We start from the raw sequence: 144,179 nt of genomic DNA, 5'->3' as shown, positions 1-144,179 counted from the left end.
CTTATTATATTGTCATAGTGATGTTAGGATTTCTGTATATTAATAATTTGCTCATTATACTGTCATACTACTGATAGGTAAAGGAAGTAAGTCCTTTCGGCTGCTCCCTTGTTTGCACTCGGGGTCCCACAGCAAATCCAAGGTGGACCTGCATGTTGAATTGGCACAAGTTTTACACGAGATGCCCTTCTTGACACAATTCCACATTACATGGAGGAATGTGGCAGGGATGGGATTTTAACCGCGAACGTTCCACACAGAAGCCAAGTGCATTAACCACTTGGCCTCCACACCTGCTTGTCATGGTGCTGATTGGATGTCTGTATTTTTATAACCTGCTATATATCAATTCATTGTGCTGGTGGGATGTCGATTTATTAATAACCTGCTGTATTTACTTTCAAATACTCTTTCACTGTCTCTTGTCTCAGGAGGGGCTGTGCACAATGGCTGAGCCTCACTTCAGTTGGCGTGGTTGGGGCCAACTAAAATTCCCCTTTCGTTCCTGTCTTTTTTCATTTGTAATCAGATTTTTCAAATATATCTGTCAGTACTGCTGTCCATATGTACATCAGTGTGGCATTTCAACACAGGTGTGATTACTGCAGGTAAGCTGAACATTTGTTCAGCTGTCGCCAGAGATGAATTTCTGAATTTCAAATTTCAGTTGATGCTGAAGATGGTGAATTTGGATTTTGACTTGAAGCAACAAATGCCAAATTTGAATTTTGGCTCCGAACAACAGATGGCACATTTGAATTTGGACTGCAAGCAACAGATGGCACATTTGAATTTTGACTGCAAGCAACAGATGGCAAATCTGAATTTTGACTGCAAGCAACAAATGGCAAATTTGAAATTTGACTGCAAGCAACAGATGGCAAATTTGAATTTGGACTGCGAGCAACAGATGGCAAATTTGAATTTTGACTGCAAGCAACAGATGGCAAATTTGAAATTTGACTGCAAGCAACAGATGGCAAATTTAAATTTTGCCTACCAACAACAGATGGCAAATTTGAATTTCTGCTGTGAGCAACAGATGAGACATTTAAATGTTGACTGCAAGGACCAATCGGTGAGTCCACATTTTCATGCCTATCAACAGATGTAGAATTTCATATTTCAGTGGACGCTGTAGATTGTGAATTTGGATTTTGGCTTCAAGCAACAGATGGCAAATTTGAATTTTGACTGCAAGCAACAGATGGCATATTTGAATTTTGACTGCAAGCAACAGATGGCATATTTGAATTTTGACTGCGAGCAACAGATGGCAAATTTTAATTTTGACTGCAAGCAACAGATGGCAAATTTGAATTTTGACTGCAAGCAACAGATGGCATATTTGAATTTTGACTGCGAGCAACAGATGGCAAATTTTAATTTTGACTGCAAGCAACAGATGGCAAATTTGAATTTGGACTGCGAGCAACAGATATCGCATTTGAATTTTGCCTGTATATTAATAACCTGCTAATTATACTGTAATAGTGATGTCATAGTCCCATCTTATCTTAGGGACCTCATAGTACCATATCACCCCAATAGAGCGCTTCGCTCTCAGACTGCAGGCTTACTTGTAGTTCCTAGGGTTTGTAAGAGTAGAATGGGAGGCAGAGCCTTCAGCTTTCAGGCTCCTCTCCTGTGGAACCAGCTCCCAATTCAGATCAGGGAGACAAACACCCTCTCTACTTTCAAGATTAGGCTTAAAACTTTCCTTTTTGCTAAAGCTTATAGTTAGGGCTGGATCAGGTGACCCTGAACCATCCCTTAGTTATGCTGCTATAGACTTAGACTGCTGGGGGGTTCCCATGATGCACTGAGTGTTTCTTTCTCTTTTTGCTCTGTATGCACCAATCTGCATTTAATCATTAGTGACTGATCTCTGCTCCCCTCCACAGCATGTCTTTTTCCTGGTTCTCTCCCTCAGCCCCAACCAGTCCCAGCAGAAGACTGCCCCTCCCTGAGCCTGGTTCTGCTGGAGGTTTCCTCCTGTTAAAAGAGAGTTTTTCCTTCCCACTGTCGCCAAGTGCTTGCTCACAGGGGGTCGTTTTGACCGTTGGGGTTTTTCCGTAATTACTGTATGGCTTTGCCTTACAATATAAAGCGCCTTGGGGCAACTGTTTGTTGTGATTTGGCGCTATATAAATAAAATTGATTTGATTTGATAGTGATGTTAGGATGCCTTTAAATTAATAATCTGCTAATTATAGTGTCATAGTGATGTTAGGATGCCTTTAAATTAATAATCTGCTAATTATACTGTCATAGTGATGTCATAGTGATGTTAGGATGCTTTTAAATTAATAATCTGCTAATTATGCTGTCATAGTGATGTTAGGATGCCTTTAAATTAATAATCTGCTACTTATACTGTCATAGTGATGTTAGGATGCTTTTAAATTAATAATCTGCTAATTATACTGTCATGGTGATGTTAGGATGCCTTTAAATTAATAATATGACAATTATACTGTCATATTGATGTCATAGTGATGTTAGGATGCTTTTAAATTAATAATCTGCTAATTATGCTGTCATCGTGATGTTAGGATGCCTTTAAATTAATAATCTGCTAATTATACTGTCATGGTGATGTTAGGATGCCTTTAAATTAATAATCTGCTAATTATACTGTCATATTGATGTTAGGATGCCTGTATATTAATTACCTGATAATTATACTGTCATAGTGATGTTTTGATGCCTGTATACTAATAACTTGCTAATTATACTGTCATAGTGATGTCATAGTGATGTTAGGATGCTTTTAAATTAATAATCTGCTAATTATACTGTCATAGTGATGTTAGGATGCCTTTAAATTAATAATCTGCTAATTATACTGTCATACTACCGATTGGTAAAGGAAGTAAGTCCTTTCGGCTGCTCCCTTCTTTGCACTCAGGGTCACACAGCAAATCCAAGGTGGACCTGTTGTGTGGGCCGCCAGAAGAGGAGGTACTGCTGGCCCACCACCAGAGGGCGCCCTGCCTGGAGTGCGGGCTCCAGGCACCAGAGGGCGCAGCCGCCTCACAGGAGCAGCCAGGGTGACAGCTGTCACGCATCACCTGCAACAGCTGTTACCAATCAGCAGGGGTACATCAGCAGGACGACGTCTCCACCTCTTTGCCGAGATATTGTTCTACCTGGAAGGTAACATTCTCAGCTAACTGTGTGACAGTAACCTTTTGTGACTTTTGTGCGTTGTATAACAGACTCCTTTTCCAACGAGAGGTGGAGGTAGTTTTCCTGCCGTGCGGATTGCTGGGTGCAAACGCGCCCACATTTAATTGTTTCTTTGTTCCTCGCCAGCAGTACCAGGTCCGACACGCGGAGGCAGTGGCCACCTGGGAATTCGGGACTTGGCGGCTCCAGTATTCCCGGGGTCTGGTGGCGGAGGAAATCGTGTGGTTCCGGTTCTGCTTTGGCCGGACGTCTCCTATCTTCGAGCCTGCCCACACGACACCTTTTGTGATTTGGCTTTTTGTCCATTGTTGTAATCTTTTGTATTTGTTGTGCCCATTCACAACAGTAAAGTGTTGTTATTTGACTTCCTCCATTGTCCGTTCATTTGCGCCCCCTGTTGTGGGTCTGTGTACCTACACTTTCCCAACACCTGCATGTTGAATTGGCATTGGAAGTTTTACACGAGATGCCCTTCTAGACACAACTCCACATTACATGGAGAAATGTGGCAGGGGTGGGATTTTGACCGGGAACGTTCTGCACAGAAGCCAAGTGCAGAACACTGCAGATGGTGAATTTGGATTTTGACTTCAAGCATCAGATGCCAAATTTGAATTTTCACTGCAAGCCACAGATGGCACCTTTGAATTTTGACTGCGTGAAACAAATGGCGAATTTGAATTTTTTATTTCAAGCAACAGATGCCATAGTTGAATTTTGATGACATGTAACAGATGGCAAAATTCAATTCAAAAATTCAAAACAGATATTGCATTTGAATTTGGACTGAGAGCAACAGATATCGCATTTGAATTTTGACTGCGAGCAACAGATGGCATATTTGAATTTTGACTGCGAGCAACAGATGGCATATTTGAATTTTGACTGCGAGCAACAGATGGCAAATTTGAATTTTGACTGCGAGCAACAGATGGCAAATTTGAATTTGGACTGCGAGCAACAGATATTGCATTTGAATTTGGACTGCAAGCAACAGATGGTACATTTGAATTTTGACTGCAAGAAACAGACATCGCATTTGAATTTGGAGTGCGAGCAACGGATACCGCATTTGAATTTGGACTGCAAGCAACAGATGGCACATTTGAATTTTGACCACAAGCAGCAAGAGGTGAGTCTACATTTTTAAGCATTTCAACAAACGTAGAATTTTACATTTCAGTGGACTCTGTAGATGGTGAATATGGATTTTGACTTTAAGCAACAAATGCCAAATTTGAATTTTGGCTCCGAACAAAGGATGGCGCAGTTGAATTTGGACTGCAAGCAACATATGGCAAATTTGAATTTGGACTGCAAGCAACAGATGGCTCATTTCAATTTTTACCGCAAACAGCAAGCGGTGAGTCCACATTTTTAAGCCTATCAACAAATGTAGAATTTGAAATTTCAGTGGACGCTGTAGATGGTGAATTTGGATTTTGGCATCAAGCAACAAATGGCATATTTGAATTTTGACTACGAGCAACAGATGGTAAATTTGAATTTGGACTGCAAGCAACAGATATCGCATTTGAATTTTGACTGCGAGCAACAGATGGCATATTTGAATTTTGACTGCGAGCAATAGATGGCATGTTTGAATTTTGACTGCAAGCAACAGATGGCAAATTTGAAATTTGACTGCGAGCAACAGATGGCAAATTTGAATTTTGACTGCGAGCAACAGATATAGCATTTGAATTTTGATTGCGAGCAACAGATGGCAAATTTGAATTTCTGCTGCGAGCAACAGATGAGACATTTGAATTTTGACTGCAAGCAACAGATGAGACATTTAAATATTGACTGCAAGGACCAATCGGTGAGTCCACATTTTCATGTCTATCAACAGATGTAGAATTTCAAATTTCAGTGGACACTGTAGATGGTGAATTTGGATTTTGCTTCAAGCAACAGATGGCAAATTTGAATTTTGACTGCAAGCAACAGATATCGCATTTGAATTTGGACTGCGAGCAACAGATATCGAATTTGAATTTGGAGTGCGAGCAACAGATGGTACATTTGAATTTTGACTGCAAGCAACAGACATCGCATTTGAATTTGGAGTGCGAGCAACGGATACCGCATTTGAATTTGGACTGCAAGCAACAGATGGTACATTTGAATTTTGACCGCAAGCAGCAAGAGGTGAGTCTACATTTTTAAGCATTTCAACAAACGTAGAATTTTAAATTTGAGTGGACTCTGTAGATGGTGAATATGGATTTTGACTTTAAGCAACAAATGCCAAATTTGAATTTTGGGTCCGAACAAAGGATGGCGCAGTTGAATTTGGACTGCAAGCAACAGATATTGCATTTGAATTGGACTGCGAGCAACAGATATCGCATTTGAATTTGGACTGCGAGCAACAGATATTGCATTTGAATTTGGACTGCGAGTAACAGACATCGAATTTGAATTTGGAGTGCGAGCAACAGATACCGCATTTGAATTTGGACTGCAAGCAACAGATGGTACATTTGAATTTTGACTGCAAGCAACAGACATCGCATTTGAATTTGGAGTGCGAGCAACAGATACCGCATTTGAATTTGGACTGCAAGCAACAGATGGCACATTTGAAATTTGAATTTTGACCGCAAGCAGCAAGAGGTGAGTCTACATTTTTAAACATTTCAACAAATGTAGAATTTTAAATTTCAGTGGACTCTGTAGATGGTGAATATGGATTTTGACTTTAAGCAACAAATGCCAAATTTGAATTTTGGGTCCGAACAAAGGATGGCGCAGTTGAATTTGGACTGCAAGCAACAGATATTGCATTTGAATTGGACTGCGAGCAACAGATATCGCATTTGAATTTGGACTGCGAGCAACAGATATTGCATTTGAATTTGGACTGCGAGTAACAGACATCGAATTTGAATTTGGAGTGCGAGCAACAGATACCGCATTTGAATTTGGACTGCAAGCAACAGATGGTACATTTGAATTTTGACTGCAAGCAACAGACATCGCATTTGAATTTGGAGTGCGAGCAACAGATACCGCATTTGAATTTGGACTGCAAGCAACAGATGGTACATTTGAATTTTGACTGCAAGCAACAGACATCGCATTTGAATTTGGAGTGCGAGCAACGGATACCGCATTTGAATTTGGACTGCAAGCAACAGATGGCACATTTGAATTTTGACTGCAAGCAACAGACATCGCATTTGAATTTTGACTGCGAGCAACGGATACCGCATTTGAATTTGGACTGCAAGCAACAGATGGCACATTTGAATTTTGACCGCAAGCAGCAAGAGGTGAGTCTATATTTTTAAGCATTTCAACAAACGTAGAATTTTAAATTTGAGTGGACTCTGTAGATGGTGAATATGGATTTTGACTTTAAGCAACAAATGCCAAATTTGAATTTTGGCTTCGAACAAAGGATGGCGCAGTTGAATTTGGACTGCAAGCAACAGATATTGCATTTGAATTTGGACTGCGAGCAACAGATATCGCTTTTGAATTTGGACTGCGAGCAACAGATATTGCATTTGAATTTGGACTGCGAGTAACAGACATCGAATTTGAATTTGGAGTGCGAGCAACAGATACCGCATTTGAATTTGGACTGCAAGCAACAGATGGTACATTTGAATTTTGAATGCAAGCAACAGACATCGCATTTGAATTTGGAGTGCGAGCAACAGATACCGCATTTGAATTTGGACTGCAAGCAACAGATGGTACATTTGAATTTTGACTGCAAGCAACAGACATCGCATTTGAATTTGGAGTGCGAGCAACAGATACCGCATTTGAATTTTGACTGCGAGCAACAGATGGCATATTTGAATTTTGACTGCAAGCAATAGATGGCAAATTTGAATTTAGATGCAAGCAACAGATGGCTCATTTGAATTTTTACCGCAAACAGCAAGCGGTGAGTCCACATTTTTAAGCCTATCAACAAATGTAGAATTTCAAATTTCAGTGGACACAATAGATGGCAAAGTTAAATTTTGACTGCAAGCAACAGATGGCATGTTTGAATTTTGACTGCAAGCAACAAATGGCAAATTTGAATTTTGACTGCAAGCAACAGATGGCATATTTGAATTTTGACTGCGAGCAACAGATGGCATATTTGAATTTTGACTGCGACCAACAGATGGAAAATTTGAATTTTGACTGCGAGCAACAGATGGCAAATTTGAATTTTGACTGCGAGCAACAGATGGCATATTTGAATTTTGACTGCGAGCAACAGATGGCATATTTGAATTTTGACTGCGAGCAACAGATGGCAAATTTGCATTTTGACTGCGAGCAACAGATACTGCATTTGAATTTTGACTGCAAGCAACAGATGGCACATTTGAATTTTGACCGCAAGCAGCAAGAGGTGAGTCTACATTTTTAAGCATTTCAACAAACGTAGAATTTTAAATTTCAGTGGACTCTGTAGATGGTGAATATGGATTTTGACTTTAAGCAACAAATGCCAAATTTGAATTTTGGCTCCGAACAAAGGATGGCGCAGTTGAATTTGGACTGCAAGCAACATATGGCAAATTTGAATTTGGACTGTAAGCAACAGATGGCTCATTTCAATTTTTACCGCAAACAGCAAGCGGTGAGTCCACATTTTTAAGCCTATCAACAAATGTAGAATTTCAAATTTCAGTGGACGCTGTAGATGGTGAATTTGGATTTTGGCATCAAGCAACAAATGGCATATTTGAATTTTGACTGCGAGCAACAGATGGCAAATTTGAATTTGGACTGCGAGCAACAGATATCGCATTTGAATTTTGACTGCGAGCAACAGATGGCATATTTGAATTTTGACTGCGAGCAATAGATGGCAAATTTGAATTTTGACTGCAAGCAACAGATGGCATGTTTGAATTTTGACTGCAAGCAACAAATGGCAAATTTGAATTTTGACTGCAAGCAACAGATGGCATATTTGAATTTTGACTGCGAGCAACAGATGGCATATTTGAATTTTGACTGCGAGCAACAGATGGCAAATTTGAATTTTGACTGCGAGCAACAGATGGCATATTTGAATTTTGACTGCGAGCAACAGATGGCAAATTTGCATTTTGACTGCGAGCAACAGATATTGCATTTGAATTTTGACTGCGAGCAACAGATGGCAAATTTGAATTTCTGCTGCGAGCAACAGATGAGACATTTAAATATTGACTGCAAGGACCAATCGGTGAGTCCACATTTTCATGCCTATCAACAGATGTAGAATTTCAAATTTCAGTGGACACTGTAGATGGTGAATTTGGATTTTGCTTCAAGCAACAGATGGCAAATTTGAATTTGGACTGCATGCAACAGATAGTACATTTGAATTTTGACTGCAAGCAACAGACATCGCATTTGAATTTGGAGTGCAAGCAACGGATACCGCATTTGAATTTGGACTGCAAGCAACAGATGGCACATTTGAATTTTGACTGCAAGCAACAGACATCGCATTTGAATTTGGAGTGCGAGCAACAGATATCGCATTTGAATTTGGACTGCGAGCAACAGATATTGCATTTGAATTTGGACTGCAAGCAACAGATGGCACATTTGAATTTTGACCACAAGCAGCAAGAGGTGAGTCTACATTTTTAAGCATTTCAACAAACGTAGAATTTTAAATTTCAGTGGACTCTGTAGATGGTGAATATGGATTTTGACTGCAAGCAACAGATGGCATGTTTGAATTTTGACTGCAAGCAACAAATGACAAATTTGAATTTTGACTGCAAGCAACAGATGGCATATTTGAATTTTGACTGCGAGCAACAGATGGCATATTTGAATTTTGACTGCGAGCAACAGATGGCAAATTTGAATTTTGACTGCGAGCAACAGATGGCAAATTTGAATTTTGACTGCGAGCAACAGATGGCATATTTGAATTTTGACTGCGAGCAACAGATGGCAAATTTGCATTTTGACTGCGAGCAACAGATGGCAAATTTGAATTTCTGCTGCGAGCAACAGATGAAACATTTGAATTTTGACTGCAAGCAACAGATGAGACATTTAAATACTGACTGCAAGGACCAATCGGTGAGTCCACATTTTCATGTCTATCAACAGATGTAGAATTTCAAATTTCAGTGGACACTGTATATGGTGAATTTGGATTTTGCTTCAAGCAACAGATGGCAAATTTGAATTTTGACTGCAAGCAACAGATATTGCATTTGAATTTGGACTGCGAGCAACAGATATTGCATTTGAATTTGGACTGTGAGCAACAGATATTGCATTTGAATTTGGACTGCGAGTAAGAGACATCGAATTTGAATTTGGAGTGCGAGCAACAGATGGTACATTTGAATTTTGACTGCAAGCAACAGACATCGCATTTGAATTTGGAGTGCGAGCAACGGATACCGCATTTGAATTTGGACTGCAAGCAACAGATGGCACATTTGAATTTTGACCGCAAGCAGCAAGAGGTGAGTCTACATTTTTAAGCATTTCAACAAACGTAGAATTTTAAATTTGAGTGGACTCTGTAGATGGTGAATATGGATTTTGACTTTACGCAACAAATGCCAAATTTGAATTTTGGATCCGAACAAAGGATGGCGCAGTTGAATTTGGACTGCAAGCAACAGATATTGCATTTGAATTTGGACTGCGAGCAACAGATATCGCATTTGAATTTGGACTGCGAGCAACAGTCCTATAACGGTCGAAACATCGCGACGGAGCACTTTTATCAGCTAACTTTCATCAGCGTTGGCAAGCTAACTAGCTTGCTAACGCTTTCGTTTTTTTTTTTTTTTTTTTCTCTTTTAGCACTGTTGTCGTGCGTTATCTGTGCTGCTCCACAGCGTGTTTAGTTGATTTTTATTTTATTTTAGCACCGTTGTCGTGCGTTCGCTGTTGTCGTGCGTTGCCTGTGCTGCTTCATGGCCTGTTTGGTGCCTTGATTGGGGCACTCCTTCTGCTGAATCACCTTTAAATTATTTACACATTATTCACTTCGTGTGTTTTTAGGAATCCGCTAGGTTGCGTAGCTACTAGCTCTTAGCCGATTTAGCATGGCGGCTTCTCCTGTCTCACCCGCACTTTTCTGCTCTGGGTGTGAAATGTTTAGTTATTCCTCGGCCTCCTTTAGCAGTAACGGTACTTGTAATAAGTGCAGCTTATTCGTAGCTTTGGAGGCCAGGCTGGGCGAATTGGAGACTCGGCTCCGCACCGTGGAAAATTCTACAGCTAGCCAGGCCCCTGTAGTCGGTGCGGACCAAGGTAGCTTAGCCGCCGCTAGTTCCCCCCTGGCAGATCCCGGGCAGTCGGGAAAGCAGGCTGACTGGGTGACTGTGAGGAGGAAGCGTAGCCCTAAACAGAAGCCCCGTGTACACCGTCAACCCGTTCACATCTCTAACCGTTTTTCCCCACTCGACGATACACTCGCCGAGGATCAAACTCTGGTTATTGGCGACTCTGTTTTGAGAAATGTGAAGTTAGTGACACCAGCAACCATTGTCAATTGTCTTCCGGGGGCCAGAGCAGGCGACATCAAAGGACATTTGAAATTGCTGGCTAAGGCTAAGCGTAAATTTGGTAAGATTGTAATTCACGTCGGCAGTAATGACACTCGGTTACGCCAATCGGAGATCACTAAAATTAACATTAAATCGGTGTGTAACTTTGCAAAAACAATGTCGGACTCTGTTGTTTTCTCTGGGCCCCTCCCCAATCGGACCGGGAGTGACATGTTTAGCCGCATGTTCTCCTTGAATTGCTGTCTGTCTGAGTGGTGTCCAAAAAATGAGGTGGGCTTCATTGATAATTGGCAAAGCTTCTGGGGAAAACCTGGTCTTGTTAGGAGAGACGGCATCCATCCCACTTTAGATGGAGCAGCTCTCATTTCTAGAAATCTGGCCAATTTTCTTGGATCCTCCAAACTGTGACTGTCCAGCGTTGGGACCAGTAGGCAGAGCTGTGGTCTTATACACCTCTCTGCAGCTTCTCTCCCCCTGCCATCCCCTCGTTGCCCCATCCCCGTAGAGACGGTGCCTGCTCCCAGACCACCAATAACCAGCAAAAATCAATTTAAGCATAAAAATTCAAAAAGAAAAAATAATATAGCACCTTCAATTGCACCACAGACTAAAACAGTTAAATGTGGTCTATTAAACATTAGGTCTCTCTCTTCTAAGTCCCTGTTGGTAAATGATATAATAATTGATCAACGTATTGATTTATTCTGCCTAACAGAAACCTGGTTACAGCAGGATGAATATGTTAGTTTAAATGAGTCAACACCCCCGAGTCACACTAACTGTCAGAATGCTCGTAGCATGGGCCGTGGCGGAGGATTAGCAGCAATCTTCCATTCCAGCTTATTAATTAATCAAAAACCTAGACAGAGCTTTAATTCATTTGAAAGCTTGTCTCTTAGTCTTGTCCATCCAAATTGGAAGTCCCAAAAAACAGTTTTATTTGTTATTATTTATCGTCCACCTGGTCATTACTGTGAGTTTCTCTGTGAATTTTCAGACCTTTTGTCTGACTTAGTGCTTAGCTCAGATAAGATAATTATAGTGGGCGATTTTAATATCCACACAGATGCTGAGAATGACAGCCTCAACACTGCATTTAATCTATTATTAGACTCTATCGGCTTTGCTCAAAAAGTAAATGAGTCCACCCACCACTTTAATCATATCTTAGATCTTGTTCTGACTTATGGTATGGAAATAGAAGACTTAACAGTATTCCCTGAAAACTCCCTTCTGTCTGATCATTTTTTAATAACATTTACATTTACCCTGATGGACTACCCTGCAGTGGGGAATAAGTTTCATTACACTAGAAGTCTTTCAGAAAGCGCTGTAACTAGGTTTAAGGATATGATTCCTTCGTTATGTTCTCTAATGTCATATACCAACACAGAGCAGAGTAGCTACCTAAACTCTGTAAGGGAGATAGAGTATCTCGTCAATAGTTTTACATCCTCTTTGAAGACAACTTTGGATGCTGTAGCTCCTCTGAAAAAGAGAGCTTTAAATCAGAAGTGTCTGACTCCGTGGTATAACTCACAAACTCGTAGCTTAAAGCAGATAACCCGTAAGTTGGAGAGGAAATGGCGTCTCACTAATTTAGAAGATCTTCACTTAGCCTGGAAAAAGAGTTTGTTGCTCTATAAAAAAGCCCTCCGTAAAGCTAGGACATCTTTCTACTCATCACTAATTGAAGAAAATAAGAATAACCTCAGGTTTCTTTTCAGCACTGTAGCTAAGCTGACAAAGAGTCAGAGCTCTATTGAGCTGAGTATTCCATTAACTTTAACTAGTAATGACTTCATGACTTTCTTTGCTAACAAAATTTTGACTATTAGAGAAAAAATTACTCATAACCATCCCAAAGATGTATCGTTATCTTTGGCTGCTTTCAGTGATGCCGGTATTTGGTTAGACTCTTTCTCTCCGGTTGTTCTGTCTGAGTTATTTTCATTGGTTGCTTCGTCCAAACCATCGGCATGTTTATTGGACCCCATTCCTGCCAGGCTGCTCAAGGAAGTCCTACCATTATTTAATGCTTCAATCTTAAATATGATCAATCTATCTTTGTTAGTTGGTTATGTACCACAGGCCTTTAAGGTGGCAGTAATTAAACCATTACTTAAAAAGCCATCACTTGACCCAGCTATCTTAGCTAATTATAGGCCAATTTCCAACCTTCCTTTTCTCTCAAAGATTCTTGAGAGGGTAGTTGTAAAACAGCTAACTGATCACCTGCAGAGGAATGGTCTATTTGAAGAGTTTCAGTCAGGTTTTAGAATTCATCATAGTACAGAAACAGCATTAGTGAAGGTTACAAATGATCTTCTTATGGCTTCGGACAGTGGACTTATCTCTGTGCTTGTTCTGTTGGACCTCAGTGCTGCTTTTGATACTGTTGACCATAAAATTTTATTACAGAGATTAGAGCATGTCATAGGTATTAAAGGCACTGCGCTGCGGTGGTTTGAATCATATTTGTCTAATAGATTACAGTTTGTTCATGTAAATGGGGAATCTTCTTCACGGACTAAAGTTAATTATGGAGTTCCACAAGGTTCTGTGCTAGGACCAATTTTATTCACTTTATACATGCTTCCCTTAGGCAGTATTATTAGACGGTATTGCTTAAATTTTCATTGTTACGCAGATGATACCCAGCTTTATCTATCCATGAAGCCAGAGGATACACACCAATTAGCTAAACTGCAGGATTGTCTTACAGACATAAAGACATGGATGACCTCTAATTTCCTGCTTTTAAACTCAGATAAAACTGAAGTTATTGTACTTGGCCCCACAAATCTTAGAAGCATGGTGTCTAACCAGATCGTTACTCTGGATGGCATTTCCCTAATCTCTAGTAATACTGTGAGAAATCTTGGAGTCATTTTTGATCAGGATATGTCATTCAAAGCGCATATTAAACAAATATGTAGGACTGCCTTTTTGCATTTACGCAATATCTCTAAAATCAGAAAGGTCTTGTCTCAGAGTGATGCTGAAAAACTAATTCATGCATTTATTTCCTCTAGGCTGGACTATTGTAATTCATTATTATCAGGTTGTCCTAAAAGTTCCCTAAAAAGCCTTCAGTTGGTTCAGAATGCTGCAGCTAGAGTACTGACGGGGACTAGCAGGAGAGAGCATATCTCACCCGTGTTGGCCTCTCTTCATTGGCTTCCTGTTAATTCTAGAATAGAATTTAAAATTCTTCTTCTTACTTATAAGGTTTTGAATAATCAGGTCCCATCTTATCTTAGGGACCTCATAGTACCATATTACCCCATTAGAGCGCTTCGCTCTCAGACTGCGGGCTTACTTGTAGTTCCTAGGGTTTGTAAGAGTAGAATGGGAGGCAGAGCCTTCAGCTTTCAGGCTCCTCTCCTGTGGAACCAGCTCCCAATTCAGATCAGGGAGACAGATACCCTCTCTACTTTTAAGATTAGGCTTAAAACTTTCCTTTTCGCTAAGGCTTATAGTTAGGGCTGGATCGGGTGACCCTGGACCATCCCTTGGTTATGCTGCTTTAGACGTAGATTGTGGGGGGGTTCCCATGATGCACTGTTTCTTTCTCTTTTTGCTCCGTATGCATCACTCTGCATTTAATCATTAGTGATCGATCTCTGCCCCCCTTCACGGCATGTCTTTTTCCTGGTTTTTTCCCTCAGCCCCAACCAGTCTCAGCAGAAGACTGTCCCTCCCTGAGCCTGGTTCTGCTGGAGGTTTCTTCCTGTTAAAAGGGAGTTTTCCTTCCCACTGTTGCCAAGTGCTTGCTCATAGGGGGTCGTTTTGACCGTTGGGGTTTTTTTATAATTATTGTATGGCCTTGCCTTACAATATGGAGCGCCTTGGGGCAACTGTTTGTTGTGATTTGGCGCTATATAAGAAAAAAGTTGAAGTTGAAGTTGAAGATATTGCATTTGAATTTGGACTGCGAGCAACAGATATCGCATTTGAATTTTGACTGCAAGCAACAGATGGCAAATTTGCATTTTGACTGCGAGCAACAGATGGCAAATTTGAATTTTGACTGCGAGCAACAGATATCGCATTTGAATTTTGACTGCGAGCAACATATGGCAAATGTGAATTTGGACTGCTATCAACAGATGGCTCATTTGAATTTTTACCGCAAACAGCAAGCGGTGAGTCCACATTTTTAAGCCTATCAACAAATGTAGAATTTCAAATTTCAGTGGACGCTGTAGATGGTGAATTTGGATTTTGGCATCAAGCAACAAATGGCATATTTGAATTTTGACTGCGAGCAACAGATGGCAAATTTGAATTTGGACTGCAAGCAACAGATATCGCATTTGAATTTGGACTGCGAGCAACAGATATCGCATTTGAATTTGGACTGCGAGCAATAGATGGCATATTTGAATTTTGACTGTGAGCAATAGATGGCAAATTTGAATTTTGACTGCAAGCAACAGATGGCATGTTTGAATTTTGACTGCAAGCAACAAATGGCAAATTTGAATTTTGACTGCAAGCAACAGATGGCATATTTGAATTTTGACTGTGAGCAACAGATGGCATATTTGAATTTTGACTGCGAGCAACAGATGGCAAATTTGAATTATGACTGCGAGCAACAGATGGCAAATTTGAATTTGGACTGCGAGCAACAGATATTGCATTTGAATTTGGACTGCAAGCAACAGATGGTACATTTGAATTTTGACTGCAAGAAACAGACATCGCATTTGAATTTGGAGTGCGAGCAACGGATACCGCATTTGAATTTGGACTGCAAGCAACAGATGGCACATTTGAATTTTGACCACAAGCAGCAAGAGGTGAGTCTACATTTTTAAGCATTTCAACAAACGTAGAATTGTAAATTTCAGTGGACTCTGTAGATGGTGAATATGGATTTTGACTTTAAGCAACAAATGCCAAATTTGAATTTTGGCTCCGAACAAAGGATGGCGCAGTTGAATTTGGACTGCAAGCAACATATGGCAAATTTGAATTTAGACTGCAAGCAACAGATGGCTCATTTGAATTTTTACCGCAAACAGCAAGCGGTGAGTCCACATTTTTAAGCCTATCAACAAATGTAGAATTTCAAATTTCAGTGGACACTGTAGATGGTGAATTTGGATTTTGGCATCAAGCAACAAATGGCATATTTGAATTTTGACTGCGAGCAACAGATGGCAAATTTGAATTTGGACTGCGAGCAACAGATATCGCATTTGAATTTTGACTGCGAGCAACAGATGGCATATTTGAATTTTGACTGCGAGCAATAGATGGCAAATTTGAATTTTGACTGCAAGCAACAGATGGCATGTTTGAATTTTGACTGCAAGCAACAAATGGCAAATTTGAATTTTGACTGCAAGCAACAGATGGCATATTTGAATTTTGACTGCGAGCAACAGATGGCAAATTTGAATTTTGACTGCGAGCAACAGATGGCAAATTTGAATTTTGACTGCGAGCAACAGATGGCATATTTGAATTTTGACTGCGAGCAACAGATGGCAAATTTGCATTTTGACTGCAAGCAACAGATATTGCATTTGAATTTTGACTGCAAGCAACAGATGGCACATTTGAATTTTGACCGCAAGCAGCAAGAGGTGAGTCTACATTTTTAAGCATTTCAACAAACGGAGAATTTTAAATTTCAGTGGACTCTGTAGATGGTGAATATGGATTTTGACTTTAAGCAACAAATGCCAAATTTGAATTTTGGCTCCGAACAAAGGATGGCGCAGTTGAATTTGGACTGCAAGCAACATATGGCAAATTTGAATTTGGACTGCAAGCAACAGATGGCTCATTTCAATTTTTACCGCAAACAGCAAGCGGTGAGTCCACATTTTTAAGCCTATCAACAAATGTAGAATTTCAAATTTCAGTGGACGCTGTAGATGGTGAATTTGGATTTTGGCAACAAGCAACAAATGGCATATTTGAATTTTGACTGCGAGCAACAGATGGCAAATTTGAATTTGGACTGCGAGCAACAGATATCGCATTTGAATTTTGACTGCGAGCAACAGATGGCATATTTGAATTTTGACTGCGAGCAATAGATGGCATATTTGAATTTTGACTGCGAGCAATAGATGGCAAATTTGAATTTTGACTGCAAGCAACAGATGGCATGTTTGAATTTTGACTGCAAGCAACAAATGGCAAATTTGAATTTTGACTGCAAGCAACAGATGGCATATTTGAATTTTGACTGCGAGCAACAGATGGCATATTTGAATTTTGACAGCGAGCAACAGATGGCATATTTGAATTTTGACTGCGAGCAACAGATATTGCATTTGAATTTTGACTGCGAGCAACAGATATTGCATTTGAATTTTGACTGCAAGCAACAGATGGCAAATTTGAATTTCTGCTGCGAGCAACAGATGAGACATTTAAATATTGACTGCAAGGACCAATCGGTGAGTCCACATTTTCATGCCTATCAACAGATGTAGAATTTCAAATTTCAGTGGACACTGTAGATGGTGAATTTGGATTTTGCTTCAAGCAACAGATGGCAAATTTGAATTTGGACTGCATGCAACAGATAGTACATTTGACTGTAAGCAACAGACATCGCATTTGAATTTGGAGTGCGAGCACCGGATACCGCATTTGAATTTGGACTGCAAGCAACAGATGGCACATTTGAATTTTGACTGCAAGCAACAGACATCGCATTTGAATTTGGAGTGTGAGCAAGAGATACCGCATTTGAATTTGGACTGCAAGCAACATATGGCAAATTTGAATTTTGACTGCAAGCAACATATGGCACATTTGAATTTTGACTGCAAGCAACAGATGGCACATTTGAATTTTGACTGCAAGCAACAGATATCGCATTTGAATTTGGACTGCGAGAAACAGATATCGAATTTGAATTTGGAGTGCGAGCAACGGATGGTACATTTGAATTTTGACTGCAAGCAACAGACATCGCATTTGAATTTGGAGTGCGAGCAACGGATACCGCATTTGAATTTGGACTGCAAGCAACAGATGGCACATTTGAATTTTGACTGCAAGCAACAGACATCGCATTTGAATTTGGAGTGCGAGCAACGGATACCGCATTTGAATTTGGACTGCAAGCAACAGATGGCACATTTGAATTTTGACCGCAAGCAGCAAGAGGTGAGTCTACATTTTTAAGCATTTCAACAAACGTAGAATTTTAAATTTGAGTGGACTCTGTAGATGGTGAATATGGATTTTGACTTTAAGCAACAAATGCCAAATTTGAATTTTGGCTTTGAACAAAGGATGGCGCAGTTGAATTTGGACTGCAAGCAACAGATATTGCATTTGAATTTGGACTGCGAGCAACAGATATCGCATTTGAATTTGGACTGCAAGCAACAGATATTGCATTTGAATTTGGACTGCGAGTAACAGACATCGAATTTGAATTTGGAGTGCGAGCAACAGATACCGCATTTGAATTTGGACTGCAAGCAACAGATGGTACATTTGAATTTTGACTGCAAGCAACAGACATCGCATTTGAATTTGGAGTGCGAGCAACAGATACCGCATTTGAATTTGGACTGCAAGCAACAGATGGTACATTTGAATTTTGACTGCAAGCAACAAACATCGCATTTGAATTTGGAGTGCGAGCAACAGATACCGCATTTGAATTTGGACTGCAAGCAACAGATGGCACATTTGAAATTTGAATTTTGACCGCAAGCAGCAAGAGGTGAGTCTACATTTTTAAGCATTTCAACAAACGTAGAATTTTAAATTTCAGTGGACTCTGTAGATGGTGAATATGGATTTTGACTTTAAGCAACAAATGCCAAATTTGAATTTTGGCTCCGAACAAAGGATGGCGCAGTTGAATTTGGACTGCAAGCAACATATGGCAAATTTGAATTTAGATGCAAGCAACAGATGGCTCATTTGAATTTTTACCGCAAACAGCAAGCGGTGAGTCCACATTTTTAAGCCTATCAACAAATGTAGAATTTCAAATTTCAGTGGACACTGTAGATGGTGAATTTGGATTTTGGCATCAAGCAACAAATGGCATATTTGAATTTTGACGGTGAGCAACAGATGGCAAATTTGAATTTGGACTGCGAGCAACAGATATCGCATTTGAATTTTGACTGCGAGCAACAGATGGCATATTTGAATTTTGACTGCGAGCAATAGATGGCATATTTGAATTTTGACTGCGAGCAATAGATGGCAAATTTGAATTTTGACTGCAAGCAACAGATGGCATGTTTGAATTTTGACTGCAAGCAACAAATGGCAAATTTGAATTTTGACTGCAAGCAACAGATGGCATATTTGAATTTTGACTGCGAGCAACAGATGGCATATTTGAATTTTGACTGCGAGCAACAGATGGCAAATTTGAATTTCTGCTGCGAGCAACAGATGAGACATTTAAATATTGACTGCAAGGACCAATCGGTGAGTCCACATTTTCATGCCTATCAACAGATGTAGAATTTCAAATTTCAGTGGACACTGTAGATGGTGAATTTGGATTTTGCTTCAAGCAACAGATGGCAAATTTGAATTTGGACTGCAAGCAACAGACATCGCATTTGAATTTGGAGTGCGAGCAACGGCTACCGCATTTGAATTTGGACTGCAAGCAACAGATGGCACATTTGAATTTTGACTGCAAGCAACAGACATCGCATTTGAATTTGGAGTGCGAGCAAGAGATACCGCATTTGAATTTGGACTGCAAGCAACATATGGCACATTTGAATTTTGACTGCAAGCAACATATGGCACATTTGAATTTTGACTGCAAGCAACAGATGGTACATTTGAATTTTGACTGCAAGCAACAGATATCGCATTTGAATTTGGACTGCGAGCAACAGATATCGAATTTGAATTTGGAGTGCGAGCAACAGATGGTACATTTGAATTTTGACTGCAAGCAAACAGAAATCGCATTTGAATTTGGAGTGCGAGCAACGGATACCACATTTGAATTTGGACTGCAAGCAACAGGTGGCACATTTGAATTTTGACCGCAAGCAGCAAGAGGTGAGTCTACATTTTTAAGCATTTCAACAAACGTAGAATTTTAAATTTGAGTGGCTCTGTAGATGGTGAATATGGATTTTGACTTTAAGCAACAAATGCCAAAGTTGAATTTTGGCTTCGAACAAAGGATGGCGCAGCTGAATTTGGACTGCAAGCAACAGATATTGCATTTGAATTTGGACTGCGAGCAACAGATATTGCATTTGAATTTGGACTGCGAGCAACAGATATTGCATTTGAATTTGGAGTGCGAGCAACAGACATCGAATTTGAATTTGGAGTGCGAGCAACAGATACCGCATTTGAATTTGGACTGCAAGCAACAGATGGTACATTTGAATTTTGACTGCAAGCAACAAATGGCAAATTTGAATTTTGACTGCAAGCAACAGATGGCATATTTGAATTTTGACTGCGAGCAACAGATGGCATATTTGAATTTTGACTGCGAGCAACAGATGGCAAATTTGAATTTTGAATGCGAGCAACAGATGGCAAATTTGAATTTTGACTGCGAGCAACAGATGGCATATTTGAATTTTGACTGCGAGCAACAGATGGCATATTTGAATTTTGACTGCGAGCAACAGATGGCAAATTTGCATTTTGACTGCAAGCAACAGATATTGCATTTGAATTTTGACTGCAAGCAACAGATGGCACATTTGAATTTTGACCGCAAGCAGCAAGAGGTGAGTCTACATTTTTAAGCATTTCAACAAACGTAGAATTTTAAATTTCAGTGGACTCTGTAGATGGTGAATATGGATTTTGACTTTAAGCAACAAATGCCAAATTTGAATTTTGGCTCCGAACAAAGGATGGCGCAGTTGAATTTGGACTGCAAGCAACATATGGCAAATTTGAATTTGGACTGCAAGCAACAGACGGCTCATTTCAATTTTTACCGCAAACAGCAAGCGGTGAGTCCACATTTTTAAGCCTATCAACAAATGTAGAATTTCAAATTTCAGTGGACGCTGTAGATGGTGAATTTGGATTTTGGCATCAAGCAACAAATGGCATATTTGAATTTTGACTGCGAGCAACAGATGGCAAATTTGAATTTGGACTGCGAGCAACAGATATCGCATTTGAATTTTGACTGCGAGCAACAGATGGCATATTTGAATTTTGACTGCGAGCAATAGATGGCATATTTGAATTTTGACTGCGAGCAATAGATGGCAAATTTGAATTTTGACTGCAAGCAACAGATGGCATGTTTGAATTTTGACTGCAAGCAACAAATGGCAAATTTGAATTTTGACTGCAAGCAACAGATGGCATATTTGAATTTTGACTGCGAGCAACAGATGGCAAATTTGAATTTTGACTGCGAGCAACAGATGGCATATTTGAATTTTGACTGCGAGCAACAGATGGCATATTTGAATTTTGACTGCGAGCAACAGATGGCAAATTTGCATTTTGACTGCGAGCAACAGATATTGCATTTGAATTTTGACTGCGAGCAACAGATGGCAAATTTGAATTTCTGCTGCGAGCAACAGATGAGACATTTAAATATTGACTGCAAGGACCAATCGGTGAGTCCACATTTTCATGCCTATCAACAGATGTAGAATTTCAAATTTCAGTGGACACTGTAGATGGTGAATTTGGATTTTGCTTCAAGCAACAGATGGCAAATTTGAATTTGGACTGCATGCAACAGATAGTACATTTGAATTTTGACTGCAAGCAACAGACATCGCATTTGAATTTGGAGTGCGAGCAACGGATACCGCATTTGAATTTGGAATTGCAAGCAACAGATGGCACATTTGAATTTTGACTGCAAGCAACAGACATCGCATTTGAATTTGGAGTGCGAGCAAGAGATACCGCATTTGAATTTGGACTGCAAGCAACATATGGCAAATTTGAATTTTGACTGCAAGCAACATATGGCACATTTGAATTTTGACTGCAAGCAACAGATGGCACATTTGAATTTTGACTGCAAGCAACAGATATCGCATTTGAATTTGGACTGCGAGCAACAGATATCGAATTTGAATTTGGAGTGCGAGCAACAGATGGTACATTTGAATTTTGACTGCAAGCAACAGACATCGCATTCGAATTTGGAGTGCGAGCAAGAGATACCGCATTTGAATTTGGACTGCAAGCAACATATGGCAAATTTGAATTTTGACTGCAAGCAACATATGGCACATTTGAATTTTGACTGCAAGCAACAGATGGCACATTTGAATTTTGACTGCAAGCAACAGATATCGCATTTGAATTTGGACTGCGAGCAACAGATATCGAATTTGAATTTGGAGTGCGAGCAACAGATGGTACATTTGAATTTTGACTGCAAGCAACAGACATCGCATTTGAATTTGGAGTGCGAGCAACGGATACCGCATTTGAATTTGGACTGCAAGCAACAGATGGCACATTTGAATTTTGACCGCAAGCAGCAAGAGGTGAGTCTACATTTTTAAGCATTTCAACAAATGTAGAATTTTAAATTTGAGTGGACTCTGTAGATGGTGAATATGGATTTTGACTTTAAGCAACAAATGCCAAATTTGAATTTTGGCTTCGAACAAAGGATGGCGCAGTTGAATTTGGACTGCAAGCAACAGATATTGCATTTGAATTTGGACTGCGAGCAACAGATATCGCATTTGAATTTGGACTGCGAGCAACAGATATTGCATTTGAATTTGGACTGCGAGCAACAGACATCGAATTTGAATTTGGAGTGCGAGCAACAGATACCGCATTTGAATTTGGACTGCAAGCAACAGATGGTACATTTGAATTTTGACTGCAAGCAACAGACATCGCATTTGAATTTGGAGTGCGAGCAACAGATGGCACATTTGAAATTTGAATTTTGACCGCAAGCAGCAAGAGGTGAGTCTACATTTTTAAGCATTTCAACAAACGTAGAATTTTAAATTTCAGTGGACTCTGTAGATGGTGAATATGGATTTTGACTTTAAGCAACAAATGCCAAATTTGAATTTTGGCTCCGAACAAAGGATGGCGCAGTTGAATTTGGACTGCAAGCAACATATGGCAAATTTGAATTTAGACTGCAAGCAACAGATGGCTCATTTGAATTTTTACCGCACACAGCAAGCGGTGAGTCCACATTTTTAAGCCTATCAACAAATGTAGAATTTCAAATTTCAGTGGACACTGTAGATGGTGAATTCGGATTTTGGCATCAAGCAACAAATGGCATATTTGAATTTTGACTGCGAGCAACAGATAGCAAATTTGAATTTGGACTGCGAGCAACAGATATCGCATTTGAATTATGACTGCGAGCAACAGATGGCATATTTGAATTTTGACTGCGAGCAACAGATGGCATATTTGAATTTTGACTGCGAGCAACAGATGGCATATTTGAATTTTGACTGCGAGCAACAGATGGCAAATTTGCATTTTGACTGCGAGCAACAGATATTGCATTTGAATTTTGACTGCGAGCAACAGATGGCAAATTTGAATTTCTGCTGCGAGCAACAGATGAGACATTTAAATCTTGACTGCAAGGACCAATCGGTGAGTCCACATTTTCATGCCTATCAACAGATGTAGAATTTCAAATTTCAGTGGACACTGTAGATGGTGAATTTGGATTTTGCTTCAAGCAACAGATGGCAAATTTGAATTTTGACTGCAAGCAACAGACATCGCATTTGAATTTGGAGTGCGAGCAACGGATACCGCATTTGAATTTGGACTGCAAGCAACAGATGGCACATTTGAATTTTGACTGCAAGCAACAGACATCGCATTTGAATTTGGAGTGCGAGCAAGAGATACCGCATTTGAATTTGGACTGCAAGCAACATATGGCAAATTTGAATTTTGACTGCAAGCAACATATGGCACATTTGAATTTTGACTGCAAGCAACAGATGGCACATTTGAATTTTGACTGCGAGCAACAGATGGCATATTTGAATTTTGACTGCAAGCAACAGATGGCAAATTTTAATTTTGACTGCAAGCAACAGATGGCAAATTTGAATTTGGACTGCGAGCAACAGATATCGCATTTGAATTTTGCCTGTATATTAATAACCTGCTAATTAGACTGCCATAACGATGTTAGGATGCCTTTAAATGAAGAACTTGCTAATTACACTGTCATAATGCTGTTAGGATGCTTATATATTAATAACTTGCTAATTATACTGTCATAGTGAAGTTAGGATGCCTTTATATTAATTACCTACTAATTATACTGTCATAGATTCGCGCGTCGGCACACAGCCGCTCATCGCACGGCGCCACAGAAAAACACCTCCGTGTTGATAACCATTCGTAAGATTCAGGCGGTTTTCTATGGCTTTCAGTCGAGTGAGTATCCGAGAAATTATTTAACAGCTGGGCATGTTCAAACTTGTCCTGTGAGACTTCCAACGGAGGTGTTTTGCTGTGGCGCCGCGCCATGAGCAGCTGGGTGCCGACGCGCGAATCCGTCCGCATGTCTTTCATTACAAAATCTCCTTTAACAGTGGAATGTCCGGATAAACTGCTGATCCCGACCTCTTCTGAAACTTCTCTGCTCTCTCACGACGTCCTGGGTCAACAGAGGCTTAAATTTGGAAGTTTTCAGCTCGAAACAGGCTGACGACGGCGGCTCGGGGCACAGCGCACCGTCTGGCACCGTGGGCTGTCCTTAAAGCGATAGTAACACTCCTTAATCTCTCATCAGCCGTTAAAATTTTCACCAAAAACCATCTGAATTTCTCGACTGGTGTCCACTTGGATGTGCCTTACAGTTTCTGAAAAAAATTTGATCAAGCAAAGCACCAGTCTCTCAGGAAGAAGTCACACAAAGGAATTCCGACGGGAGGGGTGGACCAGTGCTCACTCAAAGCCTGCCCACAGGCGAATGACACAACTGACAGGTGTGAAAAAACTCACGCATGCGCACGAGGGTTCAAGCTTGTCTGACGTAATCACACGTGATTCAAATCCATATAGTTTTTGAAAAAAATAATAAGGTCGGATACTTTTCTAATAGACCTCGTATATCAATTAATTGTGCTGGTAGGATGTCGATTTATTAATAACCTGCTGTATTTACTTTCAAATACTCTTTCACTGTCTCTTGTCTCAGGAGGGGCTGTGCACAATGGTTGAGCCTCACTTCAGTTGGCGTGGTTGGGGCCAAGGAACAGATGTCATATTTGAATTCTGATGACATGTAACAGATGGGAAATTTCAATTTTGCCTATGAGCAACAGATGGCAGATTTGAATTTTAACCGCAAGCCACAGATGGCAAATTTGAATTTCAGCTGCGAGCAACAGAAGTCGCATTTGAATTTTGACTGCAAGCAACAGATGAGACATTTAAATATTGACTGCAAGGACCAATCAGTGAGTCCACATTTTCATGCCTATCAACAGATGTAGAATTTCAAATTTTAGTGGACGCTGTAGATGGTGAATTTGGATTTTGGGTTCAAGCAACAGATGGCAAATTTGAATTTTGAATGTGAGCAACAGATGGCATATTTGAATTTTGATGACATGTAACAGATGGGAAATTTCAATTTTGCCTATGAGCAACAGATGGCAGATTTGAATTTTAACCGCAAGCCACAGATGGCAAATTTGAATTTCAGCTGCGAGCAACAGAAGTCGCATTTGAATTTTGACTGCAAGCAACAGATGAGACATTCAAATATTGACTGCAAGGACCAATCGGTGAGTCCACATTTTCATGCCTATCAACAGATGTAGAATTTCAAATTTCAGTGGACACTGTAGATGGTGAATTTGGATTTTGGGTTCAAGCAACAGATGGCAAATTTGAAATTTGAATGTGAGCAACAGAAGGCATATTTGAATTTGGACTACGAGCAACAGATATTGCATTTGAATTTTGACTGCAAGCAACAGACAGCATATTTGAATTTTGACTGTGGGCAACAGATGGCAGATTTGAATTTTAATTGCGAGCAACAGATGGCAGATTTGAATTTTAACTGCAAGCAATAGATGGCAAATTTGAATTTGGACTGTGAGCCACAGATGAGACATTTAAATATTGACTGCAAGGAGCAATCGGTGAGTCCACATTTTCATGCCTATCAACAGATGTAGAATTTTGAATTTCAATGGACGCTGTCGATGGTGAATTTGGATTTTGGCTTCAAGCAACAGATGTTGGTGATGTTAGGTTGTCTTTATGTTAATTACCTGCGAATTATACTGTCATAGTAATGTTAGGATGCTTGTATATTAATAACCTGCTAATTCTACTGTCATAGTGATGTTAGGATGCCTGTATATTAATTACCTGCTAATTATACTGTCATAGTGATGTTAGGATGCCTGTATATTAATAACCTGCTAATTATACTGTCATAGTGATGAAGCAGCAGGACCTTCGTGGCCGGGACGACGGTGGGGATCGAACCCACGCGGTTCGCACAAAAGACCGTTCCTCTACCAGGTCAGCCAAAGGGGAACTCCCCGTTAGCCAAGCTAGTGGGAACGTCTTTTCAATTGGGACTCGGGACTTTCATCCTGCTACACATCTCCCCACCATTTTTGACTTCGTCCCGAAGTCACAGGTGCATGCAGGCCAGCTGACAGTCTTGTCTGGACCCAGGACAAGATCATGTTGGATGGGCCCTCCCCTCCACCACCACCGGGTTTTTTTTGTCACTAAACATCACCAGTTATGTTTGATATATTGTGATAATGCAATAAATAAGGTATTCTATACGAGGGGAAATCTTAGCTCTCCATGGCAGCTGAGATTTTAGTTAAATATGACATTTATATACTTGTCACAAAGGACCTGCTAATATTATTAAGAGTTGTGCATACACATTTTCTAATTCTTATACATGCAGGAAAAATAGACCAGGAAAGAATAAATTAGGCATTTTATTTTGAAGAATTTTCTCTTTGTCAACTGATAATACAGTAAATAAGCATGTATAACAAACTTTAAATGAACTTTAAATGAAAACTTTATCAGTTCAACGTCATGCTAGAATTGTCAGTTCTGTAACTTCAAAACCAAATGAACATCTCACAACTGACATTAGGTCCTCTCTTCTCCTATCTTCCTCTCCTTACCTCTGCTCCTTCTCACTTCTCTCTCGTCTTCCTCTCTTCTTATCTGCTCTTCCTCTCCTGTCTTCATCTCCTCACCTCTGCTGTCTTCCTCTCTTCTCTTCTTATCTGCTCCTCCTCTCCTCTCCTCTTCATAAAAAAGTGACAGGCATTGACAATACATTAACAAACTACCACATAAACTCTTCATATGTACTGAAATTTTGTGCCTGATAATCAGTCTCTGATTCCTGCTCAGTGGACAGCTCCTGCTCTCTCTCTCTCTTCTCCGTCTGTGGGAGCCTCACTCTGCCCACCGTGACACAACCCGCCTCTCTCTTCTCCGTCACCCGTGTGGTAGAGTTGAAGATTATTCTTATGCTATTATTTTGAAGACGTTTCAGACATTAACAGGAAGGAGGTTATGTGTGGTTAGGGTGTGGTGCTACAAGGCTGAAGGATAATAAAAATGGGTGTTCACTGAAAGTCTCATCTGTTGGCACTATTCTTGAAGAAGCACGACATGGTGTCAGAAGTGGGATAGTGGTAAGAAGCAGAGGAAAGGCAGCGGGAGAGCATTTTTTTTCCCTGAGACTCGTCAAAAAAAAAAAAAATGACAACGGACAGTGCTAATGCTAACGTGGCTATTACACAGGCTCCCCAGCTTGCAGCTAACCCTGCTAACCCACCTCCAAGTGCAACGTTCACAATTCAACCTCCTGAAGCATTCGACTTCTCTAAACCCCAGGACTGGGAGAAATGGGTTAGAAGGTTTGAAAGATTCAGACTAGCCAGCAACCTGCATCTTAGCTCTGAAGCTAACCAGGTAAACACATTAATCTACTGCATGGGGGACGAAGCGGATGATATACTGCAGGGCCAAGCTTTAACCGACGCACAGAGACAACAATACGGAGCAGTAAAAGACTCCTTTGCAACATATTTTGTGCCGAGGAAAAATGTAATATACGAGAGGGCAAAATTCAACCAACGGGTACAACAGACTAATGAAACAGTGGACTCCTTCATCACTGCTTTGTATAGCTTAGCTGAAAACTGTGGCTATGGTGCACTCCATGACGAGTTGATAAGAGACCGCCTTGTTGTAGGACTCAGAGACACAAGTCTAGCAGAGAGGATGCAGCTGGACAGAGATTTGACCTTGGAGAAGGCACTTAACATGGCACGGCAGTCGGAAGTGATCAAAAGACAGCAAACAGATCTCAGGGGAGAAGCCAAAGGTGAAATTGATGCGGTGGCGGCAAAGCATAAGAAACCAAAGCAGCCCACACCGAAGACAACTTTTCAACAGAAAAACCTGGCAACAAAGCCCAAAATACAAACTGACCGCCAGCAATGCTTCAGGTGTGGAAAAACCCCTGCACATGGAAAATGGCTATACCCAGCAAAAGATGTGATATGCCACACATGTGGGAAAAAGGGACACTACAGTAAAGTGTGCAAGTCACCCAAAGCAGTACATGTAGTGGACACGAGTACAGTTTGCAGAGACATTCCTTTGTTCCTCGGCTCAGTAGATGCAGACACAGACCCCTGGTACACAGATTTGACTATCAGAAGCCACAGAGTGAGGTTTAAGATAGACACAGGAGCGGATGTCTCAGCTATTCCAGCCCATACATACTACACCATTGCGGACAAAGACTTACATTTAAATGAAACAAACAGACCACTATTTGGCCCAGGTGGTACACCACTTTCTGTCATAGGCAAATACACAGAGTCACTATGTAAGGGGGAGCAGGTGATTCAAGAGGATGTGTATGTAATAAAAGACTTAAGTACAGCTTTGCTAAGCAGACCAGCTAGCGTGAAGCTTAACCTTGTCTCCAGGCTAGATAGCATAGATAAGAAAGTGATAGCAGAGTCCTATCCAAAACTTTGTCAAGGCTTAGGGATGTTGCAGCAGCCACATACAATTAAACTTAAGCCAGATGCCATTCCCTTTTCCCTAACAACACCAAGACGTGTTCCTATTCCTCTACTGAGCAAAGTGAAAGAGGAACTGCAGAGAATGGAGAGTCTGGGAGTCATCTCAAGAGTGGAAGAACCAACTGAATGGTGCTCTGGGATGGTTCCAGTGCCGTCAAAAAATGGTTCGGTGCGCATCTGCGTAGACCTAACCCGCCTCAATGAAGCAGTCTGCAGAGAGAAATACATACTACCTTCAGTAGAGCAGACGCTTGGATCCCTCGCAGGAGCGCAACTATTCAGCAAATTAGATGCTAACAGAGGGTTTTGGCAAATCCCATTGTCCCCAGAGTCAGCACGATACACAACTTTCATCACTCCCTTTGGCCGTTTTTTCTTCAACAGATTACCCTTTGGTATAGCCTCAGCCCCAGAACATTTTCAGCGGAGAATGTCCATGATCCTCGATGGGCTGCAGGGCGTCGTCTGCCACATGGACGATGTTCTCATATATAAGATCAAGAGGAGCATGACACGAGGCTTCATGTGGTACTGAACAAGCTCCAAGAGACCGGCGTCACACTAAACATGGAGACGTGTGAGCTGAGCACACACAAAGTCAAGTTCCTTGGTCACATCCTGTCTGCTCAGGGTGTGCAGCCAGACCCAGACAAAACAAAAGGTCTAAGAGACATGAAAGAACCCTCTAACACAGGTGAAGTCTGCAGTTTTCTGGGCATGGTTAATCAGCTGGGGAAATTTATCCCAGGGCTGGCAGAGAAGGACAAACCACTGAGAGACCTTCTCTCTAAGAAAAATGAGTGGATCTGGAGCTCTGTACAACAGAATGCATTTGATCAGCTGAAAAGTGATCTCACCTCACCTCCGGTGCTGACACTCTATGACCCCAACAAAGAGCTAAAACTGTCAGCAGACGCCTCTTCGTATGGACTGGGTGCTGTTCTTCTGCAAAAAGAGGAAGAACAGTGGAGGCCGGTTGCATATGCATCACGTTCAATGACTGAAACTGAACAAAGATATGCTCAGGTGGAAAAAGAGGCACTTAGATTAACATGGGGATGCGAAAGGTTCAGAGACTTCCTCATTGGGAGACATTTTTTACTTGAGACAGACCACAAGCCACTTGTCAGCCTGCTGGGTCACCAGACACTAACTGAGCTCCCTCCCAGAATCCAGCGGTTCAGACTTAGACTCATGTGGTACAGTTACTCTATCTCACACACACCAGGCAAAGATCTACACACAGCAGACACTCTCTCACGTGCACCTGTCTCCACAAGCCCAAACTTAAAGTTGGCAGACAAAGACTTAATAGAAGAAACAAGCATCTATGTTGATGAGTTAATCCACAACATGCCAGCTAGCTCATCATACTTGGCACAACTGAGGCACCAGTTGAAAGAAGACAGTGTTTGCTCAGAAGTGATGTCTTTTTTGTCAGAGAGGTTGGCCAGACTACAGTAAGGTCACAGGTCCAATGAAACCGTACTGGTCAGAAAGAACTGCGCTTACTGTACATGATGGACTGTTACTAAAAGGCTCCAGACTCGTCATTCCCACAGCAATGCGCAGCTCTGTCCTACAGGCTCTTCACGAAGGACACCAAGGGATGACGAGATGCAAGGAGCGGGCCAAAGAAACAGTGTGGTGGCCTGGCCTAAGCAGGCAACTAAATGAACTTGTGACAAACTGCACCACTTGCATCAGAGAACGCACCAACCCTGTGGAGCCACTGTTGCCGAGTGGGCTCCCAGAGAGGCCGTGGCAAAAGGTGGGAGCAGATTTACTCGCCCTAAACAACTGCAATTACCTGCTTGTAGTGGACTACTATTCAAGATTTGTGGAGATTGCTAAACTAACACCGATGCAGTCAGAGGATGTCATTGTGCACCTGAAGTCTATTTTTCCATACATGGCATTCCTGAACTGTTTTTCACTGACAACGGCCCACAGTTTTCCAGCCATCAGTTCAAGGACTTTTCATCAGCCTATGGATTCAAACATGTTACAAGCAGCCCAAGGTTTGCTCAAAGCAATGGAGAAGCAGAAAGACATATGCAGACTGTGAAAAGACTGCTAAAGAAAGCTAAAGATCCATATCTCGCTCTGTTAGCATATAGAGCTACCCCAACATCTAACGGATACAGTCCTGCTCAACTGCTGATGGGCCGCAGACTTCGAACACCAGTGCCTCAGCACCCCTCTCTTCTCAGCCCAGAGCTTCCTGATGGAGCCACCGTTGCCGAGAAAGAGAGAGGAAGATAAAAGATGCAAGCACGTTCAACAAGAGACACCGGGTGAGGAATCTATGTCAGCTCACACCTGGACAGCCTGTATGGATTACTGATACCAAAACTCAGGGTACAGTGGTTTCAACACATTCCACACCCCGCTCATATGTAGTGGACAGTCCCACAGGCACCATCAGACGCAACAGGTATCATCTTGTTCCCATGCCAGAGACTGTTCTTCAGGCTCAGACACCCTGCAAACCAACTGAGCCAGTAGAGTCTGTCTCAAACACATCAAGTCAACCAGAGGGCCCTAATCAGGCTCAAAAGACAGTGACACCTGCCCCTACCAGAACTTGGTTTGGCAGAGCGGTGATAAAACCCCATAGACTGGACTTATGAGAACATGGGATGGTGAACATATGGGGGTATCCGGGAAATGTTTTGTTCAGAAGAACATATTGAATTTCTTGAAGGCATAAGAGTTTGAGATTTATTACAACTAGTTACACATACACTTTGTCTCAGTTCAAATGTTTCTTTAAAAAGGGGAGATGTGGTAGAATTGAAGATTATTCTTGTGCTTTTATTTTGAAGACGTTTCAGACATTAACAGGAAGGAGGTTACGTGTGGTTAGGGTGTGGTGCTACAAAGCTGAAGGATAATAAAAATGGGTGTTCACTGAAAGTCTCATCTATTGGCACTATTCTTGAAGAAGTACGACAACCCGTACCCTGACTCCTCACACCTGCCTGCTGCTCGCTCTCCCTCCTCTGTGTTTGTCAAAAATAACGTGTTTTGTCAGGCTTTGTACAAGCTAAGCTAATGGCCGTTAACATTATAGCTGGTCACTTAGGCTGCGTTACAAGTTTGGCTGCACTTCTTACCTTGCTCTATTCCACTCGTCCCAGCATCACTGTCGGCACATTTTTTTAAAATATTTGTTTAGAGCATTTCTCAACCCTTTGTTTTCCTCTTCTCTTTTCTTTCCTTTTCTGGGCACCGGACTTAAGCTTACCAGACATACTGATTGCAGACCCGCGCACCTTCTCAGCGCCAAATTAAAAACAACCTCAAAGGTTGATCCAGGCCAAACCATTTTTGTGTTTGGGGTGGGAGGGTTCATGATCACTATTTCTCAAGGACAACTAGGGGAATACAAATAAAAAACTGTAATGTGATTGAAATAATAGTTTTCCACAAATAAGACTATTCTGACAATTTTTTAAAATCCACAATTTAATGAGGGCCCAGTTGTGGGCCCCCCCTCTCCCTGGGCCCGGGACAGCAGACCCCTTTGTCTCCCCCTATCGGCGGGCCTGGGTGCATGTTGGCATACTCTGTGACCCACATTCTGTTCGTGACGCCAGATTGAAGCAGCAGGACCTTCGTGGCCGGGACGACGGTGGGGATCGAACTCACGCGGTTCGCACAAAAGACCGTTCCTCTACCGGGTCAGCAAAGGGGAACTCCCTGTTAGCCAAGCTAGCCTGGCGAACGTCTTTCCAATTGGTACCCGGGACTTTCGTCCCGCTACAGTGATGTTAGGATGCCTGTATATTAATAACCTGCTAATTATACTGTCATAGTGATGTTAGGATGCCTTTATATTAATTACCTGTGAATTACGAGGTCTGTTAGAAAAGTATCGGACCTTGTTATTTTTTGCAAAAACTATATGGATTTTAATTATGTGCGCTTGCATCTGCCAAGCTTGAACCTTCGTGCGCATGCGTGTTTTTCATGTCTGTCGGTTGCGTCATTCACCTGTGGGCAGGCTTTGAGTGAGCACTGGTCCAACCCTCTCGTCGGATTTTCATTGTCAGGAAAATGTCTTAACGGCTGGCGCAGCGCTGCATCAAATTTTTCAAGAAACTGTGATACAGCCAGGTGGAAACCATTCGGAAAATTCAGATGGCTTTCGGTGAAAATCCTATGGGCATCACACAGATTAAGGAGCATTACAACCGGATTAAAGACGGCCCACAGTGGCTAAGCGCGCGCCGCGCTTCGAGCGGCCATCTACAGGCTGAAATGGCCATCATTTCCAAAGTGAAGGCTGTGTTGATCTGGGATGTCGTGTGACTACCAGAGAAATGGCAGAAAAGGTGGACATAAGCCATTTTTCATCAGATTCCACTGTTACAGGAGATTTTGTAATGAAAGACATTTGGAGGCATTCGCGAGTCGGGACGAAGCCGCAATGGCGTTAGGTCTTCCACCATTCAGAAGATTCAGACGGCTTTCAGTGGCTTTTTAGTCAAGTGAGTATCCGAGAAATTGTGGAGAGCTGGGCATGTCACAACATGTCCCGTGAGACTTCCAACATGGACTTGCTTTTGTTCTCTGCCATTGCAGTTTAGTGATTCACAGGATTGCTAAAGTTTGTAGCGTCAACAGCAGATGCTATTATTGTGAACACCCCCTTTTCCACTTTTTTTTTTTACTAATAGCCCAATTTCATAGCCTTAACAGTGTGCATATCATTGGTCTTGTTGGATTTGTGAGAATCTACTGGTACCTTGTTTCCCATGTAACAATAAGAAATATACTCAAAACCTGGATTAATCTTTTTAGTCACATAGCACTATTATTCTAAACACTACTGTATATTCATACTAGTCTGGATGAACTAAAATGTGTTAAACCTTGAGTTTTCACTCAATACAGTTGCATAAATTGATGAAAGGACCAAAAACATCTTGTATTTCAATATTTATCAAACATTTGAGGGGTTTTTTTTCTCCTTTTTTTTGTTAAATAATGAAGAGTATTCTGAAAAAAAAAAACATAAAAAAAAATCACAGTATGAAGAGAAACTGGGAAAAAAATTTTAAAGAACAAAGAGTAATTTGTTTAGGGAAAAAAGGACAAGAATATTTTAAGTTGACAGTCAATTTCCCCTTTAATGAAAAATACAAAAACCCCTTTCAAGAGTAATTATGAAGCAATTTGGCAAACATTTTGTGAGAAGAGCAGTTGGTTTTTGCAGTAACAAGGCAAAATTGTCATTTCAACAATCTGCATGGGCTTCAAGTAAAGTTAAAGAAAAGGCTTATAAACAGAGACGCTTCAATGAGGTATCACATGCTGATTTAAAGTTCCCTCCACAAAAACATTAGGATTTAGAATTGAGATGATAAATAAGACGTGTCAATAAAATCTTGTTTGACCTGTTTTTCATACATACATGTACGACAAGTCTTGGAAACTGCAGATTGTCCAAAGAACAAGCCTGAGACAACTGAACATTTTCCAACGTAAATTACGAGCTCAGTCATTGCTGTGGCTCAAAATATTTGACCAGAAAGCAGCAGCACTTTGAGGACCATAACTAGAATTATCAGCATCACTTTTGCAGATTAAAAACTGAATTATCGTCAAATTACAAACCTAAATTCACAATAATAATAATAATCATAAAAAAATTAAAGGTTCTCTAGTTAACTCTGCAAAGATGCTTCTTGAAGCAAACCTGGCATCTGTACAAGTGTGACAGAACCCACGCTTAAATGCTTGTTGTCACTCATACTGAAGTGAGATGTAAACAAGAGATGTTTCTAGACACTTTCAAAAATTATTAAAGGGTAACAACAACACAACCACCACACATAAAACATGAACCTACAACAGCAGCCTGAACATCTGTGCTCTGAATCACTACCTTTCTTTGGGGCATCTTCATTTTGTCACATTATTTTGAAGAGTGGGCTGTAGTAGTACTACTCCAACCAAGACCAACTCTTCCAGTCTTCGCACTCTGTGGACTGACGATGACAGTCAGCCACAATTAAAAAGTGGCTGAAAAACAGATTTAGTAACACTGTAAAAATATGAGCACTGCCATCAATTTAAGAAGGAAGTCGTCCTTGTACTAAGAAAGCACATTTTCTTTTCTTTTTTAAATTAGTCCTCTCACCAGTGTGGTGTAAAAACAAAATAATAATAAAATGAGCTCCCAGACATGATAAGCCCAGTACGCCTGGATCCAAGTCTAGTCCCGGACTGTCTACATAATCTGCTCTATTCAGAGTCCAGAACACTAACAGGAGCAATCAGGAATGCCCTGAAAGCTTTACATTTCAACTTGACAGAATAAAAATATTTTAAGAGAAATAATATAATAAAAAAAGTGCAAAGGAAAAAAAATGAAAAGGTACACCACGTGATAATATGAGCTTCTCAGACAAGAATATAGAAACAAGCCATTCAGGCCAAATTGGTTAGGACGTGTGGCACTGAACGCCTCCAGCACTGGCATAGTCGTCCTCGTCCACGTAGTAGTAATGATGGCTGTGTCGTCTCCTGTTGTCAAAGTCACAGTCCTCCAGGTCAGCGTAGGTGTAGAGGTCTTCATCCATACTCTCAGACTGCTCTGTCTCCATCTTCACTGGCAGGTAACGCTCCAGCTCTTTCAGTTTGTGCTTCGGGAGAAAGTTGGCTTGTGGGAACAAGACCTAATGTGAATTTAAACACAAACATGCACGTCAGTGACTTCACACCAACAGCCACGCAGTGTAACACAAAACTTCATCAGAAGTTTCAGCAGAACTGCTTACTGAAAAGTGGATGATGAGGCGGCCCTTCTCAAACGGGCGGCGATACACAGGCATCCCTTCATTCAGCACACACTTTGTGTCTTCAGGCTTGATCAAATCCCCTGAGGGAAAGAACACAAATCACTGAAAAAAATGTCTACACAGTCCATGAGAATACTGAGGCAACAGAACCTTGAAAATTAATTTGGTATTAAACACAAATCTGCAAAAAAGGTATCTACAATAAAACTCACATTTGAATTCAGGTGGTATATGTGAGGAGTTTTTACTATAGCCAGTTTATATGAGTGAGAATTTCTTTCTTTGAAGATCATGGACTATTGTGGACTAGTGATGCCATGTGAGGGGTGACCATGTGATCTGTGTACTTATTTCCAAAACAGAATGTTCTCAGTTCAATACCACCTAATGTGGAGGTGCATCAGGAAGGGCATCCAAAGTAAAATGTGCCAACTCACTGTCAATTCAATTCATATCCTGCTGTGGTGACCCCAAGCTTAAAGCGGGAAGCTCAAAGAATTTAGTAGTGAAGCGCTTGTTTGTTTCCCCCCCCCAAGCACATGGGATGGCAGTGTCTATTAAAAAAATGCTTCAATTTGCTTGGCCATCACTATTGTGTACCATGATGTCTCAGCAGTTATGTGTGAAATGATCTGTACTTCTGCAGGTGAGCCATGAATAGAGCTGAAACAATTAATCGAGTTAATCGATTAAAATCAATTATTAAAATAGTTGTCAACTAATTTAGTCATCGATTAGTTGCTAAAAACTTTGTTTTACCGCAAGTCTTTCGTTTCTTCCATATAATCAACCGAGCTTTGCTTTGAATCTTGAACCAATGGAGTGCTTCGAGCTGCTGCTTTGTTGGTTTCATTTGTTTTATTTCGCTTTATCTTAATTTTTCTCCACTAAAACCCTAAAGAGCATATGTCTGTGAGGAATATTTACCTTTTTATGTTAAACTGACCTGTTATGGTCTTCTGAAACAGCTGATAGATGTATTTTATGCTAATGCGTTAGCATGTCTATGGCGTTTTCAATGTTAAAGTTAGCATTAAGCTACTGGCATTTCAGCATGTTTGTGCATTTGTTTTCTGTATAATAATTAATGGCTCAGCGTTTGTTGTCATAAAAGAGTCAAATGTATTACAAATTATATTTTTTTATGTGTTTTATTTATATATTAATAATTGCAACAATAATAGTAATAATAACTAATAATGCTACAATTTTAGAGAAAGAGACAGGAGTCACGTGTTATTGTGAAATGAACACATAGTTTACAAGTTATACAGAGAATGTTGCACATATAATGAGTCAAGCTACAGTTTTTGATTTAGGTTTTATGGTTAACTGGTTATGCTAATTGCTCATTTGCAGCAACAAAAATACCTCTTTTTTTCACCATATATTTGATAACATTTATATGTTTCAATGTTGTTTTATGGCAACTCAGCACTTTGATAAAGCAATGTCATTTGAAATAATTATTATTTTTGTTCTTTATTATAAACTGTTTTATTCTTTATTATTTTATATTTCAACTGCCAAGGGACATTTGACGATTTGATTTTCAAGTATTTTAAGTTTTCAAATAATGTTTTGTTGTTAAATAAAGTGATGGAAGGAGAGAAAAATTTTTCCCTGGCACATTTTAAAAAAATTCCCCGCTAATCCGATTAATCGTGTCTAAACCCCATCAGATTCATGGATGATCCAAATAATCGTTTGTTGCAGCCCTAGCCATGAATTCTTCATGCAACACAATGCAGATTTCTTGAGAGCACTGACCAAAGTTTTGATTACCCTCCTGGTCTTTCATGGGAGTAGAAGAAAGATTTCAGAAAACAAAATTAAATGAAGGAGTCTGGATAACAAATGCAGAGGTAAGACTGTTACCTACAATGCATCCGGAAAGTATTCACAGCAATTCACTTATTCCAAATTTTGCTATGTTACAACCTTATTTCAAAATAGATGACAATTATACAACCCTTGACAAAAATTATGGAATCACCGGCCTCTGAGGATGTTCATTCAGTTGTTTAATTTTGTAGAAAAAAAAGCAGATCACAGACATGACACAAAACTAAAGTCATTTCAAATGGCAACTTTCGGGCTTTAAGAAACACTATAAGAAATCAGGAAAAAAAAATGGCAGTCAGTAACGGTTACTTTTTTTAGACCAAGCAGAGGGAAAAAAATACGGAATCACTCAATTCTGAGGAAAAAATTATGGAATCATGAAAAACAAAAGAACGCTCCAACACATCACTAGTATTTTGTTGCACCACCTCTGGCTTTTATAACAGCTTGCAGTCTCTGAGGCATGGACTTAATGAGTGACAAACAGTACTCTTCATCAATCTGGTTCCAACTTTCTCTGATTGCTGTTGCCAGATCAACTTTGCAGGTTGGAGCCTTGTCATGGACCATTTTCTTCAACTTCCACCAAAGATTTTCAATTGGATTAAGATCTGGACTATTTGCAGGCCATGACATTGGCCCTATGTGTCTTTTTGCAAGGAATGTTTTCACAGTTTTTGCTCTATGGCAAGATGCATTATCATCTTGAAAAATGATTTCATCATCCCCAAACATCCTTTCAATTGATGGGATAAGAAAAGTGTCCAAAATATCAAGGTAAACTTGTGCATTTATTGATGATGTAATGACAGCCATCTCCCCAGTGCCTTTACCTGACATGCAGCCCCATATCATCAATGACTGTGGAAATTTACATGTTCTCTTCAGGCAGTCATCTTTATAAATCTCACTGGAACAGCACCAAACAAAAGTTCCAGCATCATCACCTTGCCCAATGCAGACTGGAGATTCTTCACTGAATATGACTTTCATCCAGTCATCCACAGTCCACGATTGCTTTTCCTTAGCCCATTGTAACCTTGTTTTTTTCTGTTTAGGTGTTAATGATGGCTTTCGTTTAGCTTTTCTGTATGTAAATCCCATTTCCTTTAGGTGGTTTCTTAGTTCGGTCACAGACGTTGACTCCAGTTTCCTCCCATTTGTTCCTCATTTGTTTTGTTGTGCATTTTCGATTTTTGAGACATATTGCTTTAAGTTTTCTGTCTTGACGCTTTTATGTCTTCCTTGGTCTACCAGTATGTTTGCCTTTAACAACCTTCCCATGTTGTTTGTATTTGGTCGAGAGTTTAGACACAGCTGACTGTGAACAACCAACATCTTTTGCAACATTGCGTGATGATTTACCCTCTTTAAGAGTTTGATAATCCTCTCCTTTGTTTCAACTGACATCTCTCGTGTTGGAGCCATGATTCATGTCAGTCCACTTGGTGCAACAGCTCTCCACGGTGTGATCACTCCTTTTTAGATGCAGACTAATGAGCAGATCTGATTTAATGCAGGTGTTAGTTTTGGAGATGAAAATTTACAGGGTGATTCCATAATTTTTTCCTCAGAATTGAGTGATTCCATATTTTTTTCCCTCTGCTTGGTCGAAAGAAGTAACCGTTACTGACTGCCACAACTTTTTTTTCTTGATTTCTTATAGTGTTTCTTAAAGCCAGAAAGTTGCCATTTGAAATGACTTTAGTTTTGTGTCATGTCTGTGATCTACTTTTTTTCTACAAAATTAAACAACTGAATGAACATCCTCCGAGGCCGGTGATTCCATCATTTTGCCAGGGGTTGTACATACAATACCCTAAAATGACAATATGAAAAAAGTTTGTTTTTTTCTTGTTTGTTTGTTTTTTTTTTAGATTTTTGCAAATTCATAAAAAAAAAAAAAAAAAAAGTGGGGCCAGAAAGAGGTCTGTAATTTTCATCATTGGTACACTTCAACTATGAGACACAAAATGAGAAAAAAAATTCCAGGAAATCACATTATAGGATTTTTAAAGAATTTATTTGTAAATTATGGTGGAAAATAAGTACTTGGTCAATAACAAACAAGCAATATTTCTGGCTATCACAGACCTGTAACTTCTTTAAGAAGCTCTTCTGTCTTCCACCCGTTACCTGTATTAATGGCACCTGTTGGAACTCGTTATCTGTATAAAAGACACCTACCCACAGCCTCAAACAGTCAGACTCCAAACTCAACCATGGCCAAGACCAAAGAGCTGTCGAAGGACACCAGGAAGAAAATTGTAGATGTGCACCAGGCTGGGAAGAGTGAGTCTACATTAGTCAAGCAGGTTGGTGTGAATAAATCAACTGTGGGAGCAATTGTAAGAAAACGGAAGACATACAAGACCACTGATAATCTCCCTCGATCTGGGGCTCCACGCAAGATGTCATCCCGTGTGGTCAAAATGATCATGAGAACGGTAAACAAAAATCCCAGAACTACACAGAGGGACATGATGAATGAGCTGGTACCAAAGTAACAAAGGCTACACACTACGCAGAGAGGGACTCAAAATCCTGCAGTGCCAGACGTGTCCTCCTGCTTAAGCTAGTACATGTCCAGGCCCATCTGAAGTTTGCCAGAGAGCATACGGATGATCCAGAAGAGGACTTGGAGAATATCATGTGGTCAGATAAAACCAAAATAGAACTTTTTGGTAAAAACTGAACTAGTCATGTTTGGAGGAAGACGAATGCTGAGTTGCATCCCAAGAACACCATACCTACTGTGAAGCATGGGAGTGGAAACATCATGCTTTGGGGTTGTTTTTCTGCAAAGGGGACAGGACGACTGATCCGTGTTAAGGGAAGAATGAACGTGGCCATGAATCGTGAGATTTTAAGCCAAAACCTCCTTCCATCAGTGAGAGCATTGAAGATGCAACGTGGCTGGGTCTTCCAGCATTACCCAAACACACCGCTCAGGCAGCGAAGGAGTGGCTCTGTAAAAAGCATTTCAAGGTCCTGGAGTGGCCTAGCCACTCTCCAGACCTCAACCCCATAGAAAATTTGTGGAGGGAGTTGAAAGTCCGTGTTGCCCAGCAACAGCCCCAAAACATCATTGCTCTAGAGGAGATCTGCATGGAGGAATGGGCCAAAATACCAGCTACAGTGTGTGCAAACCTGGTGAAGACTTACAGGAGACGTTTGACCTCTGTCATTATCAACAAAGATTATGTTACAAAGTACTGAGTTGAACTTTCGTTATTGACCAAATACTTATTTTCCACCATAATTTACAAATAAATTCTTTAAAAATCCTACAATGTGATTTCCTGGAATTTTTTTTTTTCCTCATTTTGGCTCTCATAGTTGAAGTGTACCAATGATGAAAATTACAGACCTCTGTCATCTTTTTAAGTAGGAGAACTTGCACAATCAGGGACTGACAAAATACTTTTTTTTAACTCCACTGTAACTATTCACAGCCTTTGCCACGGAGCTCAAGTGCATCCTGTTTCCACTGATCATCCTTAAGATGTTTCTACAGCTTAGCCGGAGTCCACCTGGGGTAAATTCAGCTGATTGGACATGATTTGGAAAGGCACACAGCTGCCTACATATAAGGTCCCACAGTTGACAGTGCACAAACCAAGTATGAAGTCAAAGGAATTGTCTGTAGACCTCCGAGACAGGATTGTCTCAAGGCACAAATCTGAGGAAGGGTACAGAAACATTTCTGCTGCTTTGAAGGTCTCAATGAGCACAGTGGCCTCCATCATCCGTAAATATAATAAGTTCATATCCACCAGGACTCTTCCTAGAGCTGCCCGCCCGTCTAAACTGAGCGCTCGAGGAAGAAGGACCTTAGTCAGGGAGGTAACCAAGGGCCTGATAGTCACTCTGTCAGTCCATACTAGAGTCCATTTATTCAGAGGGTAGCAACAACTGAGAACATGGCGCCATTATGGGGTCTTTTTTTAATCAGTTAACCAACACATCCAGGTACAGGTACTAACAAAATAAATAGAAAAATAGTTAAGCTATCAAATTTACAATTTATGATGATTTATTTCATTAATTTAAAGCCTGTTTTATGCTGCAACTCTAACACCTTGTCATGCAATGACGTGTGACAGTTTTAAAGTTCTCTGTCACTGGATTATGCTTTATTCTGGATTGATTTGACTTTCAACAAGGTTTTCTTTCTACAATCATCACCTTGTGGGCTTTCTGCCAAATGTATGTGAGCGTGTGCACTGCAAAAACTATTAAAATATGAGAGGAAAGCGTGAATGAAGAAAAGTGTCAAATCACAGCCTTTTGCTGTGTCTGATTTAACAGGTGCGTGTCAAATTGCGGGTCCGTGTCCGAGCATGGTGTGGAAAAAAAAGAGAGCGTAAACAGTCGGTCTTTTAATCAGGGAAATGACTCTGGTCCCACATGCGAGGGGTTTTTAATGGAAATGCATTGCGATCAGACAGGACATTTTATCCGATGTGAGCAAAAAATGTGTTGTACAAAATCCATTATAGTGTTTATATTTTTGCATGGAAAACCATACAAAAACATTGGGGCTTTTTTTTTGGTCCGGTGACCACGAATATCCGGTTTATACGATGGCGGTTTATGTGAGTTTTACTGAACAATAAATTTACCTCGCAAAGCTTTGACGATGAAGTCGCTTCCATCCCAGATGGCTGACTTTATTTTCCCAACTTTTTCTTCTGTTCGGATCTGAAGGGAATCTGTAAATCTTGAAGCCCTTGCTGTGTCTATTTGTGCATTCAAATGCACAACAACCCAGCATTTTCAGCGAATAAATAAATAAAATAGCTGGATTTACATACAGACAGCTTAACAGCAAACACTATTTTGGCCCCAAGATGGCACCACGAGTCACGTCGCTACTCTATGAATAAAGGGACTCTAGTCCATGTGGCTCACCGATCAACTATGATTCATTACACCACTAACAAGCACATGCAATGGAACCACAGAGATGCCTTAAAACAACATGTTTTTTGAACATAGTTTAAAATAAGCAGCAATAAACTTTATAGTATCCACTGCTGTTTTCAACAGCAACTAATTCAAACACAATGTCACTATCAATGCAGAACAGCAACAGGAGACAACTACAGAAGTTATTGAAATGTCAAGCTATGGGATGTGGCAAATGAATTTTCTTTTTCCCCCATGCTGATTGGTAGATATTTATTAATACTGCCATGATGGCCAAAACCTGAAGAAACCGGAGGGTTCATTAAACTTTTGTCTTTTAGGGTCTCACCTCATGTGTCAATCTGTGCTCAGTCAATATTTTCCAACTAAACTAGTATTGAGACTGGAAGCGGCTCAGCAGTCTTGCTTCTGGGTGATTATAGTTTGCTGAAGACGTGAGACAAATTTCAACCTAGTATGAAAACTAATAATGCCATAGGTTTGCATCATCTTTCCAGTCACGATGGAGTTGAGCCTTAAAAGAATTGATAGTTTGCACTGATACAGTATCTTTTGAGAGTCTGTTCCAGTCTCCTACTCTTTTGATGGCAAAGAAGTTGGACCTTAGGCCAATAGCAATCTCTATTATTATTGGCAGCATTTCATTATTGGCAGCACTCTGTATAAGGCTAGAAAGGGCTACATAATATATATATATATATATATATATATATATATATATATATATATATATATATATATATATATATATATATATACACACTCAACAAAAATATAAATGCAACACTTTTGGTTTTGCTCTCATTTTGTATGAGATGAACTCAAAGATCTAAAACTTTTTCCACATACACAATATCACCATTTCCATCAAATATTGTTCACAAACCAGTCTAAATCTGTGACAGTGAGCACTTCTCCTTTGCTGAGATAATCCATCCCACCTCACAGGTGTGCCATATCAAGATGCTGATTAGACACCATGATTAGTGCACAGGTGTGCCTTAGACTGCCCACAATAAAAGGCCACTCTGAAAGGTGCAGTTTTATCACACAGCAAAATGCCACAGATGTCGCAAGATTTGAGGGAGCGTGCAATTGGCATGCTGACAGCAGGAATGTCAACCAGAGCTGTTGCTCGTGTATTGAATGTTCATTTCTCTACCATAAGCCGTCTCCAAAGGCGTTTCAGAGAATTTGGCAGTACATCCAACCAGCCTCACAACCGCAGACCACGTGTAACCACACCAGCCCAGGACCTCCACATCCAGCATGTTCACCTCCAAGATCGTCTGAGACCAGCCACTCGGACAGCTGCTGAAACAATCGGTTTGCATAACCCAAGAATTTCTGCACAAACTGTCAGAAACTGTCTCAGGGAAGCTTATCTGCATGCTCGTCGTCCTCATCGGGGTCTCGACCTGACTCCAGTTTGTCGGCGTAACCGACGTGAGTGGGCAAATGCTCACATTCACTGGCGTTTGGCACGTTGGAGAGGTGTTCTCTTCACGGATGAATCCCGGTTCACACTGTTCAGGGCAGATGGCAGACAGCGTATGTGGCGTCGTGTGGGTGAGCGGTTTTCTGATGTCAATGTTGTGGATCGAGTCGCCCATGGTGGCGGTGGGGTTATGGTATGGGCAGGCGTCTGTTATGGACGAAGAACACAGGTGCATTTTATTGATGGCATTTTGAATGCACAGAGATACTGTGACGAGATCCTGAGGCCCATTGTTGTGCCAATCCAAGAACATCACCTCATGTTGCAGCAGGATAATGCACGGCCCCATGTTGCAAGGATCTGTACACAATTCTTGGAAGCTGAAAATGTCCCAGTTCTTGCATGGCCGGCATACTCACCAGACATGTCACCCAATGAGCATGTTTGGGATGCTCTGGACCGGCGTATACGACAGCGTCTACCAGTTCCTGCCAATATCCAGCAACTTCGCACAGCCATTGAAGAGGAGTGGACCAACATTCCACAGGCCACAATTGACAACCTGATCAACTCTATGCGAAGGAGATGTGTTGCACTGCATGAGGCAAATGGTGGTCACACCAGATACTGACTGGTATCCCCCCCCCCCAATAAAACAAAACTGCAACTTTCAGAGTGGCCTTTTATTGTGGACAGTCTGAGGCACACCTGTGCACTAATCATGGTGTCCAATCAGCATCTTGATATGGCACGCCTGTGAGGTGGGATGGATTATCTCAGCAAAGGAGAAGTGCTCACTATCACAGATTTAGACTGGTTTGTGAACAATATTGGAGGGAAATGGTGATATTGTGTATGTGGAAAAAGTTTTAGATCTTTGAGTTCATCTCATACAAAATGGGAGCAAAACCAAAAGTGTTGCGTTTATATTTTTGTTGAGTGTATATCACTTTTGTAGCACAAGCACATGTCTAGGTCTTTTATTGTGAAAGGTCAGTATGGGAGGTGTGTTTGTTGCTTCTGTTGCAAGTGCGTATTGCTTGATGGTGACTTCAGTACAGTGCCTCCCAGTTAGATATACCTGGAAACAGGGGCACTGACAGGGATTTTGGGCCCCATGAAAAGAAATCTTACTGGGCCACCCCCATATTATTTTGTTAGTATTATAAACGTATTAGGGGTCTCTCTGGGCCCCTGTCAATCAAGGGCCCCTAGAATCCTTCTCCTTATTCTCCCCTTTGCGGCACCCCTGCCTGGAAGACCTCCCTAGGGAGACGACAGGGAGCATCCTCACTAGATGCCAGAAGCATCCTTGCCGGCTCCTTTTGAGGCAAAGACGCAGTTCTACTCAGAGTCCCTCCTGGATATTCAAGCTTCTTGCCCTGTGTTGGAGTACAGGTTTTTTTTGTTGTTGTTGTTGTTTTTTGTTTTTAAACGTTCTCAGTATTATCATGAGAAACAGACATAAAAAAAAACAAAAAACAAAAACAAAACACGCATTTTTACATTTACTATTGGCCGAATCTAAAGCCCCCTTATTAAGCCTCACTCTGATTGGATCATTCTCGAGAGTGGCATTCTGATTGGCTGTAACTGAAGCCAGGCGCTTTTTTTTTTTTTCTTTTTCCCTTCTCTTCCTCCCTTTCCTCTTCTTCCTTTTCCAACAGGATTAAATGTACAAACCATCTTGGCATTTAACAATATGAAACATCCTAGTGCGGTTTACAAGGCACTGGTAACTTAACAAAAGAAGAAAAGAAGAGACACACACACACACACAAGAAGATATACATCTATATACAAACATCAGAGGTCAGCAAAAAGTTGTAGATCTTCTATGGCTTCCATCACAGATGGTGCATTTTTACATAATCTGTTTAAGGGATTTTACATAGTTATCTTGCATTTGTTTTTTAAAGACAGTGAAAGACAGTGGGCTTTACTTTCTTACATTTACAGTAGTGTTCAGAATAATAGTAGTGCTATGTGACTAGAAAAATTAATCCAGGTTTTGAGTATATTTCTTATTGTTACATAGGAAACAAGGTACCAGTAGATTCAGTAGATTCTCACAAATCCAACAAGACCAAGCATTCATGATATGCACACTCTTAAGGCTATGAAACTGGGCTATTAGTAAAGAAAAGTAGAAAAGGGGGTGTTCACAATAATAGTAGTGTGGCATTCAGTCAGTAAGTTCGTCAATTTTGTGGAACAGACAGGTGTGAATCAGGTGTCCCCTATGTAAGGATGAAGCCAGCACCTGTTGAACATGCTTTTCTCTTTGAAAGCCTGAGGAAAATGGGACGTTCAAGACATTGTTCAGAAGAACAGCGTAGTTTGATTAAAAAGTTGATTGGAGAGGGGAAAACGTATACGCAGGTGCAAAAAATTATAGGCTGTTCATCTACAATAATCTCCAATGCTTTAAAATGGACAAAAAAAAAAAAAACAGAGATTCGTGGAAGAAAACGGAAAACAACCATCAAAATGGATAGAAGAATAACCAGGATGGCAAAGGCTCACCCACTGATCAGCTCCAGGATGACAGTCTGGAGTTACCTGTAAGTGCTGTGACAGAAGACGCCTGTGTGAAGCTGTGTGAGACGACCCCCAAACTCTGAATTCAAGCCACAGTTCACAGTGAAGACAGTGAAGCATGGTGGTGCAAGCATCATGATATGGGCATGTTCCTCCTACTATGGTGTTGGGCCTATTGCATACCAGGTATCATGGATCAGTTTGGATATGTCAAAATACTTGAAGAGGTCATGTTGCCTTATGCTGAAGAGGACATGCCCTTGAAATGGGTGTTTCAACAAGACAATGACCCCCAAGCACACTAGTAAACCAGCAAAATCTTGGTTCCAAACCAACAAAATTAATGCCTCGCAGATGTGAAGAAATCATGAAAAACTGTGGTTATACAAATAAATACTAGTTTAGTGATTCAAAGGATTGTTAAAAAAGCAGTTTGAACATAATAGTTTTGAGTTTGTAGCATCAACAGGAGATACTACTATTATTGTGAACACCCCCTTTTCTACTTTTTTTTTTTTTTTTTTTTTTACTAACAGCCCAATTTCATAGCCTTAAGAGTGTGCATATCATGAATGCTTGGTCTTGTTGGATTTGTGAGAATCTACTGAATCTACTGGTACCTTGTTTCCCATGTAACAATAAGAAATATACTCAAAATCTGGATTAATCTTTTTAGTCACATAGCACTACTATTATTCTGAACACTACTGTAGATGTATGTATAAAATATTTTGCTAACAATAAGGTATTGTTCAGCACAATTCTTGTTTCAGTGTCTCTTGAAGAAATACCAAAAACAATACTATCCCATTTCAGATCACTTTGCAGCTGGATTCTTGGAGATAGCCAGTTCCACAAGTCATCCCAAAACATCCTGGAATATATGCACTGGTAAAATAAATGTTCGGTTGTTTCAATGTTGTTATCACAGAATATACAGTTGTTTTGCTCAATATTAAATCTTTTTCTAAGCAGTTCCCTGGATGGATAAATTTCATTTAAAATTTTAAAGTGTGTTTCTTTTGCTTTGGGACTAATGGGAAATTTTAGATATTCAGTTCAAATTTTTTTAATTTCACCTTTAGAAAATTTTTTGATGATTGAGTTTCTATTTGGTTTTATGGGGAATAATTGATTATTTAGGCATTTTCTGAGAGTTTTGTTGGGTATATTTTTTCTAAAAAAATGTGTTCATAGATTTGCAGGTTTGGGAGGTTAGGAGCAGGCAGATTGTTCAGTTCCATGCTCTCTATTAGGCGTTTGAGAGCTTGAGGGATTGCTTTGGAGATTTTTTTAAATTCTGCCCTTCGATATGTAATATTGTGAAGGGTGCAGAAGTTTTCAAATGATAGCCAGTTCCCTCGGTCATCCATTAGATGGCGTATTGACCACACTCCTTTATCCATCCAGTTCTGCAAGAAAATAGATTTTCTATTTCAAAGTACATGGGGTTTGATGTGGAGTAAAATTGTGGTTGTACATAAGTTTCCAGCTTAACAGGACTTGTTTATGAAAGGATGATAGTTTAACTGGTAATTTATCAACATTAAAATCACATCTAAGGATGAATTCAATACCTCCCATTTTATCAAATAGGCCTTTGGAGAGGCAGAACCGGATGCTATTTTTTTCAGTTAGGAAAGATTTTAACCATTTTATTTTTAGTACAGTATTTAAACACTCAAAGTCAATTACTTGAAGTCCACCTTCCTTGTATTCTTTTATGGTTTCAGATTTTTTAATATAGCGAACTTTGTTTTTCCAGACAAAGTTAAAGTTGAGCTTGTTTATGGCTTTTATTGATTTGTCTGAGATCGCCATAGAGTAGGCTGGATAAATACATCTTGCTAGAGATTCCATTTTAGTTAAATAAGTTCTTCCAAAAACTGTTAGGTCTCGTTGTACCCAAGAATTCAACTTAGATTTACACTGATTAATTTTTGGGTGTATATTTAATGAGTCACTTGCAGCTGTATCTTTACTTAGGCTAATGCCCCGATATTTTACACAAGATTTTATTGGAATATTATATGCTTCTAAAAGGTTACAATCGTGTATGGCCATAAGTTCACATTTATTACGATTAAGTGTCAAACCAGATGCTTCAGAGAAGAGGTCAATTAAGTTTAATACTACAGGAATTTGTTCAAAATTTTTGAGGAAGATAGTTGTGTCATCAGCAAGTTGACTAATCACAAGCTGTTTACTAAAAATGTTCAATTTTTCTATAATTGAATTTTTAAGCATAATGGCCAGCATTTCAACTGCCATTATGAAAAGGAATGGTGAAATATTGCATCCTAAGCGTGATGTGCTACCAGTTGGAAGTGTCTCTGTACTAGTAGTATCTCTATAGAATGTTTCAATTACATTACAAAATTTAGGTCCAAAGCCATATGCCCGCAGTACTTGAAAAAGAAATTGATGCTCTAGTTGATCAAAGGCCTTATAAAAGTCAAGGAATAGAATGAATCCTTTGTTTTCAATTAAGTCACTATAATTTAATCAATCTAATGTTATTATGTATAGATCTTTTATTCACAAAGCCTGATTGTGTTTCATTAATAATAGTGTCTATTTTCTTTTCAAGTCTGTTAGTATATATGTAAGTTGTTTATGTATATATGTAAGTAGTTTATAATCATTATTAAGAAGTGAGATTGGGCGATAGTTTTCTAGTATTTTTGTATCTTTATCTGGTTTGGGAATTAAAGTGATGATGCCTTGTTTCATGCTTGTTGGTAGAGCTAAATTATCTATGGCCTCATTAAACATTTGAAAGAGTAGGTTTCTGAGTGATTTCCAAAAATGTCTATAGAAGTTACCAGTCAGCCCATCAGGACCTGGAGAAAGATCAAGTTTTAAGCACATACTTGCCTTGTCAAGCTCAGTAAGGTTTATTTCTTTCTCACAGTTTTCTTTAAACTCATCAATTTCTGAGATATGTTGCTTAATTTGTTTCAGAAAGCTTTCAGCTTTTGGAGCCGAATAGGAGGAGGTGTACAGATTTTGGTAGAACTTAGTAATTTCATTTACAATAGATGTTTCATTAAAACATTCTTCACCATTAATCACTAAAGATTTTATTGTTTTACGTTCTTGTCACTTTTTTTCTAATCTGCAAAAACAGGCAGTGTTCTTTTCACCTTCCGTCATCCACTTGGCCCGTGATCTTATGTAGGCTCCTTGAGCTTTCCTTTCGTATATTTTATCTAATTTTTCTTGTAGTTGCAGAAGTCTTATCATTCTCTGATATTAAGGAACCCAGGGTAATGGCAAGTATGTCTTTTATAGTGCGATCTTCTTCCATGTTATTCATCTTTTTGAGTTGCTTACTATAAGAGATTGAGTATTGACGGATTTTATATTTTAAGAATTCCCATTTTTGAGTAAATGATACTAGGGATTCATCTTTTAAAATGGTTTGTATAAGATACTCTATGCCTTGACAGACGTCATTGTGAAATAGTAACCTGGAGTTAAATTTCCAGTACTCATTTTTCCTGACGGACTGTGGGAGAGGTATTACAAATAACTCCACACAGCAGTGATCAGTGAGAGGTGCTGGTAATATTTCACATTTTGAGATTTGATTGGCTATGTCATCACTTACTAGCCAGTAATCAAGCCTGGATTTTGCTGAACCGTTTGGTTTGAACCAAGAGTATTGTCTTTTATCAGGCTGTCTTTGTCTCCATGGGTCTGTAAGATTTAAGGAAACGCAGTAATCCGTTAACATGAGATTAGGGTGAGGAGTGTTATATTTACTGGGATGTCTGTCAAGCCAGTCATCTTTAACCATATTCCAATCTACTCCTAAAACAATGTTTTCTGATGCATATTTAATTTTGAGTTGAAATAGCACTTCCTGTATTTCAGAGAGCAGCTTTCTATTTAGCATAATGCTGCAGTGACCATAAATATTCCCTAGTATTAAAATCGATTCACCAAGTTGAATTACTGTTATAATCCAGTGGCCATTAGCATCAAATTTTGTACTAACTATTTTCCCTTGGCAGTTGTTGAATAAAATTGCTACACCAGCTGATCTTAAAGTACCATGTGAAAAAATCATTTTGTCCCCCCATTGAGACGTCCAAAATTTTTCATCCATTTCATGTGTGTTTCCTGCAATAGAATGCATTGTGCTTGTCTACTTTTGCAGTATAAAAACGGAGCCTCTTTTGACACTATCCCTTAGACCACGAGGATTAATCGGCAATAATTTTAAGTTGCATTTTAGTAGCATTTTTGCTCACACACACACACATTCATACACATATATATAAAAAAACAAAAAGTTGTAGAAGGTAGGTAAAGTTTCTTACTTTAAGTAAGGAGAAACTTTAGGCAGGTCCCTAACAAATGTGGAAATTTGCCCATCTAAAAGTAACATTGTGAATATCAATTGAACGTGTTAGAAATTCCATTAGAACAAACTGGACTAAAATGATTTGAATGTTTTCAAGCTTAAGGTGCTTATATTTTCGTTTTTAGGCTGTAACTATGCGGCCGTCGATGGCTGCAGTGTGGCCTGTAAAAAGCCACCTTATTCTGTGATCTGGCCAGTTTTATTATTGGCCAAAATTTCTCTCGAGATAGCAGATCTTCCTTGATGAAATTCTGGACAAAGCGGACTCCTCGCTCCTTGCAGACTGGTGAATCCTTGGTTGATTTCCAAACTGCATCTCGATGAATTCTTCTTACGAACTGGATGATGACCTGGCGGCTGCGTCCATTCTCCCTTCTTCCGACGCGGTGCACGGAGTCAATCACATTTCCGATGTCAGCCCACTGTGAGAAAATTTTCAGCAGAAGCTCCTCGATTTTCTCCATGATGTTTTCGCCATCTTGTTCTTTGAGACCGGATAGTCGAAGATTCCAGCGTCGTTTGTAACGTTCAACTTCTAGAACCTTTTCTTTCAGAGCAGTGTTTTCTTTTTTCAGCTCTTTGCATTCGCTTTCCAGAGGTTCGACTCTCGACATGCTGGAGTAGCTCGGCAAACATGTTTGACTGATCTTTCACTTGCTCCGTCACTTTCACTTACTTTGCTTTCAACTTTCCTCAGGATTTTCACTATGTCCGCAAACGTGAATTCCATACTGTTTATTTCCACCTCGGTGTTTAATGTCGTCTTCTCTGTGTTTTGTGCCAACCTCTTAGCAGGTGGTTGTTTGGTGGGAGTACTTAATTGTCGTCTGGTTTTGCCCTGGTTGATGGCGTCAATTGGGGTGGCTTTCTCCGGAGATGCGGCGGCAGCGGCGTAGCTATGAAAGGCTAGCGAATGTCCTGCCTTTCCGTTTGCTTTGTCTTTATTTGCACACATAGTTTATATTCACGTACCTTTCTTCACTGGTAAGCTAGACAGTGATTCCGCAGAGTTCACAGCGTTTTGTTTGTCAAAAGAGGACAGTTCTAGTCTAACGTTGGGACCAAAACGTACGGACTCAAAAGTTTGCTTGTGCCCTATCCGCCATCTTGCCCGTCTCCTCTCTTGGAGCACAGGTGCTGGTCATATAATTACAATATCATGAAAAGTTGATTTATTTCAGTAATTCCATTCAAAAAGTGAAACTTGTATAATGCATACATTCATTCCACACATACTGATATATTTCAAGTGTTTATTTCTGTTATTTTTGATGATTATAACTGACAACTAATGAAAATCCCAAATTCAGTATCTCAGAAAATTTGAATATTGTGAAAAGGTTCAACACTGAAGACACCTGGTGTCACACTCTAATCAGCTAATTAACTCAAAACACCTGCAAAGACCTTTAACTGGTCTCTCAGTCTAGTTCTGTAGGCTACACAATCCTGGGGAAGACTGTTGACTTGACATCTTGTCTGGGCTAAAGACAAAAAGGACTGGACTGCCGCTGAGTGGTCCAAAGTTATATTCTCTGATGAAAGTAAATTTTGCATTTCCTTTGGAAATCAAGGTCTCAGAGTCTGGAGGAAGAGAGGAGAGGCACAGAATCCACACTGCTTGAGGTCCAGTGTAAAGTTTCCACAGTCAGTGATGGTTTGGGTGCTGTGTCATCTGCTGGTGTTGGTCCACTGTGTTTTATGAGGTCCAAGGTCAACGCAGCCGTCTACCAGGAAGTTGTAAAGCACTTCATGCTTCCTGCTGCTAACCAACTTTATGGAGATGCAGATTTCATTTTCCAACAGGACTTGGCACCTGCACACAGTGCCAAAGCTACCAGTACCTGGTTTAACGACCATGGTATCCCTGTTCTTAATTGGCCAGCAAACTCGCCTGACCTGTACTGTGAAGCGGAAGAGGAGACACACCAGACTCAACAATGCAGAAGAGCTGAAGGCCACTATCAGAGCAACCTGGGCTCTCATACCACCTGAGCAGTGCCACAGACTGATCGACTCCATGTCACGCCGCACTGCTGCAGTAATTCAGGCAAAAGGAGCCCCAACTACGTATTGAGTGCTGTATGTGCTCATACTTTTTATGTTCATACTTTTCAGTTGGCCAACATTTCTAAAATTCTTGTTTTTGTATTGTTCTTAACGCTTCCCTGACCGAGAGGGAACAATCCAACCTTTTCCAACAGAAGACTATGATCTCATCCCAGTGGCTTCACATTTTGCCTCAAACCTGCCCAGTCCACACTCGAGGTCACTGTCTGATGAAGCCAACAAAACCACACCATCAGCAAAAAGCAGAGATATAATCCTGATGTCACCCAGCTTTACATAATCCAGGCCCTAAATACGCCTTAGAATCCTGTCTCTGAGTATCAAAAACAGGATTGGTGACAACCTTTTACCTGGATGGGAGGTGACGAGCAGAGTTCTGTTGTCTAGTGTCTCAACAGGCTTCTGGAAACCACACAAAGCCTCAACCAGCTGCAGCTCCATGTTCATGATCAGATCTGCTCCTTTCCTGGTGATATGAACCCACACACGAAAACAAGGGTCAGTTTATTCTTATCTTAATGTAAACTCCTTCCCAGCACAGTACTTCCACTTTTCAGAGAATTACGAGAACACTGACAAATACCTGGCTGTCACGTCACACTATATGAATAAATTATAACCTAAAAGCACAGTGAATGTCCCAATTGGGTTTTTGTACAGTGAAAGGAAATTTAGGACCCGTTCCTCTGTCGTAGACCGAACAGTCCACCCCCAAAAAAATCTGCGCATGTCTTGTTTCGGACCACAGCAGCACATCCGAGACAAAGTCTCTTCACCCAAAGCAATCAAATGGATTAATGGGATTATTGACCATCAGATGATGAAGGTAAAACCTCTTAAATCATTCTAAAGTCAGTTTTAAGCAGAAACGAGGCCATTTTAAGAAAAAACGATAAGAAATTCTGTGACACTTTAAAATGTCCAACACGCAGTGAACGCATCAGCTAGCAGCTCGTTCAGCTCTTTGATCGCTTCCGCTGCCTTTTATGATGAAATGATGCTGAATTTATGTCAAAATGACTGTTGTACTAAAGCTTCAGATATGTCACTGGGATAGATGATGACTGGTGTGCAGTTTGAAGCAGATACAAGGTGTAAATCCGTGAACCGTGTCATCAGGGGGGAACCGATTTTTAGGGGGACTGTTCAGTCTGCAACACCTCACCTTAGGTAAAACAAACAAAAAACCACACATGGTCCCAACGTATGTAAAAAAAAAAAGGTTTCAGCAGATACAAATAAAAAATTGGGGGCCACTTCTAATACAGTACTGTTTATCCTTTTTTGTATATGTTACCAGTGGCTCCCATTCTTTTGTACTTAATTTGTTCGGTGAGAACAGTTTACAGCTGGCAGTCAATGGATGCAGCGCTTACTTAGTGCACGTCCCACAGCTCCTACAGTGAACACTGCTGGACTTCCCAGTATCCTGTGAGAGTGGCCATTTTGCCTGAAAACATGCTTTGTTACCCCTGTCCCCAGTTTTAAGTGTTGTTAAAGGCCTGGTGCTGAACCATGCATGTCATCATTTAACTCAATAGGAAAAAACAAAACAAAAAAACAAGTAATAGATAAAAGTTTTGGCCAAATGTCAGCTCTAAGATATGAAATCAAATGTCCGACTATTACATCAAATACCATTTCTGGATCATTTTAATGATGCCTATGAAAGTAAAAAACAACAATAACAACCCCACAGCAACAACCCTTTAGTTAAAAAAAATACTTCCTGCTTCTTTTAAAGCCTTTATACAATGAGAAGATGTGAAAACTACACCTATGTCGTAAAAATACAGAGGAGTGTAGGTCTAAATGTGTAAATATATATATTTGTATTGAACCGTATGGTACGCATGCAACGGTTCGGTGTGCAGTATGATTATACACGTGTGCATATTTGTTACCATGAGTTGCTGACATTTCATTGTATTTTTACAGACTGCGACCTCCAGTTTCATGATCTGTGCAGGAAGGCGGGGTCTTTCTTCCCCTTCAGTGCAGGAGGCGTGGCCACACACCCCAGCCTGCTGTGTCAGAGTTCAACAGAGGAAAACACCCAGCTTCTGAAGTGAATGACCAGATTATTTAACCCAGAAACACTGGAAGCATTAATGGATTAATTGTAGTCGCTATCTCAGCGTGCGCAATGAATCATGGGTACACAGCTGCTCTCCAGTTCCAACTGCATTTTCATACAAACACCGTCCCTGCACGTTACACAGTTTGCAAAGAACAATTACACTGTACACTGGTCATGCTTTGGACAAAATTCAAACCCCAGTCATCAAATGCTTTGGTCTTAAAGTGGCATTGTGCTGCACTTAACAACAACAGCAATCACTTGTTCGAGATGAGGAGGCAATTTATCAATTATCCATTCATGCCTCCTCGCTACACACAGAAAGAGTTATAATGCAGGAGTAAGTGTGAGGCTAAAAAGCTACTCCATTCCACATACTGAAAAGGGCCACATTGTCACAATTTCTGGACGTGCAGGTAACTCCTCGAACCAAAAAGTATGAAATAAAGTTATTACCGGGTAAAACATGGATGTTCGCGTTCATCCAGCACAATGATGATGTCGCCTGGCTCAAGTCCTGGTTCCTGGTCTCCTTCTCCATGGAACACTATCTTTTGGCCATCTTTCATTCCTGTTGACAGTTTAATATAATAATAATAATAATAATAATAAGTAGATGGTGACCTTTTTTGGGGGGGGGGGGGGGGGGGGGTTGCCACTTTTCGTGTCTTGGACAAGTAAAATTTTCTATCATCAACAAGCCAGCTGCAAATGTAACCAAGAAGAGAGACAGAATGTGAGGTTTAAATCCCCTTCAGGGCTCAATTTGAGATACATTGCACTGGAAGAGTGGAAATATGTCGTCTCAGTTTTACTCCCAAGTAAAACTGTATCTAATTACACACTCTTGTCTGTGTGGTAACAGCAGCTGAGGTGAAACTCAAACTGCACTGAAAACAGCCATGCTTCCTACCTTTTAGCAGGTTATTTAATTTTTTTTTTTTTTTTTCCACATTAGGGAGGCTGTTATGATGGCCTAGTTTCATTTGCAGGAAACTTCTATGATTAGACCTATTCTGACTATGGCAGATGCAGAAATTCTGATCCATACTACTGTGTATTCTAACTGACTACTCTATTGTTTTATTTCCCAAATCACCACTCAAGAGTCTGAGATGTCTGCAGATAGTACAGTATACTGCTGCTAGAGGAGATTCAATCACATTACACCTTGTTCTGGCTTCACTGTAAGAGCAGATTTCAAGGTTTTCAGGACATACTCGTATAATGGACTTTTCAGGAGTTTATTTGTCTTCTCATACGCTGCAGCTGAAGGATACAGGCATGCCCTATATCACGTTTAAAAATCATTAGTCTTGCTGATCTGTACATCTCGCTGACCCCAAACTGGAATAAGAGGATTTAGAAAATGGATGGATAGCCTGTACGTTTAAGTGTTCTTAAGGATGATGTTTTGCCGATACTCCACGTAATGTGGAGTTGAATCAGGAAGGGCATTCTTGCAAGTGGGTTATCATAGCTCTGAATGCTTTGCCTCATAAATAACACCGTATCATGCATGGCGGGTTACACTTGGTTTATTTTACGTTGTTATTTTGTCAGCATAGACTGGTTACGGAATCTCTCGCCTGTATAAATTAAAAAATTTGACTTTAAATGTGTTAGTGTGCCAAATGTATTGTTTTTATGGTTGTGTTCCTGTTTTTATTTTTTGAAAATTTAAGAAACATATTAAGGTGGGGGCATCCGGTGTCCAACTTGTGCCAAATCAACATACAGATCCATCTCAGATCTTCTGTGACAACCCAGAGTAAAAACAAGGTAGAAATCAAAGGACTTATGCATTACTTTTGTTTTACTGTTGTTCTGATATTATGCAATTTTCCCACCCCCAATTTAAAGTGTTATATCAATAAATAATTCCCTCATGGTTTGCATGATCTGTTGGTGCCACTGAAACTCCTTCACATGAATGCAGCATGTTTCACACCAGGCAACTGCGCTGCTGATGACAAAGTGTCATTTGGGGTATAAAACTTCATGACTCTTTAATGTGAGCTGTGAGATGGTTTTGCCGTGACAGATGGACAGCGCCTTGTAATGTTGGCCCCAGTGCAGTGCCTGATTCAGAGCTGCTCATTTGTGGACAGCCACCTTTTGTTTTACAATGCATCCAGAGAAGTATGTGCTTCATTTTTTCCACATTTTGCTATGTTACAGCCTTATTCCAAAATGGAGCAAATGAATTTTTCCCCTCAAAATTCTCCTCACATCACCCCATAATGACAACATGGTTTTAATTTAAATTTTTGCAAATATATTAAAAATTTTAAAAACGAGGAAAACGCATGCACATAAGTATTCACACCCTTTGCTCAGTACTTTGTTGATGCACCTTTGGCAGCAATTACAACCTCACGCCTTCTTCTATATGATGCCACAAGCTTGGTGCACCCATCTTTGGGCAGTTTTGCCCATTCCTCTTTGCGGGACCTCTCAAGCTCCAACAGGTTGCATGGGAAGCATCTTGACTGTGTGCTTGGGTCATTGTCCTGCTGAAAGATGAACCGTTGGCCCAGTCTGAGGTCAAGAGTGCTCTGGGGCAGGTTTTGATCCAGGAAGTCTCTGTACACTGCTCTATTCATCTTTCTCTCAATCCTGACTAGTCTCCTAGTTCCTGCTGCTGGAAAACTTCCCCACAGCATGATACTACCACCACCATGCTTCACTGTAGGGATGGTGCCTGGTTTCCCCCAAACATGATGCCTGGCATTCACACCAAAGAGCTCAATCTTAGTCTCATCAGACCAGAGAATTTTGTTTCTCATGGTCTGAGAGTCCTTCAGGTGTCTTTTGCCAAACTCCAAGGGGGCTGCCATGTGCCTTTTACAAAGGAGTGGCTTCCGTCTGGCCACTGTACCATACAGGCTTGATTGGCAGTGTTGCCACAGTAACTTATTTACTGTACTGATTCCTCAATTTTAAAAGTAACTAAGTTAGATTACAAGTTACATTCAGCAGCTGCTGACCATACCCCCCCCACCCACCCACCCCCGCCACAGCAACATGAAAATGATAAAAGACGTTTTGCTTGTACTCACTTTACTGGAAGTGCATTAACGTAAACAATGCATATCCTGACATCTTAAATTGAATTTAAATACTATTTCCCGAAAAGAAGTTTTTGTAAAACATGAAATAAAGTCAGTCTTTCCTGACTTCAGTGAAGACAAAGCAAATTAAAATGTGTGAAATACCAAGTATTACAATACTTTTGGAGTGCACTGTACATATGATTTCTTTTATTTTTAATAAATTAGCAAAAATCTAAAAACTTTTTCACACTGTCATTATGTTGTGAGTGTTGGGAGTAGAATTTTGAGGGATTTCACCCATTTTTGGAATAGGGTTGTAACATTAAAAAAAATGTTGAAAAAGTGCAGTGCTGTGAGTACTTTCTGGATGCACGGTATCTGTGTCCTGTTCACATTATTACTCTGCTGTGGAAATGAATGTCTTTTCGTTTGCACAGTAACAGCGTGCACACACAAACACGAACTTCTGTTCCTGTGCATTTTTACGTCGCAGCTCTTTGTGTCAGACAGCACTCTTTGCTGTTTGATAAAGACATTTATTCATATATATTTGCATGAAGTGAGCATGGCCACTAATTGTATTTTATCTGGAGCCCAACTTGAGGAAAAGTTCAAAATAGTAACGCCATCATGATCACTCGTATAAAGAATGCTTTAGTGTGACCCGACTCAGTTTTAAAGGCATGGTGAAAGTGATCAAGCCCTGTTCAGAAGTTTCCACCTGATATTGTTTATCGTGATATACTGATGAGGCAATATATCGTCCAGCAAAATTTGTTATTGTGACAGGCCTAAATATACCTACTCATTCGTAAAAGCAATATAATTTACCTTTTTCTGTGAATTTTCTTTTAACCAATGATCAAGCCTTGTAGGACTACAGTAAGCTTATGGGTGATTCTTTAACTACGGGCACTATTGGCCTTGTAAATGTAATTTCCACCACACCATTGCCTTACAATATAAAGTGCCTTGGGGCAACTGTTTGTTGTGATTTGGCGCTATATACATGTGCTCTGATGTCACTGTTTATCTCCATAGAAACTACCCAAACAATCTTTCATACAAACTGTTTAGGGACATTACAGTGTTGTGGTGGAAATTACGGCAATAGTGTGGGACAACTACATTTTGTTTAAAAAAAAAAAATCACAACAGTTGTATGACACTGAATACCCCAATTATGTTTTGATTATTTTACTGATATTTTATTGAGATATTTTTAAACATTAGAAAAAACGTTTCTTTACCATTCATTTTTATCATTGAAGATCAAAAGTCTGGGTGCGGGACAAGCACAAAACGGCAATATTTGCATATAATGATGCTGAAAAAAGGTGAAAAAGTCATCACAGACTACTAGAACAAATTTCTTAACACACTTTCATTGTAAAGATAACTATAAAAGTGTGAAATTTCCCCTTTTTTTCTGTTTTTCATACAATATGATCAAAGGACATAATAAGTGCCCGTAGTCTAAGAATCACCCTTACACAAAGAATTAGCACAGCAATATAGTGAGAATGGAATTTTTTTTTCCCCCTTGGAGGAATTATCTTAAAGCCAAAAGACCCAGGAAATGTCACACAAATGGGGTATTGAGACAACCAAAAACCTTAACGGCAGCCTCCAGACATTTATTAATTTATTTGAAACTCCTGATTCTCCCATGAGCAGGTGTGCAGGCACAGCATATGAAGTGGACAGCATATGTGAGAGAAACCATGACAGAAGGCGGTGACAGACCAAGAACTGACATGTGGGCACTCTTTGGCTTTTACAAGAATGCTGAGGGAAAGCTAGTACAAAATGAAAACCTTGAATACAAATCACACAGGAAAAAAGTTGCCATTTAGTACCTTCTAACAATACCATGATGATACTGATAACTGTAATAATTTTGGACAATATAATCATAATATGAAATTTGCATATGGTTCTCTTGAGCAGGGATGGACAAACAAGACATGAAGGACCAAGAGTTAGCAGGTCTTCTTTCTAACCAATCTCCTGACAGGGGTCAAATTAGTGCGTGCATGTGCTAGTTTGTGCACGTATTATTCGAGCGATGCACGTAATTTTATACTGCACTGGCACTGGTGCAAGTAACTTTATCCAAGTTTTATCAACTATAAGCACCAGTAGAATGAACCGATAAAGGAATAAATAAGGAAAAAAACAATTTCCAGAGTGTTGTCTTCATCTTCCCTGCTTTTTATGACTCTCACACGGAGCGAGTTGCTGTGCTCTATTTGTTGTGGAAAGCTGACAAATGTCATCAGCGACGCCGTTCCTGGGTTCACAACATCCTCATGAGACGTTCCCAATTTGGGGAGTTTTATTATTTGCTGCAGGAGCTCCAGTCTGAGGACCTCCTGTCCCGTTCGTGCGCGCACATGTAAACAAAGAAAAAAAAAAAAAACTGTCTGCTATTGTGGTTCCTCGCTCTCTTTCCCCTCAAACTCTCTCATCATTGTGTTATAAACCAGTCACCATTTGTTTTATTATGCATCTGTGTAGTTAATAATATTATCTTCATGGACGATTAGTTTGCGTGCGCACGTGAAAAAAAAAAAAGTCTGCCGCTGCGGTTCCTCGCTCTCTCTCCCCTCAAACTCTGTCATAATTGTGTTATAAACCAGTCACCATTTGTTTTATTATACATCTGTGTAGTTAATAAATAAAATAATCTTCATGGACGATTCCTTCGCGCGCGTACATGAAAAAAAAAAAAAAAAAAAAAAACAACTGTCTGCCACTGCTGCTGCTCTCCCCTCAAACTCTCCCCAGAGAGGAAGAGTCTGACACATCAGAGGAGGAGTTTCAAGGTTGATGTAAGACTGGCTTTTGGTTGTGCAAGTAACTTTTTTTGGTGCAAGTATTTTTTTTTGTTACTAGCACCAGTGCAAGTAGGTTAAAAAAATGTATTTCGACCCCTGCCTGAGCATGCTGTTTGGTCTTTCATGTGACATTTGCTCATCTGTGCATTTTAATGATGGGAGGAAAACAGCTACACTGATAATGTTTGAAGTAGGTGTGACATTTCTCTAATCAGTGTAACTCTTGAATGACTGGCTGGGTGATCAATGGGTGCCTGTGACGATTGATTACGGATAGTTAGCTAAAATGCTTTTAAGCACGCTAGTCCTCTACTTCTGCTATTGTTATCAGAATTTAAAATCAACCCTTCGATTAGAATAACACCTGCCCAGATTACTAACAGGAGAAGAGTAAGACTAAGGTAGTCAGATATGACACTTTGTCAAAAGAAATTAAAATGGGTACAAGTGTAAACTGAATTAAAAAGCCACTTCTGATTTTTATTCATAAATGTCACTCAGTAAGTATAAATGCAGTCAGTTTGGTCTTAAAAACTTCAACACAGGTTTCATGCTCACCCTTGTCAATGTGGACTTCTAAGATCTTCTTCTGGCGCAGGATTTTCCGTCCTGCACAGGCTTTACAGCGGTCTTTGTGACTGATACGCTGCCCTTGGCCCTGACAGCTGTGGCACACTGTAGATAACTGTTCCACCATACCTGGTATGAGCTGGTGCACACGGACCTGCATGCCTGTGCCACGGCAAGACATGCACATCTGTGCAGCTCCTTTGCGACTTCCCCGACCTGACAAAGAAATATCAAATAAAATAATAGGGTTTGACATATGCCTGAGGAATAACAAACATGCTGTGAGCCAAGGAGAATTAGGTTACAGTGCAGTCATTGACACCTGCGCTGGAAAACTTGCCTGAATGAAGAAAAAAAAAAAACCATCCAGTTATAATTTGTGAATAGAAACATTTTGCTGTGACATATACCTTCACATCTCTCGCAAACGACATTCTTCTGGAGAGCAAGTTTCCGTGTAGCTCCTTTATAAAGATCTTCCAAGGTTACAGTAATCGAATGAACAACATTCTTTCCTGGGATGGGACAAAACAGAGAATTTTTAACCTTTAACAAAATACTGACTTTTTTTTTTTTTTAAAGCTGGCCCTGCAACTTACGAAAAAATACTGTATCATCATCTATGGGCACAAGATGGCACCAACTACGCACATACGTATAGGGGAAACTGGGGCACAGTGGATCACAAATGTTTTGTGGCAGCATAAACACATTATGCATAGGCTGAGGTCATTCTATTCTGGATTTAATACAGCAAGTTATTGTTTATAAGGCTGTGTTATTTATTTCTCCCCAACTGTAATTTACAGGCATTTAAAATCAATTTTTAAATTTTTGATTCACTGTGCCCCAGACACTAATTCACGGGGCACAGTGAATCAACTTAGAATATAATGAAAAACACATGATTATAAAGATTTCTTCAAAATTATTAAATATTTGCTGATGCATAAACAAACTATAATCCAGCAAACCAGCTATGTAATGTGTGAGTGTCTAATATAGTGATATAAGTCCTTTAGAAACTATTATAAATACAACTGTCATAATTTCTGTTCAAAAGTGAAAACAGTTGCTTATATACACAAATTATAGAAATAATTCATGGAAAAATAAATGTACAAGCTTCAACAAGTAATATTTGCCATCCACTTGATACTGGGGCTTAATAAATCACTTTCTACACTGATTCACTGTGCCCCAATTCGCTGTGCATGTGACATATGAGTCATGTTATCAAATATAATCTGGAGAAGACATAACACATGCTCATCAGTTGGATGGGGTAGTCTTCTAATACTTTTTTGGGCCACCTTCCCTCTGTTGTGAGAAATAAATACAAAGACACTGACATCCACAAAATTTACTTTTGACAGGAAAAACTGACTTCACTTGCCACTTAGTTTTACCCTTAATGTATCCCCCAAAAAACACTAATTTATAAGGGGGATGTCTTTATGCATAAAAATATAGCATAACTGCTGCAAATATATATGCAGTTTTGCAGATCTAGCTACTGATTCACTGTGCCCCTTGATTCATCGTGCCCCGGTTTCCCCTACTGATCTCAAAGAGATGATATGATATAAACAGAGCAGAAGGTGGCAGTAATGCACCATTAAGATGGACGTCAACTGCCCTAAAACAAGAAGCTCTGAATGAGAACAATGCACCATGTCTTAGTAAATGAGTGAAATCAAAATCATGCTCTCATACTGTAAGACCACACTTGAATAAAAAGAGGGAATCTACAGTGCATCCAGAAAGTACTCACGGTGCTGCACTTATTCCACGTTACAGCCTATGTTACAGCGTTCTTCCAAAATGGATGAAATTCATTTTTCCCCCCTCAAAATTCTACACACAATACCCCATAATGATAATGTGACAAAAGTTTTTTTTCCTGAGTTTTGTAAATTAATTAAAAATAAAGAACTAAGGAAACATGTACATAAGTATTCACAGGCTTTGCCATGAAATGGCAAATGATAAATGGACTGCATTTATATAGCGCTTTTCCATCTGCACTCAAAGCGCTTTATAATAATGCCTCACATTCACCCCTATGTCAGGGTGCTGCCATGCAAGGCGCTCATGACACACCGGCTGGGACTTGAACCAAGGATCCTCTGGTCTCAAACTCAACGCTTAACCACTAGACCATCACCTCCCCTCAAGCTCAAAATTGGGGTCAGGTACATACAGTTTCCACTGATCATCCTTGAGATGATCAGATGATTGGAGTCCACCTGGGGAAAACTCAGCTGATTGGACAGGATTTGGAAAGGCACACACCTGTATACATATAAGGCCCCACAGTTGACAGTGCATGTCAGAGCACAAAGTCAAAGGAATTAATTGTCTCTAGACCTCCGTGACAGAACTGTCCCGAGGCACAAATCTGGGGAAGAGTACAGACACATTTCTGCTGCTTTGAAGGTCCCAATGAGCCAAGTGGTCTCCATCATCCATAAACGGAAGGTTGGATCCACCAGGACTCTTCCTAGGGCTGGCTGCCCATCTAAACTGAGTGATTGGGGGAGAAGGACCTTAGTCAGGGATATGACCAAGAACCCAATGGCTCCTCTGTCACAGCTCCAGGATTCCTCTGTGGAGAGAGGAGAACCTTCCAGGACAACCATTTCTGCAGCAATCCACCAATCAGGCCTATATGGTAGAGTGGCCAGACAGAAGCCACTCCTTAGTAAAAGGCACATAGCAACCTGCCTGGAGTTTGCCAAAAGGCCAATGAAGGATTCTCAAACCATGCAAAACAAAATGTTTTGGTCTGATGAAAGAAAGAATTGAACTCTTGGCATGAATGCCAGGTGTCAGGTTTGAAGGGAACCAGGCACCATCCCTACAGTGAAACATGGTGGTGACAGCATCATGATAAGTGGATGTTTTTCAGAGGCAGGAACTGGGAGACTAGTCAGGATTGAGGGAAAGATGAATGCAGCAACGTACAGAGACATCCTGGATGGAAACTTGCTCCATAGCACTTTTGACCACAAACTACAGCAACTGTCCATCTCTCAGCAAGACAATGACCCTAAGTACACAGCCAAGATATCAAAGGATTGGCTTCAGGACAACTCTGTGAATGTCCTTGAGTGGCCCAGCCAGAGCCCAGACCTGAATCTGACTGAACATCTCTGGAGAGATCTGAAAATGACTGTGCACCGATGCTCCTCATTCAACCTGACAGGGCTTGAGAAGTGCTGCAAGGTGCGACAAAGAGGACTGGGCAAAACTGCCCAAAGATAGGTGCGCCAAGTTTGTGGCATCATATTCAAGAAGACCTGAGGCTGTAATTGCTGCCAAAAGTGCATCAAAAAAGTATTGAGCAAAAAAAAAAAAAAAAGGGGGGGGGGGGGGGGGGTTGGTTTATTCTATTTTGGAATAAGGCTGTAACACAAAATGTGAAAAAAGTGAAGCACTGTGAATAAGTTCTAGATGCACTGTAGGCTAATGCAAGGCTAAATATGATGTTTTAAAAATATATAGAAGTTTTAAAATATATAATTGCATTTAGTGAAGTAAATCTGCACCTGTTTAGCTCTTTGGACCCTGTCACACCTTGATGATTTTGCCCATGTATGCTGACCGTTGTAAAAGCGCTGCCATACCCGGGCACACGTCTAATAAATTATGCAGCTGTCACACCATGACAATTTTACCAGTGTATGCTGACAGCCCCATTTCCACCGAGTGGTTTGGGTCAGTACTGTACGGTATGTGTCGGAACAGTTAAGCCTGGTTTGGTTTGCTTTTCCACCGCCGGTAGAACCCTTTTGTTTGGTAGGTGGAACAATTAAATATTGACAAGCACGTCATCGAGCACACATACGCTGTCACGCAGTGTCTCTTCTCCAAGGAAGCAACACAGAGTAATTTGAAATGGTTTTATTTTTGTCTTGGTGGATCATGGGATTTATTTTCATCACATGCAGAATGCCGAAGAATCGATTGATCATGCCTGTGGTAAACCCTGACGCTAATGAATGAGGCGCTGTGACTCAGCTGTTAAAATAAGTTAATTATCTTGTGGTGTGAAGAGCCGCGGTTTTCTGGTTCAGGCTGAGAAACGCATCTGGAGCAGAAATACCAAAGAGGGGCTTCTTTTAAAATGCTACGTTTCTTCAGCCACAACAAGGAATTAAAGTATTTTCAAATATCGTTTTCCAATATCATGACGTTGATTTCATCAGGCTGTGATAATGAATCTGACTCAAACGAACAGGTAAAATTAAGACTTTACTCTGTGTGTGAATGGTTTTAATACTTGAAACAGTTTGTATGAGGACTGCAGCTTTGAGCCAATCAATGGGCAGCATCAATGGACGTATTTCGACTTATGAGTAACTTACAAGAAACATGTCAACAATCGCATGATTTAACTACAATTTATGGTCCAAGTATGCGGGATGTATGAAACATACACTGGTACATGTCGAAAATATTGTGCATGCCCAACATTTTTCTAGGTAATTAGCGCATTATGACATATCAGCGTGCTGTTAACTTACCCATAACTTACAGGGCTTGACATAAACCAATTTGCCCCACGGGGCCAGTAGAATTTAGAAGTTAGTGGCCCACAGTGTAGGAGCACTGGCCCATGGTTTTGCATGCGAGAGTTCATGATATTCCACCTTGAAATCCTGCAAATAAAAACTGCCTATATAATATAAACCAATCCAGAAGAAAAAACATAAAATAGTCTATGGACCATGAAGTAAAAAAAAAAAAAAAAAAAAAATTGAATTTAACAGAGGGCATTTTGGCTAACTCACAGTCAGAAATGTAACTCGCTCAGTGTGTGAGAGTCATAAAACGCAGAAGATGAAGACAACACACTGAATTGTTTTTTTTTCCTTATTTATTCCTTTATTGGTTCATTCTACTGGTGCTTATAGTGGATAAAACTGGGATAAAGTTACTTGCACCAGTGCTAGTGAAGTATAAAATTACGTGCACCACTTGAATAATATGCGCACAAACATGCACGTACCATTACGAGCCCTGCCAACCGAAGATGCCAGATGTGCTCTGTGGTGCGAGACCAAAACAAACAAAGAAGAAGACCAAAACAAACATGACGGACTCAGTGAAGTTTGATGACACGGAGATGTGAAGAAATTCGACTTTGCTGCCGCAAAATATGTAAAATAAAATATATAAAATAAATAGAATTTTGCGTATTTTTGTAGTGGCCCAAGTGGGCATTCATTTGATGAATTGTACTGGCTCGTCGTGGCCCAAAAGTGGGACAAATCGGCACCGGGTCAGGGGGCAAATGGCTATGTCGAGCCCTGAACGTATTAGACGTACGCCAGAGTATGCCAACATTTTTAATACGGTCGGCATACGCTGGCTAAATCATCAAGATGTGACAGGGATGTTTCATCTGTTCAATGGCAACAAAAAGCAGTTTACTTGGAAATTCTTTGTGCTTCATACAAAAAATGTAATTATTCACATGCACCTGGTAATGTGATTTTTGTTTTTAAAGGCGCCTTGTGGAACAGTAAGAAATACTGATGCAAATATCCACACATTTCAAGAATGTGCCAACTAACTTAAAAGCATTTAAAGTGTGTAGAATAATGGGCTTTATTCTGAAGTCAAGAATGTGGGAAAACTAACATAAGACTGAGATGTCACATTTTATAATCCAATTACCACTAGTCTTTAGCGTACTTCTATGAAAGTACTCGGAACTGAAGCCATTTACTTTCATTAGCAGGGTAAAAGAAGAAAGAGACACACGCAGCTGACATGAACAGACAAGATACGAGTGGCAACTGAGACGTTTTGAGCCTGACCAAGAAAAAGTAGGGCGTGGTTCTCCAAATGATACAAAATCACTCTCCTGCATTACAAATCCAAAGGATCCTAAGCAATATGATTCATTTCATTTTATGGTAATTATTTGGTATCAGAAGGTACTTAAATCAGAAGGTACTCATTAAAAGCATGGTACCAGGACACTCATAATAAAAAAATATTTTTTATTAAATATATATGGTTGTAACAAAAACAGCAGTGTTCCAACTTGTACTTGTTTAGCCAACCACACACACACACACACACACACACACACACACACACACACACACACACACACACACACACACACCCCTTAGTACTAATTAGTAGTAATCATTTGGGTAAGTTGTTTCATTTCCCATTTACGAGGCGTATTAGATAAGAAACCGACACTTTTTTTTTTTAAACTATATGGATTTGAATGACGTGCGATTACACCAATCATGCTTGAACCCTCGTGCGCATGCGTGAGTTTTTTCACGCGTGTCGGTGACGTCATTTCCCTGTGGGCAGGCCTTGAGTGAGATGTGGTCCCGCCCTCTCGGCTGAATTCCTTTGTTTCACACGCTGCTCGAGACGGCGCGCGTTGCTTTATCAAAATTTTTTCTGGACCTGTGAGGAATATCCGAGTGGACACTATTCGAGAAATTAAGATGGTTTTCGGTGAAAAGTTTAACGGCTGATGAGAGATTATGGGGTGTTTCTGTCGCTGTAAGGACTTCCCATGGAGCGGGACGTCGCGCAGCGCTTCCAGGCGCCGTCGTCGGCCTGTTTCGACCTGAAAACATCCTAATTTAAGGCTTAATTCACCTAGGACGTCGTGAGAGAACGGAGAAGATTCAGAAGAGGCAGGCATGAGGACTTTACGCGGACATTCCACTGTTTAAGGACATTTTGTAATGAAAGACGTGCGCGCAAATTCGCAGAGTCGTTTCCGTGATGACTCGGCGAATCTGTGTGCGCCGCGACAGGAAAAACACCTCCGTGTTGAAAACCATTTGTAAAATTCAGGCGGCTTTTGATGGCTTTCAACAAGTGAGTAAGTGAGAAATTGTTTAACAGCTTGGGCATGTTCCAACTTGCCCGTTAAGGTTTCCAACGGAGGTGTTTTTCCTGTCGCGACCCCCCGCAGTCGGGTCCGGCCCGACATGCGACTCTGCCCGCACGTTCTTTCATTACAAAATGTCCGTTAACAATGGAATGTCCGAATAAACTCCTCATGCCGACTTCTTCTGAAAGTTCTCTGTTCTCTGACGACTTACTGGGTCAACAGAGCCTGAAATGTGGAAGTTTTCAACTTGAAATGGCGAGACGACACCGCCTCGAAGCGCAGATCGCCGTCAGGCGCCATGGGCCGTCCTTAAAGCGACACTTACAGACCAAAATCTCTCATCAGCCGTTAAACTTTTTACCGAAAACCAGCTGAATTTATCGAATGGTGTCCACTCAGTTGTGCCTTACAGCTTTTGAAAAAATTTTTATCAAACAAAGCAGCAGTCTCTGAGCCATTCCTAAACAATGAAAAATCGACGAGAGGGTGGGCCACTCCTCACTCAAAGACTGCCCATAGGCGAATGACGTAACCGACAGGCGTGAAAAAAACTCTCGCATGCCCACGAGGGTTCAAGCATGTCTGATGTAATCACACGTGATTCAAATCCATATGGTTTTTGAAAAAAACAATAAGGTCGGATACTTTTCTAACAGACCTCGTATTTCTATACCTTTTCTCTCTCGATGCCTTCTACCACCTCCTCCAAAAAACAAGTCAAAGATGTCCATGGGAGATGCAAAACTACCACCACCACCACTTCCTCCTTCCTTTATAGCCTTTTCTCCTCCTCGGTCATATAGTTCTCTCTTCTTAGCATCTGACAAGACCTCATACGCCTGAGATATCTGTTTGAACTGCAAACAAAAGAAAGATGTTTTTGTTTTTTAATCACAGAATAGTATCTCTTCAGCCATCATACCTTTATAACGAAATTTGTCATTTAAATGTAATAGCCCCACCCTCCATGTGTGAGACCAGTTCTCAAGAGAGGTCAAATCAGTCTGAAGCCTATGAGCATCAACTGGTGACCTGATAGGCGGATACAGGACACAGTCATCAGCAAAAAGCCGAATGGGAGATGTTATACCCTCTCCTATATCACTGATGTACAACAACAATAGGAGACAGCCAGAGGTAAATGAAATGTCAAATTAGCTGGCTGTTCTAAATAAATAAACAATTATGAAACTACTTATGTACTGTGCTATATTTTTTGGTGGCATATGCCCTAAGAAATTAAATCACAAAATGGAGAAATAAGTTTGATTTTATCTGCTACTGATAAATGCTCAGAGATGTGACCCTGTCAGAAAAGTCAGTGTCTTCATGTGAGGGACTGTCACCTCAGATCTACAGTATTCACTGAAAGAAATGGGAAAGCCAGAAGATTTTGCAGCTCAAAATTTGTGTTTTTGTGGACTTTGATGGTGAATACGTCAGAATGGTGAATGGGTGTGATTTGGGAGCTTTCATCATACCCAGCTGTGGTCTTTATTAGTTGTGCAGTTTTCCCACGGATAAGATGTTTGAGGCAGAAGTGGAAGTGTTTTGTACATGCCTCTCACAAAGAGTGGAGAATTGCAGCCAAGCACAGCGTGAGAAATGCACCTCAAACACTACTTGGAACCAGATTCATGGAGATAGAAGAATTTTATCAGTGTGTTTAAAGGTGGGAACATGAAGACTTTGAGAGAAAGTGACTGCTCTTACAATCTTAACCTGAGAGATGCGCCATGGACATCTGACCCGCCCCAAGCCGTGTCACAGTGTTAGCTGCTTGCTGGATAAATGACTGCAAATGGACATATGACAGATGGACACAGCTGTTGTGGAGTCATCTGTTCATTGGTTTTGGTGTCACGTTTGTCCTCTGTGGGTCCGTCTCCCGAATCTTGTGGGTGTTCACGTGCACATGCTGTTGTCTGCATGTGTGTGTTTGTGTGCACCTGCTGTCTGTGTGTGAGATGGTGTTTGCATTCCTGCTTCGTGTCCGTGTCTGGATGTGAGTCTTTCGCGGTCATCTGCCGTTTGTGCAAGTGTATGGGTGACCATGTGTCTGCCTTCCTGTTTCATGTCAGAGTCTGATGTGAGCCCCGTGCATGTGAAAGTGTGTGTGGGCACGCGCGCTCCTGGCCATACTGGTCTGGCGTTTGTCATGTGGGTCCCGTATGTGTATATGTCTGTGTGTTACTTATGTGGGTCTGGTGTGTTTCTCTCCAGTGTCTTTCACTCATGTGCGTCTCGTGTCAGTGTGTGGAGGTGGGCGTGACCCCGCTATCGGTCTCTGTGTTCCGTCTGCTGTCCAAGCTTCCTCACCATCCTCAGTTCCTTATGTGGGTACTTGTATATTGTCTTTTGGTTCACTGGTTAATCGCTGTTGAGAGTTTATCAGTTATCATGTGGTTTTACTATTCTGTTGTGTTGTATTTTATGTTCCTTTAGTTCTCACGTGCCTTAGTCATTTCCTGTCCGTAGTTAACTGCACCTGTTAAGTCTCAGGCTTAAAACCTCATCTGTATGTCTTTGCATTTGCCGGGCAATTACCATTATGTTGGTCTGCTCATGTATAGTGTCTTCTCTTGATCTGTATGTTTTGCTACGTGTGTAAGTGTGTGTTTTCGCACACCGGGTTGTCATTCTGTCATTAATTTTATTATCCCCAAACACACCTGCTGGTTATTGTCTGCCCCATGTTTTTTTTTTGTGTTGGACTTTTTTATGTGCACATACCTAGAAAAGCCATTTGTCCTTTTTTTCCCTCCTAGATTATTAAAGTACTTTGGTTTTTGCACACTCCGTTTAGTGTCCTGGCTGCCTGCTTACTTGGGGTTCCACTCTGTCTCTGATCTAGCCCAGATCATAACACGACAATCAGATTTTTACTGACCGTCATGTGTTCCTAAAATCTGGATTTTTTTTAAAGGAGATAATGACTTTGGAATCGGAGCAGGTGTGATTCTGCATAGCTGCTGTGCGCCAACACAGGAGGAGCAAACAGATCTAACTTCAAGCAGTCAACAGCTTTCACATTCAGGCGATACTGTAATTTCGCATTTTTACCGTAATTTCCGGACTACAAAGCACACCTGAATATTAGCCGCACCCACCAATTTTAAAAAGAAAAAAGAACTTGTACATAAATAGGCCGCACTTGTCTATAAGTCTCCATGTTGTAACATGAGATATTTACACAGAGAGATGTTAGAAAGATTTTTTAACTTTTAATTAAATACATACCGTAAATTCCCCCCCCCCTCACGAAGTGTTACACATAAATATTGACGAGCACGTCATCCAGGGCATGCACGGTGTCTCTGCTCAACACAGAGAACTGAGCAATTTAAACCTTTTCTTGAGATTTCATCGCATGCAGCCAGAGTTGGATGGAGTCTGTGGTAAATGAGACCTTAATGAGGCGCCGTGACCTTTGCAACTTGTTACACAAAGACAGAGAACCAGTTTGGAACAGTGGGGGCAGAAGGCTCCACTAACTGATCTGATGGCACAACTCTGGCGTAAAGTGCTGGAGAGGGACTTCTGTTCACTAAAACTAACAGCTAAGACCTTATATTTACACTATGTGTGAATTTACACAGCATGAGGAACGCAGCTTTCAGGAAAGCATCAATTGACGTATTTTGACTTATGAAAAAGCCTGTAAAAATCCATAAATTAGCCGCATCATTGTAACCATGCTGTCTGGCCCAGTAACATGGCACACAATGATTCCTGAAAGAAAGGAAAAGGTAAAGAAAAAAAAAGTCTCAATTCGTTAAGAAAAGGTGGACGAAAGAGCTTTATCACCTAACAGCCTGGGAAGCAAGAGCGCAAAAGGGACGAAAGAGGAACTTAACAAAACCGAAGCTAACGATCTCGACGCTTTAAATGAAATGTGCCTGGAGAGACAGATGGAGCAGTGTGTGTCTGCATGAGTTCCAGAACTCAGTGCTGGGACGGAGCTCATAGCGCCTGAGTCCTGGAGAAATGGCAAACAGAAGCTGTGGAGATCTGTGTGCACGTCAGTGGACCACCTGCCCTGGTTCCTCGTCCAGAACAAAAGCGGGATCATCTCCATCATCAGAATGCTCACTGTCTGTCGACAGGCTGCGCGCTCCGTCTTGCTCCATTTAAAAAAAAAGTGTGCAGTGGTCACTGCTGTATCACTGTATTACGTTACTAAGCTATATATATTGATTTAGAACAGAAAACTGTCAAAAGAGGGAATAAATATAAGTGTAAAGATGATTGAATATATCAGAGCAGTAAATTGATCAGTGCGTGTGAACACGCACATTGACTCATGTGTGGTTATTCCACCAGCTGATCACTGATCCATAACGTGAATTCTTCCTTCCAGAACAGCTCTTTATATCATTTTGATTCATCTACCCGTTGCCACATGTACAGAAGGACTGGACTGTCATTCCTACACTCATATTGTTATATTTAATACAAAATAATAAGCGCACGCAGGAGCTGCTGTGGCTGCTAATGCTGCATTCAAGTACCGTCGGAAATTACACAACTTTGTTGTTTCAAATTCAGCAGTTGCTTGTGGCAAAATAATTAATTATATCCACACAAAAGATTAATTCTGTCCTATGTAAGGTGCCTGAGCCCATTAAAGCTGACCCCTCCACACAGATTAAAAAAAATCCAAGCAAGCAGGCCCTGTAATTTCCAGTGGTACCTGAACACAGCAGCAGCTCAGCGCTCAGAAAGCGGCTTCTGCACTGTGTGAAAACATTCAGCCGGTTGAACGAAGTCAAATTAAACGTTACAAAAACTAAACAAACGATTAAAAAAAGTCAAGAACGACAGCAAAACGAAACAGACGAATTGAGGTTTTCGTTGCCCTTCGTTCAAATTTTCAACAGTTCAAAAATCCAGACGAAGCGCCAGCTGCAGGAACGAAGCTGCGCCAAGGTTAAACGATGTCAACAAAAGTCCAGATTTCTTGTTTCGTCAGGGCTTCGTTGCCCTTCGTTAAGTGCCGTGTGACTGGGCCACAATCAGCATCCTGATATGCATACCTGTGAGGTGGGATTGATTATCTCGGCAAAGGAGAAACAGATTTAGACAGATTTGTGAACAATATTTTTAATTTGAATTTAACCTTTAACCAGGTTAGTCCCATTGAGATCTCTTTTACAAGGAAGACCTGTGCAATTATAAAGTTTCCAATTTACCTAACCTGCATGTCTTTAAATATGGGAGAAAACCAAAGCACCCAGATGAAACTCATGCAAACACAGGGAGAACATGCTAACTCCACACAGAAAAGCCACAGATGGGAATCAATCCCATGTCCTTCTTGCTGTGAGGCAACAGTGCTAACCACTATGCCACCGTGCTGCCCAATATTTGAGATAAATAGGTCTTTTGTGTATATAGAAAATGTTTTAGATCACTGAGTTCAGCTCATGAAAAATGGGAGTAAAAAGAAAAGTGTCATTTTTATATTTTTGTTCAGTGTATTTAGATAGCTATAGAGTGCTTCTGTGCCTTTTTGTCTCTAGTCACTTTTTTTTGGCTGCTATGCACACACACTACTGCATGTCATGGGGGAACAAAATAAATATTTCACATCATACGAATGTGTATATTACTTTTTATCTGCATGTGCAGGTCATGTGTGTCCACACACACAAGTGAGCACGCACATAAGCAAGCAAGCACCATGCAGAAGGAAACGAGGAAGAAAATACATGATACTATGTGACAATGCCATTTCACAAATTAATCAATGTGATGAACCACAGACTAGTATGTGCGTGTGTGTGTGTGTGCTTACAGGGGCAGCTTTCTCTCTTATGTAAGCAAGTATACAGGCAGGTTTTATTTTCTTAATTTCTCCAGTACCAAAAGCAATATGAAGCACAGGGTTTCTGTATCCATCCATCTCACACTTTAGATGGTCATGAGTGAGGTTTGTTTCACTTCATCTTGCTCGTTGGTGGAGTTCATCCTCTGACTATGTGCAGCCATACACCCGCATTGCGAAGCACATTACATAAACACACGTATTCATGTAATCAATTCGGTCAACACATACCATATGGCATGAAAAATCAGACAACTATCCGTTAACATGCATTGTCACAGATTATGCAAAAAAAAAAAAAAAAAAAAAAAGGACTTACCTTCTCTCCTTCTGTAGGGTTTTTGTCTGGATGATATTTTAAGGCTAGTTTGCGATAGGCCCTTTTCAGTTCATCAGGAGTAACATCAGGTTTCACACCTAATGTGTCATAAAAACCAGTTTCCTTGACCATGTTCACTTTGGACTGGTAACCTTCGGAAAGAAAACTATAGGAGGAATAAAAAAGTCACTGTATTAATATTCAGTCTGAATTTACTTCCAAAATGAAACTATTTATCACTGTAAATGTCCTCACATGTAAAACAATATATATTCTCGGTAGGCATGGTCGACACACGCCCTACGGTGCATCTGGAAAGTATTCACAGCACTTCACTTTTTCCACAGCCTTCTTCCAAAATGAAGTAAATTAATTTTTTCCCTAAAAGTTCTACTCACAACACCCCATAATGACAACATTAAATTTTTGTTGTTATAAAATTGTGTGCGTCTGTGTACAAAATTTTGTTCACACACACATATTCAACTGCTTATCCAAGGTTGAGTCGCGGGGGGCTGCAGCCTACTTCAGCCGTCACAGGGCATGAGGGAGAGTACACCCTGGACAGAGGACGCCAGTCTATCGCAGGGCCACATACAAACACATTCACACCCGCATGCACACCTAGGGACAATTTAATGTTTCCAAGTCACCTAACCTGCATGTCTTTGGATGTTGGGGAGAAAGCCGGAGCACTCCAAGAGGACCTACACAAATATGGGAAAACGTGAACTCCACACAGAATAGCCACAGGTGGGAATTGATCCAGTGACCTTCTCGCTGTGAGGCAACAGAGCTAACACTAAGCCACCCAAAGTTGCTGCCCAAATCTTTGAAAATTTATTAAAAATAAACAAAAACTAAGAAATTACATGTACATCAGTATTCACACCCTTTGTTCAATACTTTGTTGATGCACCTTTGGCAGCAATTACAGCCTCAAGTCTTTTTGAATATGATGCCACAAGCTTGGTGCACCTATCTTTGGGCAGTTTTGTCTATTCCTCTTTCCATCAGGTTATTGGTCACCTCCCTGACTAAGGCCTTTCTCCCTGATTGCTCAGTTTAGATGGACAGCCACCCCTAGGAAGAATCATGGTGGATCTGAACTTCTTCCATTTACAGATGATGGAGGCCACTGTGCTCATTTGGACCATCGAAGCAGTAGAAATGTTTCTCTACCCTTCCCTAAATTTGTGCCTCGAGACAATCCTGTCTTGGAGATCTACAGACAGTTCCTTTAACTTCATGCTTGGTTTGTGCTCTGACATGCACTGTCAACTGTTGGACCTTATATGTAGACAGGTGTGTGTCTTTCCAAATCATGTCCAATCAACTGAATTTACCCCAGGTGGACTCCAATTAAGCTGTAGAAACATCTCAAGGATGATCAGTGGAAACAGGAAGCACCTGAGTTCAATTATGAGCTTCATGACAAAGGCTGCGAATACTTATGTACATGTGAGTTCTTCGTTTTTTTGTTTTTTGTGTGTGTATAAATTTGCAAAAATCGAAAAAATAAAACCCTTTTCCACATTGTGATTATGGGGTATTTTGTGTAGAATTTTGTGGAAAAATTAGTTCAATCCATTTTGGAAGAAGGCTGTAACCAGGGATGCAGCTATCGAATATTTTTGGAGTCAAGAATTCTATCAGTTAACCAAGTAATCGGATAAAAAGTACTTTCGTGTTTTAAAAAAATATCCATAGTGGCAGGGCTCTCCCTAAGCAATGGTACAATGTTGCTGTGCCATCATGAAGATTTTTAAGTTCAGGGTGTTCCCGGGTAATTATTTATTTTTTCACATTATTAAGGGTTTTGGAGCTTTGCCAAACCATAAGCCCATGCGGTCTGTGAAATCTTCAGTCTGTGGACAGGACATTCTTTTTCTCTTATTGCACATTTCATTTGCACTTTTTATTACTGTGATCTATTCAGTGTTTATTGTACATTTATGGGTGATTCTTAGACTACGGGCACTTATTATGTCCTTTGATCATATTGTATGAAAAACAGAAATAAGGGGAAATTTCACACTTTTATGGTTATCTTTACAATGAAAGTGTGTTAAGAAATTTGTTCTAGTAGTCTATGATGACTTTTTCACCTTTTTTCAGCATCATTATATGCAAATATTGCCATTTTGTGCTTGTCCCACACCCAGACTTTTGATCTTCAATGATAAAAATGAATGGTAAAGAAACGTTTTTTCTAATGTTTTAAAATATCTCTGAATAAAATATCAGTAAAATAATCAAAACATAATTGGGGTATTCAATGTCATACAACTGTTGTGATTTTTTTAAACAAAATGTAGTTGTCCCACACTATTGCCGTAATTTCCACCACAACACTGTAATGTCCCTTTAAACAGTTTGTATGAAAGATTGTTTGGGTAGTTTCTATGGAGATAAACAGTGACATCAGAGCACATGTATATAGCGCCAAATCACAACAAACAGTTGCCCCAAGGCGCTTTATATTGTAACGCAATGGTGTGGTGGAAATTACATTTACAAGGCCAATAGTGCCCGTAGTTAAAGAATCACCCTTATATGTGCCGTACAGAGTGCAGCTCAAAATGAAGTCAAATTCCTTGCTTTCTGTAGAAACTTGGTGAATAACACAGCCTTTGAAAAATGGCTGTGGAGTGCAGCGTTTCCACAAAAGCTGTGCAAGAGATTATCACGCGAGACTTTAAAGTCTCACGTTTGACATTATAAATCAGCTAAAGGGAAATATTGCCAGCCAAAGAAAAAAAAAAAACAAAACACTAAAATTACTGGGAATAAGTAAAGCAGACAGTTTGACAAACACACCAGTGCCATCTTGTTACTCCTATAATCAAACCCAGCAAATTATCACACTATGACCCTTTTAATAATAGTCATCAGAGTCTACAACTTTGTAGAAAATAATTTTATATTATTATTATTATGTGCAAAAATGTTTTTTAAATTCCTTCAAAAGTGGACCTTTTGCTGTAATATTTAAGAATAAAGTTAGTCAGTTTGAACCATGATGACTTTGAAACAAAGACTAATTTTGTCTGAGCCCACTGAATCAAGCACGTGCAGCTGAGCTGGATGAAACTCCAGAGCTATGGCCAGAAGGCTTTGTGCAATCACATGTTCTCATGGTAACAAATCATTTTTTCAAGTTATAAACTCAAATCATGTTTGCTCTTTTTCTCCTTTTTGTACTTTTCATGGTTATGGTTATTTTTAATGATGGCGACACTGGATGATGATGATGCAATATGATGAAGGGTGATGATGATGATGACAACAGTGACTGGAAAGGTAAGTTGGGAGTTGTGTTGGTCATGTTCATGTTATCTGAAAAATACTGATAATAATTGATCATGCACAGTCACAAAAAATGGTCCAAATAATGCATCATATTGCACCACTTCACTTCAACTTTAATAAAATTTAAAGGGGAGGGGAGGCATGTCCCTGGACCCCACTAGGTGGGTGCGCTGGTGCAAATCAGTACCGAAGTCTCTCATTAAATGTTAAGTGGTTCTAACAACTTGGTTGGAAAACCCTGAATTCATGAGTAAACACTTTAAAAACTGATTACTTTTAGAATGAAACTTAGACCAGCAGAGATGTGAGCAGAGGACTACAGCATCATTGGTGCAAGCAACTGATAATTTTTTGACTGAACATTTTCTGTGAGTGGATGGCCGAGTGCCGAAGGCGCAAAGTCCCCTTGGGGGATCCAGGCGCATGCTCCCCTGGAAATTTTGAAAAAAATTGTGCAATTTGGTGCATTCTGAGAGCACCTTGGTGAGTTTTTCTTGGTTTAAAATGGTGGTATTTGACTCTTATACTTGAACAAAATATGTCTCAAGTCTTAATTTCATTAAAATTGATTTTCTACCTTGTATGTATTGTCTGTAACAAGTTTCCACAAATGGACTGACCATCTTCATTAACTGACTTTAATTCTGCTTTCATTGTTTTCATTCTACATTTATCAAATTCTAAGTGTGTCTTATAAAACACATCAATAATTATACTAGGGATGCACCAATACCACTTTTTCCCAGACCAAGTACAAGTACGAATACATACATTTTGGTACTTGTTGATACAAATACTCAATGATACCATTTCAGTTTTATGATGACTTTGAAAATGTTTTATTCATCAGTTGCTCCTTACTTTTTGACTACAACTGCTACCAATATCATTAGCTTTGTTTTTTTTAACAAACATTTCACTTAAATCATGTAACTTCACTTTTTCACTCCAGCAAACTGTGCTTTAACATTACCCGTGTGTTTCTTAACAAACATGACACTGCCAGACATCTCACTGAAATGTAACCTGTGGATGTCAGCAGTACAAAATATACAACTCCAGGAACAGAACTGATATTGTCCATCACTAACTTTACTTATGTCTGTGACGACCAGTGTTGCTACAGTTACTTTGAAAAAGTAACTTACTTTACCGATTACTTTTTTAAAGTAACTAAATTAGATTACTAGTTACTTTAAGCAGCTGCTGACAACGCCCCCCCCCACCTCAACATGAAAATGATAACGTTTTGCCAATACTCATTTTATAGTCACCCTTTCTTGACTTCAATCAATCAATCAACTTTTTTTTTATATAGCGCCAAATCACAACAAACAGTTGCCCCAAGGCGCTTTATATTGTAAGGCAAGGCCATACAATAATTATGAAAATGAACATAAATACTTGTTTTATAAAAAATAAAAAACACATTGTTCTTGACCTCATATTTAAATGTTGACAGCAGTGTAACAGTAAAACTTACAATTTATAATCTACATTGAATATACATGTAACTATTAAATTCTAACATTTTTCTGACATTTAAATTCTTTCTCAACATTTTAACTGTTAAATTTATTATTATTATTATAGTAGTAGTAGTAGTATGAAAAACTGTCTTCAATAGTGGACCTTTAATCTTGGGGTGTGGAGGGGGAAGCACGCCCCCTCCCCCTTTTCCACCTGGATTCACCCCTGGATGGCTGTCTGAACAGGAAGAATTGACAACGTATATTTATGGAAAAAGCACGACCAGATTGAGAGGGAGGGATTTTTTTTTTTTTTTTTTTTTTTAGGTTTTTCAGCATTTTTGTACATCATGTCATCCTCAGAAAGAGACTTTAGGCTCATTTCGGTAGAAAAAAAAAACAAGCGTTATTAATGCGTGGCGATCCACTGTTTTTAGCGAGGACCCACACGGAGCAGCACACAGTTTTAAAGAAAAAGAAAAAAAAAACATAAAAATTTCTCAGTAAAGGTCAGCGCAGGTGTGCTGCCATCAGCGCGCATTGAGAGACGACAACTATTTTCAACTTGGAGTCGGAGCTGCGCTGCAGGAAACAGGTGAAAAGCTCGCAGCATCAAACGCTTCGTGAGCAAAGTGAGCAGTTCCGTCGAACCGCGACCTCCACCTCACACGGGCTGCTGCGATCGACACACAATACAAACACAAATGAGAGGTTGACATCACACTACTGCAAAGAGGTATCAGGTGTCTAGTATCGGGTCAGTTTTATCAGTACAAGTACATACATACGGGATCGGGCCGATACCTGATACTGGTATCAGCATCGGTGCATCACTAAATTATATCCTTTCTGCTTTCAATAAATAATATACTTAAAGAAATGATAACTATTGTCAATAAAAAGTCTTTTGCCACTTGTAAGTAATTTAAAACTAATGAAATATTAAAAAAATTAAATTAAAAAAGACCATTACCAGATCAAGACCGCATATTAATGCCAAATTCCACCACCAGACCAATTGAATTTTAAATAAAGTGTGAGTGTGTGTGTGTGTGAGAAATACTAGCTATCACCAGAATGCAGCACTTTCAAATGCCAACGGCTTTAATATAAATGATAAAAATCATAACCAATGTATGTACCTGTGCAGTATTCAGCACAGTACTTTAATTTTACCTCAAAATATATCTAGTCATTTTTGAATCTATTAAACAGTAAAAACTGAAGGGAATGGTTAATTATTACTCATCACAATGGTTAGAAGATACACTGTGAACAATTTGATAGATTCTGGTACATCTACCAAGATGATGTTTTTGTACAACAATTATGCTGAAAGCAGAGTCAAAAATCTGATTTTTACATTCTCCCACCTTAAAACATCATCTCACTAACAAAACTTGAGTAAGAACAGTGTATTATGCCACTGGTGTGTATAAATAAGTTATTACATGAACATATCAAAATTGAAATATTGTGTTACTAGAATAAGGTGACTTGGAGCAGGCTGACCTCACCTGGGGCGAGTTAGCGGTGGGGAGAATTCACTAAGAACTCTTGGAATCCCAATCACATCAGTTTTTTGTTTTTGTTTTGTTTTTTCTGTCTACTGGTACTTTGGGTTGCCACCTGTCCCTTAAAATATAGAATTGTCCTTTATTTGACAATTAATTGTTGCGTCCCATATGGAATCAATACGGGACATAAATTCTCCTGTATTTTCGTAAATGTCCCTCCCACACACACAAACAAACACACACACACACACACACACACACACACACACACACACACATCAAAACTGAATAATGAACAAAGTAACACACAGGGGATATTAAGGGCTGCCAATGTCATCTCTGTACCTCGCGTCAGGTCCATGCTACAGGACGCGATGCGAGGTAAAGCGGATAGACCACAGACTTTCATGTCTGCAATTCCATATGCCCACCTTTCTGGTCCTGTCACGGGTTGTCTGGTTGCCTGGCATGTCTACATACCCGAAACTCCATCACATCCAAAGAAGCAAAAACGTTTGCAAATGTATAGACACCAGTGGGAAGCTTAGTGGCAATGGGTACAAGGCAAACAAGTATTTTTATTTTTTATTGGCAGTTTATATTTTGCCAGATATGGCAAACACGCACCTAGCGATATTTGACCGGATCTCCTCGCTGATTGGCTAGTTCAAATGACATCATCGTGGAGTTTATTTCAACATGGCGCGCCCCCGGCAAAGCTGAACTGGACGATATTTCATCGTACGCGGCACAGGCAAAATGGCGGGTCGCGCTGTTTTGCTGGCCGTCTAAATTTATTCACGACGGAACAGAACAGCCGCGGTCGGGCGGGAACTTAAAGGGGATCAGCGTTTAAGATCTCCTTATTTCACATTCATGATAGTAGCTCGATATTGGTGATTTTCATTATTGAAAATTGGCATATTTTACCATTCACTATTTTCAGGGGTGGACTGATCGAAGGTTTTGAGGACATGACACTGACAGAGAAATTCAGTCTTGAATTTACAGGTTTTGTTTATCTTTCCCGCCCTACACAGAAAACTACCAATACTGCAAAACCGTGCCCGAAATTATTTCCACCGCATGGCGAAAAGCAACAGTGGACATAATTTTAGGCACGGCGGTGGAAATAATTTAGAGCACGATGGAAATAAATTTCAGGCACGGCTATACCACGTTTTTGAGCTGCTTTTAGCGTCCGAGAATCCCTCCACCAGTAGGTGATTTTCTGTTCAAATTCAAACAACTTTATGGCACCCAAAATGGTATTTCAAGATGAAAAATTAGCACCAACACTCAATGCCAAGGACACCGCTGTGTTGAAATACCCTCTACAATAAGTCATTCGAACTAGCCAATCAGTGAGGAGATCTGGTCAAATATTGCTAGGTGCGTGTTTGCCATATCCGGCAAAATATACACTTCGTTTTTTTTATTTCCTCAAAGTAAAAATGTCCTCACTTTAAATTAAAGATTAAAATTACTGGTCTGTTTTCTTTAATATTTATGTTTATTATTACACACTTCAGTGACTACACAGTTTATCATTAACAGTTTCGTGTTAATAAAGCACTTAAAGCTTTAAGTATGACTAAATGCTTTTTTCAAAATTAAATATATCACTCCTTGGGTGGTAGTAGTGGCCCTGGGGAGCCGTGGTGGGCATCCTTTATTTTCATTTGTGAAAGGTGGAAACCCTACTGGTACTTCAAGAATAAAATGCATGTACGACAGTCATCAGAAACCACTTCGAAACTGAATTTCGTGTAGAAAACAAAAGTGAAGGTACGCAGCCTGGTAACTGTGACCTGGGTTAGACTGGCCGATAGGAGCGGCTACGTACGATTAACCACTGCTTTCAACCTTTGGGAGTTGGACTAGTATGTGGAGAAAATTGTAATTGTTTAATCGACAGAATAAAATAAAATAATAAAAAAAACACGACGATTTATAGCGATCAAGCACCTTAGCGCGAATGTTTATACAAAGCAAACATTGTACTACCGAAAAGGGGGAAAACGCTTAGTTTATTCCCATTTGGTCACAAGTTACCAAACGATTCATGTCACTAACAAAAATGTTAGGTCGCCGCTACTTAGCCTGGGCGAAGCTAACCCAGCTAACAGCACCTAAACAAGCTGCTTTTCTCACAATCAAATGACTGAAATATAACAATGGTATATACAACGTGTGTGCAATAAATACCAACCTATATTATAATACCAGAATCCACAGAGACTCACAGAATCCACTTGTGTTCACAACGTTTCTTCGAGAAGCTTCCAACACGCTGCGGATGAAGCTTGATCCGTACTGAACAGATTCAAAAGTTCACGGTTCAACACAGGGTTTGTAACCGTGTTTCGAAGCATCAGTCACATGATGAACAGTCATTGCAGCTATGTTTTTTTATTCATTCAGTTTATTATTCAAATATAATATTCATTTTGGTTTTAGCAACAGTGTGCTTTGCAAATGAATCGAGAAAATTTAGATACGATTGTTTTGAACGATATAACACTGGTTGCATTCCAAATGTAACTGATTCAAAGTTGGGGTTTTTTTTCTTGTTTTTGTTACTGGTTCAAAGTTTCAGAATCGCCACACGCACATCGATTTCACACACCATGTGACGTAATTTTATTGCGACCAAAGCACCCAATCCAGGCCAGTAGGTGGCGATAATACACCTTTCAATGGTTGCCAAACCACCAATACACTTCACAAGAAGAAGAGGAACGTCGCGAGAAAAGAAAGAAGCGTGTTTGTGTTTCTCTGAGACAATATGAAAAAATGCCAGTTTGCTGGCTTGTTAGTGAAGAACGTAGTCATAAACCGATCCACCTGCCTCACCTACAGCCAGTTGTCCTGGGCCGAGGTCCAGAAACGACTATTAAAGACAAAAAATGCTCTCGGCAGCAAGGTAACAACTCGTATAAACCGTGTGTGCGCTGCTGCTGCTGCGAGGCACTGGGGCATACTAAAATATGAAATGGAGCGAAATGGGGTAAAATGTAACGAAATGGAGCAGAGTGAACCAGACTGACTCCAAATAATTACTTTTATTTAATTGTTTAGCTTTTGTTTGTTTTGTTTTTTTTGTGAGATGCGCTCAGTACATGTAGTTGGGGCAGGTACGCCATCTAGCGTTCAAGAGATGAAACTTCAGCCAGTGGGTCAGTCTGCTCCATTTCGTTGCATTTTACCCCCATATTTCGTGATTATTAGGCTCCATTTCGTATTTTAGTATAGTCGCGTGGCTGTCACACGGCTATCTGCTTGTTTTGTATTTTTAAATACTCTTTCTTTTTTTAAATAGCTTTACACTATGTTGGGGATTCTTATTTGTTTTTGGTTTGCATTCTTCACTTTTCTGATGTTAAGCATTTAATTGAATGCAACAGTCAACTTATTACAATAATAGGAACCGTTGTAAGGTATCACTGCTTTTTTAACTCAAAGACAAACTTTAACCTATGCACATTTTATCTCTTCTCAAATAGTTCAGTTGAAAGCAGAATGCAACAAAGGTTATGTCAAAGTTAAACAGGTAAGAATCAAATGAATAAAGGTGTTTTTGTCAGTGTGTGAATTTAAATCAAATCAATTTTATTTATATAGCGCCAAATCACAACAAACAGCTGCCCCAAGGTGCTTTATATTGTAAGGCAAGGCCATACAATAATTACGTAAAAACCCCAATGGTCAAAACGACCCCCTGTGAGCAAGCACTTGGCGACAGTGGGAAGGAAAAACTCCCTTTTAACAGGAAGAAACCTCCAGCAGAACCAGGCTCAGGGAGGGGCAGTCTTCTGCTGGGACTGGTTGGGGCTGAGGGAGAGAACCAGGAAAAAGACATGCTGTGGAAGAGAGCAGAGATCAATCACTAATGATTAAATGCAGAGTGGTGCATACAGAGCAAAAAGAGAAAGAAACACTCAGTGCATCATGGGAACCCCCCAGCAGTCTAAGTCTATAGCAGCATAACTAAGGGATGGTTCAGGGTCACCTGATCCAGCCCTAACTATAGGCTTTAGCAAAAATGACGGTTTTAAGCCTAATCTTAAAAGTAGAGAGGGTGTCTGTCTCCCTGATCTGAATTGGGAGCTGGTTCCAGAGGAGAGGAGCCTGAAAGCTGAAGGCTCTGCCTCCCATTCTACTCTTACAAACCCTAGGAACTACAAGTAAGCCTGCAGTCTGAGAGCGAAGCGCTCTATTGGGGTGATATGGTACTATGAGGTCCCTAAGATAAGATGGGACCTGATTATTCAAAACCTTATAAGTAAGAAGAAGAATTTTAAATTCTATTCTAGAATTAACAGGAAGCCAATGAAGAGAGGCCAATATGGGTGAGATATGCTCTCTCCTTCTAGTCCCTGTCAGTACTCTAGCTGCAGCATTTTGAATTAACTGAAGGTTTTTCAGGGAACTTTTAGGACAACCTGATAATAATGAATTACAATAGTCCAGCCTAGCGGAAATAAATGCATGAATTAGTTTTTCAGCATCACTCTGAGACAAGACCTTTCTAATTTTAGAGATATTGCGCAAATGCAAAAAAGCAGTCCTACATATTTGTTTAATATGCGCATTGAATGACATATCCTGATCAAAAATGACTCCAAGATTTCTCACAGTATTACTAGAGGTCAGGGTAATGCCATCCAGAGTAAGGATCTGGTTAGACACCATGTTTCTAAGATTTGTGGGGCCAAGTACAATAACTTCAGTTTTATCTGAGTTTAAAAGCAGGAAATTAGAGGTCATCCATGTCTTTATGTCTGTAAGACAATCCTGCAGTTTAGCTAATTGGTGTGTGTCCTCTGGCTTCATGGATAGATAAAGCTGGGTATCATCTGCGTAACAATGAAAATTTAAGCAATGCTGTCTAATAATACTGCCTAAGGGAAACATGTATAAAGTGAATAAAATTGGTCCTAGCACAGAACCTTGTGGAACTCCATAATTAACCTTAGTCTGTGAAGAAGATTCCCCATTTACATGAACAAATTGTAATCTATTAGATAAATATGATTCAAACCACTGCAGCACAGTGCCTTTAATACCTATGGCATGCACTAATTTCTGTAATAAAATTTTATGTTAAACAGTATCAAAAGCAGCACTGAGGTCTAACAGAACAAGCACAGAGATGAGTCCACTGTCTGAGGCCATAAGAAGATCATTTGTAACCTTCACTAATGCTGTTTCTGTACTATGATGGATTCTAAAACCTGACTGAAATTCTTCAAATAGACCATTCCTCTGCAGATGATCAGTTAGCTGTTTTACAACTACCCTTTCAAGAATTTTTGAGAGAAAAGGAAGGTTGGAGATTGGCCTATAATTAGCTAAGATAGCTGGGTCAAGTGATGGCTTTTTAAGTAATGGTTTAATTACTGCCACCTTAAAAGCTTGTGGTACATAGCCAACTAATAAAGATAGATTGATCATACACTCAACAAAAATATAAACGCAACACTTTTGGTTTTGCTCCCATTGTGTATGAGATGAACTCAAAGATCTAAAACTTTTTCCACATACCCAATATCACCATTTCCCTCAAATATTGTTCACAAACCAGTCTAAATCTGTGATAGTGAGCACTTCTCCTTTGCTGAGATAATCCATCCCACCACACAGGTGTGCCATATCAAACTGCTGATTAGACACCATGATTGGTGCACAGGTGTGCCTTAGACTGCCCACAATAAAAGGCCACTCTGAAAGGTGCAGTTTTATCACACAGCACAATGCCACAGATGTCGCAAGATTTGAGGGAGTGTGCAGTTGGCATGCTGACAGCAGGAATGTCAACCAGAGCTGTTGCTCGTGTATTGAATGTTCATTTCTCTACCATAAGCCGTCTCCAAAGGCGTTTCAGAGAATTTGGCAGTACATCCAGCCAGCCTCACAACCGCAGACCACATGTAACCACACCAGCCCAGGACCTCCACATCCAGCATGTTCACCTCCAAGATCATCTGAGACCAGCCACTCGGACAGCTGCTGAAACAATCGGTTTGCATAACCAAAGAATTTCTGCACAAACTGTCAGAAACCATCTCAGGGAAGCTCATCTGCATGCTCGTCGTCCTCATCGGGGTCTCGACCTGACTCCAGTTCGTCGTCGTAACCGACTTGAGTGGGCAAATGCTCACATTCGCTGGCGTTTGGCACGTTGGAGAGGTGTTCTCTTCACGGATGATGCGAAGGAGATGTGTTGCACTGCATGAGGCAAATGGTGGTCACACCAGATACTGACTGGTATCCCCCCCAATAAAACAAAACTGCACCTTTCAGAGTGGCCTTTTATTGTGGGCAGTCTAAGGCACACCTGTGCACTAATCATAGTGTCTAATCAGCATCTTGGTATGGCACACCTGTGAGGTGGGATGGATTATCTCAGCAAAGGACAAGTGCTCACTATCACAGATTTCGACTGGTTTGTGAACAATATTTGAGGGAAATGGTGATATTGTGTATGTGGAAAAAGTTTTAAATCTTTGAGTTCATCTCATACAAAATGGGAGCAAAACCAAAAGTGTTGCGTTTATATTTTGGTTGAGTATATTTAAGATCGAAGCATTAATTAATGGTAGGGCTTCCTTGAGCAGCCTGGTAGGAATGGGGTCTAATAGACATGTTGATGGTTTGGAGGAAGTAACTAATGAAAATAACTCAGACAGAACAATTGGAGAGAAAGAGTCTAACCAAATACCGGCATCACTGAAAGCAGCCAAAGATAACAATATGTCTTTGAGATGGTTATGAGTATTTTTTTCTCTAATAGTTAGAATTTTATTAGCAAAGAAAGTCATGAAGTCATTACTAGTTAAAAGGAATACTCGGCTCAATAGAGCTCTGACTCTTTGTCAGCCTGGCTACAGTGCTGAAAAGAAACCTGGGGTTGTTCTTATTTTCTTCAATTAGTGATGAGTAGTAAGATGTCCTAGCTTTACGGAGGGCTTTTTTTATAGAGCAACAGACTCTTTCCAGGCTAAGTGAAGATCTTCTAAATTAGTGAGACGCCATTTCCTCTCCAACTTACGGGTTATCTGCTTTAAGCTGCGAGTTTGTGAGTTATACCACGGAGTCAGGCACCTCTGATTTAAGGCTCTCTTTTTCAGAGGAGTTACAGCATCCAAAGTTGTCTTCAATGAGGATGTAAAACTATTGACGAGATACTCTATCTCACTCACAGAGTTTAGGTAGCTACTCTGCACTGTGTTGGTATATGGCATTAGAGAACATAAAGAAGGAATCATATCCTTAAACCTAGTTACAGCGCTTTCTGAAAGACTTCTAGTGTAATGAAACTTATTCCCCACTGCTGGGTAGTCCATCAGAGTAAATGTAAATGTTATTAAGAAATGATCAGACAGAAGGGAGTTTTCAGGGAATACTGTTAAGTCTTCAAGTTCCATACCATAAGTCTGAACAAGATCTAAGATATGATTAAAGTGGTGGGTGGACTCATTTACATTTTGAGCAAAGCCAGTTGAGTCTAATAATAGATTAAATGCAGTGTTGAGGCTGTCATTCTCAGCATCTGTGTGGATGTTAAAATGGCCCACTATAATTATCTTATCTGAGCTAAGCAGTAAGTCAGACAAAAGGTCTGAAAATTCACAGAGAAACTCACAGTAACGACCAGATGGACGATAGATAATAAATAAAATTGTTTTTTGGGACTTCCAATTTGGATGGACAAGACTAAGAGTCAAGCTTTCAAATGAATTAAAGCTCTGTCTGGGTTTTGGATTAATTAATAAAATGGAATGGAAGATTGCTGCTAATCCTCCGCCTCGGCCCGTGCTACGAGCGTTCTGGCAGTTAGTGTGACTCGGGGGTGTTGACTCATTTAAACTAACATATTCATCCTGCTGTAACCAGGTTTCTATAAGGCAGAATAAATCAATATGTTGATCAATTATTATATCATTTACTAACAGGGACTTAGAAGAGAGAGACCTAATGTTTAATAGACCACATTTAACTGTTTTAGTCTGTGGTGCAGTTGAAGGTGCTATATTATTTTTTCTTTTTGAATTTTTATGCTTAAATAGATTTTTGCTGGTTATTGGTGGTCTGGGAGCAGGCACCGTCTCTACAGGGATGGGGTAATCAATTTTCAATCATTTTTTTTATATATATATAGCGCCAAATCACAACAAACAGTTGCCCCAAGGCGCTTTATATTGTAAGGCAAGGCCATACAATAATTATGTAAAACCCCAACGGTCAAAACGACCCCCTGTGAGCAAGCACTTGGCTACAGTGGGAAGGAAAAACTCCCTTTTAACAGGAAGAAACCTCCAGCAGAACCAGGCTCAGGGAGGGGCAGTCTTCTGCTGGGACTGGTTGGGGCTGAGGGAGAGAACCAGGAAAAAGACATGCTGTGGAGGGGAGCAGAGATCGATCACTAATGATTAAATGCAGAGTGGTGCATACAGAGCAAAAAGAGAAAGAAACAGTGCATCATGGGAACCCCCCAGCAGTCTACGTCTATAGCAGCATAACTAAGGGATGGTTCAGGGTCACCTGATCCAGCCCTAACTATAAGCTTTAGCAAAAAGGAAAGTTTTAAGCCTAATCTTAAAAGTAGAGAGGGTGTCTGTCTCCCTGATCTGAATTGGGAGCTGGTTCCACAGGAGAGGAGCCTGAAAGCTGAAGGCTCTGCCTCCCATTCTACTCTTACAAACCCTAGGAACTACAGGTAAGCCTGCAGTCTGAGAGCGAAGCGCTCTATTGGGGTGATATGGTACTACGAGGTCCCTAAGATAAGATGGGACCTGATTATTCAAAACCTTATAAGTAAGAAGAAGAATTTTAAATTCTATTCTAGAATTAACAGGAAGCCAATGAAGAGAGGCCAATATGGGTGAGATATGCTCTCTCCTTCTAGTCCCCGTCAGTACTCTAGCTGCAGCATTTTGAATTAACTGAAGGCTTTTTAGGGAACTTTTAGGACAACCTGATAATAATGAATTACAATAGTCCAACCTAGAGGAAATAAATGCATGAATTAGTTTTTCAGCATCACTCTGAGACAAGACCTTTCTGATTTTAGAGATATTGCGTAAATGCAAAAAAGCTGTCCTACATATTTGTTTAATATGCGCTTTGAATGACATATCCTGATCAAAAATGACTCCAAGATTTCTCACAGTATTACTAGAGGTCAGGGTAATGCCATCCAGAGTAAGGATCTGGTTAGACACCATGTTTCTAAGATTTGTGGGGCCAAGTACAGTAACTTCAGTTTTATCTGAGTTTAAAAGCAGGAAATTAGAGGTCATCCATGTCTTTGTCTGTAAGACAATCCTGCAGTTTAGCTAATTGGTGTGTGTCCTCTGGCTTCATGGATAGATAAAGCTGGGTATCATCTGCGTAACAATGAAAATTTAAGCAATACCATCTAATAATACTGCCTAAGGGAAGCATGTATAAAGTGAAAAAAATTGGTCCTAGCACAGAACCTTGTGGAACTCCATAATTAACTTTAGTCTGTGAAGAAGATTCCCCATTTACATGAACAAATTGTAATCTATTAGACAAATGTGATTCAAACCACCGCAGCGCAGTGCCTTTAATACCTATGGCATGCTCTAATCTCTGTAATAAAATTTTATGGTCAACAGTATCAAAAGCAGCACTGAGGTCTAACAGAACAAGCACAGAGATGAGTCCACTGTCCGATGCCATAAGAAGATCATTTGTAACCTTCACTAATGCTGTTTCTGTACTATGATGAATTCTAAAACCTGACTGAAACTCTTCAAATAGACCATTCCTCTGCAGATGATAAGTTAGCTGTTTTACAACTACCCTTTCAAGAATTTTTGAGAGAAAAGGAAGGTTGGAGATTGGCCTATAGTTAGCTAAGATAGCTGGGTCAAGTGATGGCTTTTTAAGTAATGGTTTAATTACTGCCACCTTAAAAGCCTGTGGTACATAGCCAACTAACAAAGATAGATTGATCATATTTAAGATCGAAGCATTAAATAATGGTAGGGCTTCCTTGAGCAGCCTGGTAGGAATGGGGTCTAATAAACATGTTGATGGTTTGGATGAAGTAACTAATGAAAATAACTCAGACAGAACAATCGGAGAGAAAGAGTCTAAGCAAATACCGGCATCACTGAAAGCAGCCAAAGATAACGATACGTCTTTGGGATGGTTATGAGTAATTTTTTCTCTAATAGTTAAAATTTTGTTAGCAAAGAAAGTCATGAAGTCATTACTAGTTAAAGTTAATGGAATACTGAGCTCAATAGAGCTCTGACTCTTTGTCAGCCTGGCTACAGTGCTGAAAAGAAACCTGGGGTTGTTCTTATTTTCTTCAATTAGTGATGAGTAGAAAGATGTCCTAGCTTTACGGAGGGCTTTTTTATAGAGCAACAGACTCTTTTTCCAGGCTAAGTGAAGATCTTCTAAATTAGTGAGACGCCATTTCCTCTCCAACTTACGGGTTATCTGCTTTAAACTACGAGTTTGTGAGTTATACCACAGAGTCAGGCACTTCTGATTTAAAGCTCTCTTTTTTAGAGGAGCTACAGCATCCAAAGTTGTCTTCAATGAGGATGTAAAACTATTGACGAGATACTCTATCTCACTTACAGAGTTTAGGTAGCTACTCTGCACTGTGTTGGTATATGGCATTAGAGAACATAAAGAAGGAATCATATCCTTAAACCTAGTTACAGCGCTTTCTGAAAGACTTCTAGTGTAATGAAACTTATTCCCCACTGCTGGGTAGTCCATCAGAGTAAATGTAAATGTTATTAAGAAATTATCAGACAGAAGGGAGTTTTCAGGGAATACTGTTAAGTCTTCTATTTCCATACCATAAGTCAGAACAAGATCTAAGATATGATTAAAGTGGTGGGTGGACTCATTTACTTTTTGAGCAAAGCCAATAGAGTCTAATAATAGATTAAATGCAGTGTTGAGGCTGTCATTCTCAGCATCTGTGTGGATGTTAAAATCGCCTACTATAATTATCTTATCTGAGCTAAGCACTAAGTCAGACAAAAGGTCTGAAAATTCACAGAGAAACTCACAGTAACGACCAGGTGGACGATAGATAATAACAAATAAAACTGGTTTTTGGGACTTCCAATTTGGATGGACAAGACTAAGAGTCAAGCTTTCAAATGAATTAAAGCTCTGTCTGGGTTTTGATTAATTAATAAGCTGGAATGGAAGATTGCTGCTAATCCTCCGCCCCGGCCCATGCTACGAGCATTCTGACAGTTAGTGTGACTCGGGGGTGTTGACTCATTTAAACTAACATATTCATCCTGCTGTAACCAGGTTTCTGTAAGGCAGAATAAATCAATATGTTGATCAATTATTATATCATTTACCAACAGGGACTTAGAAGAGAGAGACCTAATGTTTAATAGACCACATTTAACTGTTTTAGTCTGGTGCAGTTGAAGGTGCTATATTATTTTTTCTTTTTGAATTTTTATGCTTAAATAGATTTTTGCTGGTTATTGGTAGTCTGGGAGCAGGCACCGTCTCCAGGGGGATGGGGTAATGAGGGGATGGCAGGGGGAGAGAAGCTGCAGAGAGGTGTGTAAGACTACAACTCTGCTTCCTGGTCCCAACCCTGGATAGTCACGGTTTGGAGGATTTAAGAAAATTGGCCAGATTTCTAGAAATGAGAGCTGCTCCATCCAAAGTGGGATGGATGCCGTCTCTCCTAACAAGACCAGGTTTTCCCCAGAAGCTTTGCCAATTATCTATGAAGCCCACCTCATTTTTTGGACACCACTCAGACAGCCAGCAACTCAAGGAGAACATGCGGCTAAACATGTCACTCCCGGTCCGATTGGGGAGGGGCCCACAGAAAACTACAGAGTCCGACATTGTTTTTGCAAAGTTACACACCGATTTAATGTTAATTTTAGTGACCTCCGATTGGCGTAACCGGGTGTCATTACTGCCGACGTGAATTACAATCTTACCAAATTTACGCTTAGCCTTAGCCAGCAGTTTCAAATTTCCTTCAATGTCGCCTGCTCTGGCCCCCGGAAGACAATTGACTATGGTTGCTGGTGTCACTAACTTCACATTTCGCAAAACAGAGTCGCCAATAACCAGAGTTTGATCCTCGGCGGGTGTGTCGTCGAGTGGGGAAAAACGGTTAGAGATGTGAACGGGTTGGCGGTGTACACGGGGCTTCTGTTTAGGGCTACGCTTCCTCCTCACAGTCACCCAGTCGGCCTGCTTTCCCGGCTGCTCGGGATCTGCCAGGGGGGAACTAACGGCGGCTAAGCTACCTTGGTCCGCACCGACTACAGGGGCCTGGCTAGCTGTAGAATTTTCCACGGTGCGGAGCCGAGTCTCCAATTCGCCCAGCCTGGCCTCCAAAGCTACGAATAAGCTACACTTATTACAAGTACCATTACTGCTAAAGGAGGCCGAGGAATAACTAAACATTTCACACCCAGAGCAGAAAAGTGCGGGAGAGACAGGAGAAGCCGCCATGCTAAATCGGCTAAGAGCTAGTAGCTACGCTAAGCTAGCGGATTCCTAAAAACACGCAAAGTGAATAATGTGTAAATAATTTAGAGGTGATTCAGCAGTAGTTAAGGCACGTAAAGATTACACTGGGAAACAAATCGTAATCTAGATAACTAGATCAATGTAACTGCGCAGATTAAACAGCTAACAGATACAGAAAAACACCGCTGTGCTCCGGAACAGGAAGTGATACAATACCGCAGTGAGAGCCAACCACCAGTAGAGGCAAGTAGAGGTAATGAGGGGATGGCAGGGGGAGAGAAGCTGCAGAGAGGTGTGTAAGACTACAACTCTGCTTCCTGGTCCCAACCCTGGATAGTCACGGTTTGGAGGATTTAAGAAAATTGGCCAGATTTCTAGAAATGAAAGCTGCTCCATCCAAAGTGGGATGGATGCTGTCTCTCCTACAAGACCAGGTTTTCCCCAGAAGCTTTGCCAGTTATCTATGAATTTAAGAACACTATCATTTGATGTGATCAGTCATCCAAAATTAAATGTGTCTACAGGTACCAGAACCATCTCAAAACATCAGGTTACAGTATGAGAAGTACAGAGCTACAAAGTACAAAGCTACAAACGTTTATTTACATGGGGGAAGAGTTTCACTTCCCTTGAGGTTAGGGTTAAGGAATTGGGCACCGTTAGTCTACGGTGGGCGCTAAAGATGTAAAATATGACATCTATGATGCAATACTTCGACTTCCGTGGACAGCCCTCCCCTGTCCCAATCAGAAACATGGCACTGAGACATGAGAGGTGCCGCAAGAAGAAGACTTGACTTATTCAAGAAGACTTGAGGCTGTAATTGCTGCCAAAGTTGCATCAACAAAGTATTGAGCAAAGGGTGTAAATACATGTGATTTCTTAGTATTTTATTTTTAACAAATTTGCACCAAAAAAAAAAAAAACTTTATGTTGTCATTGTGGGTTGTTGTAAGTAGAATTTTGAGTGAAAAATGAATTCACTTCATTTTGGAATAAGGCTGTAACATAAAATGTGGAAGTGCTGTGAATGCTTTCTGGATGCAGAGTATATTTGCTGTGACTGTGCATTTACACTTTGCAAAGGGGGCTGAAGTGGGAATTATTTTGATTGTTTTTCCCAAAAGTGACCACTATTTCTGGATGCACATCCAGTGTCATAATGAGGCTCCAAACCTGTTTTGGCTGCCTAAGCAAGTGATCTTAAATGTTTAGTGGTAGGGATAGGATTAGAGTAATGGCCTCGGTAAGATTTGTAAAATATATAAAATGTTTGAAAATTTGTACAATGCTTCTGTTCCTGGACCACAGTTTTGCATACTACTGGGAGTTTTGTGCAGTAGTACCATTCCTATATGGTCTAGGTCGCATTTGAGAATAGTTCAGATTGGCAAAATGTGCTGAACCTATCAGCACTGAAACTTCTGACACTGTGAGGACATCTCAGCCACTTCACCTTGGTCAGGATGTTCTCTCTGAACACTTGATGTGTAACTGAGGTATTCTGTTCCTTGAGATAAAACCGCTCTGCATTTCTCACTCATCAAGGTGACATAATTTCTGTGTTCTAACAGGAAAACAGATGTTTGTCTTTGATTTTACGTTTACGGAACACGTGCAAGTGAATCTGACACAGATGACCTCAGCTCTCAAGATTCACATTCTCATGGGAAAATTTGTGTTTCCTCTGTTTAAAAAGAGGGAACTGTTTTCATGTCTAAATATGAAAAGGAGTCATAAATCGTGGGGTCATTCAGAGTTCATCACTTTGACAGAACGTGCCTCTACTCCCAGATATGGGGGAGATAGTTGTTTTTGACAGGAAAGCAGTGACACTCCTTTTTTACAGTGTCAGTGGTCTGCTTCTTATAAGCATGAAGAAAGGGATCTGATGTTAGGTCTATTTTCATCCAACAATTAAAACAGTAGTTCAACATCAGATATCCAAATGCCACTTGGATTTTACTGCCAGAGGTAGAAATTTATTAATGTGGGCCCTTTTTCAAATATTTTCAAAATTTAGCTTTTTAATTTTGGTTAGTTTATATGACTCCAAACATTTGCAGGTAAAAACCCTCAGCACATACCACAAAACACTCTCGAACATAACTAAGGTGTTGTTGAATTCAAATATTTCACTTCAACAGAAAAGCTGAAGGAAGAAGCCAACACATGCATAAAGCTCATGTTGTACAGATTATGCAACAGTTCAATAGAACAATTCTTAAATATTCCTTTGTAGTAAATTATGTACAGAGCAGGGGGCGGGGGGTGGCCAAGCGGTTAGTGTGCTTGGTTTCACCCCTGCCACATTTCTCCATGTAATGTGGAGTTGCATCAGGAAGAACATCCGCCATAAAACTTGTGCCAGTTCAACATGCAGATCCACCTTGGATCTGCTGTGGTGACCCTGAGTGGGGGGGAAAAAAAAACAAGGGACTTACTAGTAAATTATGTACAGGTTTGGACAGTATTAGTGTAAACTCATCACCAAATGAATAAAAATTTGTGAGGAACCAGTGAACTTCTTATTTTGGGCCATGTTGGGATCTTTTAACATCCAGAGTTGTGGGCTGTCAAAATACTTGTGAAGTCTTGTTGCAAATAGTTTAGGCTTGGGGTGGGGGGGGACTAGTGAAAACCCACATCCACATAATTTAAGTTTTGTGGCTGCAGAACCTTCAGATGTGGTTTGAGCCATATGTCAGACAAGAATGGGGGTCAAGGGTCGGGTCCTAAGCCATGGTCTCAGGGGTGGGGATCATCTATTGTGATGTCAGAGAGGTTTGGGGTTAGCTTGAGGTCAAGATCGAAGTAAGAATTTGCATTATGTCATTGCCACGTGACAGTTTCTGGGTTTGTATTCTCTCTTATGCGATACAACCAGGTCCGGATGTACAGCAGTGAATTTGATTTTATTTCACAGTTGTATATATATGTTGGATTACTGAGCAGCATGCTGGCCAAGTGGTTATCACGCTTGTATCCAGAGCAGAAGGGTCCAGTTTCAAGGCCACCCCTGCCCATTCTCTATGTAATGTGGAGTTGTGTCAAGAACAGCATTCGGCGTAAAACTTGTGCCAGATAAACATGCAGGTCCATATTAGATCTGCTGTGGCCACACCGAGTCAAGAAAGTGAGAAGCTGAAGGAACTTACTATACTCAACAAAAATATAAACGCAACACTTTTGGTTTTGCTCCCATTTTGTATGAGATGAACTCAAAGATCTAAAACTTTTTCCACATACACAATATCACCAATTCCCTCAAATATTGTTCACAAACCAGTCGAAATCTGTGATAGTGAGCACTTCTCCTTTGCTGAGATAATCCATCCCACCTCACAGGTGTGCCATATCAAGATGCTGATTAGACACCATGATTAGTGCACAGGTGTGCCTTAGACAGCCCACAATAAAAGGCCACTCTGAAAGGTGCAGTTTTGTTTTATTGGGGGGGGATACCAGTCAGTATCTGGTGTGACCACCATTTGCCTCATGCAGTGCAACACATCTCCTTCGCATCATCCGTGAAGAGAACACCTCTCCAACGTGCCAAATGCCAGCGAATGTGAGCATTTGCCCACTCAAGTCGGTTACGACGACGAACTGGAGCCAGGTCGAGACCCTGATGAGGACTACGAGCATGCAGATGAGCTTCCCTGAGACAGTTTCTGACAGTTTGTGCAGAAATTCTTTGGTTATGCAAACCGATTGTTCCAGCAGCTGTCCAAGTGGCTGGTCTCAGACGATCTTGGAGGTGAACATGCTGGATGTGGAGGTCCTGGGCTGGTGTGGTTACACGTGGTCTGCGGTTGTGAGGCTGGTTGGATGTACAGCCAAATTCTCTGAAACGCCTTTGGAGACGGCTTATGGTAGAGACATGAACATTCAATACACGAGCAACAGCTCTGGTTGACATTCCTGCTGTCAGCATGCCAATTGCACGCTCCCTCAAATCTTGCGACATCTGTGGCATTGTGCTGTGTGATAAAACTGCACCTTTCAGAGTGGCCTTTTATTGTGGGCAGTCTAAGGCACACCTGTACACTAATCATGGTGTCTAATCAGCATCTTGATATGGCACACCTGTGAGGTGGGATGGATTATCTCAGCAAAGGAGAAGTGCTCACTATCACAGATTTAGACTGGTTTGTGAACAATATTTGAGGGAAATGGTGATATTGTGTATGTGGAAAAAGTTTTAGATCTTTGAGTTCATCTCATACAAAATGGGAGCAAAACCAAAAGTGTTGCGTTTATATTTTTGTTGAGTGTATATACATTATCTGTCAGATGTTTTAAAAATCTACAAGATTTCATAAAAACAGTTTGCTGTAGTATTACGAAGGATGGAACATTGTCAGCTTTGAAATACTAGAAGAAAAATTCTTGCTAGAAAAACTAGACTTATTCCAATATTTACAAATGCGAACTTTGCTCAAAAAAAGTTAAAAAACCAAACTGTAACTGGGCCAAGTATAAGATTTTTTTGGAACTGTTCAGAAAAGCATATCATTCAGATACTAGTAGTGATAAAAACTATTTCATACATGTATAAAGCAATAATGAACCTTAGAAGACACACAACCTCATATATTAAACTAAAATGGCAGAAAGAAGCAGGACTAATTATATCTGAGGAGGAATGGACAGCAGTGTGGAGATACCAATGGAAATGCACCAGCTCCCATAACTGGAGGGAGTTTAATTGGAAAAGTTTGATACGGTATTTTATTATACCCCATCAGAAATCTCACTATTGTGGAAGTTCCCCAGTTTGCAGGAGAAACTGCTGAACTCTTAATTGCAAACCATTTCTGGAATTGTCCACTCATTGCAGACTTTTGGAGGGAAATACACAAAGACATTGAAAGATATTTTGAAGTGTGTTACGTGTTGGGCACATGATTACTTCTTATTTTTGTATTATATTTTTTTCTTTTCTGGTTTATTTTTTTGGTTATAAGTATGTTTCTGTTTTTTTTGGTCTATTGATTTTTGTGGGTATTTTTTTTTTTTTGTGGTTTTTGTGGAAACGCCCTCCGTCAGCCTATAAATAGGTTTGTCTGTGGGCACGCTCTCTCTCTCACTTTCTCCAGCTCACTTTGCTCCAGGGTCTGGGCGTGGCTCTTCAGCACACCCAGTTGCCGGCTGTCAGGAAGCAGGCCTCAAGCCTTAGGCTTGAGCTTGTCCTGTGAGTATTTTTTATAGTATGTTTTTGGATTTTTTTCTTCCTTTTGGGCCTGGTGGGACTGGCTGTCCTGTTCTCGCTTTTCTTTTGATTGGGTTTAGGAGTTTTTGCTTTTTGTTAGTTTGGTGTTTGCAGTGGCTTCGATGGCCCTGTATGGGGTTGGCCCACTGCAGCACCTGTTGTTTCTGTTTAGCTGGCCTTCCAGGCCCCAGCTTTCTTTTGTAACTTGTGGCTTTTTTTTTTGGGACACATGGAGGTAAGGGTTTTGTTGTGAAGCCTTAAGAAAGAAGTTTATCTAATTGAAATAACTTAAGAAGAACAAAGAATTCTTTAATAATTAATAAAATTGATTTTTTTTTTTTTACTCTTTTCCTCTGTTGTCTGTGTCTCAATGAATATGTTGTGTCCCTTTAGGGTCGTAACAAGTGTGATATGCCCCGGGAAAGTCAGACCATGTTTTTTGGACTCATACCTGAAGAATAGCTAAAAAAAAAGACAAATACTTAGTGAACATTCTGCTAAAAAGGTCGTAACACAGAAATGGCTATCATAGGAGAGCCTGCTAACAAAAATATAAATAGACATCATATTGGACATTTATGAAATGGAAAGAATAACAGCATCTTTCAACCATAAACTGTATTTTTTTTTTGTCATATTGGATGAAATGGACTAACTACATAATACCTCATAGCCCAGATTTTATTTTCACAAATCTTTGATTTTAGATAGAAGAAAGATCCTCTCCCTTTTTACAAAAAAATCTTTTGTTCTTAACTTTTTGTTTTCTTTTGTATTATACTTTGTATAAACCTAAATATATATATCACTTGAAAATATTTTTTATGTGTGTGACTGCTGAATTGCAATAAAAAATTTAAAACAATGGTTTAATATTCCTAGGGTTTGTAAGAGTAGAATGGGAGGCAGAGCCTTCAGCTTTCAGGCTCCTCTCCTGTGGAACCAGCTCCCAATTCAGATCAGGGAGACAGACACCCTCTCTACTTTTAAGATTAGGCTTAAAACTTTCCTTTTTGCTAAAGCTTATAGTTAGGGCTGGATCAGGTGACCCTGAACCATCCCTTAGTTATGCTGCTATAGACGTAGACTGCTGGGGGGTTCCCATGATGCACTGTTTCTTTCTCTTTTTGCTCTGTATGCACCACTCTGCATTTAATCATTAGTGATCGATCTCTGCTCCCCTCCACAGCATGTCTTTTTCCTGGTTCTCTCCCTCAGCCCCAACCAGTCCCAGCAGAAGACTGCCCCTCCCTGAGCCTGGTTCTGCTGGAGGTTTCTTCCTGTTAAAAGGGAGTTTTTCCTTCCCACTGTAGCCAAGTGCTTGCTCACAGGGGGTCGTTTTGACCGTTGGGGTTTTACATAATTATTGTATGGCCTTGCCTTACAATATAAAGCGCCTTGGGGCAACTGTTTGTTGTGATTTGGCGCTATATAAAAAAATTGATTGAATTGATTAATATGATTATGGTCCTAAGAAAATTAACATATAGTTCTAAAAAGTAGATTTAGTTCCTCAGCAAGACTCCACCCCTTTGCCCCACCCCTATTCATCCATATCCTACACACAGTTTAATATCAGTTCGTATAACTTCTAGAGATTGAAGGACTACTATAACAAGTCATATTAGATCAAATTTATTATGCATTCCCTGTCAACTATTATATATGCCAATACATGAACAAAAAATAGATTTTACCTCATTAAATTTTGGTCTCTTAAATGTTCGGTCATTGGCAGGCAAATCATTTTAGTTAATGATTTTATTGTTACACATAAACTTGATTTTATATTTCTAAATGAAACTTGGTTAGGACAAGACAATAGTGCAACAGTTCTTATTGAGTCGTCTCCTCCAAATTTTAGTTTTATCAATGAGACAAGGGTTCATAAGAAAGGAGGGGGAGTTGCTATTTTATTTAATAATAATATTCTATCTAAGGAAATAAGCTATGGAAAGTTTGAATCTTTTGAATATGTTGCCCTTCAGACTAAATTATTTTTCCATCAAGCAACATTTGTAACTGTTTATAGACCACCCAAATATAATGCAAAGTTTTTGATGAGTTTACTAAGCTATTGTCAATTATATGCATTGATTTTGATTATGTTGTCTTAGTGGGGGATTTCAATATTCACATTGACAGCTTGAATAATGGAAATGCTAAGTCATTCTTAAACATTTTGGACAGTTTTGGTCTCTCTCAGCATGTGACTGAGTCAACACATTCCAAGGGACATATTTTGGATCTCATTTCAAAGGGCCTTAATATTTCCAATGTTATGCTGATTGATACTACCCTTTCTGATCACTATTGTGTTTTATTTAAAACATCTACAATTGTAAACTTCAAAAAAAGTGAAGCTAAAATAATCAGAAAACATTATATTAATGATAATACCAGTGAACTTTTTTCCCAAGTCTTTATACCTGTGTCAGATCTGCCCTCATCCTCTGTTGATGATCTTGTAAATAATTTTAATTCTAGTGTTGAGACAGTAATGGATTCTATTGCTCCAATTAGGACAAAAATATTGTCAGGACACAAAAAAACTCCCTGGCGAAATGCTCCATCAGTTAAAGCTCAAAAAATAAAATGCAGACAAGCAGAGCGCAGATGGCGCAAAACTAATCTCAAAGTTCATTATAACTTGTATAAAGACAGCCGTCAAATTTTTAATCAAGAACTAAAAAAAGTTAGACAATTATTTTTCTCTGATATTATCAGTAGTAACTGTAATAACACTTGCAAATTATTTTCTGTTGTTGAGAGACTAACAAACCCTATTGCATCAATCCCACCAGAATTTCTATCTAAAAAAATCATGCAACGAATTTGCAGCTTTTTTCACAAATAAAATCTTAGAAATAAGACAATCATTAAATACCATCCCCTCTTCAAGCCTTACATTTTTATGTGAACCATCTTTACCAGCCAGGCTTGAGCATTTTAATATTTTAGATTATACAACTTTGAAAGAAATTGTTTTACAGCTAAAATCCACAATTTGTTGCTTTGACATTTTACCATCCCATTTTTTTAAAAATGTTTTTATTAGTATTGCTCCCAGTATATTACAGATTGTTAACTGCTCTCTTAGATTAGGACAATTTCCTCAGGCCTTAAAAATTGCAGTCATAAAACCACTTTTGAAAAAGTCCAACCTGGATGCATCTGTATTAAATAATTATAGACCAATATCAAATCTTCCATTCTTAGGAAACATTATTGAAAAAGCAGTTTTCCAGCAAATTTATTACTTTATGACACAGAATAATATACGAGTATTTAATGTATTTCAATCTGGATTTTGACCTAACCATAATACAGAGACGGTACTTATCAAAGTTCTCAATGACATTCATCTAAATAATGATGCGTCCAAAATCACTGTTTTGGTTTTGTTATACCGCAGCGCAGCCTTTGATACTGTAGATCATAGCATATTGCTTGACAGATTAGAAAAGTGGGTAGGACTCACAGGTACTGTTTTAAATTGGTTCAAATCCTACCTTCAAGACAGGGAGTATTATGTCTCAATTGGTGATTATAAATCAGATAAAACAAGGATAACGTGTGGGGTTCCTCAAGGGTCCATTCTTGGGCCACTTTTGTTTAATGTCTATATGTTGCCCATAGCTAAAATTATGGAACATTACAATATTTTGTATCATACATATGCAGATGATACTTAACTTTATATTTCAGTATCATCCCAAGACATAAGTCCCCTACAATCATTAAATGAATGTATAAGTCATATCAATGAGTGGATGTGTCAGAATTTCCTTCAGCTTAATTCAAATAAGACTGAAGTGATAGTCTTTGGCCCCAAAAATGAAAGGTCAAAGGTTATGACTTACCTTGACTCTATCTCACTAACTGCCACAAACCAAGCCAGAAATCTTGGTGTCATTATTGATTCTGACCTAACATTTGACAATCACTTAAAAGCTATCACTAAGTCTGCTTATTACCATCTAAAAATATAGCACGAATTAAACATCTACTGTCTCAACAAGATATCAGAAAACTTATTCATGCTTTCATTTTTAGCAGGCTTGATTATTGTAATGGTGTTTTCACAGGCCTTAGTAAAAAATCATTGGGACAGCTTCAGCAAATTCAAAACGCTGCAGCAAGAGTTCTTACAAATACCAGAAAATTCGATCACATTCACCAGTCCTCAAAAATTTGCACTGGCTTCCTGTGAGTCATAAGAAAGATTTTAAAATATTATTGTTGGTATATAAAGCGTTAAATGGTCTTGCACCAAAGTATATACTAGATATGTTGATTCCTTGTGCGACGCCCAGAGTCCTCAGGTCATCTGGGACAGGTTTACTGTGTGTCCCTAGAATTCGAACTATACACAGTGAGGCAGCCTTTAGTTTTTATGGTCCTCATTTATGGAACAAATACCTGAACATCTGAGGTCTGCCCAAACAGTTAGTTTATTTAAATCTGGGCTTAAGACATTGTTATTCAATGCTGCCTTTCTATAACTTATTAAATATTGTATTAATTTATACATTTACTTTTATTGTAATTCAAATGTCTTGTTTTTAATGTTCTTAATCCTGTAATGTTAAGGTGTTTTTGTTTTTAATCTTGTGAAGCACTTTGAGTTGCTTTGTGCATGAAAGGTGCTATATAAATAAATTAGCCTTTTTTAAAAAAATCCACAATATTGGTTGCAGTTTATGGAATCCAAAAGAACTCTGCCACTTGTTAATGGTCACACAGTGCCATTTTCCTTTGTACAGCTGGGCTTGAACCCTTCCTCTGTGGACTCTGTGGTGGTGGGTAAAGGCAGCGAGGTCAAAATGAAACCTGGACAGAAGCTCCATATTGTCAATCAGCTCTACCCATACACTATACAGTTCAAAGAGGATTCTAGTGGCCATCACAGTGGCACCAAAAGATCAAGAGAGCTGGGCTCAGAGGACAGAGAGAGCCAGAGAGAATGTCCAAGTGTGAAAGCAGTTAAACAGGAAGGAAGTGTCTCTTCAGACAGCCATGAAGATGTCACATCAACTACTGTGAGCAAACAAAAGACAGTGTGCCTATTTAGAATTTAATGCTTCCCGATGTTTGTGTTGTGTAAACCTATCACTGACATGAGAATGTTGGGTTGCTTTAAACAACAGAAATTATGAGAAATGTGTTTCAGGCACCAGCTGGACATTGGAGTCAAGGTCTGAAGGCATCAATGCAAGATCCAAAGATGCAGGTATTAAAACGTGTTCCTTTCTCTTACTCGCGGACTGTTAGCGACATTACTTATGCCTGCAGTACTTTTCTCACAGCTCCTCCTTTTGTTTAGGTGTACAAGGATGAGAAAGTGGTAGTAATCAAAGATAAATATCCCAAAGCTCACTACCACTGGCTCGTCCTCCCTTGGAAGTCCATTTCCAGTCTGAAGGACTTGTGTGAGGAGCACTGTGATCTGCTAAAGCACATGCAGCATGTTGCTGATCAGATGGTTCAGCAGTGCCCAGATGCTGGCTCAGTTCGCTTCCGTACAGGATACCATGCCATCCCCAGTATGAGGTAAGGAGTTAGTTTTCCTGATTCCATTGCATTGAAAGACCTCAATGGTGTCTTATACAGGTTAGCCCAATTTCACAATGTGTTATACATCCTATAGTACCTACCAAGAAGCGTTAAAAAAAAAATGACAAAAAACACAACACAATGGAAATGAGGCAAATGAATACAGTTGCCTCATTTACACCATTACCAGTTTTATGGTAATGTGGTTCAAAAGAAGTCATGAAATCTAGGCTGGAGTCTCCCATGTGGTTCTGCACAGTCTGTCTGAACCTTGTAACACCTTAAGTTAACAGTGGGTTGTCCACCACAAGTCTCCATCACAGACTCTGAGTGAGCGTGTGTGGGACTGGTGGTGCAGAGTGTTACTTAAAAAGAACACAAGAAATGCTATCTACAGTTTTGCCAGTTGGTACATGGAGCACTTGAGCCTAGATTTGATCTTTTCTTGTATGAAAGTCTGAAAAGAACATAGCATGTATCTCATTGGAGATAAGGAATTGGGCTATTGTACCAGTCTAAAGTTTGGACACACTTTCCCATTCCAAACTTTTGATTGGTGCTGTATGTAAACCTGGGTTTGATTCCTGGTCACGGTACCTATCTGTGTCCTCATATACGACTTTGTTTGCATTGTCCCAGTCCACCCAGCTAGAAATGGGTACTGGTCTTGGTTGGGGAAGTAACGTGGTGTCCCATACAGGAATCTCATCCACTTCACACCACAGTATCTGGGGATAACCCCGGGCACCAGTGGGCCTCAGGGCCTGTGTGGGCCTTACTTCTTCTTCTGTGAATTAACAGTAAAATTCTACATAAGAAATTTTCATTTCAGAAGGAAAATTACAAAAACACTCAGTTATGAACCAGTTATTTTTGGTCTGTTTAAAAAAAATGGGGCCACAATCAAAAATTGTTCTTTACACACTGCTCACCCAATTTGGAAGCATTTACCTTCAAATTAAAAGTGGCAGTCTGCACTACGAGCTCACATTCATTATTTGCTTTCGTCTATAAGACAGTATGATTGAAAATTTAAAGCTTAATAGCCTTGTCAGTGTCTCTGTCTGTATATGGGTCTGACTGTGAATATAAAGTAACACATTTTGTTTGTACTTTTTTTTTACAGTCATATACACCTTCACGTCATCAGCCAGGACTTTGACTCTCCATGCCTGAAGAATAAAAAGCACTGGAACTCCTTCACGACTGACTATTTCATTGACTCTAAGGGTGAGGGCAAATCAGATTCCACAGTGAAATACAGTGTATTGTCAGTTTATACTGAACTACATATTGTACTACCCTTTTTTTTATATGCAGATGTCCTTGAGATGCTTGAAACAAGTGGGCGGGTCAGTGTTAAAGAAGGTGCCAGTGAGATGCTGAAGCTTCAACTTCGCTGTCATGTGTGTCGCAAAGAATTTCCGACTATGCCTGGACTGAAGGAACACCTCAAGTCTCACCTTCCAAAATAACGTTACTGTAGACAGATTATACTACAAGCTGTTTATTGGTTCACTGTTTTGTTTTATTTGGTTTTTCTGTTAAGTAATTTATAGTTTTATAAACTTTTTTTTTTTTAACAAAGAAATTTAATTTTCTTATAAAATACTTGGATGGAAGTATGCACCTGTTGCTTTAGGTATAGTTTGTTGCATTTGTTTGACAAACACTGTAAAAAAAAAAAAAAAGTCTTTTTAAGCCACGTCAACTACAGATTTGACATTGTGCTATTGTTTCATATTTTCAAGCATTTGTATTAAATGTTCTGGCAAAAAAAGTTTTTCTTTTATAATCAGAGGAAAGCAAATTGTCTGTTATATTGTAGAATATCTGCTTTTAATCCATCAAAATTCAGATTGAAGAGGAATTGTTTGTTCCACAACCATACATTTTACAAATATTACATATTTCAACAGACCATATCACATGGTGAAAGGAAGTTGCTATGATTATGCTGAAAATATATATATTTTTTCCTCTCTCTCCTTTGGAAATATGGACTCAAGAGTTAGCTTGAAGGTAACTGAAGTGATCACTAGGATAATCAGCAGTGTTTCTGCATAGCCTATGTTGACTTTTCATTTGATTCAACTGACCGATCTGCTCTGTGGGACATCCTGAGGATCTGGAATACCCTGTGGTCGAAACAGGTCATGAGTGACACATGCAGTGGGGGTAGAGACTGACTTCTTCCCAGTGAGTTCTGGCCTTTTTCAGGGATGTGTTCTGGCTGCCGACTTTGTTCAGTGTTTACATGAACTGGGTAGGGTTGTGGAGGCTTTGTCAGTGAATAAAGGTTTACTGACCTTTGTGGACAATGCTGTGATTGTCGTAGAATCTGGATGCCCTGATTGCGGCATTTTTTATAAGACTGAGTCAGTGGACGTCCGGGTTTTCAGTAATTTCCTAACTCAGTCATTGTTTATGCAGTGAAAGTCAAAGTTCACTTACTTCAGCAGTGACTTTGGGTCCTTTGTCTTTGAGATTAAAAAATGCCTGAGAAGAGCAAATTTAATCATGGGGTCCCCTGGATTGCATTGTATGGTGATCCAAGTGTTTATGGTCCTGGCATTTCCTGTATTATTGCGCGTTAGTGAGAAAATGATAAACTGGTTGCTGAAAGCAAAAACAGGTTTCTCTGGTACAAGGTCTCTTCAGGGGATCCTTCAGTGCCTTTGTGCTAAATGAACAATTACTTTGGGTCGCACAGATGGGGCATGCTACTGATATTGTGAGAACATAATGCTACAGTAATTTGTCCAGGTGTTGTGTTTATTGGCAAAGTCCTGTGTGCAGGTGCCTCAGTGTTGAGAATCCCAACACCACCCACAATTCACCTTGCTGTGTCACATATGCAGTCTATACTGTAGATGGTTACTTTTGTGAGGTGGGGAGGTACCAGTGGTGTATCTGGGTGGTTGCCATCAAGGATTCAAGGTGGTTTTAAAAATATAGAAAATTTGTTGAATCTACAGAAAATGACTGCCTATGCATTTATCTTTAAATTTTACTATGTTCCACTCACTGATCCACTCACTGATCTTCGGTAATGTCTGTGTCAAATGAGCGGAGACTTAGACAGACCCACATGAGGATCACTTGCATTGGGAGGGAGTGTCAGCCCTGTGCGTGATCCAGATCTCCGACAGCCGGAGAAGACCAAGAGGATGCCCACACTTCACCTGGCTGCAGCAGATGGATGCTTTAGGACAGGTGGGAACAGATTAGGAAATGGAGCGCGCCGCGGCCTCAACTTTACGTAAATTATGGATCTTTTAGTGAAACTTAGGGCTAGTGGCCAGCAATCACCTTAGTATCCCATTTTTCTTGTTTAATGCTGGCAAAGTTATTGTTGTGAAAGGGTAGGAACACGGACCCACAACAGGGGGCGTAAATGAACGGGCAATGGATAAGCCAAAACAGTAACAATTTAATGTTATGACGTGCACAACGGAATACAGACAAAACAGGTTTGGAAAAACAGTCAATTATACGTTGAGTGAAGAGTGGGCAGGCTCGAGGATATGAGACATCCGTCCAGAAACAAGCCGGATCCCACACGGCTTCCACCACCAACGGATCTGAAGAACACCGGAGCCGCCAAGTCCTGGGTCCCCAGGTGGCCACCATCTCCAGCTGTCAGACCTGGTACTACTGGCAGAGAGAACAGAAACAATGCAGGTGAGTGAGTACGCACACTCAGTAATTCTTCAGTCTGTGTCCTGTAAGGAGGGAGAACCTCCACCTCCAATAACACACTCGTACAGCTCCTGGAAAACCACTTATCTGGTTGGGGTGTGAGGCGAAGCCGTCGCAGTCCACACTAAACGCCAATGCAGCAGATAAGGACACGTCGCAGGAAAAAGGCTGTAAATGAGATCAGACTTGTTTGTTAAGGATGCAGCAGAGAAATTACCTTTAGGGTAGCTGATTTCTCGGCGGGGAGGTGGAGTTGCAGTCCGGCCTTTATGGTGATGGTGTTGAGTAGTGGATGAGTGACAGCTGGTACAGATGAGTGACAGCTGTCACTCCCGGGCCCTCCGACACCCTCTCGTGCTTGAAGCCCGCACTTCAAGCAGGGTGCCATCTTGTGGTGGTGGGCCAGCAGTACCTCCTCTTCAGCGGCCCACACAACAGGACCCCCCCCTCAACGGGCGCCCAGGCTTGTCCGGGTGACGGGTGTAGAAGTCGGCCAGGAGGGCCGGGTCCAGGATGAAGCTCCTCTTCACCCAGGAGCGCTCTTCGGGTTCTTAACCCTCCCAGTCCACCAGATACTGGAACCCCCGGCCCTTTCGACCAACGTCCAGGAGCCGGCGTACTGTCCACGCGGGCTCCCCGTCGATGATCCGGGCAGGAGGCGGCACCGGTCCAGGGGCACACAGTGGTGAGGAATGGCAGGGCTTGAGTCTTGACACATGAAAAACGGGGTGTATCCACAGTGAAGCTGGCAGCTTCAGCTTCACTGTGGCCGGACTGAGGACTTTAAGTATGGTAAAAGGTCCTATAAACCTGTCCTTTAGCTTCTGGGATTCCACCTGCAGGGGGATGTCCTTAGTGGATAGCCAAACCTCCTGCCCGGGCTGGTATGCAGGGGCCGGGGAACGCTGGCGGTCTGCATGGGCCTTGGCCCTCGTCCGGGCTTTGAGCAGGGCAGAGCGGGCGGTACGCCACACCCGACGGCACCTCCTCATATGGGCCTGGACACCTCAAATGGGGAGAGGCCGGTAGCAGATGATACTTGACTATTGTGAGCGTACTCGATCCCGGCCAGATGGTTGCTCCAGGCCATCGGGTGCGCGGAGGTCACGCAGCAGAGGGCCTGCTCCAAATCCTGGTTCGCCCGCTCTGCCTGTCCGTTCGTCTGAGGATGGTACCCAGACGAGAGACTTACGGTGGCCCCCAGTTCCCTGCAGAAACTCCTCCAGACTTGAGAGGAGAACTGAGGACCACGATCCGAGACGATGTCCGATGGAATCCCATGCAGACGCATGATGTGGTGGACCAGGAGGTTTGCAGTCTCCTGGGCCGTCGGGAGCTTCGGGAGGGCCACGAAGTGGGCCGCCTTGGAGAACCGGTCCACTATCGTGAAGATGGTGGTCATGCCCTGGGACGGCGGGAGGTCCGTGACGAAGTCCAGGCCAATGTGAGACCAGGGGCGATGAGGCACGGGCAAAGGCTGGAGGAGGCCCGGGGCCTTATGATGGTCAGCTTTGCCCCTGGCGCAGGTGGTGCAGGCCTGGACGTATTCCCGGACGTCGGCTTCCAGAGACGCCCACCAGAAGCACTGCCGGACCACTGCCACGGTTCTTCGCACCCCTGGATGGCAGGAGAGCTTGGAACCGTGACAGAAGTCTAGGACTGCAGCCCTGGCCTTTGGTGAGACGTACAACTTGTTCTTCGGACCGGTTCCCGGGTCCGGGTTCCGTGTCAGGGCCTCCCGGACGGTCTTCTCCACGTCCCAGGTGAGGGTGGCCACGACAGTGGACTCGGGGATGATGGTTTCCGTCAGGTCTGACAGCTCGGTCATGACTTCCTCCTCGTGCACCCGGGACAGGGCGTCAGATCGTTGGTTCTTCGTCCTGGGGCGATATGTGATCTGAAAGTCAAAACGCCTGAAGAACAGTGACCAGCGGGCTTGCTTGGGGTTCAGACGCTTGGCGGTCCGAATGTACTCCAGGTTCCGATGGTCCGTGAAAACCGTAAATGGTACCGAAGCTCCCTCCAACAGGTGTCTCCTCTCCTCCAGAGCCTCCTTCACCGCAAGAAGTTCCAGATTGTCAACGTCATAGTTCCTTTCAGGCGGGGTCAACCTGCCGGAAAAGTAGGCACATGGGTGGAGAACCTTGTCGGACTCCCCACTCTGGGATAGCACGGCTCCCATCCCTGAGTCAGAGGCATCCACTTTGACTATAAACTGGCGTTTTGGATCGGGCTGCACCAGAACTGGTGCAGTCGAGAACCGGCGTTTCAACTGCCTAAACGCGGCTTCGCACCGACCCGACCAGGTGAAGGGGACTTTAGTGGAGGTCAGGGCTGTCAGGGGCTAACTACCTGACTGTAGCCGTGTGGTTCCGGTCTTACCTTGGAGAGGCGTCTCCTATCTTCGAGCCTGCCCACACGACACTTTTGTGAATTGACTGTTGTCCATTTCTGTGATTGGTTGTATTCGTTGTGCACATTCACAACAGTAAAACGTTGTTATTTGACTTACTCCATTGTCCGTTCATTTGCGCCCCCTGTTGTGGGTCCGTGTTCCTACACTTTCCCAACAGGATATCTCGGCCAGCGTCATGGATCCCGAGGGGCGTCAACCGGCTGTTGAACGGCCAATGGAAGAACAAGGCGCACAGGCGTCCGCAGGAGGGGTAATCGGTGAGTTGCAGCGGATCCTCACCGCTTTCACGACTCGGTTAGATTTGATGACCGAGCAGAATGTCCTCCTGAACCGCAGGGTGGAGGCTCTCGTCGCGCAGGTGGAAGCGCGCCCTCCGGGCGCCGCTGCGGCTCTCCCTCCCGTAGAACCTGTGCGTAACAACGACGTTCCACTGGTTGTCCAACGACCCCTCCCACCTTCCCCTGAAGCATACATAAGCCCCCCAGAGCCGTACGGAGGCTGTGTGGAGACGTGCGCGGATTTTCTTATGCAGTGTTCGCTCGTCTTTGCACAGCGTCCCGTCATGTACGCGACTGACGCTAGCAAAGTAGCTTATGTGATAAATCTGCTTCGTGGTGAGGCACGCGCTTGGGCTACAGCGCTCTGGGAGCAAAGTTCACGGCTCCTTCTGACATATGATGGGTTTGTGAGGGAGCTCAGAACGGTGTTCGATCACCCTAATAGAGGAGAGACCGCTTCAGCCGTGCTGCTGTCAATGAGACAGGGGCGCCGGAGCGCAGCTGCCTATGCAGTCGACTTCCGCATCGCGGCTGCGAGGTCCGGCTGGAATAGCGCTGCCCTCCGCGCCGCCTTCGTAAACGGACTGTCATTGGTCCTCAAGGAGCACCTGGTGGCTAAGGACGAACCGCGGGATTTAGATGGGCTTATCGATCTTGTTATACGTTTAGACAATCGGTTAAATGAGCGCCGTCGGGAACGAGACGAAGGGCGTGGCCAGGCACGCGTCGTCCCTCTCCCTTCCGGTTCCGACCGCGTTCCGCCCTCCCCACGCTCCACGGCCCCTGCGCTCCGTGCGGTTACAGCCCCCCCTGCTGACGAAGCTATGGACACGAGTAGGGCAACATTTAGGGCACCGGTCACACAAAGGAGGCTGGCCCGCGGGGCGTGTTTTTGTTTGTGGCTCGATTGAGCATCAAGTAAGGGACTGCCCCGAGCAGTTAAACACCAACGCCCGCCCCTAGAAACTGGGCTAGGGGTGGGCCGAGACGTTCACGTGGGACACACCCACATCGCCACACGACTCCCAGTTACAATCCTTTATGAGGATTTAACCCTGAAGGCCCCAGCACTGGTGGACACGGGCTCAGAAGGGAATTTGCTAGATAGCAAATGGGCTAGGGAGATAGGGCTCCCTCTGGTGGCGCTTACCTCGCCTGTGCAGGTACGGGCGCTAGATGGCTCCCTACTCCCTCCAATAACTCACAAGACACCACCAGTAACTCTGGTGGTGTCGGGGAATCCCCGGGAGGAAATCGAGTTTTTCGTGACTCCGGCCACCTCCCGTGTGATTTTAGGTTTTCCCTGGATGTTGAAACACAATCCCCGGATCGATTGGCTGTCCGGGGTAGTGGTTCAGTGGAGCGAGACCTGCCATCGGGTATGTTTAGGTTCCTCGGTTCCTCCTGGTTCCCAGGCCAGGGAGGAGGTCAGAGCCCCGCCCAATCTAGGGACGGTGCCGGTGCAGTACCATGACCTTGCGGAGGTGTTCAGCAAGGATCTGGCACTCACCCTTCCCCTGCACCGCCCGTATGATTGTGCCATTGATTTGGTTCCAGGCGTTGAGTTCCCGTCCAGTAGGCTGTACAACCTCTCACGATCTGAACGCGAATCAATGGAGACCTACATCCGGGACTCTTTGGCTGCCGGGTTGATCCGGAATTCCACCTCCCCGATGGGTGCGGGTTTCTTTTTTGTGGGGAAAAAGGATGGCGGATTACGTCCATGCATCGATTACAGGGGGCTGAACGAATCACGGTTCGTAACCGATACCCCTTACCCTTGTTGGATTCGGTGTTCACGCCCCTGCATGGAGCCAAGATATTCACCAAGCTTGATCTTAGGAATGTGTATCACCTGGTTCGGATCCGGAAGGGAGACGAGTGGAAGACGGCATTTAACACCCCGTTAGGTCATTTTGAGTACCTGGTCATGCCGTTCGGTCTTACAAATGCTCCCGCGACGTTCCAAGCATTGGTTAATGATGTCTTGCGGGACTTCCTGCACCGATTCGTCTTCGTGTATTTAGACGACATACTCATCTTTTCTCCGGATCCTGAGACCCATGTCCGACATGTACGTCAGGTCCTGCAGCGGTTATTGGAGAACCGGCTGTTTGTTAAGGGCGAGAAGTGTGAGTTTCACCGCACCTCTTTGTCCTTCCTGGGGTTCATCATCTCCCCCAACTCCGTCGCTCCTGATCCGACCAAGGTTGCGGCGGTGAGAGACTGGCCCCAACCCACAAGCCGTAGGAAGCTGCAACAGTTCCTCGGCTTTGCGAATTTCTACAGGAGGTTCATTAAGGGCTACAGTCAGGTTGTTAGCCCCCTGACAGCCCTGACCTCACCAAAAGTCCCCTTCACCTGGTCGGATCGTTGCGATGCCGCGTTCAAGGAGTTGAAACGGCGCTTCTCGTCTGCACCCGTTCTGGTGCAGCCCGATCCTAGTCGCCAGTTAGTGGTTGAAGTGGATGCCTCGGACTCAGGGATAGGAGCTGTGCTGTCCCAGAGTGGGAAGACCGATAAGGTCCTTCACCCGTGTGCCTATTTTTCCCACAGGTTGACCCCGGCTGAACGGAACTATGACGTCGGCAACCGAGAACTCCTTGCGGTGAAAGAGGCTCTTGAAGAGTGGAGACATCTGTTGGAGGGAACGTCCGTGCCATTCACGGTTTTCACTGACCACCGGAACCTGGAATATATCAGGACCGCCAAGCGGCTGAATCCCAGGCAAGCCCGCTGGTCACTGTTCTTCGGCCGTTTTGACTTCCGCATCACCTACCGGCCCGGGACCAAGAACCAGAAATTGGATGCCTTGTCCCGGGTACACGAAGACGAGGTCAAAACGGAGTTGTCGGATCCACCGGAACCCATCATCCCGGAGTCCACTATCGTGGCCACCCTCACCTGGGACGTAGAGAGAACCGTCCGGGAGGCCCTGGCACGAAGCCCGGACCCCGGGACTGGACCAAAGAACAGACTTTACGTCCCACCAGAGGCAAGGGCTGCAGTCCTGGACTTCTGTCACGGCTCTAAGCTCTCCTGTCATCCAGGGGTGCGAAGAACCGTGGCAGTTGTCCGGCAGCGCTTCTGGTGGGCGTCCCTGGAGGCCGACGTCCGGGACTATATCCAGGCCTGTACCACCTGCGCCAGGGGCAAGGCCGACCATCGCAAGGCTCCGGGACTGCTACAGCCACTGCCCGTGCCTCATCGCCCCTGGTCCCACATCGGCCTGGATTTTGTCACGGGCCTCCCGCCGTCCCAGGGAAACACCGTCATCCTCACGATAGTGGACCGATTCTCCAAGGCGGCCCACTTCGTGGCCCTCCCGAAGCTCCCAACGGCCCAGGAGACAGCGGACCTCCTGGTCCACCACGTCGTCCGCCTGCATGGAATACCATCAGACATCGTCTCCGATCGCGGTCCCCAGTTCTCCTCGCATGTCTGGAGGAGCTTTTGCCGGGAACTGGGGGCCACGGTCAGTCTCTCATCCGGGTATCACCCCCAGACCAACGGGCAAGCAGAGCGGGCCAATCAAGAAATGGAGCAAACGCTACGTTGTGTGACAGCCGCGCACCCGGCGGCCTGGAGTACTCATCTGGCCTGGATCGAGTACGCCCACAACAGTCAAGTGTCATCAGCCACCGGCCTCTCCCCCTTTGAGGTGTGTTTGGGGTATCAGCCCCCATTATTCCCGGTGGTTGAGGGAGAGGTCGGTGTGCCCTCGGTCCAGGCCCACCTGCGGAAGTGCCGTCGGGTGAGGCGTGCCGCCCGTTCTGCTTTGTTGAGGGCCCGGATGAGGGCGAAGACCCATGCAGACCGGCGGCGGACCCCGGCCCCTACGTATCGCCCCGGGCAGGAAGTGTGGTTGTCCACCAAGGACATTCCACTGCAAGTGGCCTCCCCAAAACTGCAAGACAGGTACATAGGTCCGTTTAAGATTCTCAAGGTCATCAATCCCGCTTCGGCTTCCAGCCTCACTGCGGATCCATCCAGTATTCCATGTGTCAAAAATCAAGCCCCATCACACCTCGCCCCTCTGTACACCCGGTCCGGTGCCACCTCCTGCCCGGATCATCGATGGCGAGCCGGCTTGGACAGTGCGCCGGTTGTTGGACGTCCGACGGATGGGCCGGGGCTTTCAATATCTGGTGGACTGGGAGGGGTACGGCCCTGAAGAACGCTCCTGGGTGAAGAGGAGCTTCATCCTGGACCCGGCCCTCCTGGCCGACTTCTACCGTCGCCACCCGGACAAGCCCGGTCGGGCGCCAGGAGGCGCCCGTTGGGGGGGGGTCCTGTTGTGTGGGCCGCTGAAGAGGAGGTACTGCTGGCCCACCACCACCAGAGGGCGCCCTGCCTGGAGTGTGGGCTCCAGGCACCAGAGGGCGCCGCCGCCTCACGGGAGCAGCCTCGGTGACAGCTGTCACCCATCACCTGAGACAGCTGACGGCACTCATCAGTGGGGTATATCAGCAGGACGGCATCTCCACCTCATTGCCGAGATATCGTTTTTACCGGAGAGGTAACGTATTGACGCTAACAGAGTGTATCTTTTTTGGATTGAGCTAGTTGTTTGGATTACTGTTCCAACGAGAGGTGGAGGTAACTTTCCTGCTGTTCGGAGTCCTGGGTGCAAACGCGCCCCCATCTGACTGTACTTTGTTTCCTCGCCAGCAGTACCAGGTCCGACACGCGGAGGCAGTGGCCACCTGGGAGTTCGGGACGTGGCGGCTCCAGTATTCCCGGGGTCCTGTGGCGGAGGAAGCCGTGTGGTTCCGGTCTTACCTTGGAGAGGCGTCTCCTATCTTCGAGCCTGCCCACACGACACTTATGTGAATTGACTGTTGTCCATTTCTGTGATTGGTTGTATTCGTTGTGCACATTCACAACAGTAAAACGTTGTTATTTGACTTACTCCATTGTCCGTTCATTTGCGCCCCCTGTTGTGGGTCTGTGTTCCTACACTTTCCCAACACACAAACTCAGTATATGTCGTTAGGAGCCGTGAATTTTGCTCCCAGAGCGCCGTAGCCCAGGCGCGTGCCTCTCCTCGAAGCAAATTTATTACGTAAGCTAGCATCTGACGCATACATGACGGGACGCTGTGAAAAGACGAGCGAGCACTGCATCAAGAAGTCTGCGCACGTCTCGACACAGCCTCTGTACGGCTCCGGAGGGCTTATGTATGCTTCAGGGGACGGTGGGGGGGTTCGTTGAACGACCACCGGAATGTCTGTTTCTGGCGCTCGATCAGCAGGAGGAGGTGCTGCAGCAGCGCCCTGAGCATGCGTTTCCACCTGGGCGGTGAGAGCCTCCATCCTCCGATTGAGAATAACGTTCTGCTCGGTAACTAAGTCCAACCGAGCAGTAAAAGCGGTTAAGATTTGCTGCAGCTCACCTAACACGCCTCCTGCTGACGCCTGTTCACCTCGCTCTTCCATTGGCTGTTCAAGCGATGATTGACGCCCCTCGGGATCCATGACGCTGGCCGAGAAATCCTGTTGTGAAAGTGTAGGAACACGGACCCACAACAGGGGGCGTAAATGAACGGGCAATGGATAAGCCAAAATAGTAACAATTTAATGTTATGACATGCACAACGTAATACAGACAAAACAGGTTTGGAAAAACAGTCAATTATACGTTGGGTGACGTGTGGGCAGGCTCGAAGATAGGAGACGTCCATCCAGAAACGAGCTGGATCCCACACAGCTTCCACCACCAACGGATCTGAAGAACACCGGAGCCGCCAAGTCCTGGGTCCCCAGGTGGCCACCGTCTCCAGCTGTCAGACCTGGTACTGCTGGCAGAGGGTTCAGAAACAATGCAGGTGAGTGTGAGTTCGCACACTCAGTAATTCTTCAGTCTGTGTCCTGTAAGGAGGGAGAACCTCCACCTCCAATAACACACTTGTACAGCTCCTGGAAAACCACTTATCTGGTTGGGGTGTGAGGCGAAGCCGTCGCAGTCCACACCAAACGCCAATGCAGCAGATAAGGACACGTCGCAGGAAAAAGGCTGTAAATGAGATCAGACTTTTGTTTGTTAAGGATGCAGCAGAGAAATTACCTTTAGGGTAGCTGATTTCTCGGCAGGGAGGTGGAGTTGCAGTCCGGCCTTTATGGTGATGGTGTTGAGTAGTGGATGAGTGACAGCTGGTACAGATGATGAGTGACAGCTGTCACTCCCGGTCGCTCAGACGCCCTCTCGTGCTTGAAGCCCGCACTTCAAGCAGGGCGCCATCTTGTGGTGGGGGGTCAGCAATACCTCCTCTTCAGCGGCCCACACAACAGTTATACTGTATATCTTGTCTTTCAGATGCCTAATTGTTTTTCTCTCTGTTTAAGGTGTAGCTCCATCCAGAGATGGGTGTGGTATTTGTGCTGAAAATCCTCCTGTGCACCAACAGCATTTTTTCTATATTTGTTTTGTGAATTGTTCTGTAATTTATGTTTGTAGCATGGCCCAAGCAGAGGATCACCCCTTTGAGTCTGGTCTGCTTGAGGTTTCTTCCTTACCACTGCTGCTCTGGGGGTTAGTAAGGTTAGACCTTACTTGTGTGAAGCGCCTTGATTTGGTTCTATATAAATGAAAAATTGAAACTGTAATAGATCGGTTGTCTGCCTGGGCGGTTGCTATCCAGGTCTCAAGGTGCTTTTGTGGTGGTGTGGATGCAGTGAAACAGTGCCAGAGTGCTCCAAGACTTGACTTAACATTCATTATATATCATGAACATTTTAATGTTCGGGCTTGAAATGTCTAAATTTAAAAATATAGATGTATAAACTGTAGTGTTACAATTTATCCTGGGTATATCTACAAACTGCCTGAATAGATAGGGGGTTTTTGTTTGTTTGTTTTTGGCAGTGGATATTTTGCCAGACCCGGCAAACTTACAGCTAGCGATGTTTTGCCGGATCTCCTATCTGATTGGCATCGGTACCAGAACCTGTGATGAAATCACCTCTGGCAAAGTTGAACTGGACGATATGTCGCCGTACGTGGCACCGGCAAAATGGAGGGTTGCGCTGTTTTGCCGGCCGTCTAAATTTATTCATGATGGAACGGAACGGCCACGGTTGGGCGGGAAGTTAAAGGCGATCGGAGTTTATTTTCAATTTATTTTTATTTATATAGCACCAAATCACAAGAGTTGCCTCAAGGCGCTTCACACAAGTAAGGTCTAACCTTACCAACCCCCAGAGCAATAGTGGTAAGGGAAAAACTGACTGAGGAAGAAACCTCAAGCAGACCAGACTCAAAGGGGTGACCCTCTATTTGGGCCATCCTACAGACATAAATTACATAACAATTCAGAAACAATTCACAAAACAAATACACAGGAAATGCTGTTGGTGCACAGGACAGGAGGGTCTCCAGCACAAATACAACTCCCATCTCTGGATGGAGCTGCACCTTAAACAGAAAGAAAAAACAGAATTAGGCATCAGAGTTTAAGATCTCCTTATTTCACATTCATAGTAGCTCGATATTGGTGATTTTCATGATTGAAAATTGAAATATTTTACCGTTCACTATTTTCAGGAGTAGACTAATCGAAGGTTTTGCAGACATGACACTGACAGAGAAAAAACAGGATAAACGTGCTGACATGGACTTCTGTATTTTTGTTTTTATTCTGACGTCTTTTCAGTGCAAAAATCGAATCAAAAATAACCCCCCCTATCCAACTTTTTTATAAAAAAGGACGCTCACAAACTTTATTTGGCCTAATGAGCAAAACTAGACCTATTCCAATGAGTTTATTTCCTTATTTGGCTTTCACCGTCTCACATTTCCAGTTTGCATACAAAAATTTGCTGGGAAAGCTGCCATGTTTTATGAGTGTCACCTTGAATTTTCATAAATGATCCCAAATAAATAAGTTAATAGAGCAAATAGGTCCACCTATATCAGCCACAAAACTACACTCCATTGGTGGTTTTACGTTTTAGGCCCCAAACATGATTATTAAACACCTAATCTTTATAAATAAATTATTTAGTCCCCCAGTCTACCCAGGGAGTGTTTTATACAGCAAAAATTACCCAGTACTGGTAGCAAAGGTAGTCAACTACAGATTTTGGGCATATGGGTATGGTACTTGCAATTTATTGATAAGCATTTTATTTAGCTCAGATAACTACAACACCTGTTTTCACTAGACAATTTCAAACTAATTTTGTAGTCTTATCGGGCTCGAACTGAAGACCTTGCTGCTGCCTTGGGAAGACAATTACACCAGACTTGTGTTGGTCTGCACCAGACCAAGGCAAGGTTGACATTTTCTGGTGCCGTTATGTTTTTTTTTTTCTGGTTCAAAAGCACAAGAGCATCAGACTAAGTTCAAGCCCTGTATCAGCAGATCAAAAACAACTAAAAAGGCACATGTCTTTTCAACAAATTTATTTTGAATCACTGACAACATATTTACTTTATACACTATCACACAAAAGTTCTAATGATGATTAGGAAGGATAATCTGGTAAGCTGCCCACACAATATAATATTAATTATTTATTATATTATAGTATTTGGCAAGGAGAGGCTATCATTGCCAGAAGTATTGGGCAATGCATGGGATCAGACTACCAATTAGTAAGAAGAGTATAATTTGGTACTGTATGATGTCTAAAACCAGCATTTGTATTTTCTAACAATTTATGACTAAACTGAAGCTAATGAATTAAACAATCACGTATATTCTACTCTATTATTGAAGGCAGAACTTAAGACAAAGTCTTCCCAATGGTATTACTGATGGCCATGGGATAGGGTTACGCCCAGGAATTTGTGTACTGAGCATGTTGCAGCGACGAGTCACATCGTCATTGTCCATCTGACTGAGCACTAACACTGGCACTCCTCAAGGGCACCAAGCTACAAAAATAAGTGACAATACTGCAGATTGATTACCATGATTTTACACATTTTGGTGGTTCACCTGATTGATATCAATAACAGCAGCCTCTTCATCCTCTGCCCACAGCTTAACAAGGTCACGTAGCACTTTGATTCTCTGCTTGTATTTTTCCATGGACCCCTCACTGGCTAATGTTGCTAGTTTCTGTGCCTCAGTAAATGCCACCTTATACTTCTGAGATTGAGACAGAACCAGGCGGTGTTGCGCGATGGTAACTGGAACGTGGTGATTGTCGTCATTGTCTTGAATGGCATCATTATTCAGTGTAAGCAGGTCTGTGTAGAAATCCATCCTCCACCTTCGTGCAACAGCACTTTCAAAGTACAAATCCATGTTCTTATAACTTCGAAAAGAAATTATGTGCCTACATGGTAGCTGGTTAAGGATTGTAAACTGGTAGGTACACGAAGATGCAGTAACTGTCACCATACCTGATGACGATTCAATGGCTATAGTCTCTTCGGCAGTCTCTGGTACATTGCTCTTATCTGCTAGATCGATCTGCTTGAGGACAAGTTGATATGTACAACCCCTGGCAATAATTATGGAATCACCGGCCTCGGAGGATATTCATTCAGTTGTTTAATTTGTAGAAAAAAAAGCAGATCACAGACATGACACAAAACTAAAATCATTTCAAATGGCAACTTTCTGGCTTTAAGAAACACTATAAGAAATCAGGAAAAATAATTGTGGCAGTCAGTAACGGTTACTTTTTTAGACCAAGCAGAGGGAAAAAAAATATGGACTCACTCAATTCAAACTCTTAAAAGAGGGTAAATCATCACGCAATGTTGCAAAAGATGTTGGTTGTCTAAACTCTGGACCAAATACAAACAACATGGGAAGGTTGTTAAAGGCAAACATACTGGTAGACCAAGGAAGACATCAAAGCGTCAAGACAGAAAAAATCTGCATTGGGCAAAGTGATGATGCTGGAACTTTTGTTTGGTGCCGTTCCAATGTGATTTATAAAGAAGACTGCCTGAAGAGAACATGTAAATTTCCAGTCATTGATGATATGGGGCTGCATGTCAGGTAAAGGCACTCCACAAAGGGAGATGACTGTCATTACATCAACAATAAATGCACAAATTTATGTTGATATTTTGTACACTTTTCTTATCCCATCAATTGAAAGGATGTTTGGGGATGATGAAATCATTTTTCAAGATGATAATGCATCTTGCCATAGAGCAAAAACTGTGAAAACATTCCTTGCAACAAGACACATAAGGTCAATGTCATGGCCTGCAAATAGTCCGGATCTTAATCCAACTGAAAATCTTTGGTGGAAGTTGAAGAAAATGGTCCATGACAAGGCTCCAACCTGCAAAGCTGATCTGGCAACAGCAATCAGAGAAAGTTGGAGCCAGATTGATGAAGAGTACTGTTTGTCACTCATTAAGTCCATGCCTCAGAGACTGCAAGCTGTTCTAAAAGCCAGAGGTGGTGCAACAAAATACTAGTGATGTGTTGGAGTGTTCTTTTGTTTTTCATGATTCCATAATTTTTTCCTCAGAATTGAGTGATTCCATATTTTTTTCCCCCTCTGCTTGGTCCTAAAAAGTAACCGTTACTGACTGCCACAATTTTTTTTCCTGATTTCTTATAGTGTTTCTTAAAGCCAGAAAGTTGCCATTTGAAATGACTTTAGTTTTGTGTCATGTCTGTGATCTGCTTTTTTTTCTACAAAATTAAACAACTGAATGAACATCCTCCAAGGCCGGTGATTCCATAATTTTTGCCAGGGGCTGTATGCGGGGTGAGCCACTTAGCATATCTAGCTTTAGGAGTATTTTCTTCCAATGTGCAGGAATGCCTGTTCATATTACATTAGCAATTCTGCTGTCCTGTTCTTGCCGTAGACATCTTAATACCAACTCAAGGTCTTCAAAGAACTTTTTCAGGTTACTGAATCTCATGATCACCTGTTGCAACTTTTGGTTGATACTTTCAACACGATTTATTGTGTCATTGCCAAAATTGCAAGAGTTCTTTAGGCCAACAACCCACTCGCTCCTAATGTCATGCCAGCTGTGGTTCATGTAGTCCACAACAGGCTGGATACCGGTTTCTTCCAAAACTTGACAGTTTCTGGCATAATCTGCTTCATTTTTGGAATATGAAATTTTCTGTATGATTTCAAGGCACATTTTTTTCCCCTCTACTCTTATACCCATTTTCTTCACATTTATTTCTTTTCGTATGCTGCGCATCACATGAAATAGACACAGCTGCAGTGAGGCACTGGGCAGTAGCTCACTATACACCGAATGTTCTGTAAAATCCTTATCTGTTAATATTGTTTTAGTTGATTCCCAAGCAGGGTTGTGGTCTTTAAATAACTCCAGCAGCCACCTGTACCGGCATCTTCCGTGACCAGAACGAACACCGACAATTTCTCTCTCCCCATTGCCATCGACTGTCATTTGTAAAAATACTGGCATTCTCAAGTCATTCAACTTGTATGCTGCATCTGCAATCAAGAGTTCTGGGAATTGGCTCTTACTTTTCATTGTGTCATCTTGATAAAATATGGCGCGCAGAGACCCTTCATCCGTCAGCACCTCAATTGTTTTATCTGAAATGAAACAAGCATTGTTCAGTCAGTCTCACTTTCAAAATTAGCAGAGCCAAATATTTTCCACTAAAAAGTATCTGTATCTGAGTTCTCAATCATAGTAAGTGGAGGATTTCTAATTTATGTCCTGGTTCTCTGCATATTTTATGCAGCAGCCACAAAATATACAACCACATAGGCAAATTAAGGGGTTATTTTAGCTCAACTTTAGGCAAAAAGTCCCAAACTGGGTTTTATTTTATGCCAATTTCAAATATTGATTGGCAAAATTTTTATATACTCACTCAAAGCCAGCAACTACATTAAGCAAAAGAAAAGCAGCCCTGGGTCAAATTCCTTGTTTTCGAGATAAATGCAACAGTAGTAGAACACCTAGGGAAATCCCCAAGCAGCCAAATGAAGCTCAGTTGGGAACACATCACAGCTTTGAACCATATTGTCACCCCTAAAAATAGTCCCATAAAAAAAAATCGATGCTGTCAAACAGCCCCCCCGGAGGCCCCTGTATGTCATTTATAAGTGATCAATACAAAGTGACTGCAGCAGTGAGTGAAAAGGGAAATTTTAAAGTAAAGTAAAAGAGGCCATGACTCATCCCACAGCACAGCATAATGATTTCACTGCCTGTGGGCCTTTAAGGCTGTAACCATGTACTTGAAATGTAAACAAAGACCTATTTTATAAACATGGACTAAATATGTCCTAAATCTGCATATCTGCAAAATTCTTACCTGAAGATAGTTCACTAAGCAAATCTTCCAAGTTGGAATACTTTGGGTTCAATGCAGCAGCATGGTTGCTTAAATCCCTCAAGGTCACCATTTTGCTTGTTGTCTTTCGCATGTGGTCTTGAAGAATTTTCTTATTGGGTCTTGTTTGGAGAATTGCTTTCAACTTTTCTGACTCTTCAGCATTAATACGACGGGCTTTGGGGAGATGTTGATACACTTCCTGGAAAATCAGACATGACCAGTGATAAATAAAGGGTAAAGAGAAGTATTAAACAATTATAAAAACACTTGGACAAATACGGTTAACTACTGACAAGATTCATGGAAAATTATGAGAAAATCTTTGTGTTCAATTATACCATATTTTACACAAACTATGTATTGTAAACCAGTAAATGCAGTGACAGATTTGGGATTTTTTATAGGGGGGAGGGGGCGACTTTCTTCTGATTTGCAGCATGCAACTGCAACAACACTTGCCTCTGTCTATATACATTTTAAAATGTTGCTAAATATTCCAAAAATAGGAGTCCGCCCCTGAAATGATCACAACAGGAACAGGAAAAATATGTGAGTGGCCAGGACATTACGTGAAAATTTCCAGCTGGATATGATTGCAATGATAATTTTGGCTGCATGGATTAGTGCTACAAAAAGGTTGCAATTGTTTGACACTGAAAAAAGACTAGGTGACCTGTACTTCACAGAAGCTTCTCCAACTCCCCTTACATGTAGGAGATGGATAGTGACATATCATGTACCGGTAGTAATACACACCTCAGTAACAGGATGATTATGTTCAGCACACATGTTGACTACCACCAAGTTCTGACCATCCTTAGTTGCCCGGAAGTTGACAACCATCACAGAATGTTCTAAAAACATAAATATGGGCAGCTTATTTAATGTACATATTCTATAACTGCAATAATATTTCACCGTGCATATTAGTTCCCACAAAACCTCTAACCATGACCCCCATCAACCAGATCAAGGGTTGTTCTCAAACATCCAAGAAGTACCTCAACTACATGTCATTAGTCCAAGGGGCAGCTGGTGCAATTCACTATCAGTTGTGTGTGTGTGGAGACTTACTTGTAACCCTACTCTAAAAACAGAGTGGCTATATGCCCAACCGTTGGTTCATTAAAGTACAACCCCTGGCAAAAATTATGGAATCATGTTATGCCTATCTCGGCTTTCAATGCTTACCAGCCCAGTGAGTATAAGAGAAATTGTGGAGAGCTGGGCATGTCCCAACCCCTGGCACTCCGAAACTGAGGTGTTCCTTTGTCTCGCACGATCAGCGAATCGGTCATGATGCGCGAAGCCTCCGCGCGGCTTTCCATGACAAAATCTCTTCTTAAAAGTGAAATCTGCCAGAAAATGGCTGATGTCCAGCTCTTGTGATAACCAGAGAAATTGCTCACGACGCTCCCGGCTCCACACAGCGATCCGTTTAGAAATGATGTGGTGTTTTCTGCCTCTCGATGGCGGCTCTGAGCCGTGCACCATTGTGGGGCGTCCTTAAAGCTGTAGTAACAGTCCTTATTCTCGGTGAAGCCCGTAAAATTTTCCACAGAAAGCCAGATAAAATTTTCGAATGGTTTCCAGCTGCTTGTCTCTAACAGTTGCTGAAAAAATTCTGATGGAAAAAAAGCCCAAATCATTCCGCCATTTCCTGACAATGAAAATCCGACGAGGGGGCTGGACCACTCCTCCCACAAGGCGTGCTCACAGGCGAATGACGCAACCGACAGGTGTGGAAAAACTCACGCATGCGCACGAAGGTTCAAGCTTGGCTGACGTAAAAACATATGAATCAAATCCATATAGTTTTTGTAAAAAATAAAAAGGTCCGTTACTTTTCTCACAGACCTCGTATGTCTGATTACAGTTAATGGCGTCATGTGTTATAAGAGTAGACTGCACTATTCAGTCTATGACAGAGGCGGTTGCTGTTGGTGCTCGCCGGTCGGTGTCCGTAAACAGCGTTCCTTCGGTCGACCCGTTTCCAGCCCGACCGGTCGTTGTGGTCCTATAATCACTTTACACTTTTTCAGCTGTTCAATGCGTTGTTGTAATGTCCAGTACCCGTGAGCGACCAAAGACTGGGAGATTTTCTCATTTCGGATCGCTTCATCCACCTCTCTGTATTCTCTCCTCCGCCACCAACACAAACGTCCGCAACTCATCCACGGACCAGTGCGAGTAAAAAAACAAACAAACAAAAAAACCTAGAAGTGAAACGAAACAAAAACACGGTTTCTGTAACACCGCTGTATTTAAAAATGGCGGGTTTGATTCTCGTCTCGGACGTTGTTCAAAAGAACAGCATAGTTTGATTAAAAAGTTGATTGGAGAGGGGAAAACGTATACGCAGGTGCAAAAAATTATAGGCTGTTCATCTACAATGATCTCCAATGCTTTAAAATGGACAAAACAGAGACGTGGAAGAAAACGGAAAACAACCATCAAAATGAATAGAACAATAACCAGAATGGCAAAGGCTCCCTCATTGATCAGCTCCAGGATGATCAAACATAGTCTAGGGTTACCTGTAAGTGTTGTGACAGAAGACGCCTGTGTGAAGCTAATTTATTTGCAAGAATCCCCCGCAAAGTCCCTCTGTTAAATAAAAGATGTGCAGAAGAGGTTACAATTTGCCAAAGAACACATCAACTGGCCTAAAGAGAAATGGAGGAATATTTTGTGGACTGATGAGAGTAAAATTGATCTTTTGGGGTCCAAGGGCCGCAGACAGTTTGTGAGACGACGCCCAAACTCTGAATTCAACTGAGAGAACAGAGATCTGATCGACAGTGCACATTACAGTGATTTTGGCGCCCCCTACTGTTAGGTGTTAACACGTAACATTATCACAACTTATCAACTAACATCTTTAAAATAATTTCTTATACAGCATACAACACGTGGGGAAGAATTAATGTCAAGTTACATAACACGCAACATATTATCACAACTTATCAACTAACAACTTTAAAATAATTCCTTATGCAGCATGCAATATGTGATGAAGAACTAACGTCAAGTTACATATATTAGCTGGGAAAAAAAAAAAAGGGCCTGTACGGGGCTCGAACCCGTAATTTTGACGTTATTAGCACCACGCTCTAACCACTGAGCTAACTGGCCAAGATGTAAAATATGACCGAGGTGGAGCTTATATGTCTGATTACACTTATTGCTGTGAATATATTATATAAAATTGAGTAGACTATGACTGAGGCTGGAAAGAAATACTGAGTACATTTCTGGTTCTGGATATGGAAAGACCATTGAAACCCTGTCAGCGCCCCCTGGGGACAATTGGCGCTACATACAATCTATTTTTTTTTTTTTTTACTGAAAAATTGACCTCAATTAAATTTATTTTGTCTACAGGTTCAACGCAATTGCATTTATTTGCAACCAGCACGCAAAGCAGCCCAACCAAAGAAGGGGGAAGAAAAAGCAAACACACACCAAGCAGTCACAACAGGTGTGTCATCTATCACACAAGAAGATCCTTAACAGGTGCAACTAAAAAAAAAAAAGTTCACGCCACTCACAAAGAACTTGAAAATGCTGCACACATTTGGTTTCAGCCAAGAACATCACTCATTTTTAGGTCTAAGTGTCTTATTTCACAGGAACATTACATTATCAGGTAACACCATATTTCTCAAACCACATTGCTGACACAATATTACAAAAGTTTATTTATTTATTTATTTTTTTTTAAATCAGATGGTTTCTGATTTATACATTAATATTACTTTTGACAATATCCAACAAGTGAAAAAGTCAACATTTCCATACATTTTTTTTTAACCCGAAATTCTTACACTGCCAGATCACCACATCCAGCACAGAACCGCCTTAAGTCATACAACCCCTGGCAAAATTATGGAATCACCGGCCTCGGAGGATGTTCATTCAGTTTAATTTTGTAGAAAAAAAGCAGATCACAGACATGACACAAAACTAAAATCATTTCAAATGGCAACTTTCTGGCTTTAAGAAACACTATAAGAAATCAGGAAAAAAAAAATTGTGGCCATCAGTAACAGTTACTTTTTTAGACCAAGCAGAGGGAAAAAATAAGGAATCACTCAATTCTGAGGAAAAAAATTATGGAATCATGAAAAACAAAAGAACGCTCCAACACATCACAAGTGCACCACCTCTGGCTTTTATAACAGCTTGCAGTCTCTGAGGCATGGACTTAATGAGTTACAAACAGTACTCTTCCTCAATCTGGCTCCAACTTTCTCTGATTGTTGTTGCCAGATCAGATTTGCAGGTTGGAGCCTTGTCATGGACCATTTTCTTCAACTTCCAAAGATTTTCAATTGGATTAAGATCCGGACTATTTGCAGGCCATGACATTGACCCTATGTGTCTTTTTGCAAGGAATGTTTTCACAGTTTTTGCTCTATGGCAAGATGCATTATCATCTTGAAAAATGATTTCATCATCCCCAAACATCCTTTCAATTGATGGGATAAGAAAAGTGTCCAAAATATCAACGTAAATTTGTGCATTTATTGATGATGTAATGACAGTCATCTCCCCAGTGCCTTTACCTGACATGCAGCCCCATATCATCAATGACTGTGGAAATTTACATGTTCTCTTCAGGCAGTCTTCTTTATAAATCACATTGGAACGGCACCAAACAAAAGTTCCAGCATCATCACTTTGCCCAATGCAGATTCGACATTCATCACTGAATATGACTTTCATCCAGTCATCCACAGTCCACGATTGCTTTTCCTTAGCCCATTGTAACCTGTTTTTTTTCTGTTTAGGTGTTAATGATGGCTTTCGTTTAGCTTTTCTGTATGTAAATCCCATTTCCTTTAGGCAGTTTCTTACAGTTCGGTCACAGACCTTGACTCCAGTTTCCTCCCATTCGTTCCTCATTTGTTTTGTTGTGCATTTTCGATTTTTGAGACATATTGCTTTAAGTTTTCTGTCTTGACGCTTTGATGTCTTCCTTGGTCTACCAGTATGTTTGCCTTTAACAACCTTCCCATGTTGTTTGTATTTGGTCCAGAGTTTAGACACAGCTGACTGTGAACAACCAACATCTTTTGCAACATTGCGTGATGATTTACCCTCTTTTAAGAGTTTGATAATCCTCTCCTTTGTTTCAATTGACATCTCTCGTGTTGGAGCCATGATTCATGTCAGTCCACTTGGTGCAACAGCTCTCCAAGGGGTGATCACTCCTTTTTAGATGCAGACTAACGAGCATATCTGATTTGATGCAGGTGTTAGTTTTGGGGATGAAAATTTACAGGGTGATTCCATAATTTATTCCTCAGAATTAAGTGAGTCTATATTTTTTCCCCTCTGCTTGGTCTAAAAAAGTAACAGTTACTGACTGCCACAATTATTTTTCCTGATTTCTTATAGTGTTTCTTAAAGCCAGAAAGTTGCCATTTGAAATGAATTTAGTTTTGTGTCATGTCTGTGATCTGCTTTTTTTTCTACAAAATTAAACAACTGAATAAACATCCTCCGAGGCCGGTGATTCCATAATTATTGCCAGGGGTTGTAGATGGCAACCACCCAAGCAAACAATTGGTCATTCCCACTTCTTGAAAGTAACCATCCATGTGTTTCAGCCAGCTGAAACACAGGCATCTTTTTGACCCTTTTCACTTGTTGGAGTCCAACAATAAGGCACTTGCATGCTGGATCATGGTCAGAGAAATACACCACCTGGCCAAAATGCTGTAGTTGATGTTCTGATATAAGGAAAGTCCTACTCCATATCTTAGTCATCCCTAAAAAAAAGAAGAAGAAAAAAAAGCATTTGTGTGACACTGGAGGTGGGAAAACTCCATCTATAATGACTAAAGGTCCTATAATATATTGCTTCTGCTTATGCACCTAAAATAGCTTATTTCACTGATTAGCTCATCTACCTGCCTGAATAGTTGAAACAATTAGAAACACCTGGTTTAGTGGGTGGATGGCACAAATATGTGATAGGACCTTTAATTTGGAAAAAAGTACATTGTCCTCTCTGGGTCAGGGGAGAGTTACTGCTCCAAGAGGAGGAGTTAAGTGTCTTGGGGTCTTTTACAAAAGTGGGGGTAAGATGGAGCATGAGCTCTACTGGGCCTATGTCTGAGATACGGGACCATTGTGGTGAAGTAAGAGCTGAACCAGAAAGTGAGATTCTTAATTTTCGAGTAAATTTATACGCCTGTCCTTACTAATGGTGAATGTTGGCGAATGACCAAAAGACCAAGGTCATGGATATAAGCAGAGAAAATGAGAGCTCTCCATGAAGTAGCTCTTGCTTGAAATCAGGGACAAGATGAGAAGCTCAAATACCTGGGAGGGACTCTGAGTAGATCCCCTGCTTCTGTACATCAAAAGGAGACATATGAGGTGGTTGGGGCATCTGTTGAGGATGCCCCCTAGCCATCTCCCTAGGGAGGTCTTCCAGGCACGTCCTACTTGGAGGAGGCCCCACGGAAGACCTGGGTCATACAGGACTGACTGGATTGGGCACACCTTGAAATCCACAAGGAAGAGGTGGAGGACTTGGCTGAGGACAGGGCAGTGTGGGATGAGCTGTTTGGTCTACTGCCACTGTAACCTGGACCCAGATAAGTGGGAGAAAGTACACTTTTACTCATTGAAACTGGGTTTCCAGCTGTGTTTGACACAATTGTGAAGATCTTAAACTCAAACTGAAAGTAAATCTCTACAACCTGATATAAATTAATTAAAAATATAAAAGCCAAGATGATGGGTTGCATAAGAAATGAGTCCCTTTGGTATAATACCTGTAAATAATCAGTTTTATTGTCAGTTTTCTTCAGACGAGTCAGGAGATGGATACATGAACATTTCGAAGTTACTGAAACTGAATATGTCTTGGACTTTATTTACATCAGTTACTATGGTAAATCTGTGTGGAGTAGACATTTCTCAAAAACTGAGTGACTGTGCAAGAAGGAGAAGAGTGAGGAAAGCCACCAAGACACCCAGACAACCCAGAAGAGGTTATGGGCGTCTGTAGCTGTGACTGGAGAAATTGTGCACAGTGCAAGTTTTGCATTTTGTATCTCCAGTTATACAGCTTCATGATGATTAAAAAGAAGACCTGAAAGTTCAACTACAATTTGTCAGAAGATACATCTGAGATGCAAGCCTAGATCTGATGTTTTAATGAAAGAAGACCCTCCTCTATACTACTTCAGCCTTTAAGGCTGTAACCATGTACTTGAAATGTAAACAAAGACCTATTTTATAAACATGTACTAAATATGGCCTAAATCTGCATATCTGCAAAATTCTTACCTGAAGATAGTTCACTAAGCAAATCTTCCAAGTTGGAATACTTTGGGTTCAATGCAGCAGTATGGTTGCTTAAATCCCTCAAGGTCACCATTTTTCTTGTTGTCTTTCACGTGTGGTCTTGAAGAATTTTCTTATTGGGTCTTGTTTGGAGAACTGCTTTCAACTCTTCTGACTCTTCAGCATTAATATGACGGGCTTTGGGGAGATGTTGATACACTTCCTGGAAAATCAGACATGACCAGTGATAAATAAAGGGTAAAGAGAAGTATTAAATTAAACAATTATAAAAACACTTGGACAAATACGGTTAACTACTGACAAGATTCATGGAAAATCTTTGTGTTCAATTATACCATATTTTACACAAACTGTATGTATTGCAAACCAGTAAATACAGTGACAGATTTTGGATTTTTTTTATGGGGGGGAGGGGGCGACTTTCTTCTGATTTGCAGCATGCAACTGCAACAACACTTGCCTCTGTCTATATACATTTTAAAACGTTGCTAAATATTCCAAAAATACGGGTCCGCCCCTGAAATGTTCACAACAGGAACAGGAAAAATATGTGATTGGCCGGGACATGTGAAAATTTCCAGCTGGATATGATTGCAATGATAATGTTGGTAATGTTGGAATGTTTTTTATTGTCATTATACACAAGGTACAACGAAATTAAAAGACAACTCCCGTAGTGCAAAGGTGTAAGAGTAAATAGAAAAAAATAAATACGAATATATACATGTATTTACAAAGGAGCCAGTAGGAGTATATAAATAGGAGTCTGTACTATTCATTGCATTCACTTTTATAAAAAAATAAATACAATTAATTGTGCAGACTGTAGGCTAATGTGCATTCTATACCCGTATTGCACTTGGGTAGAACATGTTGTTGAGTCTGGATGTGCGGGCCTTGATGGACCGGTCCGGTACCTCTTTCCTGAGGGCAGCAGTGAGAACAGGCTGTGCCCGGGGTGTGAACCATCGAAGCTGATGCTTCTGGCCCTGCGCAGACATCTGGTGTTATAGATGTCTGACAGAGAGGACAGCTGCGCTCCTATGATGTTCTGTGCTGACTTCCTGACTCTCTCCAGAGCCTTCTTGTCAGCCTGAGAGCAGCTCCTGTACCACACCAAGATGTTGTTGGTGAGGACGCTCTCTACAGAACACCTATAGAAGGACAGCAGCAGTTCCTGTGACAGGTTGACCTTCCTCAGTGACCTTAAAAAGTACAGATGCTGCTGTGCCTTTTTCACAAGGGCATTGGTGTTGGTGCCCCATGTAAAGTCCTGAGAAATGTATGTTCCCAGGAACTTGAAGTCACTAAACCTCTCTACAGTGTCTCCCTGAATGAGAAGGGGGGAGGGGTCTTCCCTCTTCCACCTAAAATCTAGCACCAACTCCTTTGTCTTTGAGGAGTTAAGTGCCAGGTTATTCAGGGAGCACCAAGTAGTGAGGTTCAGGACCTCCTCTCTGTAGGTCGTCTCATTGTTGTTGTCATGTCTTTGTGTGTAAGACAGTAATAATTTCATGTGGTTTAAATTTATGTTTGTTAATTAGGATTTGTGAAAGAGTTAAAAACTGGTTATAAATATGTTGTATAATTTATGGTGGAAAAGTTCAGAAAATATGTTTAAGTGAAAACAAGGTGAGACATCGCCTCTAGAGAGAATCGTTTTTGTAGCAGCGGTGAGCGCTCCTGTCTATCATGGACAATCTCGGTGCATGCAAGCTAGTTTTGCGGAGAAAAAAGTGGTTCAACAGCCTCATGGACACGCAGACTTGTTCTAAACACTTGAACCTTGGGAAATTTTCGTCTTTGTGAGCATTTATGTGTACAAAGCATCAAACTACTTTTGTAGTGTTAACTTTCCAAGTTTTGGTTTTATTTGTGATATGACCAGTACTTAATTGCCTGTAGTTTGCATGTTCAGGCTAGTAGTTGCAGTTTTCTTTCTGTTTGTTACAGTTACCACGCATCACATCAACACATCATACATTTTTGTTACATTTGTATGTGAACAAGAAAGCTTCACGAAAGCAAGAAAAGCAAGCCTTGTATACAGAGTTTTCTTTATGCTGCGTTCACACCGGGCGCGATCAGATACTACAAATTCGCGTGGGTCACCAGGCGACGGACGCACCTCCTTCGCCCGGTGTGTCGCTCTGCTTGGGTGGACTTTCGCTGCGAAAATTTGCCCCGGTGCATCATCAAATAGGAGGAGCTTCCATTCCGCTCGGCATCAAGTCATCATGACGGACCTTGATCACACGGAGCGAGTTGTTGTGGAAAGCTCCCAATACAGGGAGTACCATTATTTGCTGCAGGAGCTGTGTCTGGATGACGGCCGCTTTCAGCGGTCTTTCCGCCTCTGCGGGACCCAGTTTGAGTTCCAACTGTCCTGTTCACGGACGCACATGTAAACAATTAAAAAAAAAAAAAAGATACTCCGCTGCTTGCTGCAGCTCACTCTTCCCCCAAAAACTCTGTCATAATTGTGTTTACAAACCAGTCACCATTTGTTTTATTATACATCTGTGTAGTAGTGTAGTGTTGCTTGCCTCTACTGGTGGTTGGCTCTCACTGCGGTATTGTATCACTTCCTGTTCCGGAGCACAGCGGTGTTTTTCTGTATCTGTTAGCTGTTTAATCTGCGCAGTTAGATTGATCTAGTTATCTAGATTACGATTTGTTTCCCAGTGTAATCTTTACGTGCCTTAACTAAAGCACTCCTTCTGCTGAATCACCTCTAAATTATTTACACATTATTCACTTTGCGTGTTTTTAGGAATCCGCTAGCTTAGCGTAGCTACTAGCTCTTAGCCGATTTAGCATGGCGGCTTCTCCTGTCTCTCCCGCACTTTTCTGCTCTGGGTGTGAAATGTTTAGTTATTCCTCGGCCTCCTTTAGCAGTAACGGTACTTGTAATAAGTGTAGCTTATTCGTAGCTTTGGAGGCCAGGCTGGGCGAATTGGAGACTCGGCTCCGCACCGTGGAAAATTCTACAGCTAGCCAGGGCCCTGTAGTCGGTGCGGACCAAGGTAGCTTAGCCGCCATTAGTTACCCCCTGGCAAATCCCGAACAGCCGGGAAAGCAGGCTGACTGGGTGACTGTGAGGAGGAAGCGTAGCCCTAAACAGAAGCCCCGTGTACACCGCCAACCCGTTCACATCTCTAACCGTTTTTCCCCACTCGACGACACACCCGCCGAGGATCAAACTCTGGTTATTGGCGACTCTGTTTTGCGAAATGTGAAGTTAGCGACACCAGCAACCATAGTCAATTGTCTTCCGGGGGCCAGAGCAGGCGACATTAAAGGAAATTTGAAACTGCTGGCTAAGGCTAAGCGTAAATTTGGTAAGATTGTAATTCACGTCGGCAGTAATGACACCCGGTTACGCCAATCGGAGGTCACTAAAATTAACATTAAATCGGTGTGTAACTTTGCAAAAACAATGTCGGACTCTGTAGTTTTCTCTGGGCCCCTCCCCAATCAGACTGGGAGTGACATGTTTAGCCGCATGTTCTCCTTGAATTGCTGGCTGTCTGAGTGGTGTCCAAAAAATGAGGTGGGCTTCATAGATAATTGGCAAAGCTTCTGGGGAAAACCTGGTCTTGTTAGGAGAGACGGCATCCATCCCACTTTGGATGGAGCAGCTCTCATTTCTAGAAATCTGGCCAATTTTCTTAAATCCTCCAAACCGTGACTATCCAGGGTTGGGACCAGGAAGCAGAGTTGTAGTCTTACACACCTCTCTGCAGCTTCTCTCCCCCTGCCATCCCCTCATTACCCCATCCCCGTAGAGACGGTGCCTGCTCCCAGACTACCAATAACCAGCAAAAATCTATTTAAGCATAAAAATTCAAAAAGAAAAAATAATATAGCACCTTCAACTGCACCACAGACTAAAACAGTTAAATGTGGTCTATTAAACATTAGGTCTCTCTCTTCTAAGTCCCTGTTGGTAAATGATATAATAATTGATCAACATATTGATTTATTCTGCCTTACAGAAACCTGGTTACAGCAGGATGAATATGTTAGTTTAAATGAGTCAACACCCCTGAGTCACACTAACTGTCAGAATGCTCGTAGCACGGGCCGAGGCGGAGGATTAGCAGCAATCTTCCATTCCAGCTTATTAATTAATCCAAAACCCAGACAGAGCTTTAATTCATTTGAAAGCTTGGCTCTTAGTCTTGTCCATCCAAATTGGAAGTCCCAAAAACCAGTTTTATTTGTTATTATCTATCGTCCACCTGGTTGTTACTGTGAGTTTCTCTGTGAATTTTCAGACCTTTTGTCTGACTTAGTGCTTAGCTCAGATAAGATAATTATAGTGGGCGATTTTAACATCCACACAGATGCTGAGAATGACAGCCTCAACACTGCATTTAATCTATTATTAGACTCTATTGGCTTTGCTCAAAAAGTAAATGAGTCCACCCACCACTTTAATCATATCTTAGATCTTGTTCTGACTTATGGTATAAAAATTGAAGACTTAACAGTATTCCCTGAAAACTCCCTTCTGTCTGATCATTTCTTAATAACATTTACATTTACTCTGATGGACTACCCAGCAGTGGGGAATAAGTTTCATTACACTAGAAGTCTTTCAGAAAGCGCTGTAACTAGGTTTAAGGATATGATTCCTTCTTTATGTTCTCTAATGCCATATACCAACACAGTGCAGAGTAGCTACCTAAACTCTGTAAGTGAGATAGAGTATCTCGTCAATAGTTTTACATCCTCATTGAAGACAACTTTGGATGCTGTAGGTCCTCTAAAAAAGAGAGCTTTAAATCAGAAGTGCCTGACTCCGTGGTATAACTCACAAACTCGTAGCTTAAAGCAGATAACCCGTAAGTTGGAGAGGAAATGGCGTCTCACTAATTTAGAAGATCTTCACTTAGCCTGGAAAAAGAGTCTGTTGCTCTATAAAAAAGCCCTCCGTAAAGCTAGGACATCTTTCTACTCATCACTAATTGAAGAAAATAAGAACAACCCCAGGTTTCTTTTCAGCACTGTAGCCAGGCTGACAAAGAGTCAGAGCTCTATTGAGCTGAGTATTCCATTAACTTTAACTAGTAATGACTTCATGACTTTCTTTGCTAACAAAATTTTAACTATTAGAGAAAAAAATACTCATAACCATCCCAAAGACGTATCGTTATCTTTGGCTGCTTTCAGTGATGCCGGTATTTGGTTAGACTCTTTCTCTCCGATTGTTCTGTCTGAGTTATTTTCATTAGTTACTTCATCCAAACCATCAACATGTTTATTAGACCCCATTCCTACCAGGCTGCTCAAGGAAGCCCTACCATTATTTAATGCTTCGATCTTAAATATGATCAATCTATCTTTGTTAGTTGGCTATGTACCACAGGCTTTTAAGGTGGCAGTAATTAAACCATTACTTAAAAAGCCATCACTTGACCCAGCTATCTTAGCTAATTATAGGCCAATCTCCAACCTTCCTTTTCTCTCAAAAATTCTTGAAAGGGTAGTTGTAAAACAGCTAACTGATCATCTGCAGAGGAATGGTCTATTTGAAGAGTTTCAGTCAGGTTTTAGAATTCATCATAGTACAGAAACAGCATTAGTGAAGGTTACAAATTATCTTCTTATGGCCTCGGACAGTGGACTCATCTCTGTGCTTGTTCTGTTAGACCTCAGTGCTGCTTTTGATACTGTTGACCATAAAATTTTATTACAGAGATTAGAGCATGCCATAGGTATTAAAGGCACTGCGCTGCGGTGGTTTGAATCATATTTGTCTAATAGATTACAATTTGTTCATGTAAATGGGGAATCTTCTTCACAGACTAAAGTTAATTATGGAGTTCCACAAGGTTCTGTGCTAGGACCAATTTTATTCACTTTATACATGCTTCCCTTAGGCAGTATTATTAGACGGTATTGCTTAAATTTTCATTGTTACGCAGATGATACCCAGCTTTATCTATCCATGAAGCCAGAGGACACACACCAATTAGCTAAACTGCAGGATTGTCTTACAGACATAAAGACATGGATGACCTCTAATTTCCTGCTTTTAAACTCAGATAAAACTGAAGTTATTGTACTTGGCCCCACAAATCTTAGTAACATGGTGTCTAACCAGATCCCTACTCTGGATGGCATTACCCTGACCTCTAGTAATACTGTGAGAAATCTTGGAGTCATTTTTGATCAGGATATGTCATTCAAAGCGCATATTAAACAAATATGTAGGACTGCTTTTTTGCATTTACGCAATATCTCTAAAATCAGAAAGGTCTTAGAGTGATGCTGAAAAACTAATTCATGCATTTATTTCCTCTAGGCTGGACTATTGTAATTCATTATTATCAGGTTGTCCTAAAAGTTCCCTAAAAAGCCTTCAGTTAATTCAAAATGCTGCAGCTAGAGTACTGACGGGGACTAGAAGGAGAGAGCATATCTCACCCATATTGGCCTCTCTTCATTGGCTTCCTGTTAATTCTAGAATAGAATTTAAAATTCTTCTTCTTACTTATAAGGTTTTGAATAATCAGGTCCCATCTTATCTTAGGGACCTCGTAGTACCATATCACCCCAATAGAGCGCTTCGCTCTCAGACTGCAGGCTTACTTGTAGTTCCTAGGGTTTGTAAGAGTAGAATGGGAGGCAGAGCCTTCAGCTTTCAGGCTCCTCTCCTGTGGAACCAGCTCCCAATTCAGATCAGGGAGACAGACACCCTCTCTACTTTTAAGATTAGGCTTAAAACTTTCCTTTTTGCTAAAGCTTATAGTTAGGGCTGGATCAGGTGACCCTGAACCATCCCTTAGTTATGCTGCTATAGACGTAGACTGCTGGGGGGTTCCCATGATGCACTGTTTCTTTCTCTTTTTGCTCTGTATGCACCACTCTGCATTTAATCATTAGTGATCGATCTCTGCTCCCCTCCACAGCATGTCTTTTTCCTGGTTCTCTCCCTCAGCCCCAACCAGTCCCAGCAGAAGACTGCCCCTCCCTGAGCCTGGTTCTGCTGGAGGTTTCTTCCTGTTAAAAGGGAGTTTTTCCTTCCCACTGTAGCCAAGTGCTTGCTCACAGGGGGTCGTTTTGACCGTTGGGGTTTTACATAATTATTGTATGGCCTTGCCTTACAATATAAAGCGCCTTGGGGCAACTGTTTGTTGTGATTTGGCGCTATATAAAAAAATTGATTGATTGATTGATAGTTAATTAATAAAATATTCTCCACAGACGATTCGCTTGCGCGCTTGTAAAAAAGGAAAAAACTCTGCTCCCCGCTGCTGTGGTGCTGCTGCTCACTCCAAAAACTCTCTCATAATTGTGAAATAAAGGACAAAAGAGACAAAAGTCCTGCTCACAGGCTGCTACCAGATACTGGACATGTTCACATCTTCAGTCGAACTCCAGACATCTCCACGTCACTACATATTCAGTCCCTGATTGGTCATCGCGGCGCGAAGAGTCGAAAAACTTCAGATTTTTCAACTTGGGGAGGAGGGTAACACGACGCAATATCGCGCCGCAAAACGCTCAAAATCGCTTCACTCGCGTCCATCGTGTCACGCTGCGCGGTTTGGCGCCAAAACGCGTCCTTACATAGGAATTACATGGCAACCTGTGGCTGCAGTCGCTCGTGTCGCGCCCGGAGTGAACGTGGCATTATGGTTCGCTGGCTGTCTAGCAACATACAGATATGTGTTTTGAGGACGGCACAGTAAAAAGACGAGTAAAGACGTCTAAAGGAAGAAGATGTCTTCTCAGCGGGTTCAAATAACAGAGCAGCCATGAGCTTACGTTCAGGAAAGAACTATTTGAAAGAATATGAGCTGCAAAATGATGCAGACAGGCTCAACACCCAGCCGGTACCGAGCAACCCACAGTTGCCACAGAGTGGACTACAGTTCCCATAGAGCCGCCTGCAGACGCCACAGCCCAGCAGACAATTGCCAAAAAGCAACTATCAACACCATTACTCGACTCGAGGTCCAGAGCTACCAGCAGGAGATCCTGTTCAACATCTGGTGGGTCGTCAGCCACAAAGGCTTACGCCAAGGCGCAAGCAGCCAAGGCTCAAGTAGCTTTTGCTGAAAAAGAAGCTAGCATGATGAAACAAAAAGCAGATTTAGAAGCTAACCTACACGTGTTAAAATGTCAGAGAGAAGTAGCCGCAGCTGAAGCAGAAGCTGCTGCCTATGTTGAAGTAGAGAATCAGAGCGGGGAAAGCAGCAACAGATCCCTTAGTGATGTGGAGCCTCTTGATGCGACACAGCGTGTCAGGGAATATGTCGCGCAACAAAGTGCATCACTCCATTCTGAAGCTCCTGAAAGGTCACAACAGCTCATTGAAACTAGAGACAATGCAGTTGATGTGCAAGCCACCTCCAATGAACATGGACGTTAAACAAGAAAAAAGGTAACCAAGGACCACAGAACCACTCACTTGCTAAACCCGCTAGCTCACACATTCCAACCTTCAAAAACAACTCGGCGGAGTTCAATGAAGCGCAAGGTTTTGCTAAATACCTCATCCGCAAAGAATTAGTCAGTGCTGGTTTGTTGCATTTCGATGAGAAGCCTGAAAACTACTGGGCGTGGAAAGCCTCATTTGTTAGTGCAACTAAAGACTTAAATCTGTCAGCAAGGGAAGAACTCGATTTGCTCACAAAGTGATTAGGATCAAAATCCTCTGAACAGGCTAAAAGGATTCAAGCAGTACACACCCTCAATCCCACTGCAGGTGTAAATATGGTGTGGCAGTGCCTTGAGGAGTGCTATGGCTCTTCAGAGGCCATTGAGGATGCCCTTTTAAAAAAGGTAGAGGGCTTTCCAAGACTAACTAAAAAGGACAATGTTAAGTTAAGAGAACTTGGTGACATCCTGTTGGAGTTACAGTGTGCTAAAGCAGATGGTGCACTGCTAGGACTTGCATACCTAGATACTGCTCGCGGAGTGAGACACATAGTTGAAAAACTGCCTTTCAACATACAAGATAGATGGACAACAGTGGGTACACATTATAAAGAGACTCATTCTGTGTCATTTCCTCCTTTCTCAGTTTTTGTGCAGTTTGTTCAGCAACAAGCTAAAATGAGAAATGGTCCAAGCTTTGCTACATCTAGCTGTAACAATCAAGCTTCCACACGCTCAGAAAAGCTGACTCCATACAATCGCAAAGCCACTGTGTCAGTCCACAAAATAGATGTTGCAGATAGAACTGTCTCTGGCGCAAAGAAAATAGAGGAACCAGATCATCAGTGCCCGATCCACAAGAAGCCACATCCGCTCAAAAAGTGTAAACTGTTCAGAGAAAAACCCATAGAGGAATGTCAAGCCTTTCTCAAAGAGCACCGCATTTGTTACAGGTGCTGTGGATCAGTCCTGCATATAGCAAAGGATTGTAAAGTGGCAGTTAAGTGTAAAGAGTGCAACAGCCCAAAGCACATTTCAGCACTTCATCCAGGTCCTACTCCTGTCCCCAAAAGTGTCACAGCAGAATGTGAGGAACAAAACAATGCTGAAGAGCAAAATGAGAATTCTCCTTCAGTCATCTCCAAGGGCACAGAGGTATGTGGTCAAAGTAAAAGCCCACGCTCTTGCTCTAAGATCTGTTTAGTGAAAGTCTATCCTGAAGGTCATAAAGACAGAGCTATTAACATGTATGCAGTGATCGATGAACAAAGCAATAGGTCCCTGGCCAAGACGGAGTTCTTCAACCTGTTTGAAATTAAAGCCACACCTGCGCCATACACATTAAAAACCTGCTCCAGAAAAGCTGAAACTACTGGCAGGAGAGCCGTGAACTTTTTCGTTCAATCCATGGACGGACAGACAGATATCCAGCTGCCACCCTTGATCGAATGTGACTCAGTGCCTGATGATAGGACTGAAATACCTTCACCTGAGATTGCTCAGCATCATTCCTACCTGCTCCCTATTGCAAGCAAGATCCAACCTATCAACCACCATGCTCAAATCCTCCTACTCCTGGGAAGGGACATTCTTAGAGTACACAAGGTGTGCAAGCAGATTAATGGGCCTAATAATGCCCCTTATGCACAAAGACTGGACTTGGGTTGGGTTATTGTGGGAGAGGTGTGTTTAGGAAAGACTCACAGCACATCCATCCGTCCATCCATTTTCTTCCACTTTATCCGGAGTCGGGTCGCGGGGGCAGCAGCTCAAGCAAAGCCGCCCAGACCTCCCGATCCACACACACCTCCCCCAGCTTCTCCGGGGGAACCCCAAGGCGTTCCCAAGCCAGCCGAGAGATGTAGTCCCTCCAGCGTGTCCTGGGTCTTCCCCTGGGCCTCCTCCCAGTGGGACGTGCCCGGAACACCTCTCCAGCGAGGCATCCAGGGGGCATTCGGAAAAGATGCCCGAGCCACCTCAACTGACTCCTTTCGACGTGGAGGAGCAGCGGCTCGACTCCGAGCTCCTCCCGAGTGACTGAGCTCCTCACCCTATCTCTAAGGGAGCGCCAAGCCACCCTGCGGAGGAAACTCATCTCGACCGCTTGTACCCGCGATCTCGTTCATTCGGTCATGAGCCAAATCTCATGACCATAGGTGAGGATCAGAACGTAGATCGATCGGTAAATCGAGAGCTTTGCCCCCCTACTCAGCTCTCTCTTCACCACGACGGTCCGATACAGCGACCGCATCACTGCAGATGCTGCACCAATCCGTCTATCAATCTCACACTCCATCTGTCCCTCACTCGTGAGCAAGACCCCGAGATGCTGATTTTCATCCCGCAGCACATCAGAGGTTAATGTTTACAAGACACACACACTAGACAGCAGTTGCACATCTTATTTTGAGCCATGTCCTAACATCATAAAAGTAAAACAGAACTTCAGTGTTGCGTCACTGCAAAACACACAACTTGACACCAAGTGTAATGACAACACTGACCTTGTACATAGCTCTGATATGCTAGGCCATTCTGTGTTTGATAAATCAGAGTCAGATGATAAGGTTGCCCTGTCTATAGATGACAAAGCCTTCTTAACGATCATGGACAGTGGAGTTAGTCAGAACAAAGAACAGTTGGGTTGCTCCTCTTCCTTTTCGAACCCCAAGGAGGCTCCCAAGCAACAGAGAGCAAGCCCTAAAACGACTGTACTCTCTTAAAAAGACTTTAGAAAAGAAACCAGTAATGAAGGACCATTACATCCAGTTCATGCAGAAAATGCTAGATAATGATCAAGCTGAACTTGCGCCACCTCTGCCTGAAGGTAAAGAACACTAGTATTTGCCTACATTTGGTGTATATCACCCGCAAAAGCCAGATCATATTCGCGTGGTTTTTGATTCTAGCGCAGAGTGTGACGGTGTATCACTTAACCAAGTGCTCCTTAGTGGGCCTGATCTCAACAACTCTTTATTAGGGGTACTATTGAGGTTTAGAAAAGAGCCCGTAGCCCTTACAGCAGATGTACAGCAAATGTTTTATTGCTTTGAAGTCTGCGAAGAACACAGAGACTATCTACCCTATCTCTGGTTTGAGGACAATGACACTGATAAGAACGTGATTGAATATAGGATGAAAGTACATGTTTTTGCCATCTACTGCATGAAAAGGGCTGCACAGGAGGGTGAACGAGAACATGGCACTGACGCTAGGCAGTTCGTTGAGAGACAGTTTTATGTTGATGACGGACTCACATGGCAGTTCGTTGAGAGACAGTTTTATGTTGATGACGGACTCACATCCGTTGCCACACCAGAGAATGATGTTGACCTATTAAAAAGAACAAAAAACATGTTAGCTGAATGTAATCTTAGACTTCACAAAATTGCATCAAATTGTAACCTAGTCATGGAAGCGTTTCCTGTAGAGGATCACACAAAAGATTTAGATTTTGAAGTAGATCCTCTTCCAGTTCAAAGGAGCTTGGGACTTTGCTGGAACCTACAAACAAAACAGCTTTACTTACTCTGTATCTAATGAGACCAAGCCATTCACACGTAGGGGAGTAATGTCAACAGTCAATAGCCTGTACGACCCTTTGGGCTTCGCCACTCTCAGTCATGCAGGGAAAAGCACTACTAAGAGAGCTTTCATCTGAAGAGAGAGAATGGGACACACCTCTTCCTCCAGAAAAAGAGGAGATGTGGCTCTCATGGAAGGATTCTTTAAAAGCCCTTGAAGATCTTCAAATCAACAGATGTTACAGTCCAGGTTCATTAAGCACTATGAAAAATAATGAACTGTGTATTTTTTCTGACGCGTCTACTGTTGCCATCGGAGCTGTGGTTTACCTGCACGCTTTAGATTTTGATGGCCAGTATCATGTAGGTTTTGTGATGGGAAAGTCTAAACTTGCTCCTCGTCCCGCACATACTATACCACGGCTAGAACTTTGCACTGCCGTACTTGCGGTCGAAATGTATGAGCTAATCAGTGATGAGTTAGACCTAAAAATAGATCACGTAAACTTTTTCACGGACAGTCGCATTGTACTAGGTTACATACACAACACCTCCAAAAGGTTCTACACGTATGTAGCTAATCGTGTCGCACGCATTAGGTCATCCACACAACCCGACCAATGGCATTATGTAGCAACGGATTTAAATCCAGCTGATCAGGCAACTACATCTATTCCAGCCTCTGAACTTAAAAACAGTAAATGGTTCACAGGCCCTGACTTTTTGTACTCAGACATTCCTGATGAGTCGCACAAAGACACACATACACTAGTTGAACCTGAAAAGGACAAAGAAATATGTCCACAAGTCAAAACACTGTTAACTACAGTATCAGAGTCACAGTTAGGCTCAAAATGCGTTGAAAGCTTTTCAAAATGGACTACTCTATGCAGACCAATAGCCAAACTCATTCATGTTGCTGCATCGTCCAAACAAGAAACAAAGTAAAAGGATGGAAAAGTGTCAACGAGTGTACAGATATGAAGGAACTCACTCAAGCTGGAAACCTCATCATTCATTCAGTCCAGCAAGAAGCTTACAAAGAGACATTTCAAAAGATCAAAGAAAGAAAACACTTTAACTCTAAATAAGACACACTGAAAACGCTCAATCCGATTGTGGACAAACATGGACTACTACGAATCGGTGGACGTCTCGCTTCTGCCGACCTCACAGACAAGGAAAAGCACCCTCTGATCATTCCTTCTGGCAGCCACGTCGCCGCACTTCTCGTAAGACACTTCCATGAACATTCAGCCCATCAGAGAAGACACATTACGAGGGAGCTGTCCACGGTGCTGGTTTCTGGATCATTGGAGGTGAACAACTCCTATCTTCTATTGTACATAACTGTGTCACCTGCCGCAAATTGCGAGGCAAAATGCAAGTGCAGAAAATGGCAGATCTGCCTGCAGAACGGATAAACCCTGAACCTCCCTTTACAACCAGGGCCGTACACATTGAACTGATTGAAACCATGTCCACAGACAGTTTTATAAATGCTTTAAGGAGATTCTTCTCCATTCGTGGCCCAGCAAAGCTCTAGTGCTCAGAGAGAGGGACTAATTTTGTAGGAGCTTGCAAGGAGTTGGGTGTAGACAAAGACAACACAGCAGTAGGAAAGTACCTCCAGGAAAAGGGGTGCTCATGAACGTTCAACCCCCCACATGCGTCACATATGGGAGCCCCTCTTCCTACGCCGCCTCCTCCTTTGTTTGGCCCAGGTAAGCTCCAAGATGCTTGCTGGTCGTGCGATCTCTGGTGGAAAATTACGGTTAAAACTCCGTTTGGAGTCCGCCTCGCCATAACACATACCAATCCAGAGTAGCTCCTCTCTGCTGTACTTCATAGGACACATAATTTAGTAGGGGTAAAAGCAGAGCTTAAAAAAAAAAAAGTCAAAAGTAGGTCCAAAGCACGAGAGAGTTGTCAGGCTGCTGCACTCCTGTGCGCCGCCATGATCATCCTTTATCATGGTGAAATGGATTAGTGCCACAAAAAGGTTGCAATTGTTTGACACTGAAAATACTAGGTGACATGTACTTCACAGAAGTTTCTCCAACTCCCCTTACATGTAAGAGATGGATAGTGGCATATCAACTGCATGTCATATTAGTCCAAGGGGCAGCTGGTGCAATTCACTATCAGTTTCCAGACCTGACTGATTGTGTGTGTGTGTGTGTGTGTGTGTGTGTGGGTGGGGGTGGGTGGGTGGGGGTGGGGGGGGGGTGGCTATACACCCAACTGTTAGTTCAATAAAGTAAATAAGCAAGCATATATGCCCAACCACAACCGACCAATGAGCACGCTTGTAAGTTCACTTCCGGTTTCAATGCGGGGGGGGGATTTTCTCGCGGGCTGCGGGAGGG

At 41.5% G+C, this 144,179-nt stretch overlaps 2 protein-coding genes, 1 long non-coding RNA gene and 1 other non-coding gene across 6 annotated transcripts; 2 read left to right on the top strand and 2 right to left on the bottom strand.

The window, feature by feature from the left end:
- Positions 1–33,858: 33,858 nt before the first annotated feature.
- On the bottom strand, positions 33,859–83,002 carry dnaja1 (DnaJ heat shock protein family (Hsp40) member A1). 2 transcript variants are annotated; one of them, XM_034188142.1, is made up of 9 exons: positions 82,834–83,001; positions 74,324–74,475; positions 68,851–69,034; positions 61,705–61,809; positions 61,283–61,510; positions 55,285–55,399; positions 53,099–53,214; positions 35,530–35,630; positions 33,859–35,427 (listed from the first exon to the last, which is right to left on the bottom strand). In XM_034188142.1, exons 2-9 carry the CDS (start codon positions 74,453–74,455, stop codon positions 35,194–35,196), a joined length of 1,215 nt encoding a protein of 404 aa, XP_034044033.1. In that variant the 5' UTR covers positions 74,456–74,475; positions 82,834–83,001; the 3' UTR covers positions 33,859–35,193. The 2 variants fall into 2 exon arrangements, with proteins under 2 accessions (XP_034044033.1, XP_034044032.1); XM_034188141.1 differs by having other exon boundaries at positions 35,194–35,427; positions 74,324–74,489; positions 82,834–83,002.
- On the top strand, positions 48,310–55,610 carry LOC117526137. Its single transcript, XR_004565218.1, has 3 exons — positions 48,310–48,393; positions 54,174–54,179; positions 55,600–55,610. It is a non-coding gene; the product is annotated as an uncharacterized LOC117526137 (long non-coding RNA).
- A 309-nt stretch (positions 83,003–83,311) lies between the features above and the next one.
- Positions 83,312–124,479, top strand: aptx (aprataxin). Of its 2 annotated transcripts, XM_034188145.1 has the most exons (10): positions 83,313–83,547; positions 84,128–84,174; positions 103,125–103,400; positions 103,532–103,591; positions 103,685–103,911; positions 105,041–105,144; positions 105,235–105,390; positions 117,283–117,289; positions 123,661–123,664; positions 124,468–124,479. In XM_034188145.1, exons 1-7 carry the CDS (start codon positions 83,418–83,420, stop codon positions 105,387–105,389), a joined length of 999 nt encoding a protein of 332 aa, XP_034044036.1. In that variant the 5' UTR covers positions 83,313–83,417; the 3' UTR covers position 105,390; positions 117,283–117,289; positions 123,661–123,664; positions 124,468–124,479. The 2 variants fall into 2 exon arrangements, with proteins under 2 accessions (XP_034044037.1, XP_034044036.1); XM_034188146.1 differs by lacking the exon at positions 84,128–84,174 and having other exon boundaries at positions 83,312–83,547.
- Positions 124,480–125,628: 1,149 nt separating this feature from the next.
- Positions 125,629–125,701, bottom strand: trnai-aau. The gene has a single exon. It is a non-coding gene; the product is annotated as a tRNA-Ile (tRNA).
- Positions 125,702–144,179: the final 18,478 nt, after the last annotated feature.

This window comes from Thalassophryne amazonica, chromosome 15, assembly GCF_902500255.1.
Source record: "Thalassophryne amazonica chromosome 15, fThaAma1.1, whole genome shotgun sequence".
Lineage (NCBI taxonomy): Eukaryota > Metazoa > Chordata > Actinopteri > Batrachoidiformes > Batrachoididae > Thalassophryne > Thalassophryne amazonica.
This window is presented reverse-complemented; position numbering and strand designations above follow the sequence as displayed.

What these genes read in the sequence shown, in the direction of transcription:
- dnaja1 (XM_034188141.1), bottom strand. Translation starts at nt 74,455, where the DNA reads ATGGTCAAGGAAACTGGTTTTTATGACACATTAGGTGTGAAACCTGAT. An exon ending in AAGGCATCGAGAGAGAAAAG is followed by an intron (nt 61,810 to 68,850) that starts GTATAGAAATAC and finishes GTCCCATCCCAG; the next exon opens with GAAAGAATGTTGTTCATTCG. An exon ending in GCCTCATCATCCACTTTTCA is followed by an intron (nt 35,428 to 35,529) that starts GTAAGCAGTTCT and finishes AATTCACATTAG; the next exon opens with GTCTTGTTCCCACAAGCCAA.
- aptx (XM_034188145.1), top strand. Translation starts at nt 83,418, where the DNA reads ATGCCAGTTTGCTGGCTTGTTAGTGAAGAACGTAGTCATAAACCGATC. An exon ending in AAAATGCTCTCGGCAGCAAG is followed by an intron (nt 83,548 to 84,127) that starts GTAACAACTCGT and finishes CTTCTCAAATAG; the next exon opens with TTCAGTTGAAAGCAGAATGC. An exon ending in GTTATGTCAAAGTTAAACAG is followed by an intron (nt 84,175 to 103,124) that starts GTAAGAATCAAA and finishes TCCTTTGTACAG; the next exon opens with CTGGGCTTGAACCCTTCCTC.